The sequence below is a fragment of the Papio anubis genome, unplaced genomic scaffold, assembly GCF_008728515.1.
Source record: "Papio anubis isolate 15944 unplaced genomic scaffold, Panubis1.0 scaffold136, whole genome shotgun sequence".
In the NCBI taxonomy this organism is placed as follows: domain Eukaryota; kingdom Metazoa; phylum Chordata; class Mammalia; order Primates; family Cercopithecidae; genus Papio; species Papio anubis.
Window position 1 is genome coordinate 3,071 of NW_022161314.1, and position 131,930 is coordinate 135,000.

General features: G+C 37.6%; 2 protein-coding genes across 6 annotated transcripts in view; both read left to right on the forward strand.

The window, feature by feature from the left end:
• The first annotated feature begins 23,506 nt into the window (after positions 1–23,506).
• On the forward strand, positions 23,507–121,673 carry FAM214A (family with sequence similarity 214 member A). 4 transcript variants are annotated; one of them, XR_649134.4, is made up of 13 exons: positions 23,507–24,472; positions 24,786–24,902; positions 87,974–88,158; positions 89,946–90,148; positions 90,475–90,600; positions 91,361–93,173; positions 96,512–96,625; positions 100,503–100,582; positions 101,444–101,552; positions 107,957–108,115; positions 114,490–114,653; positions 116,785–116,984; positions 120,681–121,673. XR_649134.4 is itself a non-coding variant. In XM_003900957.5 (13 exons), the coding sequence occupies exons 2-13, from the start codon at positions 24,887–24,889 to the stop codon at positions 120,832–120,834; spliced, it is 3,228 nt and encodes a 1,075-aa protein (XP_003901006.2). In that variant the 5' UTR covers positions 23,507–24,472; positions 24,786–24,886; the 3' UTR covers positions 120,835–121,673. The 4 variants fall into 4 exon arrangements, 3 of the variants coding, with proteins under 3 accessions (XP_003901006.2, XP_003901007.2, XP_021796263.2); XM_003900957.5 differs by having other exon boundaries at positions 114,490–114,558; XM_003900958.5 differs by having other exon boundaries at positions 23,507–24,330; positions 114,490–114,558; positions 120,681–121,332.
• A 3,807-nt stretch (positions 121,674–125,480) lies between these two features.
• LOC116268507 (cAMP-regulated phosphoprotein 19) overlaps positions 125,481–131,930 on the forward strand; it is a 36,785-nt gene continuing 30,335 nt past the window's right edge. The window contains exon 1 of one of the 2 annotated variants that reach the window (XM_031661354.1): positions 125,481–125,574. In XM_031661354.1, the coding sequence (XP_031517214.1) occupies positions 125,540–125,574 (35 nt within the window). In that variant the 5' untranslated portion in view covers positions 125,481–125,539. The remainder of the gene's footprint in view (positions 125,575–131,930) is intronic. The other variant, XM_031661358.1, reaches the window with a different exon arrangement.

Here is a 131,930-nt window from a genome sequence, read left to right on the forward strand (position 1 = left end):
GCAAATAAAGTTACTATGAAAATTTGTGTACAAGTCATTGTGTAGACATATGTTTTTGTTTCCCTTGGGTAAGTATCTGACAGAATGGCTTATTATGGGTGAAACTGAGCATTTTAAATGCTCATTAAATGTCATTTTTTAATGTCATTTTAAATGTCATTTTTCTATCTTTTGTGATTATCCATTCATGTGTTTTGCCCATTTTCCTTTTTTTTTTTGGAAACACTTTTTTTTCAAATTTTAGATTCAGGGGATACATGCATAGGTTTGTTACCTGGGTATACTGCATGATACTGAGGTGTGGGGTACAGTTGATCTTGTCATTCAGGTATTGAGCATAGTATGTAACGGTTACTTTTTCAGCTCTTGTCCTCATCCTTCCCTGCCCCTAGTAGTTCCCAGTTTCTACTGCTGTCATCTCTATGTCCATGAGTACCAGTCTTTGGCTCCCACTTATAAATGAGAACATGTGGCATTTGGTTTTCTGTTCCTGCATTAATTTACTTAGGATAATGGCTTCCAGCTGCATCCATGTTGCTGCAAAGGACATGATTTTGTTCTCTTTTGATGGCTGTGTGGTATTACATGGTGTATAAGTACCACATTTTCTTTATCCAACTCATTTGTTGTTAGGCACCTAGGTTGACTCTGTATCTTTGCTATTGTGAACAGTGCCATGATGAACATGTGAGTGCATGTGTCTTTTTGGTAGGAAGATTTTTCATTTGGATATATACCTTATAAGGGGATTTCTGGGTTGAATGGTAGTTCTAAGTTCTTTGATAAATCTCCATAAGTGCTTTCCACAGTGGCTGAACTAATTTACATTCCCACCAACAGTGTATAAGGGTTTCCTTTTCTCTGCAGCCTTGCCAGCATCTGTTGTTCTTTGACTTTTTAATAGACATTCAGACTGGTATGAAATGGTATCTCCTACAAAATCTTGTGATTTTGACTTGCATTTCTCTGATTAGTGATGTGGAGCATTTTTTCATGTGTTTGTTATTTTTCTGTAAGATTTTTCATCTTCTCTTTTTTAAAATTTATTTTTTTAGTTGAGATGAGGTCTTGCTATGTGGCCCAGGCTGCTCTTAAACTCCTGGCCTCAAGCAATCCTCCCACATTGGCCCCAGTCTTCTCTATTTTTAAAGCTCTTTCTGTATTAGGAACATTAGATCTTTATCTCGAAATGGTACAGATATTTTCCCCCAATTTTTCATTTGTATGTTAATTTTACTTAAAGTGTTTTTATGCACAATTTTAAATTCATTTGATGGCAAATGTATTGTTCTTAATGGTATCTGAATTTTCAATCATAGTTAGGAATCCTTTCCTTCGGCCCACATTATGGAGAAATTTGCCTGTTTTCTTCTATTAGTATAGTTTTACCTTTTATGTTTAGATTTCTGATCATTTGAAGTTTACTCTGTGTATTGTGAAGAAAGGATCTACTTTATCCTTTCTAAATGGGTAGCCGGTTGTACTGAGATCTCAAACGTTTATTTTTGTCCTAGTGATTGAAGAAATCACCTTTATGATTTACATATATATATACTGGAGACAGGGTCTCGTTCTGTTGCCCATGCTGGAGTGCAGTGGCACCGTTACAGCTTATTGCAACCTTGGACTCCTGGGCTCAAGTGATTCTCTTGCCTCAGCTTCTCAAGTAGCTGGCATTACAGGCTTATGCCACCATGCCTGGTTAATGTTATACTTTGTAGAGACAGGGCTCAAGCTATCCTCCCACCTTGGCCTCCTGAAGTGCTGGGATTACAGGCGTGAGCCACCAGGCCTGGCCATATGCCATATTTCTATATATTCTTTTTCTATTATATTTCATTTGTTGGTCTACTTCATGTTTTAGTACAACCTTGTTTTAAGTATAGAGGCTTTGTTGTATATTTTAATTATGTGGTAGGACTAGTCTCTCTCCCCTTCCCCTCAGTTCATCTTCCTTTTCGCATTTTTAAGGTATTCTTGTATGTTTTTTTCTCTATATTAACTTTATCAACCTGTCTAGCTCCAAAAAAACATCTTGTTAGTATTTTTATTGAGATCATGTTAAATTTATAAGTTAACTTAGGGAGAACTGACATTTTGATGATTCGGTATTCTAACCAAGAACAAGGGATATCCTTCCATTTGTTAAAGTCTTCTTTTGTTAAATATATGTTGAGGTAAATATATTAAAAAACTGAACCAGAAATTACTTCCATGAGAGAGGTAAAAAACAAGTAGTTTATTTTGTTTGCTTTCCAATGAAGGAAAGCAACAACTTAAAAACAATAATAACATACTGCTTAATTATCTTTAATTGTACTGAGGAATTACAGACATCTTGGTCTGCAGCATTCAAGTTTACTAGACAGCACTTCCTTAAGTGTGCTCTAGATAAATATGAAGGGTAGTTGCTTCTAGGTATAAAAAGCCTAGTCACAACAAGGCTTTTTTTGAAGTGGTCTTGGATCCTGTTGAGAACCTGAAAGCTGTGGTTTGAAGTGTCTTGGATCCTGTTGAGAACCTGAAAGCTATGGACGATTTCCCTCAAAATACATAAGCTTACAATATTTTTTGCAGGGGAGCAGAGGGGGCAGAGACCCCCCCTTAAAACCAATACTTAGATACTAGTTTTGAACTCCTACACTGTGGGTTATATATTACAGTCTTATAAACCTAGAGAAGGGTGGGCAATAACTTTACACATGGACAATAATACATATTATTCATGCCTCCCTATTTCTTTTGAGGGGTTCGTAACCTAAATTTGTTGACAAGCAAATTTTAATTTGGTATGTAAAGTTTCACCAAGAAGATCATAGAGTTGTTCCTATAAAGAAAAAAAAAGTAGTAGAAAAGAGAATTAGCATCTACCTTCTTCCTCCAGTGATGGTCAATCTTTTCAGTTAATTTCATGTTAACAATGTAAACTTTAGATTTGAAAAATATATACATTGAAAATACAGTAGTTGATGGCATACCCATGCATATTCTGAGAATTAAGGAAAAAGAAGCTGTGTTATGATTAATCTTCAGGTTTGGAAATCTCACTCTAGAGCTGAAAAATCTAAGAGACAAAGGCAAGAAGGCAGAAGACTGAATTGCTGCTGATGCCACTAGTATCCTTCAGATTTCCTCAAGCACTAAATCCGAATGCTACAGTAAGGGCCAACAGTAAGACACGGGCATGGTGCTCCTCTGCAGGCTAACCTGGGCACATTCCCACTTGATATCACATTCTAAGGACTTGCACAGGATGCCTGCTGGGGAGATAAGGCTGGAGGGGGCAATATGTGTGGACAGATTATAAAAGGCCCTGTTTACTACCACAGAGTTTAGATTCTCCGAGACAAAAGGAACCCTCAAAATGGAATGGCATGATAAGATCTGGTTTTTTTGAATGAGTTACTCTGTTGGAGAGTGAAATGGGAGGGTGAAGAGGCCTTCTGAGGCAAGAAGACTTACTCAGGAAGCTGTACAAGAACAATAAAGGCCTTAAAAGGCTGTGCAGGCACAAGATAGGATTAAAAGGATTTGGAGATTGGACCAGGAGCAGGACCCATCAAGGATGACCATATTTACTTAACAAGGATGTGGGAATGTTGGAACTTGGAGGTCCCTTTCCTTCTAGCCAAATAATCTCCTTCAAAGACATTTTTCCATCTCCTGCCTGACTACAACAGGAATAAAATGTTCTTCAGTCCCAACTGCCACCACTGTGAAGGCACAGACAAGAAAGAGGAGAGGAAGTAGAAAGTAGATAGTAAACAAAACAGGTACTGATGGTTAGGAGGCTAACCTTGTCACGGTACTCAGTGATTTCTGAGCCATTAGTGGCTTAACCTAGGTTTTTATTGGTCCGAGGCTGGGGCAAGCTTATGCTAGCACTGTGCATTTATGCAGTGCTTTTATTTCCAGTATCTGTACTTCTATTTTCATTCTCCATTTTATTCATCCAATAATAACTTTCTTATTTTCACTGAGTCAACTGGTAGTATGTTCTGGACTATATTAAAACCGTTTTCCAAAGTTTTGCCATGGCTCGAGTTTCCAAAATCACCACCACTTCAGCAAATTTGGCCAAGTTTATTTATATTGTTTAGTGAGTAACAGCATACAAATGGTAAATGAAGACAGTACGGTAATCTTAAGTGTGTAGCTTGAATTTTTACTTACGTATACATCTGTATAACCACCCTCTAGATAAAATTATACAACATTTTCTGTACTGCATGAGATTCTCTTGTGTACTCTTCAGTCTGTTCCTTGAAAGGTTAATCACTATTCTGACTTCTATAAACATCTTTTCGTTGTGCTTATTCTTAAACTTTGTATAAATGAGTCACACACTAGAACTTGTTTGTGTCTGATTTCTTTCACTCAACATGGTATCTCTATGTGATTTCTTCAACTTGCTGGAGCTGATTTTTTTTAATGTGCAATATTCCATTATGTAAATCTATTACAATTTATTTGAGCATTTGGATTGTTTCATCTTTTGGATATTATGAACATAGCTGCTGTGAATATAATGTACAAATGAGAGAACATAGCACTAATTTCTTTTGAGTGTAAAGAATGGAATTGCTGGATCATAAAGCAGATGCATGTTATCTCTAGTAGAAACTCAGTGGTTTTTCAAAACAATTGTATTATTGTGCATGTTCCCCTAGCTACGAATAAGAGTTCTACATCCTTGGGCCAGGCACGGTGGCTCATGCCTGTAATCCCAGCACTGTGGGAGGCCGAGGCAGGTGGATCACGAGCTCAGGAGATCGAGACCACCCTAGCTAACACAGTGAAACCCCATCTCTAATAAAAATAGAAAAGAAAATTAACCAGGTTGGGTGGCACATGCCTGTAGTCCCAGCTACTTGGGAAGCTGAGGCAAGAGAATCACTTGCATCCAGGAGGCAGAGGTTGCAGTGAGCCAAGATCACGCCACTGCACTCCAGCCTGGGCAACAGAGTGAGACTCCATCTCAAAAAAAAAAAGAAAGAAAGAAAAGAATTCTACATCCTTGAAAACACTTAGGATTGTCAATCTTTTAAATTTGAGCCTCTCTGGGAGTGGTGGTAGTGGTTTCTTGTGATTTTTAACTTGCGTCATCCTGACGAGTCATATGAAGCCCTGGTGAGCTTTATTTCATTATTTTGACCATTTGGATATCTATCTTTTCCAAGTTTCTGTTCAAGTCTTTGTCTAATTTTTTATTGGGCTGGTTGTCTTTTTCTTAATAATTTGTAGGAATCTTTTTTTTTTTTTTTGTAATGGTAGTTCTGAATCGTTTGTTAGATATATGTATTGCAAGTATCCTCTAGTCTGGTTTGCAAACATTTATTTATAAGCAAATGTAACATTATGTTCTTAACCTAAAGGTTATAAGAAGACTGGGGAAAAAATTCTAAGGTATATTTTGTCATATTCTTATGCATTAAGGAAGTGAGTCATGTTTCAGATAAATTTTTTAAAAAAGTATTTAGTTCATTTCAACTAGCCATTTATGAAGCATCTGTTCACATCTTCTAAGGATTCCAAGATATGTAAGATAGATCCTCCCATGAGGTGTTACTGTGGAGAAAGACAGGCAAGCGGGCAACCAAGACTGCTATAAGATGTGAAAAGCGGCGTATAACATGCTATAGGAGCAAGGATGAGGGAGAAACTCATTTGGCCTGAGACGGCAGTATTGGAAGAAGGGAAGTCTTTGAAGATGGAGCAAGAGTTTCCATGGTTGTTCAGGCTTTGCAGGAAAAGGGAACATAAGAAACAAATGCCCAGAGGAATGAAAGGGCCATATGCCAAGGAGCAGTGGGTGTGGTGGTCAGAACATAGGATAGGAGAAAGAAGGAATGATTTGTAATAAAGCAGAAAAAGCCAAGTGAAGATGGGAGAACCTTATTAGCATTGTTAGAACTTTGGACTTTTTTCCTGTATGCTAGCCAGACACCTCAGGATTTTCAAATTATGGAAGTAATAAGATCAGGTCTGAATAGATTAAATATGATTAGAACATGGGTTTTTCATCTTTTCTGGCCTTGAACCCCTTTGGCTATCTGATAAAGCCCATGAATCCCTCAGAATATAATTTATATTAGGTTAAATATCATATATTTAATCTTTGTATAAATTAAAATACATAGGAATTAAAAGGAATGCAATAATTTTGAAATATAAAATAGTTCTTAATCATGATACTTGCTCAATTATTAGCACATTTAAAAGAATCTAGTGGGGAGGCTGAGGCAGGAGAATGGCGTAAACCCAGGAGGCGGAGCTTGCAGTGAGCTGAGATCCGGCCACTGCACTCCAGCCTGGGCGACAGAGCGAGACTCCGCCTCAAAAAAAAAAAAAAAAAAAAAAAAGAATCTAGTGGTAGGTCTAATCATAATTTCAAAGTAATGCATATAAATGATACCTTGAGATATGTGTCAACTTTAATCATGTTATGAAAATATCTAATTTCTGTTGGTGACAGTCACTGGTACTGCGGTTTGTTGCTTATGTTTATAAGCATAAAGGAAATGCTAAATTTCAGTTGGATGTAAATGAAAATAAAAGCAAACTTTTCTAGAATTCACAAGGTCACAGACCCAGTGAATCCTATGCATATATGCCAAGCTAGGACCCTCTGTAATGAGAAGGACACCCCAGCTGATAGGATAGACTGGAAGAGGGGGTAAGTGAAAGGCAGGGAGGCCAATTAGGAAGCTGTTTCAATGATCCAGATAAGCCGGAATGGAGGCTGTTGTGGTTGGGTAGAGGGCAGTGGCTAGTATTTGGAAATAGAATCCAGGTGTGTATATTGCAGGGTGTGTAGGGGAATGGGTGGGGAAGCGGGAGGGAGGAATGGCTAGAGGAGTTCACTGAGGTTTCTAGCTTGGGTAAGACAGAGGATGGCAGACTAAGCCACACTAGCTCTTACCTGGGTTGCAGGAATAGCCTACTGTTAGTTAGTTTCCATGTGTCTGCTCTTGCCCCACTATCATCTAATTTCAACAGAGCAGTCAGAGTGAATGTTTTAAACATAAGTAAGACCACATAATGTCTCTGCTCAAAGCCCTGCAATGACCAGTCCTTATGATAGTCCCTAAAACCCCATGTAATCTAGGCCTCCATCCCCTCTCCAACCTCATTTTCTACTGTCTCCCCACCCACATTCATTGAGTTCCAGCTGCAATTGCTCTTCACAAGCATATAAGGGAATGCTCCTGCCTTGAGCCTTTGTGCTGACTGTCCCTTGGCCTGGAACAGTCTTCCTCTAGATAGCCACATGCTAACTCCCTTAACTCCTTCATGTCTTTGCTCAAACCTCTTCAAGTCTTTTCTCCCTTAACCTCCTTCCGATGATGCCTACCCTGACAACCCTATCTGGAAATGCCTTTCCCCAAATCCCACTTACTCTGCTCAATTTTTTCCTGCCTCTCATATCTCATACCATTTATTCATTTATTGTCCCTCTCAGTCTACATAGCAAATATGAGTCCCTGCACACTCATAGGTGCATGAGGACAAGATTATTTTTGTTCACTGTTCCAAATATCAACAACAGTGACTGGTGCAAAGTAGGTGCTCAATAGATATAGTAAGAATGAATAGGGAGGATTTTAATCACAAAGGAAGAAAAGGCAGGAGAGAAGTAGAAGCTCTCAGGGAAGAAAGAGAATGTTGTTGATTTAATATTGATTTGGAAGGATCTGTCAGTCATCCTGTAGATGTAGACAGCTGGGTAGCCTGGAGGGCAGGAAAGGATGGTTTATGCTAGAAATGTAGATTTGGAAGCTGATTGGCACAAGGGAAACAGATAAAGCGTGGACTTGTTCAGAGAGTACTTTAGCCTGAGCAATTTGGTGGTAAAATTAATATTTAAAAAGTAGTCAGGGCCAGGCATGGTGGCTCACATTTGTAATCCCAGCACTTTAGGAGACCAAGGTGGGTGGATTGCTTGAGACCAGGAGTTCAAGACCAGCCTGCCCAATGCTGTGAAACCCCATCTCTACTAAAAACACAAAAATTAGCCAGGCATGGTGATGCACACCTGTAATCCCAGCTTCTTGGGAGGCCGAGGCATGAGAATTGCCTGAACTCAGGAGGTAGAAGTTGCAGTGAGCTGGGATCACACCACTACACTCCAGCCTGGGCCACAGGGTGAGACCCTGTCTCAAAAAAAACAAAACAAAAAACAGGAAAAAAAAAAAAAAGAAAAAAAAAACAAAAACAAAGAATAATGGGGACAGTATGGTGATTGTCCCTGGGAAATCAGTGAGACAAAACATATTTTAAATTTAAATTTTAAAATGTATAATAGATTTTTTTCTTAGTACTCTGGCAGCAGTGCTGTTGTAAAACAGTGGAGTTCTATGTATATCACAAACGTTCTATTTTGGCATTGTGTGTATTTTGTATTTTCTAGCTTATCTGATAATAGGGCGTGAGGTCGAATTTTCATGAGTTCTTTTTTTTTTTTTAATTAAAAAACTAGAGATGGGGTCTGTCTATAGTCCAACTCCTGGGCTCAAGCAATTCTCTCACCTCGGCCTCCCAAAGTGGTGGGATTATGGTCGTGAGCCACCACACCCAGCAAATTTTCAGAAATTCTTGAGTCTCAAAGTAGAAATGGTAATTATTTGTTTTAATTCTGAGCAATCATATATTAAAACATACTCAGCAGGCCAGGAGCAGTGGCTCACGCCTGTAGTCCCAGCACTTTGGGAGGCCAAGGAGGGCAGATCACTAGAGTTCAGGAGTTTGAGACCAGCCTGACCAACATGGAGAAACCCTGTCTCTACTAAAAATACAGAATTAGCCAGATGTGGTGGTGCGTGCCTGTAATCCCAGCTACTCGGGAGGCTGAGGCAGGAGAATCATTTGAACCCAGGAGGTGGAGGTTGCAGTGAGCGGAGATCGTGCCATAGCACCCCAGCCTGGGCAACAAGAGCGAAACTTCATCTCGAAAAACAAACAAACAAAAACTCTCTCTCTCTCTCTCTACACACACACACACACACACACACACACACACACTCAGCTGAGGGATTAAGTGGACCATATAAAGAGATTCACATGAAACATTACAAAATTCTATGTTGTATATTTGGAGGAAATGTATAAAAATGCAAAGCAGTCACACCTTATGGTGCGCTTAACCCATTAATTTAGAGAACTTGAGCAAAAGAGAAGAGAGAGTGAGGTATCAGAGAGAACAATTTAAGTAGTTCAGACACACATATCTGCCATTCCACTCAACTATTGTCTTCTACATAAGTATGAGAGGCAAGGCTAGAAGTGGTTTTTCTATTAAGTTGGTATTAGTTTTTATCTGTCTCTCTTAGAGTAAGCATTTCACTGTGCCAAGTGCAATTCTAGTATTCCACATAAATTTTTGGAATTAATTTGTTAAACTCCACTAGAAAATATTTTGGAAATCTTGACTGAGATTATGTTGACTTTATGGATTGAGAAAGGACAGACAAGATCTGTCTTCCAATTTATTTAGATCTTTTATGCCATTTTTCACAGGTCTTTAATGTTTTTTAATTATATTTATTTCTAAGTGATAGTATGGTTTTGTTTTTGTGAATAGACCCCATCCCTTAACATTTTCTACCCTGTGATGATATACTAGAAGCTATTAATTTGTAAAATGTTGGTCATATATCCAACCGCAGTACTAAATTCTATTAGTTCTGCTAATTTAACTATATTCTCCAAAATAGTTTTTTTTGTTTTGTTTTTTTGTTTTTTTGTTTTGTTTTGAGATAGAGTCTTGCTCTGTCACCCAGGCCGGAGTGAAGGAGCGTGATCTCGGCTCACTGCAACCTCTGCCTCCTGGGTTCAAGCAGTTCTCCTGCCTCAGCCTCCCAAGTAGCTGAGATTACAGGCATGCACCACCACGCCCGGCTAATTTTTGTAGTTTTGGTAGAGACAGGGTTTCTCCATGTTGGCCAGGCTGGTCTCAAACTCCTGACCTCAAGTGATCCACCCACCTCAGCCTCCCAAAGTGCTGAGATTACAGGGGTGAGCCACTGCACCATGCCCGAAATAGTTTTGTTTCAATCTTTCCATTTGTATGTCTCTTTTGCTGTTTCAGCATATTGACTAAAACCTAAAGTGGCAAAAGATATTCTTGTTCTTGACTTTCAAGGAATGCTTGCTTTGAATGTTTCACTATTAGGCGTGATACTTACTATAAGGTTTGGTAAATGCTCTATAAGAGAGTTTTGTGCCAGGCATGGTGGCTCATGTTTGCAATCCCAAGGTATGGGAGGCCAAAGCATAAGGATCACTTGAGGCCAGGAGTGCAAGGCCAGCCTGGTCAACAGAGTAAGACTCCATCTCTTAAAAAAAAAAATAAAGGCCCTGTGCTGTAACTCACACCTCAGGAGGCTGAGACAGGAGGATTGCTTGAGTTCAGGGGTTCCAAACTGCAGTGAGCCTGATTAAGCCACTGCACTCCAGCCTGATCAACAGAGTGAGACCCCATCTCTAAGAAGAAAAAGAGAAAGTTTTCAGGCTGGGTGCAGTGGCTTGTGCCTGTAATCCCAGCACTTTGGGGCCAAAGCAGGACAATGGCTTGAGCTCAGGAGTTTGAGACCAGCCTGGGCAATATGGTGAAACCATGTCTCTACAAAAAATACAAAAATTAGCTGGGCGTGGTTGTGCGTACCTAAAATCGCAGTTACTCAGGAGGCTGAGGCGGGAGGGTTGCCTGAGCCTGGGAAGCAGAGGTTGCAGTGAGCAGGGATCACGCCACTGCACTCCAGCCTGGGTGATGGAGCAAAACCCTGTGTCAAAAGTTTTCCTTTCTTCTTAGCTCTCAAAAACATCTTAATAGGAATGAATATTAAATTTTGTCAAGTGTAGATTTTGGCATAAAACAATCATTTGCTTTCTATTTTCTTCACTCAGATAGTATGGCAATTTGTATTAATACATTTTATAATTTTGAAGCAGTCCTATATTCCTAGGATAAACTCTTGGTCATGATGTAATATTCCTTTAATACACTGCTGGATTCTGTGCTGATATTTCGTATTTTTCTTTCTATGTTTATAGTTGAGATTTATTTCTTATGTTTTTGGGGGGATGGAGGACTACTTTTCATTTTGGTTTATTAGGATTATGTTGATCTAAAATGAAATAGGAGACTCTTTATCCTTTTCCTTTGCTCTGGTCAGCTTATTTAAGAAAAAAAAAAGGCAAGATCTGCTCTTTGATGGTTTAGTAGAACTTTCTCAAACTCTTCTGGGCCTGGTATCTCTTCTTGGAGTGGATCTTTGACTCATTTTTCAATTTCTTTTTCTTTTCTTATTTATTTATTTTTGACACAGGTCTTGCTCTGTCTCCCAGGTTGGAGTACAGTGGCGTGATTAAGTCTCACTGCAGCCTTGACCACCCGGGCTCAAGTGATCCTCCCACCTCAGCCTCCTGAGTAGCTGGGACTACAGGTATGCACCACCATGCCTGGCTAATTTTTTAACTTGTTGTAGAGACGGAGTCTCACTATATTGCCTAGGCTGGTCTTGAAACCCTGGGCTCAAGCTACTCTCCTGTCTCAGCCTCCCAAATCTTTTCAGTTTCTTAGATGATGATCTATCTATTTGGGTTCTCTACCTATTCTTGATTCCATTTAATAGTTTATAGTTTCCTTAAGGCCATCTATTCATTTTAGTTTTCAAATTTGAATGTATAAAATTACATATAAACCTGATAATTAAAAGTTACCTGCTGTAGCCACAGTTATCTTTCTAATTTCCAATGTTGTTTGTTTTCCCAGAGAGTTGCAGACATTTAAACTGCAGCCTATTTAATTGAAGACAAGAAGAGAATTTCCACAGCAGTACTATAGCAACCAATAAGACTAAGTCTTATAAAGCAATTAGAAGTTCAGGTGTTTAGGGATTTGGGTATCTTGGAAAGAAAGCCTAAAATGTTTGAATGATAAAATATAAGAGCATTTTTACTCTCTTGATGCTCCACTAAAATAATAACTAAAGAGTCCTAGATGGATAAGCAGAGATTGACTAGGTAAAAAAAAAAAAAAAGCCCTAGAAACTCTGAAGCGTTTAACAGGGCTCCCTCAACTCTCCACTCCCCCTGGGCCATCTTATCTCTACTGGGAAAGACATTCATTCTTAATTTTAGTTGGTCTAAGAAATATAACATTAAAATCCTTTGCTTGACTATTGAGTTACCAGCAGGATCATCACAGAATGCATCAATGTCAATTCCTTGACATTTCAATTTCACCAAGCCTCAGATTCTATCTTCTCCATTTTTCTTCATCTAGTTTAATGAATCACCTGTATCTTTATTTTCAGTCTGTTATCTTGGGCAATCCATGCCATTAATTTTCAGTTTATCTTTTACTTAGGATGAGGAAAAATGGCCAGACTTTTTATTCCAGGATTCACTCCATTTACAGGTGGCACATTACCCCTGTTGCAAAATGCTAGCATATCAATGTCATTTTCTCCTCTTCTTCTGTTGGATTCTGCAAGTCTCATCTTGTTACAGTATTATACTTCTGGCTCTACTTAGGGGCCATGTTCTACTTAACAGTTTATGGTTTTGTCAACCTTCTTTCTGTTGTTCACTTTGTTTCAGATGTGCTAAATTTTAGAAAGCTCTGAACTAAGCTGTACTTTGATATAAATATCCTTAGATTAAAATGTTAACACATGGGTTTTAATGTTACATCCTTATTCATGTAATATATTCGGAAACCATGAATATTTAAAATGAGAGCAAACAAATGTAAATCACATGCTTCTGACATACATTAAGTTTAGGTTTCTCCATATGTATTAAGACCCAAGGAGTCTAAATATTCCAGACTAGACCATAGCACAATCCAGGCAGGAAGTCATGTCAATCTTGTTCACTACTAAATTCCTAATGCTAGTATATGTCTGGCACATAGTAGGTTATCAGTACTTATTATTGATTGAATAAGTAACTGACATAGATATAGGGAATCTAATTCAATAACGCATTAACTTCTTCACTCATGATTTGAAAGTGATGTAAAATTGTATTAGATATTTTCAAGTTTCAAGTATCAGAGATGTTTAGGTTGCCTTTGTTACAAACTTGTTTATTGGAAAGATTCATGGAGCCTTAAAAGGAACACAAAAAAATCTCAACAGGTATACAGTCAAGTTTCACAGAAAAATGGACCATCATTGCCATCATTCAGGACTGGCAGTACCTCCAGCAGCCTAACTATAGCTTTTGGCTTAGGAGTACTTGGTATCCATTCAGAACCCTCTGTTGTTCCTTTCTCCATTGCTCATTGTTAGGGAGGCTTCTGTGTCTGCTCCAGCTGCCACTAACTCTGCATGTCTGATGCACATCACTACCCTCCCATCAGCACCATCATAAAGAATGTGATTGGCCAATCACTAACCATTAGAATGTACTTCTTCCGTTGGGCTCAGTTCTCTAGCACTGAGCAACTTTGTAGGCTGCTTGCCAGCCTATAGAGTGTTGCCTTCAGGTCAGGTATTGATTGCTGGTTCAGCCACTTCTGGCCAGGGGAGTTAGGGTCACATGGCCAAAAGGGAGCCACAAATGAGGCAGGTACACTGAGGCACCTTTCATGGCCTAGTGCTACCTTACTATTAAAGGTAATAACCAGGGGCTGTCTTGTGTCAATAGCTAATCATCCAAATAGCTATACTGATTTTATTTCATATTCATGTTTCCATGTCTTCATAACATCTTTGCTATGTGAATTTCATTGGCTAGACAAGACATCAATACCCAGTCACATTTCCAAGAATCATGGTACATTCTGATGAAGAGACAGAAATGAGCCATGATTTACTGAGAGGAAAATGTCATGTATATAGCACACTGCAAAGAAATTCAATACATGTATATTTTTGAATAAGAGCTAGGGACATTTTTTAGTTTTTCACATGTGACTGCCTACAAATCAAACATTTCTGAAGTATATTACTCTCAGAAAAACAATTTCTGCAAAACCTCTGCATGTTGGATTTTGCTGGCACACATCGAGATCATGGACAATGTTTTTTGGGGGGATATAGTACAAACGATGTTGAATTCCCAAAATATGTGCCTGGGATAAAACTAACTATTCTCAGAATTATATGTATCATAATAACCTGGTATGAAGTAAGGATTTGATTCAAAGCAATGGCACTGTGAATTTCCCAACTGTGGGTTATTTTCTGAATACACAGTGAGTTCAACTGGGCCCAGGCTACCTTTCTCCATCTGTAAAGTGTTTCAAAATTGTTCCTTCTCTTTTGGATGACATGATTGCCAGACCAAAAAGATATTTCTCAGTCCTTGTCTTATTCGACTTTTCCACAACAGCCAACATAGCTAAACACCCTTTCCTTCCTGATAGACCATGACACCAATATGTTCATCTACTCCCATGCAGCAGCCACCCTTTACAGGCTGATGGCTTCTGAGTACTATACCTTCAAATGAGACCTCATCCTGAAATCCCAGAGCAGAATCTTTTTCTGTCTTCAGAATGTTTGTCTAGATGCTATGGGCTTTCCAAACAAAATGCATCTGAAACTAAGTTCTTTTGGTCCTTTTCTCCCCCACCCCCATCTCTCAGTGGCCAATCTGATCATTCTCTTGTATTTCCTATCTTAAAGTACATGGTGACCTACCAACTATTCTGAGGAGGATTGATGACTGACCTCTCTTTCCCTACAGCCAGTCACCACCAGAGTTCTATCAATTCTACCTCCTAAAACTCTCTCCAGTCCATCTTCTCTGCTCCATCCTGCTGCCATTGCTTTAGTTCACATTTACATGAGCTTGAGGTTGGATCACTGGAATAACTTCTTTGCTACCACCTCCCCCACCATTCTCTTCCCATCTCCATCTTCTGTTGTTGAAGCAATCTTTCTGAAACAATCTATTTGTTAACCTTTTATAGCTTTCTGTCATCTACAAGAAATTCCAAATTCACTACTATAGTTACTTTGGTTTGCTGTTGCTGCAACAATGATGCATAACAAACCCTTCCAGAAATTAGCAGCTTTAAACAATAACTTATTCTTATGAATCTATGGGTCAGCCATGATGGTTCTGCTAATCAAAGTTGGGTTGATGTGTGAGTCAGTTCCAGTCCCTTTCATGTGTCTTATTCTCCTGGGAACAGCAGGTTAGCCCAGGCATCTGCTTTTCATGGTAATGGCAGAGACAACAACAGAGGAAATAGGCAAGATTTCTTAAGATTTAGCTCAGAGCTAGTATACTGTCCCTTCAGCCTCATTCTCTTCATTAGAGCAATTTATGTGGCTGAACCAAGAGCTGGTACATATACTCTGACCTATTAGTGGGAGGGACTGCAGTTACCTGCCAAAGGCATGGATGTGGGGAGGAATGAAGACTAGGGCTAATGCCAAAACACACCCACACACACACACACACACACACACACACACACACACACAAGCAAAACCTCTCTCTAATGCTGTACCTATTGCTTATGTTTAACCTTCTTGAAACTGACCTTCCAAAACGGCATCTTGATATGTTCTAACATGCCTCAGTGACATGCTGTTTCATCTGTGAAGAATAGCTTCCACCATCCTACCCCACTTTGCCTGTCAACCTCACTCTTTATTCTCCAAAATATAGCTAATATGTTCTTTTCTTTCCTTAGCAGCCTCCTCTCCTAGAGAGAATTAACTTTTCCTTCTTTGTGCCACGTGTTTTCCTTATGCATGAATATTTTTGCTGTTATCAAACGAAACTGCAATTATTTATTAACATGACTGTTAATAAATAATTCTAGATTGATAGATTTATCCTTCTAGATTGATAGAGCTTTTTGGGGTAAACACTTCCTTTTCTAGTCTCTGTATTTCTAGGGCCCAGCAAAGTATTTGCCATACAAAGTTCAATGAATACGGAATTGAATTAAACTTATAGTATACAGAAGTGACATTTTGGAAATAAAGACCAATTATTTTGAATTGCAGGTAAAGAATTTGCCTGTGCAATTTGAAATAAGAAGGCTAATGTTTTCTTTTCTCTGAAGCATGGCAGCATGAAATTATTGAGAGCCAGGCATAGCAGAGCTTGCCTTTAACCACGTCTACTAGGGAGGCTGAGGTAGGAGGACTGATTGAGCTCCCAGGAGTTAGAGACCAGTCTGGGAAACACTGCAAGACCCCATCTGAAAATGCAAAAGGAAAACTGAGATATATACAATCAGCAAATAAAGGAATAGCTCCTAGAATTCTCTATGCCTAATTGAGCTTTGAGGTTCTGATAGAAGCAGCAGAAACTGGATTTATCAAAAAGGTACTACAGGTTGTTTTATCATGCTCTACTACATGTGAAGACTTTAGTCTCAATTATGAGTTTTCCCATTTGTGAAAAGGGGTTAGGGAATTTCTGTAGTTTTTATGCATTCTTACAAACCTTTTTCTTTTTTAAATTGAGACAGTAACCTTAGAAAATATTTCTCTTACAAATCTTTTTGAAGGGTAGAACTCTGTTCAAAAATCCTTTTCTGAAATACCTGATCTGTTTATATTGCACATTTTGAAATGGAGATCACTGTTGCTGTTTATATCTACTTTTCAAGTCCAATGTATAAAATCTTTTTAACCATGAAAAGTACTATTGTGGAATTCTCATTAGGATGCAATGAACTGATATATTCTGATGAAAAGATGTAAAGGATCAGTAACTTCATTTATAATAAACAATATCTCTACCAGCTCATGAAGAGTGAAGCTGCTTAGAGTGAAGCCTGCCCATCACTGCTTCTGAAAATAGCTCACACTGTTTGGGTAGGTAGTTCTGTGTGGGACCCTCTAACAAGTATGAAGAGAAAATTAGTTTCTATGAAAACTCTACTGAACCTAAAGTGGGTGCTGTGGCTCATTTGTGTAATCCCGTGGGAGGCTGAGGTGGGAAGATCACTTGAGTGAGTCCAGGAGTTTGAGACCAGCCTGGGCAACATAGCGAGAACTCCTCTGCCCTACCCTGGCAAATAAGTCAAAAAATGAGCGGGCACAGTGGTGATGGTGGTGGGCGGCTATAGGCCTACCTCCTCCAGAGGCTGAGGCAGAAGGATAATTTGCCCATAGGAGTCCAAGGTTACAATGAGCTAAGATATTCCACTGCACTCCAGCCAGGGTGAGAGAGTGAGACCCTGTCTCTAAAAAACAAACACCTGTAATCCCAGCACTTTGTGAGGCCAAGGCCAGGCAGATCACTTGAGCCCAGCAGTTCAAGACCAGCCTGGGCAACATGGCAAAACTCCTTTTCAACAAAATACATAAAAATTAGCTGGGTGTGGTGGCATGTACCTTTAGTCCCAGCTACTCAGGAGGCTGAGGCAGGAGGATCATTTAAGCCTGGAAGGCAGAGGTTGCAGCAAGCCAGGATCATACCACTGCCCTCCAGCCTGGGCAACATAACAAGACCCTGTCTTAGAAAAACCAAAAAAAAAAAAAACTCTACTGAATCTAGCCTGTTTTCAGAAGGGCTGTTCACCATTGTTCCTACTATATCTAGGTTGTGCCCTTACCATTTTGTGATGCATTCAAGTCTCATTAGGGTGCGCTGAACCCTTGATAAGATAGGGCAATTAAATGCCACATGACACATTTAAAAAAAAAAAAGAAAAAGAAAAGATTAGGGCAAGCAGCAAGTTTCCTTAGCCCAGAATTTGTACCACTAAAAGGCATCACTTGGTTGAGGAACATGGCTGATTTTCACATGACTTCTGAGATGCTGGGTAAGCCACTGAGTCCCACAGCAAATAGAAATATTATGTAAGCTACATATGTAACTTTAAATTTTCCATTAGCCACATTTTGAAAAATTAAAATATTTTTAATTTTTTGAATTATGAATTTGAATAATGAATTTGAATAATGAAAAATAAAAATAAATAAAAATAAATAAAAAATTAAAAATATTTCAAGTACTACCGTTTCAACATGTGATCAATATTTTGAAAGTATCAATAGGGATATTATACATTTTTTTCACACTGTCTTTGAAATCTGCTATATATTTTATACTCACAGCACATTTCAATTTGTAGGTTCAGTTCTCATTAGAAATACCTGATGTGGAGCTAGGCACGGTGGCTCCTGCCTATAATAACAATACTTTGGGAGGCGGAGGCAGGAGCTCTGCTTGAGCTAGGATCACACCACTGCACTCTAGCCCGAGTAACAGAGCAAGACCCTGTCTCTTGCAAGAACTTTAAAAATTTGGAAAAAAAAAAAAAAAAAAGAAAGAAAGAAAACCTGATCTGTATTTAGATTTCCTAAAATCTGCAGTTAAAAAATTAGATTCACTTCTTGGCCTTTTGGCTGAGATCAAGTGTAAAAAAAATTAGATTCATATACTCAGTTGTTCCAAGCATACTTAGCTTTAAAAATGAGTTCAATTATTGAAAATTTGTTTGTTTGTTTGTTTTTAGAGACAGGATCTTGCAGTGTTGCCTAGGTTGGAGTGCAGGGGCACAATCATAGCTCACTGCAGTCTTGAACTCCTGGGCTCAAGTGATCCTCCTGCCTCAACTTCCTGAGTAGCTAGGACTACAGGCTCATGCCATCATGCCTGGCTAGCTTTCTAACATTTTTATAGAGACAATGGTCTCCCTATGTTGCCCAGGATGGTCTCAAATTCCTGACCTCAAGCAAGCCTCCCACCTGGGCCTCCTAAAGTGCCAGAATTACAGCCATGAGCTACCATGCCCAGCTGAAAAGTTATATTTAAATTAATTAAAATTAACAATTCAGTTTCTCAGTTTCACTAGTCACATTTCAAGCACTCAATAACCACAGATGACTATAGTTACTGTATAGGCCAGGGCAGTTCTAGAGAATAGTGACAGCCTTGAATCTTTGTGCCTAGGCTGGTGCTATTCAACAAGACAAAGGATTTGGAAGTCAGTCCATCTGCCCTTAAAATATAAAAGGAATATGCAGTTTTAAGATAATAAATATGTGTTCAGAAAAAAGACAGATGGTGTGTGTGAGTGTATGGGTTCTAAAAGACATTGTGAGGTGAGACTTTGGGCCCTGAAAGTCCAGAAGGGTTTCCATAGTAGTTGGGGGGTGGGGATCTCGTGTAGGGCAGAAGCCCAGTGTCAGGAAGGTGCAGGGTTTGGGTGGAAAATGAAACTAAGAGACCTGTAACAAATAGTGGGTAAGAACATATGCTCTCAAGTCATGCTCACTAGGTATGAATCCTGACTCTGCTACTGCCTAACTGCTTAAACTTGGGCAAATTATTTAACTTGCCCTTTCCTGTTTATTTGGTTATAAAATAGGGATAATATTTCATAGGGATGTTGTATTAAATGGACTAATAAATATATAAATCATTCAGAATAGTGCTTATGACTTAAGTACAGCTGCTATTATCTGAGGATGACCATTTGCTCTTTGGGGTGTACATATAACAAACTAACCAGAGCTATTTGATTTAGAACTTATATCTTAAAGCACTAAGCCTAAGTGTATAGCAACCAATTTAAATTCTAAATGCAGAACCATTTCTCAACATTTCTGAGCCATAATTTACCCACTTGAAAATTTTGAAATTATTTAACTTATTTCAGAATATTATAGTAGAAATTAAATGAGCCTATTCAGGAAGCAGTTGCCTTCTACTTATTATGTATAGCTTTGGGAAAGTTACTTGTTTCTCTGAGCCTCAATTTCCTAATCTGAGAAATAGTTATCACCCTCTTTGGATCAAATACATAATATATGTAAAATGCTGAGCACAGTTACCGTCATGAAAAATGGCCATTATTATTCTTTAAAAAGACATTAAGTCTTGGTGGCTTAGAGACCTCCAGAAGCTTAGCAAAATGGTCAGATTAATTAAAGGTTTATCCACCTTGAAGTTTAGAGGCCCTTGTGTTTCTAAGCCTTAAGACACTTATGCAGGCTGGGACCAGAAAGAATACATTTTTACTTCCTTATACCTGTGGTTTTAGAGGGTAGACAAACAGGAACCTCAAAAAAGAATAAGCCAGACAACCAACTTATGTGAAGGTAGAGGGTTGTTTACAGAAGCCAATGCTTTAGCAAAGACTCCATGATTTTTCTCTCTTAGAAATTAACTGTACTGAATTTAAGCAGATAATGAGAAACAATTTAGATATGGAAAAGATAGCTTGCATTTCATCTTGTTTCAACAAGTACTAAAAGTACACAGTTTGTTTTTTTATCTTTGCAAGAACAGATTTATTTATACATTTTAATTCTACTCATCTTTATTTCTACAATATTTCATGGTGAATAAGATGTACTGATTACCATCTTTAAAATAATGTATCTTCATTTGATTCTCAACCACTTATTCATGATTATCCTCTAGCTGTGGGTCATAGAGTTGTTCTTTTAAGATACTAGAGAGATCTTAACACTTTTCACTCATTTACTGTAACTTTTACAGAATTAAAGATCTTCATGTTTGCGTAACCATTCAGAACCTCCATTCTCTTTCTTAGTCACATGGTCATCTTCCCTGTGTGTCTTCTGCCTTCAAACCTCTCCTTATCAGGACACTAGTCAATGGATTTGGAATCTACCCTAATGATCCACCTCATCTTAACTTCATTACTGTACATATATCTAAGTTCACATTCACAGATGGGGGATGACAGTAGGACTGCAACATATCTCTCTCTTTTTTTTTTGAGGGGAGAACACATTTCAACCCACAATGGGTTGCTACTATTATGAGACAACATATAATGTATACGTTGCCACATTGCCTCAAAAGTATAATGAAAATGTATCATTTACAAATGAAATTTGTGCTACCCACCAATTTCTCACCTCTAGCTTTATCCCACTAGGGAGAAAATGCCAGCCAGTATTAGACGTGCAGAAGATAGGCATGCACAAGAAAAGCATATTGGAGAATACAAAGGTTAACACTGAGCTCCTACTTTATATCCAGTTCTTTGGTAAGTGCTAGGGATACAAGAAAGAAAAAGGTACCAATCCCTGCTCTGGGGGAGCTCATCCTGGTAGTCTGGACTGGTTCTATGACTTTGGTCATAGTAACAGCCTTGTATTCATAAAGTGAGCAAACCAGTTATCCTCATCACCTTAATAAGTAAAAGAACTTAGAGACAGTCATTACAGATTGATCATACACCACCCATTTCAACAAAATCTGTAAAAGTTGAGGGGATGAGGATGAGTTGCTAAAGATGAATTAACGTTTTTTGAAGTTAGTTACTCATATATGGCTTCGGAACCCTAGGGGAAAGCAAAATGGAAAGCAAATCAGATGAAAAGAGGGTAAGGTTCTTGCCAGCTATCTTGATTCCCTTGCTTACCCTTACCCTTCACCAACATTTGTTCTGCTTACGTGCTCTGAGGTGTGAACAGAGCACCTTAGAGTGAATTGCCATTTCAAGTCATTCTTTCCAAACATTCTGAACATGTGTTACATAATCATAAGATAAAAGAAAGCAATAACTATTGTCAGAGTCTAAACACCTCAATTTTATAGGTGAAACAAAGATTTTAGAATATGACTCGATTAGGGCCATGTAACTTTAATAGTACTGTAAGCTCCTTGAGAGTAGTGACCCTATCTGGTTTTGGTGACGTTTATATTCTCAGAGACTTGTATGTGCCTAGCAGGTAGTATTCAGTAAATGCATATTATGGAATGAAACAATTTGAATAATGAGTCAGAAATACACCTTTTAAATACTTTTTCTACTGCCATGATGATTTCAAATTTTTGAACAGGTTTAAGATTCTAAATTTAAAAAAAAACTTCAGGTTAGTCTAACAAATGTTGACATCATCATTTACACATGTGCTGTTAAAAATTATTTAAGAGAGAATAGTTTGTGCTACACACTAATAGTCTTGGCTTCTGCTCTCAACATTTCCTGATCTTTTTACCTCTTTTGCATTAGATAGAGGAAGAAAGAAGCTAAACCAGATTTTGCTGCCTGTTCACCCAGTAAGCCTTTTACAATAGCTGTTATTTGGTCCCAGCTGTTGTGCTAAATTTAGGTTTTTGGCTTATCTGTAACTGTTCTGTCTCCCATTACCAAGGTTAATTGCAAAGTGATTGTAGAACAAGTAAAACTTCAGTTCATTTTTTAAAAACTACATAATACAGTATTCAATAATATCAAAGTCAAATCCACTGGGATTTTATATTTGTAGCATTTTATAGATTAAAGAACTGTTGCCATTTGTCAGTTTCATCTTCATGATGCCAGAACATTTCAGAGAAAATGAAATGTTACCCTCCTGAATGTTCTCTCTGCTCTGATTAGATACAATCGTGGAGTTAAGGTTAACAATTTCAGTTGTACATGTTATTTTACTGTACATATCTAAGCAGTAGAAAATGTTGCTTTTTAAATATTTCATGCTTTTTTCATAAGAACTTTATCTGAGGCCCCCCAAAAAATAGAACTGTCAATCTTGCACTTTATAAAACTCTTCTGATGTGAAAATAATAGGCTCATTGTAAAAAAAAAAAAAAAATTTAAAACAGAAAGGCACAAATAAAATTGCCTTAGACTTGTCCTAGTACTTTCCTGTTGTGATCCTTTTATGCAAAATTATATCTAAAAAAAAACTTTTTCTAATGAAACCAAAGAGCCTTGCAAATTTTTACCTGTCTCCATTTGGGCTCATGCCCCAGATGTACTTTGTCTACAGATTGAGTAGCTAATAGCTGCAGCGCTTGTTAAGATTGGGTTTTTTTAAGTACAGCAGATTCTTGTCATCTGTTTGTGTTTGAATGACGACAACATCACAACACGAAATGTCATCATGTCACATTGCTATAGCACAACAACAAAATTACAGCTCCCCAACAATAACATGCTGTCAAAGTGTCCTCCTGCCCATGAGTCAGTGTTTTAGAAGTTATGAAGATTATTTTTAGCACAGCCAGTGTCTTGGAAGCTTGGGTTCTGAATCCTACTAAAATCCTTAGTGATTTGGGAAAATCTAGGGTGGGGGTGGGCTTCCTGTTCTTAAATTATCCCACTCCCTGACCCGCATAGCTGCCCACCCTCCTGTCCCGGCCACATTACACCAGGGTTCCATTATGCGCTGCAATCCACTTGGGGCTCGATCACAACTCTGCGCCAGCATCCCGTGTGGAGGAGGAGGAGGAGGAGACTATAATTATCCTCCACGTCTGGGGCAGGCCCTTGGATGACATCTCCCCAGTTACCCTGCGCTCTAATAGCGCAGCTCCGATTCCTAGTCTCAGAATCCAGGCGCGCCTGGGCCGGCTGGGGGAGCAGCCGAAGTGCCTGGGACCTCTCAGGCTTCCCGTATTCCGCCGGTGCCTCCCGGCCGCCATCTCCAGCGCCGTCGCACCCGCCGAGCACCTGCACCGAAAACCCGGTCCCAAACTAGCGCTCCGGGGCGAGCGGCGGCATTGCCATAGCAACTGGGCGCCAGGGCCGCGGAGGCCGCCGGGGAGGAAGTGACGAGCGGGGGGGGTTGGCTGTTGTTGGGACACGTGACCCAGGCAGTGTTTTGACAGGGCAAACAGCAGAGAAAGAACTGGCCGAGCGAGGGGGACGGGGAGCCCGGGCGCCAGAGCTAGAGACAGCGGGCGGGCAAGGAGCTGGCAGAAGCTCTGGGCAAGAGGGCCGGCTGGAGATACGGGCGGGGGAAGCCCGGGGGCCGCGGGGCTCCGGTGTCAGTCAGGCAGGGCGAGGGGCTGAGCGTAGGGAGCGGAGCGAGGCGGTGGCTGAGGCGCGGGTGGATGGCCACAGGGGCGCCGGGGAGCCGCTTCGGGCTGGTCGTCTCGGGTCCCCACGGTCCCCTGAGGCAGCCCCTGGGGCCGCTGCGCTCCACACTCCGCTCCCGCCGGCCCTGCGCCTCTCGGAGCCTGAGGTCTGAGGTGGGAGTGTGATGTGAGCCGCTGGGCGAGCGGTGGAGAGAAGTGCCAAGAGGAGGCGGGATTGGGACGAGAGAGGAGAGCGAGTTAGTCAGCAGAGGTCGGCCGAGGGAGCCGAGGAGCCGGCCAGCCCGAGAGCGCCATGAAAACAACTCTCCGGCAGGGAGAGGGGCAGGCGCGGCGCTCGGTGCGGCGGGGCTGAAGGAAATCCGGGGCCGCGGCGGGACGGAAGGGGCTGCGCAGAGCAGGGGGCAAGCCCCCGGCTGTAAACACCTCCCCCGGAGACGGCCGCGGAGGACTGGTTGGGAGTTGGTAGGGTCGCCCCGGGACAGCCCGGAAGAGTTCGTTTGGGGCTGGGGGCTGGGCAGGAGGAGGTGACTCGGGTTTCTGTGTAAACTTGGCCGCAGTTGCCGCAGGAAGGCTAGCCAGAGGGTAATTACACAGGTGAGGCCCGGCGGGGCGGGCGGAGCGCTCGGGAGGCGCAGGGGACTGGAAGAGTTGGCTGCGCCCAGGCACCAGGTGGAAGAATTTCCATACCAGCCCTGCGGAGGTGCCTCTGTTCCCAGAGGCGTTTTTGTACGAAGGGGTTAGTTTGTGTTGCTCGAATCTTTTTCTTCTTCTTGCCTGTACCTCCAGGTTATAAATAGATCCCGCTTTGGTTCAGAGACTGTGTGTCAGAGAAGGACACATTGGCCTGGAGAGCACAGAGGCAGGGAAGAGGGTGCTCGATCCGGAGGAGATGGGGGAGGCGGTGCAAAGAGAGTTTTGCTTTTTTCAGACCAGCCGAGGGTGCTGTCACCGCAGTTGGTGCCAGGAAGAGGCCTAACTTAACAGTAGTTTACTTGCAAGGTCCGGGTATTAGAATAGGGCCAGATTAATTTTATTTTTATCTCTTTCAGCATTTTGAAAACGAAGCAGAAGCCGTAGAATCAGCGGCGAGCCTGTTGAAAGAACCCACACGTGCATTTCACAGCACTTTGGGTGAAAATTGGATGTGAAAATGAAGCCAGACCGAGGTAAATTATTTAAGTAGGGCTTGTTCCCCCACCCCCTTCTTTTCTATGCCTCAATTTAGAAGTGTTAACCTAATTCTGCAGTAGGATCAACTATTTCTGTATCATATGTGATTATCTGTTTTTGTGACAGATTCCAGCTGGTGAGGTAGAGAAAGGCATATGGAAGAGAAGGTTAAGCTTTTTTAACAAAAGTGCTTCTGAAACAGTAGCTTCAAGAGAGATTCTAGTGTATCTCAAAATGAAAGTAAAGAACTGTATTTGTATCTGTTGCCACAATACAGGTATTTTAGAGTTGTACTTGTTCGTTTTTAGGCAGTCAGTTAACTTCAGCTTTCAAGAAGTTCATAAGCTTTTTAAACTTGAATGTGAACTTAATAAAATGAAGAGAAAACTTAAGATTTTGAGTTGATAAGTATTATTTTATTACTACTTTGATTAGTTGATTTTTGTGCTTTAAGCAAACTCCAAAAGTTTGCAGAGTACTCCAGTATTCAGTATACCAGCATATGGACAGTTTGGGCCACTGAAATCCCTAGTGATAAGTAAATGTCACTTCCTTTTTAAACCTGTATTTTCAGGATTTGTAAGAATATTATATACACTGTTTTTCAAGGATTTCAAGGTAATTGTTTAATCAGTCTTCTGATTAATGGCAAGAACCAATTTTAGAAAATGTTAATATAATAATGGTTGGTAGTGAGAGCTTTTCCGTCAGATATGAGTTTGATTCCAAGGAACACTGTGAAGTGGGGATTATTTTATTTGGTAGGGGGCTGGACTAGATGACAGGTTTCCTTCCAAATCCAAGTCTTTAGGATTGCAAATATTAATTTATCCAACGAATTAGATGCTTACTTTAAAATTTATATATATTAAACTGGTTATTTTTCCATATATTTTTTCAAAGTAATTAGACAAATTCTCTGTGTAAAATAGGTCTATTGAAATGCACCAGAAGGAATTGGAGAAAACCGTACTTAATTTAGTGAGTTAAATTAGTTTTAGGTGTTGGCTATGATATACAATTAGGCAGCAGCTATGTGTGTATCAAGTATTAGTAAGTGTATTGCTCATGAGCAGGTTCCTTGTGTAGAATATACCAAGTTTAGATTTTTAGATTACATCAATGACTTTGGAAAAATGGCACCAAGGTTAGTAATTGAATCTCAGAATAAACAAGCAAATAAAATCAAAGTCACTATTTATTTTGAATTGTTTTGAAAAGTTGCTTTACAGTCATAAGCAGTTTTTAAAATAGTATTTGCAGCCAAAACGAGTGTTAAACACAATAAAATGTTTAGTGGTGTACTGATACAGATTTTTAGGGCAAACAAATTTATTCATCAAGATTTCCAAAGAAGTTTTCACCTTAAAAATTGTAGCTTTCTTTAGCATTCTCGGGTAAAGATGATGGGATTGTGAGTTTAGTATTGTGATTATATTCCATAATAATAACATAAACCTTTAGACCTATGGCTTTTTTTTTTCTTTTACTAAGACCTGTGTAAGTAATCTTTTACTTAGCAAACTAGTACAGAAATACTGAAATAAGCTTTTCACAAATGTACTTACCCTTACTGTGCGCAATGTAGTGTTGTATTTTCTATTCTGTTTTACGTTTTGAAAAATTGCTGTCACCACCCATTGAATTGATTTCTTCACCAATTAATGGGTCATGATGACCTGCAATTTGAAAGGCACAGTTATGGACAACTCTTAACAAGAAAACAGTTATACTTCTTTTTTTTTTTTTTAACTACATTGGTATCTAAAGAACTATCCTATATAAATTACTTTTCTGGATAATTGAAACTTTTTAAACGTCAAAATATTTTCAGTTGTAATCATGATATATGGAGACATTTTAAAAATGTTCATGCTTCTGGTTTGAGATTTTTTTTTTGTCTCTAGTTTAAACTATCTCAGCCTATCTTTTTTATTCTGATTTTTATGTTCCCTGGATGTCAATAGTTTTTGTTAATATATTTATCCTTGCCACCTTTTAATTTTCCTGCTTTTAGTCTCTAAGCTAGAGAATTAGATAACTATACTTAACACTAAGTTTCTATAAGATGAACATAAATAGGAGAACTTCTCAGCTACTCATTCAGAATGTGAGTAAAGTGTGAATTTTAATGTAGAGACTCAGATACTAGTTTTGTGGGACACAGCTGTACCTCAAAGAGTTAAAGTTTCTAAATAAATACAATAGCCTCTTATCCCACATAATTGAGTGTGATAGTTGGTTGGCTAACAGTAAAAGTCTAAGGTGGGGGTCAGGAAAAAAAGCTTAATTCTTTTTCTATTGACTGTCTGTTTTTATGGAAGGTATGGGGAGCATTGGTCAGTTCTGCTCTCTATACCCTCCATAAAAACAAACTGATAGCCAATAGAAAAAATTATCTGAAGATCAGGAGTTTCTACTATATTTTCAAATAAGATGTTATGGTATAGCATGATAGCTACATTTCACAATAGTCAATAGTATTTCACTGTAAAGGTAAAAAATTTAATTTTAAACAATAATATAACATTACTTGGGTAACACTGCCAAAGATGAGTCTTAGATGTTGTCATTAGCACAAGCTTTTGTGTTTTTATACTTGTTCCATTATTTGCTTGCTCTCTAATCTTCATCACATAACCTCTAAGGGTCTCAGTTTCCTTATCTGTAAAATGGGAATAATTCCAACTTCTCACAGTTAGAATGAAATATGACAGTGATTGGCACATAGCAGATATTAAATAAATAATAGCATTTATTATGCTAAATAAATACTATAGATGCTTATATATTGGTCAGTTATAAGATACACTCAACAGAAGAAATAATGAAATGTTTAATAACCTAACGCTATTTTGTTTTGTTTTGCATTCATAGTGTTCAACCTGCTAAGGCTCGAGCAGATTAATAATTTTTCAATATATAGTTATCTGAGAAAATATAAAAGCTACAGAAGGATACTTGCAGTATATGTATAATGTGTTTCTTTATATTGTCATTTGCTATTACAGTTATGACTTCTATATGTCAAGGATGACATGGGTGGACTAAGCTTTCTGGAATAATTAGATTTTTAAGTGATGTTAACAGCTGACTAGAGCTGGGCAGCTGGAAAATTTAATGTTATTCCACCTTTGACTCAGGGATGTACAAGTTTGGACCTGGTTCTAGATCTTTGTGTATATTGAATAGCTGGTGTTTCAAGAGAAGTCTAAAGTGTGGTCCATGGCCTGTTGCGGTGACTCATGCCTGTAATCCCAGCACTTTGGGAGGCTGAGGCGGGTTGATAGCTTGAGCTTGAGACCGAGACCACCTTGAGTTCAAGACCACCCTGGGCAACATAACAAGACCCTATCTCTATTTAAAAATAAATGTGGTCTTAGTGTAGAAGTAATTAAAAACATATTAGGTTATGTTGTAAATGTATTTCTAATTTTGTATTTTTGATAGCTGAGCTTATCAAAACTGCTATGAAAGATTAAGACCTATAAAATAAATCATCAATAAATTAGTAATTTAAATCTACTGTTACAATTCATATTCAAAAACATTGTAGGCTATTGATCTTTAAGTTAAAACTATTAGTACAAAATGTGTTCCACAAACAAAACACCACACTATTTTGGGGTTTTTGTTTTTGAGGTTAAAACAGAGAAGTGCTTAGTTTTTTCCTCCATATTGGCTATATTACAAATGTAGACATTAGCCTTAGAATTCCAGTGGTTTATGAACTTAACTGTAGCATAATGCAACCCTATTAACCTCAAACAATTCACTCCTAGGCAGGTGAAATAGGAGGAAAGAAGTGTTAAGGACTAGAAAAATGTAGCAAAGCAATTAGGTGCATTGCTTGCTAAGAATAGTTCATTGTTAGTTGATGTAAGTCAAACAAAAGAAATGGCAGATGTTGTAGAAGAAATATTGACTAGATTAAATAAAGCAGCCTTTTGCTAAATTCCCAGGTAGAGGTGGTGGTGATAGTATGAATAACAATAGCTAATACTTGTTCATACTATGTGCCAGGCACTGTCTTAAGTACTTCACATATATAACTCATTTAATCCTCACAGATACTCAAGGAAATAGATGCTGTTGTCATCTCTGTTTTATGGATAAATGAAACTGAGTCACAGAGAGAAGTTTGTTAACTTACCCAAGGTTACACAGCTAATAAAAGGGCATGCTCAAATGTGAAGTGAACTTGAGCACATGCTCTTAAGCTCCCTGACTGGTAGCAGTAACTAATGTTAAAATACCATAAGATTTTGGGACCAAAGTGGTTTAAAAATACTTGAGGAAAACTCAAAACAGGTATTTGGTAAGTACTGTGATCTTGGAAAGCTGCGTATCCTCTCTGCCTCAGCTTTTATCTTTACAATAGGGAAAGTAATAGTACCTCAGCTCATGGTTATTTTGAGGATTAAATTAATGTATGTGATGTGCTTAAAACAGTGGCTGACACTTAGCATTCAAATATAAACTATTATTTTTGGACATTTTCTAAAGAAGAAGCCAGTCAGTTAGTGAAAGCTGAGGAAGACAAAAGAAGGGGGCTAATTCAGCTGCATGTTTTGTATATTCACTGTGATCTCAAGTTAAAAGCTGGCTACTGTTGGTCTTTCATCCATTTATGTTGATGAGTCTTGACATGAGTAGCTGTCAAATAATCACTGGCTTGATACAACTTCTGAGATTCAGATACTAAAGGGGTTGACATAGAAATACCCCGTCTGTGTTTTTGCCTGTCATCCAGTAAGAAGGAAATGATTCAGTGGACTAAACTCTGTCATTTCTTTGAAGAATGAGAAAAAAAGATAATTGGAAGGCAGAACTGAGAGGCAAATGTGTATATAAGGAGAGTGACTTAAAAATTGATGTTCTCTTCAAGAACTGAAGAAACCCATGGGGTCTGAGCATTCTGCGTTGTGAACAAATGTAGAAAAAAATTAGTTGTTAAAGAATATTTATATTTATTCTTTTGCCTTTCTTGCCTTTGGATCTAATTATGAAAATGTTTTCACCCTTTTTGAGGCTGGGGATTTTAAAAACTGGAAATATTAAACTCAGACTAATAATACTGATTTTTTTTTCAATAATGAAAAGGCAAAATTGTAGTACTTGGAAACAGTACTTCTTAGTAGGTAAACCAAAGTCAATTTGTTAATAGTTAATTCTGTCTTGGCTCAAATAGGTGAAAAATCAGAATAGCTCTTCACGTAAGACTTTTTCTTTTTCATGAGGCAGGGTCTTACTCTGTCACTCAGACTGGAGTACAGTGGTGCAATCATAATTCACTGTAGCCTCCAACTCCTGGGATCAAGAGATCATCCTGCCTTAAACCTCTCAGAGTAACTGAGACTACAGGTGTCACACCACTATGCACCTGGCCCAGACTCTTACTTAAGTAAAACAGGATGGAATAGGTAAAAAATGCCAGTTGATAATCAAAAATATTAGACTAAGAGCCCGTGTGTAATACCACAATTCCTAGTAATGATTTGAGTTGAGATTTCTCATATTTCCCTTTCCATGTAAAAGATACTCATCTCTTCCCCTTGTTTACCATATCCAGCCCCACTAACTGCCTTTTAGGTTTTTAATTACCACTCAGGATCTTGTATGCGCAATTCCTGCTGCCTAGAAAGCCTTTCTCCCCAGTCATCACATTGGCGGCTCCATGTCATTCTTTTGTTATAGAACTTAACTGTCATTTTTTCAGAGAGGTTTTCTGTCACTACCCTATCTAAAGTGCTCAGTGAATGTTAATTGCTGTAATTTATTAAATGAGATATCCCTTGTTATTCTGTGTCTGAGCAGCCTGTATTTCCTTCATAGCATTGACAACATTTTGTAATTTCTTTTGTTTATTGTCTGTCTCTACAGCTAGATTTTAAGTTTTGTGAGTCCAGAAACCTTGTCTCTTATTCACACCTGTATTCCCATCATTTAGTAAGCAGTCTTGTACATGGTAGGTGCATAGGTGTTTAATACATATTTGTTAAATGAAAGAAGACTTGTATGTCTCAGTGTTTGTGGAGCAGATAGGAATAGGAGCAGCTAGGTAGCAATCTTTGACTGTTTTACTGATACCAGCTGAAATTCTGCCAGTTTAGGGATTGGTTTGAGTTAATGACTGTTAGGTTCTTATCACAATTTTATACACAATTTTTTGGAAATACATTGAAGGATACTGTCCATAACTTACTTAAATAAAGGTTATATTTCGCTAGGCGCGGTGGCTCACGCCTGTAATCCCAGCACTTTGGGAGGCCGAGGCGGGTGGATCATGAGGTCAGGAGATCGAGATTATCCTGGCTAACATGGTGAAACCCCATCTCTACTAAAAATAAAAAAAAAATTAGCCAGACATGGTGGCGGGCACCTATAGTCTCAGCTACTCAGGAGGCTGAGGCAGGTGAATGGAGTGAACCTGGGAGGCGGAGCTTGCTGTGAGCCGAGATCACGCCCCTGCACTCCAGCCTGGGCGACAGAGCAAGACTCAGTCTCAAAAAAAATAATAAAATAAAATAAAGATTATATTTCTTAATTAATCATATCTTATGGAATTAAAACACTATAAAATATCTTCAAAGTAGGCAAAAGCCGTTTGGTGACAATAGTTTCCAGTTTATATACATCTGACTAACAGATGATTCATGCACAAACATTTGCTAGAAGCTCTCTGACGTCCACCCCCTGTGCTGAATTTGCTCCTGTTGCTGTTTCTGAGAGAGAGGGAGAATGTCTGTATGTTCAAATTGGTAAACCTCAGGTTTATGAGTATAAGAAAGTACAAGTCGGATAGAGTAATAGGAAAAAAACTCAAAGGATTTATAGTTTAGATTTGGGACCCATTCTTGGACTAAGTCCCAAACCTGTTTTCTTATCTGGAAGATGTAGCTGGCCAAGGGTGTTGCTTGAGAGCTTCAACTAAGATAATGTGTCAAAGAACATAGTAAGCTGTGAAATGCTATATAAATGTGGACTAATTTACTCTGTGGGCAGGATTATTTGTATAGATGAGCAAAGGGCCAGGTCTTCCCAAACACAGCCAGCTGCATCTTAGTTGGTGCTATTCACACAGTATGAGGATTTTATAACTTTTAGTTTCCTCTTGCTATCCTGACAGAAATTATACCAAACTAGAGATCCACTTGGATTAATAAATGTATACTTAGTTATACATTTTTCAAGGATGGTTGAAAAGATGGTCATATTTTAGTTTAAATGGTTTCCTTTTAGCAGCGTACTATAATGCAAGAAAAGTTAAGACACTAAGCTTTTAGGATCGGATTTAGATTGAAATTCTGACTTCGGCACTTACCAGCCAAATGACCTTGAAAAAATTACACAGCCTTTCTGAACAACGGTTTTGTCTTTTTGCTCTAATACCATCAACCTTAAGCCTTGTGGGAAAGGTAAACTGAGAACATATGGTTTGGCACTTAACATATGCCTAGCACTGGGTAGGGATTGCTGAGTGGTTTCCTCTGCTAACAAGAATACACAACTTGGAACAGCTGCACTGAGGAAATGAGTGTTTCAGAACTCCGTTTTGAAAACTAGTTGTAACAAGCATAAAAGATCAATGGACGCTTATTATGTCACTTTCAACTTTGTCTTCTGAAATATACAACCACATAGAAAAAAATCAAAACCAGCATTGAACTACCCAATCTTTAATGCAAATGCAATGGGAGAGGGAAAGTAGGTAATTCGGAACACAACCCACTGTTTCTGGGTGATAGTAGACCATAATGAACAGTTTAGAGCAGCATCAGGGCGGAGAGTGAGGCAGAGGTGGGAACTAGAAAGAGGCTGATGGAAAATACAGAGCGGTGAGATGTTGCCCAAAATTGCTTTTTTCTTTATTTCAGAGTATTACCTAGGATTAATACAGTGCTTGGAGCATGGGCCTTCTGCTTCTGTGACCCAGAATTTAGATTTGTTCCATGATGCTGCAAGATGGCCATTATAGGTTAAGAAACCTTTGGTAGACTCCTCTGGGAATCTAATCATAACTTATGTTGCTTGTCAGTAATATTTAAGCCTAAATAATGGTCAAACTTAAACATACCGCTTTTGGGAACATGACCAAACTGTATTTGGGAATAAATAAATTAATATTTAAAGTTTTCATATTTTGGTTTCCCACTCAACCAAATGTATATTCCTGAATGGAATTAATTTAGCATCAGTATCTGAAATTAGGCTATTTATAAAACTTTATCCTAACATCTAGAAAATGCATTTACATTTTCCATCACATTAGCAATTTTCTTTTGTGAAGAGAGATCATGGTTTGTGAGAGAGATCATTATCTAGTTGGCCATTTCTACTTAAATTTTTAACAGTAAGAGAATGTACAATTTTAGCCCTTGATATTGACAAACTTCTTTTTGTTTGTTTTGGTCTTAAAATAACTTTAAAGGTCTGTATCATATTTGGTATGTTTGACAGAAGGATGCTGATATACAAAAAATTATTATTCATTTTATAAAAGAACTGACCATAGGATTTCTCTAAGTTACCATACTTTGCTTGCTTTACCATTATTATAATTAAAAATTTCAAACCCACTGAGGAGTTGAAATACTACGATTAACATCCATTTACCTTTTCATAGATTAATTGTTAACATTTTACAACTTTTGTATCTCCATATAAGTAGGTGGGATAGGTGGGTGGGATGGATAGACATGGAGTTTTGTTGTCTATTTTTTCTATTTTTAATGCAAAGCGTTTTTGTTTATTATTTCAAACTGCTACTTTTTTCAGTTGACACATTGCAATTGTATATATTTATGAGGTCCAATATGATGTTCTAATACATATATGTATTGTGTAATAATTAAATCAGGGTATTCAGCATATCTCTCACCTCATGCATTTATCATTTCCTTGTGGTGGGATAATTCAAAAGCCTCTTCTAGCTATTTTGTAATATACAATAGTTTAGGGTTATCCTCAGTCATCCTACTATGCAGTAGAACACCAGAATTTATTCCTCGTATCTAATTGTAACTTTGTATCTGTTGATCAACCTCTCTCTATTCTCTCCTTTGCCTTCCCCGGTTTCTGGAAACCACTGTTCTACTCGCTGCTTCTATGATAACAGCTTTTTTTAAGATTCCACAAAAGTGAGATCTTGCAGTATTTGTCTTTCTGTGTCTGGCTGATTTCACTGAACACGATGTCCTCCAGGTTCATTTATGTTGTTGCAAATGACAGTATTTTATTCCTTTTGTGGCTCTATAGTATTCCATTATGTGTATGCACGTGTGTGTGTACCACATTTTCTTTATGGACAGAGATTGATTCCATGTCTTGGCTATTGTGAATAGTACTGCAATAAACATGGGAGTACAGATATCTCTTCAACATGCTGATTTCATTTCCTTTGGATATACATGCCCAGTAGTGGAATTGCTGGATGATATGGTAGTTCTATCTCTGATATGTTGAGGAACCTCTGTCCTGTTTTCCGTAATGGCTGTAATAACTTACAGTCTCAACCGTGTGTAACTGTTCCCCTTTTCTCCACATCCTTGCCAACATTTGTTTTCTTTTGTCTCCAGCCGTTCTAACCTGAGTAAGGTTGTATCTCATTGTGGTTTTGATTTGCATTTCTCTGGTTATTAGTAATGTTGAACATATCTTCATATACCTGTTGGCCACTTGTGTAAGTTGCAGACATCTTGACACTTCAGCCCCACATACTACATGTATCCAGCAGTATGCTAGAGCTGGCAGGTACTGGCTTGCAAAAGCTGATTGTGTACATTTCATTTCAACTCTACACCTAGTTGGTTACTTGAAATCAGCCATGGTAACGGTATTTATACCATGGAAATTAGCAGTGCTACAAACCAAGGCCTTTTTTCCTTTCTGAGCCAGTTGTTAAACATTTACCACCACACCACTGCATGTGTCTTCTAAAAATAAAAGTATTCTTCTGTATATCTGCAATACAGTTACTACATTCAAGAAATCTAATACTTTTCATAGTATTACTATCTAATGTACAGTCTATACTCATGTTTTCCTTGTTGTTCCAATAACATCTTTAGTCATATTGCCTTTTAAAGTTGTGCATTGCTTCCTTTTACAGAAATTGAGTTAGACCCTGATGTTAGACAACATTTACAAAAGTTTTGGAGTACACCATAAGAATATGATAAAAAATTCGATCATGTAAATAGAACAGCTAAGTAATATTTTAGTAGATTTTTCCTCTAGCTTTTAAATATTATTTGGACAAAATGGATTAAAGAGATAAGTGAATGTTGTTGAAATTCCAGATTTTATTCATCAATAACACATTAAAGAATTATATTTTTAAACCTAAAGTCTCAGGCTGACTGACCTCATTTCCTAGTGATTTCCAAGGTTCCCTGCAGTCTAGCCATATTGGTCTTGTTATTCTTTAGTTACTACAAGCACATTTGACACCTTGAGGCCTTTATATTTGATGTCTTCTCTCAGAATATAAGTCTCATGGCTCCTTTTTTTTTTTTTTTTAACTTGACTTTCTGCCATCAAGGACGCCTTCTCAGACCATCCTTCGAAGAGTAAAACTAATTTATTCTCCCTTTACTCTTCATTACTCTTCCTCATAGTTCTTAACATTGTTTAACCTGATATTCTGTTTCTTTCCCCCTCTCCCCAACAGGAATATAAGCTTCATGAGGGCAGGGAAGGGATTTAGTGGCATTTGTTCACTGCTGCATTTCCCCATACACAGACAGGTACCTGGCATTTAGAGGCTCTTCAATAAGTGTTTACTGTTGAATGAACACTTGCATGCATTTTAATATCTTTGTGGTGTAGCATAAAACTTATTACTTGACAACTTTATGCATTCTCTTTTCTGAGATGTGTTAGTTTAGTAACCCTAAGATCTAATTCTCCACTGTCAGTTTTTTGCTTCTAAATGGGAATGTTTATGCCCACTTCACAAGGTTATTGGGGGATCAAATGAGATGATATACATGAACTCCCTATATACAAGATAGAGTGCTATGTAAATATAAGCAGCTGTTCATTCTCTAAGCATTTATGTTTACATATCAGCTATTGTGCGAGGTGCTGGAAACATACAGATGAATAAGTCATCAGGGTACTGTGTGTGAGTCTGGGGGGCAACTAGAAAAATTCTTGACTCCTTTGGCAATATCTCTTGCTAATGTAGTGTTTGTGGTTTGAGGAATCATGACCTCAGATGTATTGCTTCCCTAAACTAAGACATTAACATCCTTCAGTCTTCTATCCTCTTAAAAATTACACTAGTAATATGAGTCTGTCAAAGAAGTACAAAATATAGATAAGCTAAAAGAAAGGGACAAAATAATAGTAATGCTCCTATTCTGTGATTAGACAGTTCACGTTTTGGGGGTGTGAGTGTGTGTATCCTTCTAGTCTATAAATGTATGTACATATTAATAATATATTTTTTAATTAAACCATATATACTATTTAGCAAACGATTTTTTACCAAATATAATTTGTGTATTTTCATGTCATTATTCTTCCATTATGGTATCTTTAATGGTTATATAGCTAACTTTTGCATGCCTGTGTTATTTGGCCAATTTATACTTCTTAATGTTTTAATTTTTAACTGAGGTAAAATGTAGATAACATAAAATTTATCATCCTAACCATTTTCATGTGTACAATCTTTTTGTTGGATACTTAAGCTCCAAGTTTTGGCAAATACAAACAGCACTGTAACAAACATTCCTGTAGTTTAAATCCTGGTGTATTTCCTTATTTTTTCCAGACAAAGTTCTAAAAGTAGAATTACTTGATCACAGTATATACAAACATTTTTTGATTATTATAAAATCACACTTTTTGATTATGGTAAAAAAGTGCCAATTTTTGGTCACCAACAGTATATGAGAATAAAAATAGTTTTTCCCCTACCTGACACTCTTGTTAGCTTTAGTGTATGAGCAAAACTCACACAAACGATTCTAAATTTGATTTCACATTATAGATATTCTTGAAAGAAAATGGCTAATTACTATCTGATTTGTATCTTGTTTTCCTCCACGTACAAATAGTAGACATCTTTTCATTCTCCAACATTATATGCCCAATCTAAATTCTAACTGAAATCTTCAGTCTCCCCTCACCCCCGTAACTTCAACTTTTATTTTAGATTCAGGGGGTACACGTGCAGATTCATTACATGAGTGTATTTTGTGATGCTTGGGTTTTGGGATACAGATGATCCCATCACCCAGGTGGTGAGCATAGTACCCACAGGTAGTTTTTCAGTCTGCACCTGCCTCCCTCCGTTCCCCTTGTAGTCCCCAGTGTCTATTGTTCCCACTTTTATGTCCATGTATACTCAGTGTTTACTCCCACTTACAAGTGAGAACATGCAATATTTGGTTTTCTGTTCCAATAGATTTTTCTTTTGGTCAATTTCTGGCTGGTATTCCTTCCCCTGCACCCCCCTTCCCCACCCAGAGATAGGGTTTCACTCTGTTGCCCGAGCTGCAGTACAGTGGCATGATCATAGGTCACTACACCCTTGAACTCCTGGGCTCAAGTAGTCCTTCCACCTCAGCCTCCGAGGCAACTAAAACTACAGGCGCAGACCACCCTGCCCAGGTAACTTTTAAATTTTTTATAGAGACAGGTCTTGTTATGTTGCCAAGGTCTGGAACTCCTGTCCTTAAGCAGTCCTCCTGCCTCAGCTTCCCCAAGTGCTGAGATTACAGGCGTGAGCCACCATGCCCACACTCTAGATGGTATTCTTGATTTGACTTTCAGGAATTGTTGTGTGGCAGTTAGGGCAGTGGAAAGAACATGGGTTTGGAGCTTGACAACTCACTGTTCAAACATCAGCATCATTACTTACTAGCTGGGTGAGTTTAGGAAAGTTAAACTCTCTATGTCTTAATTGCCCGGAAATCTGTAAAAATGGGAATAACAATTCTTTTCTCAAGGTTTCTGCGAGGATTGAAAGAAATAGTACATGTTAGCATCTAGCTCAGTGCCTGGGCACAAGGTGGGCACCAGCTTTCTATGAAAACAAGTTGTCACACTGAGGATACAGGGCCAGTATCCCCTAAATCTACTTTTTCCAACTAGGATTCTAGAACTGTAACTATAATAAAGTTTACTAACAGTAGTACTTACATCTAGAAAATCTGTGGGGGATAATGTCTAAAGTCTTTAGTGCTGTGTAATTATATGAGAATTTGCTGTCATGACAGTTGTGCTCAACTGCAGATGCTGTCAATCCATGGTTTCCTACTTTAGTAAGGAGCACAAGGCAGAGTGGCCTTCTGTGAAGTTAAACTCTGGCATCGATTTCCTTTGTTGTTGATTCAACAGTGTTTCAGCTTACTCTAATCTTGGATAAAAAGAGAAACGTATGCCTGCTCTGGATGGATAGAATTCAAATTTGCTGTGCAATGAATTTGAATTTTTGTGGCATTCATTTTATGTAGATACGTGTGTCTATTTCAACTATAATATTTCCCAACTTCTTTGATATCTCACTAAGGAAAGTTTTGGTTACCGAGGTGGGAGGATTGCTTGAGCCTAGGAGTTCAAGACGAACCTGTATGACATAGGGAGACCCCATCTCTACAAAAAAAACTTAAAAATAAAAATTAGCTGGGCTTGTTGGTTCCAGCCTATAGTCCCAGCTCTTGGGATGCTGAGATGGGAGGATCACTTGAGCTGAGGATTTAAGGCTGTAGTGAGCTATGATAAAGCCATTGCACTCTAGCCTGGGCGACAGAGTGAAACCGTGTCTCAAAAAAAAAAAGTTTTGATTAAATAGTTAAATTCATGTAATATGTGTCATCTTAACAATATGTACAACTCTTATTTTTAGTTTATCTTGCAGCATTTAGGTAATCTGAAAAAAGTGATGGTTTTGTGCACGTGATCATTGGGCTAAATTTTTTCTTTTCATTCAGTAGTATTTATTGATGAACCATTCTGTGGTATGACCTCTGAGATATGTATTATGTTCTCTCCCCTATAGAAAATGTAATCCAAGAAAGAAGATAAGTATAATGCAGGACATTTGAGAACTGAATGAATGATAAAAGTAATGTTTATCAAAGGTCATAGGGAATGATTAATTCCAGCTGGAGAAGTTAATTTAGGGCTGGGACTGTCTTAGCAGAGACAGCAGCTGAGTTGATCCTTAAAAAACTGATATGATTTGGATAGATAAAAATTTAGAGATTGGGGCAGGGAAGGGAATGGAAGGAAGAACATTCTGATCAGAGGGAATGAGTTAAGGTGTGAAGATAGAATTCCGATGTTTAACGGACGACAGACAGACTAATGTGAATGGGAAGGGTTGCTGTGGAATAGGGAGAGATTAGAGTTTTGAATGTTAAGCTATAAGGAGTTTGAGCCTCATTCATTTGCTAGTATCAGACAGTCTTAAAATCAGTTTTTAGCTCTCAAAATTACATTATGGCCTACTGTTATAAAAAATACCTAACACACATCTACTGTTAGCTAAATCTTTTTCTTCTCCATTTATTTTTCCCTTTGCCACCATTCTTTGTTTATAATGTATGAAGGATTTGTGTTTTATTTTACAAAAATTCTTGGGAATGTTAACATGGTAGACAATACTAACAATACTGTATCTATTGTTTTATAATACTCTTTTTGTCAGAGTAGTAAGCTGCACTATTTATTTTAAAATAGCTGTGTGTTATAACAAATGGAAGAAAAATACAGAGTAAAACTGGAGATTCCATTTCTCATTCCAGATAATTGCTGGCAGAAGTTTGAATTCTATTAGAGGCTTTCATACCCTTCAGTTTCATGTAAGGTCTGAGAATGAAGGAAGTCCCCGTGATACTGATAAGCTTTCCTAGCTGTGTTAGGAGTAGAGATGTATCTTCTTCTCTCCCCAACCAGATAAACACTTTCACACTAAAGCTTTAAAAAAAAAAAGGTGATCGTAAGAGTGAGGTTTTTTCAGTATTTTGTGGTAGACAGAGCACTAAGAAGCAATCTCAGTTTCCTAGTCTTAGTTTGCCACTATCTGTGTGAATAATCACCAACCTCTTTGACCACCAGTTGCCTCATCTGATAAGAGATTAGATTAGATCATTTTGGAGGTTCCTTCTAGGTCTAAGGTTTGATCATTCATTACTCTTTTTTTTTGGCCTGGCTTGTAAGGTTTCTGATGGCATAACTCCTTTCTTAAATATTGTTTCTCTGAGCATGTGTGTCATTAAGTTGGCATACTAACTTTTCAGAAATTGAGGTAAAGAACATCCCTGTGCCTCTGAGTAGTTATTGTGTTGATTGAATGCAGGTTCTGCAGGCACACTTCTGTGGTTCAGGAGGTTGTAGTCTAACCCTGGCCTGTACCTTTTGTAGTAGCTTATGCTGCAGAATTTAGGTATTTACCAGGGTACTCTAAGTTGCTAACAACAACAACAAAATTCAGGTTACATAGTGGTACGTATTAAATCCACTTTTAAAAGTTCAGGATGTGAAAATAATTTTGTTATTCTGAAATTACTCACAAAATCACTCTGTCACTAGAAACCACAGTTGGAAAGATCCTTAAAGTGTGTGAGTTTCTTTCATTTTTATAGTTGGGAAAACATACGACCCGGAGAAAAGCAACCTATCCAACTAAAAAAGTAAAACTCAAATTCCCTGCTAGTTGTTTTAGTATTTTCTGTATTTGGTATTACTTCTAGCCTCTAGAAGAGCACAGTTGCCTCTAGGTTCTGGCACCAGAAATGAAATAATGATCATCTGGCTTTTATCAGGAAACTGGAAAGGAACAGACTAGGTGATTATATTTTGACATTGTTCTCAAAGTAATACATGCATACTCTTAGAAGTAAGTCGAATGGTAATAAGTAGACTCAAAGGGAATAAGACATTTCATCCTTGAAACTAGGAAGCTAAGAAAGAGATGGATATAAAGAAATAAGAAATTAGAAATAATTGTCAAATTTAAAAATCAGGAAATAGTACAAACTAATTATTTAGAAATATAGAGGACAATATTTTTTCTTTAGTTTCAATGTATAAAAAATGAGGCTAGTGATAGTACCTACTTAAAGGGCTATTGTAATGAGGAAATGAGGTAGTCCGTATAAGGTGCTTAGAAAATAGTATTTGGGCCGGGCACAGTGGCTCATACCTGTAATCCCAGCACTTTGGGAGGCCGAGGCGGGCGGATCACCTGAGGTCAGGAGTTCGAGACCAGCCTTACCAACAAGGAGAAACCTCATTTCTACTAAAAATACAAAAAAATTAGCCGGGCATGGTGGCCCATGCTTGTCATCCCAGCTACTCGGGAGGCTGAGGCAGGAGAGTTGCTTGAACCTGGGATGTGGAGGTTGCAGTGAACCAAGATTGAGCCATTGCACTCCAGCCTGGGCAACAAAAGCAAAACTCCGTCTCAAAAAAACAAAACAAAACAAAATAGTATTTGATTCTGAATAAATACTCAATAAATTTGCCTATCATTGTTAATAAATTAGCATCTCTTCAATATGTAAGGTAAACACATTCCAAGTGCGCTGAGAGAAATATACAAAGGCTAAGAGAGTGGCTAAGTGAGAGCAAGAAGTCCTCTTTGGTTAGAATGGTTAGGTAAGGCCCCTGAGAAAATGAGCAAAGGATGAGAAGGCACCAGTTGTGTAAGGGGGAAGAACATCTCAGGCCAAAGGAATATGTGCAAAGGTCCTGAATTTAGAAAGTCTGGCATGCTTTAGGAACTGCAAGAAGGCCAGCTACTATACGATAGTTTGTGCTTCCCTCATTTCTTCATTTTATACTGTCTCCTTCACTAGAATAATTGTTCTTCAAGGGCAGTGATGACATCTGACTTCTTCCCAGCTGTTTTCCTCACACCTGTGACAAGTTGACACAGAATTAGTATTTATTAGATGCTTGATAAAAAATTAAGTGCCTATTGCTTACTTAACAACTGTGTAAGTTCTAAGATACCATAATTTTATGTTTGGGCTTTTATCAGTGAGTTTCATGAAATATAAAATTCACGCTTAAAAAATTTAACATATTTAACCGTTTTATATCTCTAACTGTACCATTAAGTTCAAACTATTTTAATGGGCTGTGTTAAATGCTACATAGGATGGTCCTGGTTTATGCCTGTTGTCCCTGTGTCCAATCCTATTTCATAATGGTCTCCTTTCACTCTAAATGTGTTACCACTGTTTGGATCATGAATTTTACTCTTTAATTTTTTAATACATTTTTTTTTTCTTTTTAGAGATAAGGTCTTTCTATGTTGGCCAGGAAGGTCTTGAACTCCTGGCCTCAAGCAAACCTCCCACCTCAGTGGACAATGAATTTTATGATAACAGTAATAGTCATTTTACTGTTCTGCTAGTTCACTCAAATCTTGTCTTTCATTAACTGGTATATCATTCTGTACTTAGATAGCTTAAATATAGATTAAAATAGCTGATTTGCCCCAGCTGTGTTTTGTAGGATATTGCATCTAATATTTTGTAATTTACATGGGCCCTTGTTTGAAATCAAGGGATTGACAACATGGGATGCTTGTTTTGATTTAGTACAAAACACTTGGATTTTGTTTTAGAAATGCTCTATTTCTAAAATATTTCTCCCAAACATCCATATTTTGACAAAATGTTCTTTTTGAAAGTGATATGAATTCTTATGAATATTTCCTTCTGCAATATAGTTGTGATTATATAGTCTTATTGGTTAAATATGACAACATTTTAGAATTTAACTGTTAGAAATAGTAAAACCATAGACATTTGGACCATTCTCCCTCTCTTGTTCACTGAAACAAGTATTCACCGAGCACTTTCAATGTGCCTGGCATATGTGCTGGAAGTACTGTGATGAGCAAGAACTAACATGGCCTCTGCCCTCAGAAACTTGTAGTTTGAAAAAAAAAAACAAAAAACAAAGTCTTTTCTTCCTGGGGCAACAGGTGAATCAGAAGCTGAGGTTACCCTGTGATGTTTTAGAAGAGGTGGGACTTGGGGGTAGAGGAGCTGGCCCAGAGGAATAAGAGAGTATCAGATGGCATGTACAAACTTACAGAAATTGTACACTCTACTCTCCCTTTCTTTTTTTGTTTATTGATACAGGTTCTTGCTCTGTTGCCCAGGCTGGAGTATAGTGGCTTGATTGTGGCTCACTGCAACCTCCAATTCCTGGGTGCAAGCAATCCTCCTGCCTCAGTCCCTGAGAAGCTGGGAATACAGTGTGCACTACCATGCCCAGCTGATTTTTAATTTTTTTTTTTTTTTTTTTTTTTTTTAGAAACGAGGTCTCACTGTTGCCCAGCCTGGTCTTAAACTCTATCCTCAAGCAGTCCTCCTGTCTCAGCCTCCTAAAGTCTGGAATTATGAGCATGAGCCACCATGCCTGACCTCCACTATCCCTTTCTATTTGTGGTGGTCTCCAATATTTTGAGTTTGAATGGGAGGGGGGCATGTATGTTTGATGGTTTGTTTTGTTTTTGTGAATGAAGAATGAAAAATTATTCCCAGTAAGTGCAAGCTTCAGTTGAGGCGCTCAGTTTATGAGGTCTTACTGTTGTTTCCTCTCTTAGGTGCTGCAGTTAAAATCTTCCTGGTCTAAAATGGTAAAAACTATTGAGGTATTCAAATAAGTACTTTACAAACTGAAATTGCATTGAAAATGGAGAGCTCTTGTAGAAAGGTTGACTCTAGCATTTATATAAGGGAAAAGACAACTATTGTTTCCCTCTACACAGAAAGCTATATTCAGTAGTTACAGCATTTGTACATTGTGAATCCTTAGGGATCTCTGAACATCTGTGTCTTTGGTAGTGTCACCTCTAGTAAAAGAAGGCCTGTAGAATTGAGTGGTGACAGCCTGTGATGTATGTGAATTTTGGCTGTAAGTCTCTAGTGACTATTTTCTCCAACTCTATTTAGTACAATTCTACCTAATTTCAGCTGTTGTGCTTCCAAAGTCCATGTTTGTTGAATATGATATGATGAAAACCAGTATCTATTTGGAGACAGTGGGAGGGATGGTAGTAATTGAGAGACAATGTCAGATGGAGCAATGGCCTTAGCATTTTTTTGACTGCAATCCACAATTAGACATTTCACATTGCTGCCCCATAACAACATCCCTATCAACCCCTGCCCCAAAACAAGTTATTTACCAATCTTGCTATGAGCAATGATGACTGATTTTTTTTTCTTTTCTCTACTTTATTTAAAAAGAAAATGATAGTCTCAACCCCTTATATTAATTTTATAGCACATTAATTATACAGATTGTTTTAGCACTTAGAACTAAAAGTGTTCAAGATTTGATTTTGTTATCTTCTCTGTGTAAGCTTAAGTTGCTGACTTACTCTGAGTTGCCATTTTATTGATTAAAACTGGGATAGTAATAGTATTTTACACTATTTTATAACTTTGTTAGAATGACATAACCTGAGTGAAGTGGTTGTGCCAGGCACTTACTAAACACACAGTGAATGAGTAGGTTCTCTCCAAAGTTTGTTAGCTTAGGGAATTGGGAGGATGTCACTGACAATAATGGTGACTCTTGTTCAGAGGAAAACTAATTCAGTTTTAGACATGCTGGAGTTTGAGGTAGCCAAAAGAGTTTAGTCATATCACTTGGAAGAAAACCAACGTAAAATAGTTTCAAATAAGCAAGTTTTTAAAAATGTTAAATGCAAAGCAAACAGTATTAAAGCTTCAGGGACTTAATGATTGAGTCTCCTTAAGCTACACAAGATTGACTAAATACACATACAGCTTTTTCACTCAACCAGATTTTTGTTAACATTCTCCAGAATTTAAACTGCAGAATCAGTCATTTGTATGACTGTCTCTGTTAGCAGACATAATGACATGTATCAGTAATAGTAATTGTGGAAAAAAACCACAGCACTTGGAATTAAACCTAGAGTAGGTGATTCTTACAAGGTACCTACCTCAATTTCTATGATTCAGTTTCTTCATCTACAAAATATTATTTCACAAAGTTGCAGTTGTCAAAGGGACAGGTAAATATGGGATCCATTATCTTCATGGAAAAACTTGTCATAAAATGTTATATTATTATAATACAAATGTATGATTGGTTTTCAATCTAAGATTAATCAAACAGAGCATTCTTTGTAATAGCAGGAGATTAACATCCCATAATATATCTTTAAAAGAAGTATGCATAAAGAAAAACCCATATGCACCTCTGCACACATTTTATGTAATGATGGTGATATTAATTTACAAAGTATATAGGAGATTAAAAGTGAATTCTTAATACGTGATCTTGATTCTTATTAAATCTGACTTATGTGTGTACAAGATATTATTAGACGAAGTGTTTGTCTAGTAGCTTAGCTTATAAATAACCCCTGTTCTAGCTCATTTTAAACAATGTAGTATGAATGATGCCAAAAAACAGGCTAGAACATTTTCTTCTTTCCAAGATCTTAGATTTTGTAAACAAGGCACTACTCCTGGAACTAATCTAGGTCATCATAACCCAAAATCTTTTGAAAGATGAGATCCTCAATTAAGTCTCTTAGGTACTTTTTAGCATTTTAATTTTAAGAATGTGTTTAACTCTTAAAACGGTATATTTGGGTTGCTGTTTGGCCATTTGGTTTATTTGTACTTTGTTATAATGAATACAAGTCAGTGGGTAATCATTGCAGCAAGTATGATTACTGGGAATCTCATGTAAATGGCAGTCACTATAATGTATGGTTTAATTTATCCCTGAAGTGACCTGAACATCATATTTTGTTTTTCAATAAAAACTGATTTAATGATGTCATAAATTTCTCTATTTTCCAAAACTGTTAATGTTAAATTTTAACTATTGCTTAGTCTTCATTACAAATTAGTTATTCAGCTGTTACATGTGTTGTTAGATGTGACATTATTTAAGAAACTTAAAAAAAATCAGCATCACAGAAATCTTTCTTTGGTCAAGAGTTGTCTCATTCCCGTTTTTATTAATACTGTATACAACTAATGTATGCTAATGTATTGCTGTTATTTGTTGTGTGCGTGTGTGTGTATGCAGACATATGGTTATGTCATGTAGACCTGATATCTGCAAAGGGAAAGAGGAGACTTCAGATTAAGAGCCCAAGTACTCACCTAGGTGGTTTATAGCACTTAGAGAAATGATTATTCCCACTTTTCGAAGAAATAGATTCAGACAGGTTAAATAATTTGGTAACACATCCTGTAAGTGGAAAGAGCTTGAATTTGTGGCTTTCCTCCTCCATTATGTCTTGCTGCTTTAAGGGGTCTTTCCAATCATGAGGTTGGATTTTGTACCAGTTTTAATCTGTGGGGATAACAACTACCTGAGGATCTGAGAAGAGTATGTAAAGGGATTAGCATCATGCCTGGCCCATGGGCCAGTAGGTAGTGGCTATTTAATATATATATAATATATATTTAGTAATTATTTTTATGTGTATATGTGTAGTAGCTATTTAATCATTACCTTTGAAGGGCTCTTTTTTCTATCTGCAATAATTTTTTTTTGTTTAGAAAGTCTCAAAGATAGCATGATTATCTCTTAAAGTATCTTACTATCAGTATATCTCAATTATTTCTGTTAACAGAAAGCATAGATGATCTGAAATAGTTATTTGAAATTTTTCCATTTTGTATTTGAAATATATAGTTTTGTTTTTAAAACTTTTGTAAAAGATCTACTATCCTATTTGTTTCCCTGCAGGAGCATGATATGTTTCCTGAACTGTCCATTTAGAGAACATACTTAACAACCATGCTAGGTGGGTTCTGGAGGAGTGGGGGAAGGAGGTTTGTCATGGTTGGGAATTGAGAATTGAGAATTTGGGACTAACACTTGTGTAGAAATTCGTGTTATTCAGATTCTTAGTTTGTAGTCTTGAGATTTACAAAGTAGATAATGTGCCATCATTTTACAGCATACTCATTATTTAGTTTTGTGTACCAAGGTGAGCAAATTGGGGAAAAGCAAACTTTTTTCAAAAATATATGAAGTGCTGTTCTGAAATTTATTGGAAAACTAGCAACAGAGAGGGGAGCATTTCACTAAATAAAATACTGTCTCAGTTGGATTTAAGTTTTTTAAGGTGGCACATCTATTTGGAGTGTCTTTTATCATTTATAATTACATGTTGTGACTAAATACATTTAATGTTTTTTCTGTAAATTCTTTTTTTATATGACATCAATAGATTTATATTATAGATATATGATATCACTAGCCTTTAATTTTAAAGTTGAAGGATTATAACTGAAAGGAAATATTCCAAAACAACCCTGGGATTATATATTATAGGAGATAGAAAAAGGTTGATTTTGAAATATAAATTTATTAATCCAAAAAATTTTTAAATTTGATTTCCTTTAACTTCTAGTTGTGACTTATAAATTTTATATTTAATTTCCTTATTTAGACAATGAAGATGGTCAAATAAGATGTTCTACTTGTACTAGTCACCTCCCATGATTGTGAAATCAAATCAAATATTGTATAAAATATAAATGAGGCATGGTGCTAGGTAAACAAGTAGACATAGTACCTACCTTTAAAGCACTTACAGTGTGATGGAGGAGACTCATTAAACCAGTCATTTTGTAAACAGCCTTTCTACATTCTATGAACTAAGTGTTAAGGAAAAAGTACAGTGGGCCTGTGACTAGTCTTGGATTAGGAGTTGTACAGATGAGGAAACTGAAGCTCATAATGGTGTAATAATCTTATATGTGGTCTCACTGTTAGTAATGGCAGATTCCTGTTTTGAACACAGGTTGGCCTACCTCCAAAATCCTTGCTCTCTCTACCATGCCATTCTTTCTCTGAGTCACCTACCTCAGGCTTATTGTGTTTCCAAACACGTCTTGTTATTTCTCAGGGGGCTTAGCAGCTCTCCCTCTGGCTAAATGTGGAGCGAGTGATCAGATTCTTTAAAGTAATGAGATTTCTTTAAAGCAGTAAACCTCTTCCAGGTTGTATTTCTTCTGTACTGTAGAACTCCAGGAATCCTAGAAGCTTCTTCAGGGGTAGAAATCTTACGGATTCTGGGTCTGAGATGAAATTGCGTGCTATTTGTGGCTTCTCACTTAAAAATAGCCTCATAGTGCTCATGGGGCACTTTAGTAACTCCAGCATTTCCATCAGCCTCCACTCCCTAATGCCGAGACACTCAAGATAAACAAAGATCTGAGTAGTAAACGGCATGCTTCTGCTGCTGCCTCAGCCTACTCCCACAAACCTTTCCTGTATAGAAGTCCTAGAGCCACTACTGATAATGCATTTTATAGGAAGAATGCAAATAAAGAGTTCCATTGCTTTAAACATTTGAAAACCACCATCCTAGTTGACGTGACGTTCAGGGGAAATACTTCTAAAGTGAGAAATTTTTATAATTCATCACATCTGTTCATCCCCTACTACTTTCATTGATTCTCCCAAACAACTTTGTAAGCTGGGGAGGGGTTTTTGCTGTTAAAGTTCGTGGAGACAGTATGAACTGGTAAACTGAAGCCCACTACTTGAAACCTGAAAAAAAGTCTATGCTTTTATATCTCTGGGTAATTTTATGATAACAAAAAGTAAATGAATTTAAGCTAAATGTCATTGTTCTATGTGTCCAGAGACATTTTACTATAAAGACCTAGTTAAATCTTGTCAGAGATTATTAAGTAACTGATAATTTTTCCTTTCTGAATGTTTTTCTAGTCAGTCTGGTAACCTGTTTCTTTAGCCCTCTTAAAAGGTACTGCATGCATTTGAGGAGAGACCATTTCAGGACCTATCCCATTTTAAATATGTAACAGGTTGTGCTTTTCTAGGAATTTGTGAAGTTTGTTGTAAAATACTTTATAGTTCTAGATATATGGAGGTTAATGCTTTATTCTGATTATTGTAAAGTTTTTTATTTACACATTTTCACAGGGTTTCATTTGGTAGACCTGATTTAATTTAAATGTGAAGTAATTGATTCCCTCCACAACCCTTCTTTGTCTTCAGTTTCATTTATTTCACTAACTGAAATAAATTTTTGTCTCATGAATTTCTCTGTTTTAAAAGCAACTAAAGAAACACATTTTAGGGGTTTACACTAGAATACTTTGCATCGTCAGTCTTCTGTTCTTTCCTTTCAAGTTGCCTAAACACAGCTGAGTTCATAAGACGAGCAAAGAAAACATGACAGTGCTGCCAAGTAGACAGGAAGCTGTAGTGGACCTAGTGAGCAGGGGAGGTTGAGCACACCCTCTGTCCAATCAGCTGTGAGTGCTGTTGCTATGTGCGCTCTTACTCTGCTGCCTTTGTGAAAAACCTTGCACGGAGGGAAGCGGAATCAGCACCCAACGCTGAACATTTGTTTTAACCGCTGCAGACATCTGGATCCCTCAGTTACTGATAGTATAGCTATTGATAGCCAGAAGGCAACTTCTTTTATACAAGGATTCCAGTATGGTTTTCAGTGGAAACAAAGGGCTTCACAGAGAAGGTGTGTAGTGAAGTGTTTTTAACGGCTTTATTTTTAAGCTTCCAATTTTCTGTAGCTGTTTACCAGTTGGTTGTGGTGCTTGTTTTGCATGGATTTTTAATAAATAGGTCTAGGAAAATTATCTCACTTTGAAAACCATTGAACTTAGAGAATTTTCTTTAGCTTCATATAGCCTGTTTTCTTTGAACAGCAGTACTGAAAAGATTATTAAAATGCTGAACTGAACAATGAATAGGAAGAAAAGAAACCAAATACAATGTGCTCACTTTAATGGGGAAAAAATGTGATAGAAATGAGAATACAAGGAAGAGAATGTGCATTAGCCAGAAGCATTAACTGTATATGGGGGCAGGAGGTGTTTTTTAAATTAAAGCTGTTAAGACAAACGTAGTTTAAATAAGCTGCCTATTTTTAATTGAATTCATGTTTCTGAATTTGACAAAGATTGTCAGAATTTAACTAAGTGAGATTTTTGACATAGTTTAAGTAATTGGTGTGCTAAAATCTTTTTATAAAGCGTTTCTGAAAATCCTACCTCAAATTGTGCAATCTCTTAATTATTTAATCCATGGACTAGTTCTGTGCAGTTCAGGTAAAGCGTCATAATTCAACCGCAAAGTCAGCGTAGTGTTCTATTAAACATCCATTTAGAAAACTGAAAAATAAAGGATTTTGAAGACAACATACAAGGTTAAGCTAGTATTTTAAAATTGAAGTAGACCTCCTAAATGTGATAATTGTATATCTGACTTAGTTAATACTTCAAATATAGTCAACTCTTATTAAACTACACTAATATATGTGATAATTGAACAAAGTATAGGTTACCATTTGTTTATACAGGATCTGGAAAAATTGGTCTGTTCAACAGATTATAGGAAAGTTTTAAAGTGTTTTAATAAACAAAAGGTCTTTTTGTATCTTTCTCAAATACTGTGAAATTGAAGTTTACATATGTGATTTAGCTAATGATTCTTTTAATTAAAGCAGAGCAGACTAATTAGCATATTGCCCATTTTACGAACAATCCGTATTGAGCTAATAACCAGTTTTTCCTTTGCTTTTTCGTTTTACGTGGCTAAGTGGCTTTTAATTCACTCAGTGATGTATGTCTGATGAGTAAAGTTAGTATAAGCTCAGAGTTAATATTAGGGCTTTGTTATCTCTACAAACTATATAGTTTGGAATAGGATGGGTTTGTTGTTGTTCTTTTCAAAAAATACCTGTCATTAGAAAGTCTTAACAATCAGTGTTAGCACTTCTGGTAAGGAGAGAAATTTCTTTTCTTTAAAAAGAACTCAAAATATATCCCATGCTTTTGTGCCTTTTGCTGATCTTTTTAACAATACTATGTATATAATATTTGTATTAAAAAGATTCCTAATAATTGGTGAAAATTTACAAAATAGCCCTTAAAGATTAAAAAAGTGTTTTACGTAGACCTATATGTGGCTGCAGTTTAAAAGACTGGCATTTCTTAGATTTTCAAGTTTGTAAGGTGCAGCCAAAAACTTGAATTTGAAAGAAGTTATAAAAATTATAGCAAAATAAAGTTATGTTATTTGGACTTGGTGGCCTCCACAATATAAAGCACTCACTTCAAGAAGAGCAGCTGTGTGTAGAGGGGTAGGGGTATGACAGGGAGTTTGGAGTGGAGAGGCAGACACAGGCAGAGAGGACTCAAGTTTGTTAAATATGGCTAACCACATGAAGGTCAATCTAGTAATTTTCATTTTTTGAGCTGTAACTCTCATCAATTACTAATTTTATTTTCTAATTATAGAACCATAGCAACGAAAATTTTGCTTAAATTGGTTTGCTACCCATTTTGTGTTGGTTTATTTCGTAAAAATTAATAGAGCCTCCAAGAGAAAGGCTATTTCTCATTCATATGCTGCAAAAGGTGGGGGAACATGAAATTGTAAAAAAGTTGAGTGTGCTGCTGTGTCACACAGAGGCTTTGCCATTGTGTTCAGGAGGAATATTCTTGGCAGAATTCCAGACATTATTCCTGGGCTTAGCACCTAAAAATGTTTTATATAGTGGAGCATCTGAAAGTTCCTATTCAGTAGCAGAACTTCAGGGTAATTGAGCTTTATAATCTGGTCAATTATAATAACACTGTTAGCATATTTCAGTTTTTTTGTATTTGTCTATTATTTGACAATATAATTTTTATTGTCTTTGTCTATGTCATATTTTTAAATTGGCTATTTTGTGCTTATGGAAAAATACTTCAGTTCTCAAAAACAGTGATTTCTTTTTTGTTTTTGCCTCTTTATAAGGAATAGCAAATAGAAGTGCTACTATTTACTAGATGCAGTGATTGCTACAATTGGTTTTAAGTAAAACAGATTGTTTTTGATTATTTTGAAATCAGGCAATAATATATAAATGTTGTTTTGTTTACAGTTCTTTAAAACATCTGTAACGTAAAAACTCAGATTGGGAAGGGGTAACAATCTGAGTTTTTCTTTTTCTCTAAGTGTTCTGTGAAAATCTTTTGTTGCCGGGCACGGTGGCTCACGCCTGTAATCCCAGCACTTTGGGAGGCCGAGGCGGGCGGATCACGAGGTCAGGAGATCGAGACCATCCTGGCTAACACGGTGAAACCCCGTCTCTACTAAAAATACAAAAAATTAGCCAGGTGTGGTGGTGCATGCCTGTAATCCCAGCTACTTGGAGGCTGAGGCAGGAGAATAGCATGAACCCAGGAGGCGGAGCTTGCAGTGAGCTGTGATGGTGTCACTGCACTCCAGCCTGGGTGACAAAGCGAGACTCCGTCTCAAAAAAAAAAAAAAAGAAAAGAAAATCTTTTGTTAAATCGTTCCTACTTCAGGTATTATCACAAATGTTTGATTTCTATATGTATGCCTTAAGTGCTATATGACATATGTTTTCCTTGAGTCTTCCTTGCAGAAATTTCATTACTTGTTCATAGTTTGAATCCAAGAAATACTCGCTTTTCATAGTCAGCAGGACCAAAAATTTGGTCTTGACAACTTTTTGTCAGGCATTTTCACATATCAACAGTGTTTTTGCATAAACTATATTGCTTTTGCAAGTATATAGTAAATCTTTTTTTTAATCTTCAGATGTTATAGTATCAAAAAATCAAAGACCTAAGTTTTTTTTTTTTGTTTTTTTGGTTTTTTTTGAGACGGAGTCTCGCTCTGTCGCCCAGGCTGGAGTGCAGTGGCCGGATCTCAGCTCACTGCAAGCTCCGCCTCTCGGGTTTATGCCATTCTCCTGCCTCAGCCTCCCGAGTAGCTGGGACTACAGGCGCCCGCCACCTCGCCCGGCTAGTTTTTTGTATTTTTTTAGTAGAGACGGGGTTTCACTGTGTTAGCCAGGATGGTCTCGATCTCCTAACCTCGTGATCCGCCCGTCTCGGCCTCCCAAAGTGCTGGGATTACAGGCGTGAGCCACTGCGCCCGGCCAGACCTAAGTTTTAAAAATAAAATTGTTTGCAGTATTACTTGAATCTATTATATAATCCTTTGTGATGAGGCTCAGTTATAAAAGTGACAGCATGAGGACTATTGAGAAACTGGAAATATCTTTCTATTCTTTTCTTCACTGGATTCCTTGGTTTTACTCATTGAAAGGCTTCTGGACATCATAGGACTTGAAGAGAAGGTTTATAATAAGCCCAGGGATAGTAAAATTATAAATTTGAGGAAGTAGTCAAGATAATGTATAAAAAGTAATCAGCCCCTAAGGCTCATACACAGTTGGGCCTCAGATTTTGCTATAAGCTTCCTGTCATCTATAATATAATAGGGATATTATGTGAATCAGTTATGTGTATTCCTATTCTTTAACATTGCTAAATATTTACCATTAAAATTTATGTTGGTTTCTGTTTTCTTAATATTTTGAAGGTGTTTTGCTTTTTGAGGTTCAAATTTTGGGTGGTGGGTACAAACATACAGTCAGAAGAAACCAGTTCTATCATTCAACAATATGATAGGAAATTAAAGTTAATATTTATTGTATATTTCAAAATACCTAGAACAGAAGAATTGTAATGTTCCCAGCACAAAGAAAATATAACTGTTTGAGTGATGGATATTCCAGTTACCCTGATTTGATCATTACACATTGTATACGTGTGTTAAAATATCACGTGTACCCCCCAAAACACATACAACTATGGTATATCAGTAAATAAAAAGGAAAAACAATTTTGGGTGGATTGCCTGTATAATTTATTATTTAGCTGTGTAATATTGGGCATAGTTTCGCCTTCCGGGCCTTAGTATCCCCCTCAGTATCATGAGATGTTAGGATGATTTGGGGATTTAAATGAAAGAATGTGCGAAACTACTTAGACTCATTACTACTTATTAATTAGTTATTATAATAAAATGTGAGATTTTATTATAACTTTCCTTTTCTTTAAAATTATTGTACATTAGAAATGTGAATATGGTGAGTTTTCTCAGTGTTTTGAGAATTTTAAGCATAGTTTTTTAGACCTTTCCCTAAGATATACTTCTAGGTTTCTCAATTTCCTAAGATAACTTCATTAACTGGAAAGCCATGAAGATATGGGGATTGGGACAGAAAAAGAAGACAGGGTTCATGGGTAAGTGCATGGCTAAATATCTGAAGAAAGGTAATAGTCAATAGTGATAAGGAAAGAATGAGTAAAATGAGAAGAGACATAGAAGGCAAAAGAAACATTTGTTCTGTTTGTAGTGTTTTGATAACATATTAATACAGTTTGATTATTGTAGTGTTATTTTGTTTCTGTTGTGTGTGTATGTACACTCGTGTGTGCTAACACCCCCAGATCTCCCCCACCCCTCTGACCCCCGCAAATGCTGAACTGATTGACTAGACTTGCTAAATCCCTTGGTGATTTATTTACTGGGAAGTAACTTGTTTCTGACTTTTCTTTTGAATTCCTCAGCTAGAACTGAGCTAAAGGTGACATTGTAATTGCCTTCCATATTAATGACAAGGGACAAGCCAGCTGCCTGGAAGGCAGAAATTAAATATCACAGATACGAGTGTAATTGTCTTGAAATATTAAAATTTAAGACTAAAAATCTAATGGTGGTGTGAAAACTCAAACTTCAAAGCCAAAATGCTCTTTTTTCACTTTCATAATTACACAACATTTCAACTTTTTTCAACTGACCACAGTATTTTCGTTGCTTTGAGCTGACATACGTTATTTTGGGAGAGAGGTTTAATCTGGGTTCCATTCTACTTTTCATATTTTCATTAAGGGTAAAATTTTTGTGATTTTTTTTTTTTTACGTAAATTTATTTAGCCCTCCAATTTGCTGGAAGGTGCAGGTTAGCTTACTGAAAGAGAACACACAAATATAAAACAAAACAAAAAGTATTTTCCAAGTATACTCCATTTTATCACTGTCATTGCGTCCAGTAATATTAACCAATCAGCTTCTGCATTGGGCCCAGAGACTACTTGCAATTGACAAAAGGGGAGGAGAACCCTTTTAGATATAGGTATCCTAATTTTAACTGACTACATTGCATTGGTGTATATGTTTTTGGGTAATGCATACTTACCTTAAATCACTTCTCTCAAAAATATCCATGTAGAAAAAAAATGATTGCTGTATGTCAGCATCTTCTGCTGATCCTTTTGAGAATCTGCTTAATGCTATTAACCCCCTTGCTAGGGGGAAAAACACATCTGTGTTTGTGTGCACATAATTTTGTGGAAAATACCAAAGAGGATCATAAATTACCTTAGGTTAAGAAATATTTTAAAACAAAATTTGTTTATAGTCAGAGTATAAAAGCATTAATACTTAAAAATTGAGGCTTAAAACGAACTGGATGTGACTTTCAGAATATATATGTAAGCAAAGTGTCACATGGTTTTGTTTTTTTTTTTTTCTGCTTCAAGGGATATGGTAAAATGTTCCCATATGTGCTCCATACATTAGTACCCTTGTAGATGGGTTTGCCCTGGACAGTACCCAGTATTCCTTCGCGGACTCCTACGTTCTAGATGGGCTTCTGATAGAAAACCTAGCACAAAAGGACCAGCCTGGAATGCGGTGTTCAGGTCTTCAAAACCTTCATGCCACATCTCTGAATTGTAGACTGAGATTAGAGAAGACCTAATGACATCTCCTTTGGCCTTAGGCTGCCACCTGGAATCTCTTCCAGAAATCATTCTGCATGAGGAATGACAGGTCCACTGCTATGAATGTCACCCAGTTCTATCTTTGTTCAAGAGAATCAAGCAGAACTGATCTATGTGTGCCCAAGTTTCTCACCTCTTAATTAAAAAGATCTCTGTCTTCATCCACTTTTTATTTCTCGAGGAGTTTTAGATTTCACACATACACACATTCAGTGGGAAATAGGATGTTGAGAGTACTAGAAGTAGGGGTCATTCATATGGTTGGGAGAAGGAGGTTGAAAGGACAGAATGTATTTTGGGGGACCACCTATGTTGTAACCATTTTCCCATGAGGTAAAAATGTAAGACTAGGTTAAGTTTAAGGATAATTTTGGAAAGTTATGTGCCATTTATCTAGGATTAATAAAGCTGGGAAAAAATAAAAAAACAGCATTGGAATAGTGGATCGTTGCCTTTTAAACACAGAATATTCCTATGAGAGTATAGGTAAATCTAGAATTTAGTTTTGAGAGACAGGAGTTTGTTTCCTTTTGTTACAATGTTTTCTCAGATCTTTGTCTCAGAGTTCTTTCTGTATGGGGTGTGGAGTGATAACAGCATATAATCAGGAATATTCCCACAAAGAATAGTGAAAAGGACAGTATTTTCTACTTGAGAGTCTTCAGGCCCTGAAACTATGATGAATTGTGTCTGATGGTTTACACAGAGCACGTAGAAATTAAATTGAATAGGATTAGTGCAGATAAGACAGAAATGAATTGAGGAAACCAGTAAGTTTTCTCAATAACACTGACTGGTTCTAAGTCATACATTTTAAATATCATATCCCCTGGGAGCTTCCTCTGATGTCCAAGATTGAGTTCCCTCCTAAATATTCCCATAGCACCTTGATCTACTCCTATTTTATTTGTTACTTATTTATTTATTTATTTATTTATTTATTTGAGATGGAGTCTTGCTTTGTCGCCCAGGCTGGAGTGCAGTGGCATAGCGTGATCTTGGCTCACTTCAGCCTCCGCCTCCCAGGTTCAAGCAATCCTACCACCTCAGCCTCCCAAGTTGCTGGGATTACAAGCATGTGCCACCATGCCCAGCTAATTTTTGTATTTTTGGTAGAGATGGGATTTCACCATGTTTGCCAGGCTGGCCTCAAACACCTGACCTCAAGTGATGCACCCGCCTCGGCCTCCCAGAGAGCTGGGATTACAGGCGTGAGCCACTGCACCTGACCTCATTTATCACATCACCATGAATTAGGCTTATCTGTGCTCTCTCCATACGACTGCCCACTACTAGAAGGTAGCGACAGTAGCTTATTCTCCCATTGCCTCTGTAGAAGAGCTCAATCTGACAGTTTTTAACACATAAATATCAAATACTCCTTTTTTCTACTCTTCTAGCCTTTCAAATTACTTATAATTTAGGTTTTTTTGTATAGCTTGAGTTGCCCTCAACTGCTCACATAAGCATTCAATAGGTTGCTGTGATCAATCTGTAATCCTTTAAATAACTGTTGAGGCCTATAAATTCTAGTAATCAATACAGAAATTAGAACTCAAAGTGTTCTCTACTTTTATTTTTTATTTTTGACAATTTTTGCCATTGATATAGAGATTTAGTGATTGCCTAATCACTTTAAACAAATATTTCCTTCTCATTTAAGAGAATTACATTGATAAGATAGAAAAACAATTGGCAATTAAAATATGAAACCCAAGAGAAGAATAAAGTAATAGTTATCTGAGAAGGGTAACAATTAGCTTTCATCACTTTAACCAGAAATAAGCTGAAACTGAGAAGAAAACAGAATATGGTGAAACATTAAACATCCATTTGAGTGCCTACCTGTTCATGTCAAGCACTGTGCTAAGCCATAGTAAGAGAATTGATCTTATAAAGCTCAGATAATGACTTAATTTTATTTGTGCTAAATTCTAAGAAGGAAAAGTATAAGGTGTCACAGGCTCTTCTAACAATGATAAAAAGCCGTGAAAGAGGGTAATGGGATCAGATGAGATGGATATAATGAAGAATTATGTATGTAAGCTGAAACAGAGATCATCTGATTGTTTCTTACCCTAATTTTTTAATCTGAAGAATTGGATGAAGAGGTAAAGTTAAATTTTTCCTCCATAAGAATAGAAATTATGTTAGAAAATGTAGGCCAGGCGCAGTGACTCATGACTGAAATCCCAGCACTTTGGGAGGCCGAGGTTGGAGGATTGCTTGAGGCCAGGAGTTCAAAACTGGCCTGGCAACATAGCAAGACCATATCTCCAAAACTTTAAAAAAAAAAAAAAAAATGCCTTTCACAAGAGTAACAAACATCTAATTTTGAATAAACTTAACAGATGTATTCAGGAACTTTATAAATATTTTAAAACTCTACCAAATATTTTTAAAGACTTTCATAAATGACAAGATTTAAACCTTTAAAATACAGGGGTTTTTTGTTTGTTGTTTGTTTGTTTGTTTTGAGACTGAGTCTCCATCTGTCACCCAGGCTGGAGTGCAGTGGCGTGATCTCGGCTTACTGCAACTTCTGCCTCCCGGGTTCAAGTGATGCTCCTGCCTCAGCCTCCTGAGAAGCTGGGATTACAGGTGCGCACCACCACACCTGGCTAATTTTTGTATTTTCAGTAAAGACAGCGTTTTACCATGTTGGTTAAGCTGTTCTCGAACTCCTGACCTTGTGATCCACCTGCCTCGGCCTCCCAAAGTGCTGGGATTACAGGCATGAGCCACTCACCGCACCTGGCTAAAATACAGTTTTTGAAAAGTTAGTTCCAAAAAAAAAAAAAAAAGTTCAAGACCAGGTACTGTGGCTTACACCTGGTAACTCCAGCACTTTGTGAGGCAGGAGGATCACTTGAGCCCAGGAGTTCAAGACCAGTCTGGGCAACATAGTAAGATGCTATCTCTACAAAAATTAAAAAAAAAAACAAAAACAGCCAGCAGGTGTGGTGGTGCACGCCTGTAGTCCCAGCTACTCAGGAGGCTGAGGTGGGAGGATCCCTTGAGTATAGGAGTTCAAAGCTTCAGTGAGCTATGATTGTGCCACTGTACTCCAGCCTGGGCTACAGAGCAAGATGCTGGGTCAATTTTTTTTAAAAAGTTCAAGTGTTTTTTGAGTCACTAGCTGTAGTTTTTGGGAACAACCATTAAATCTGAAGATTGGAAAAGCAGAAAGCATGTTAAGAAAGTTAGGATATTCTCCTAATGCACAAAGTATGAATCACTTTCTGACCACAAAGTTTTTCCATGGTACGTCTTTATAAGGCCTGCTATGAGGGGAATTGTGGAAACAGGAGGAATTCTAGTGATTTAGTGGAATACAGAGGGTGGGGCATCTTGAGGCGGTCCTGAGAGAGAATGAGTTTGGCAGGTGTGATGGGAGCATATAAGGGAGTGATGGAAGGTGAAGTTAAAAAAGGTAGATAGGACTATGTGTGGAGGCTCACATCTGTAATCCCAGCAGTTTGGGAGGCCAAGGCGGGAAGATTGTTTGAGCCCAGGAGTTTGAGGTTACAGTGAGCTATGATCAAACTAAACTGTAGCCTGGGCGAGAGAGTGAGACCTTGTCACAAAGAAATAAATATGATCTTTTTTCACCTGTCTGTCATTACTCCCCTTTATGCATCTAATGTCTGGCCTGTCTGGGAATGGGTGAGGAGTCAGATATGGGAGGTTGCTGAAATAGCAGTCGGACTTTAACATTGATGGCTTATTGGGAATAAGTGAAAAAGAGGAGGCATAAGTGATTCTAAGATTTCAAGTCACAAAAAGCAAAACAGCTATAGTTGGAACAAGCTTTGTACTCTGATGAACACCCCCATGATTATTTTTAGTTTGTGGCAGGCTAAATGTAACAGAGTTAGTCTGTGCTTGTGGCCAGACTGATACTAACAATAAATGGGATTGTAGTATTTTGTAATTTCAAAATTTGGCTTAAGTAGAATTAGATAATTGGAAGTGGAAGGGGCCATCTAGTTTCACATACCTTCATTTTACATGCGAGTTTGCTGAGGCTCACAGAGTTTAATTGGCTTTTCCCAAGGTTCTCAGGGCTAGTTTATTACGAAGATGAAATTAAAATCCAGGTCTTCTGGCTTCTAGTGCAGCAATTTTCATACTTTTTGCAAGTTGCTTCGTATTATTTTCATTTGATTTTTGTTTTATTGAGAGATCTGTGAATTTCAGGATATATTACAACTGTAAATGCTGATCTTTAAGATCTGTTATTTAGCTATCAAAATCTAGGGGAAAGATCCAAGTTAAATATGGAATTTAAACAGATTGGCAAATTTATCTTCTAAACAGATGATTTCAGAATAACACAAAATAAGTAATTGCTTGATCATAATAGCTGTGCTTAGTTGACTACAGTTCTCATTGTGTGAGAAGCGGCTGAACTAAAACCAGTTTAATCTGGCTCTGAGAAATAGTCTATACTTGGCTACCTGAAATTAATGATAATAACCACAGAGTCATCCAATAAAACATTACTTTAGTGTTAAATCCCACTACTTGATTGTTATCTTTATCAAACGATACTGCCTTTGGCAGAGTTACTATTTCAAAGAGGAAACAGAGCAATATGAAACTTACTTTGTGTGGAAAAAAATCAGAAAATGTGTTGTTTCTGTTCTTACCAACCTTATAACAAGGTGATATCTTTACAACTTCCATTTACAATTAAAATTTTCCGTCTCAAATAATTGATCTTCCTGTATTTGCACAGAGAGTAATGAATGAATTCAGTCATACAAACAGTTACAAGAGTGGCATTGCCTGCCTCCTTCAACTGGTTAAATGACTGAAGGAACTGGTGGGTATTCTTTCTTGATGTGATTACATCATCTCATTTTCTTTTTGGCAAGCTATCATTCTCATACACTTCTGGTCCATCACCCCCTTTTTTAGAACTGACAATTTTCTACTTTCGCGGAACGTGGTCTCTACCCTCCCATCATTGCTCCTTCAAATGATAGATAAGCTTCTCTTGGGCTGATCAAGATGGGAGCAGTGGAAAGGAAGAGAAAGACCCCATAGCACTGTAGGTGGGCTCTTGGTTACTATTCACACAGAGAGTGAAGTCAAACAACTTTCAGCTCAGTGCCTTTTGGCAACCTTTCTCATAAAATATCCAGTGTTGATTCATCCCATTGTTTACAATACAGGTTTACTTTAACCAATCTTTATTAAACATACATTTTGATGGAAATATTTTTACTTTGATTAATGTACAAACTGACTAGAAATATGTAAGCATAAGTTACGAATACAGTTCTTATAAACAGCTGTACCTGTAGCTGTTTTATTTTTTCTTCAAATAAGAGGTTTGTGATAAATGGTTTCATTCTCCAAGACTGGATATCTTTTCAAAAGATGCTTAAAAGGACTGCAATAAACATGGTAGTACAGGTATCTCTTTGACATACTGATTTCATTTCCTTTGAATATATATTCAATAATGGGATGCTGGATCATATGGTAGTTCTATTTTTAATTTTTTGATGAGCCTTCATAGTGTTTTCCATAACGGCTATACTATTTGATCATTATACAATGTATAAATGCATTGAAACATCACACTGTTACCCCATAAATATGTATAATTATGTCAGTTATAAATAAAAATTTAAAAGAAGCTGAAAATCATTCAAATAGTTTACTCACTTTGTTTTCAGATCTAGTAGTATATATTGCATTTAAATCAAAATCTGATAAAACTGATAATTTTAGGATAATCATATTTAGTTTATTTTAAAATGTACATAGTCTACATATTAAATCTCTGATGTAAGATTGCTGCTTTTTTTTTTTTTGAGACTGAGTCTTGCTCTGTTGCCCAGGCTGGAGTTCAGTGGCAGGATCTCGGCTCACTTCAACCTCCACCTCGCAGGTTCAGGTGATTGTCATGCCTCAGCCTCCCAAGTAGCTGGGGTTACAGGTGCCTGCCACTACACCCGGCTAATTTTTGTATTTTTAGTAGAGATGGGTTTTCACCATGTTGGCCAGGCTCTTCTCGAACTCCTAACCTCAGCCTCCCAAAGTGCTGGGATTACAGGTGTGAGCCACCTCACCTGGCCCACACTATAGTTTAATTGGAAGCTTTTTTGTTAGTAAAAGATAAAAGAGTAATGTCTTAAAATTGACACTTTAGATTTGATTAGTTACTTAACAATAGTAATTATACATGAATGACTGTTACGTATATGATGGGCCTATTCCTGGAAGTACAGTGTGATGGTTAATATGTGGGCTTTGGGCAAGTATCTTAACTTTTACTATATTCTAAGTATTTTGTGAAGATTAAATAAGAAAAAATATTCATCGTCTAGGCATGGTGGCTCACACCTGTAATCCCAACACTTTAGAAAGCTGAGGCTGGCGGATCACGAGATCAGGAGTTCAAGACCAGCCTGGCCAACATGGCGAAACCCCATCTCTACTAAAAATACCACACACAAAAAAAATTAGCTGGGTGTGGTGGCGGGTGCCTGTAATCCCAGCTACTTGGGAGGCTGAGGCAGGAGAACCCCTTGAACCCAGAAGGCAGAGGTTGTAGTAAGCCGAGATTATGCCATTGCACTCCAGCCTGGGCCACAAGACCAAGACTCTGTCTCAAAAAAGTAAATAAATATTCATCACAGAATCTGGCGTATAGTAAGAGCCTAAGAAGTGTTAGCCATTATGATAACATTATAACAGTGTTAAAACTGCACGATTGATCCACAGTTACAAACCAGAGAGCAGTTACCAGCAGTCTTCGATATAAATGAAATAATTCAGCTGTCTTTTCAGTTATTTTCTATAGATAAGACCTTTTATAAACAGAAACCTGACTGGCACTAAATTGCTATTTCCCAGACTATTTATAGAATGCTAAAATCTGTCATTGTACAATATATTATACTACTCATTAGAGACTCTTATTCTGGCATATCTCTAAAATATAGAAACCTGATACAAATATTCAGTAGTCTAGTCCAGGGAAATTTTGTCCAAGAAACCCAGCACCAGAGGTTATATGAGAAACAAGGTTATTGTCAGTAGACTTTGAGAATGTCAGTTACTATGAGAACTGTGCTTCCCTTAACCACTTAACAGTTTTTTTGCTTGTAGCACAAGTTCAGGAACAGATGATATTACAGAATTAGCACTTATCCCTTCTAGTAACTAATCTAGTCTGATTTTCAGGCCCTGAAGACTTGTAAATATATTCATACTTATCAGATAGTAAAATACTTAATATAAAAGATAAACTTTTAATGTAAGCCTATTTGGGTGGACATCTTTTTTTTTTTTTTTTTTTTGGGACAAAAAAGACTCATCTGAGCTTTGATACTTTTCCTTTTTTGCTTGAAGTCACTTTCAAGTCGCTTTCTCCAGTAATTTTTGGTTTTTTTCCTTCATAATCTATGCTTCCCAAGGGAGGCTTCTTAAATACAATTTTAGAATAAGTGAATAGATTATTTTTATTTCTTAAAACTGTGCAAAATAAGTATATGTTTTTCTGGCCTTTATAGAAGGTAATTTTTTAAAATTAGTAATAAGATTTGTTTTTAGAATAGTTTTATGTTCACAGCAAAACTCTGAAGAACTTTCCCATATATCCTCTGTCTCCACATGCACACAACCTTCCCGTTACTGATATACACTCACCCCAGTGGTACTTTTTTTTTTTTTTTTTTTTTTTGAGGCAGAGTCTCGCTCACTCTGTCACCCAGGCTGGAGTGCAGTGGTGCGATCTTGGCTCACTGCAACTTCCGCCTCCCGGGTTCAAGTGATTCCCCTTCCTCCATTTCCCAAGTAGCTGGGATTACAGGTGCTCACCACCACGCTCAGCTAATTTTTGTATTTTTTGTAGAGTTGGAGTTTCACCATGTTGACCAGGCTGGTCTCAAACTCTTGACCTCAGGTGATCTGCCCATCTCAGCCTCCCAAAGTGCTGGGAGCCACCGTGCCCGGCCCACAGTGGTACTGTTTTTTAACACCATCACCCAGAGTCCATAGTTTACATTAGGGTTTACTCTTGGTAAATAGGATATGTATTTTTTCTGGCATGTTATAGAAGATAGGTATTTTTAAATATATGGCTGTTTCTTAAATAAATAATTTGAAAAATGGCATATTCTTCAGCAAACAAGTTTGTTGCTTTAAAATTTCTTCGGCACTCATGGTTCATTCTAAATTAAGTGAAAAATAAAATGTCCTTGAGAAATTTATATCACATGCTATTCATCAAACCAAGATAACCTTATAAACCTTCTCAACCTGATAAAGAACATCTTTGAAAATCTATACCTAATATACTTCAGTGGTGAAATATTGAATATTTTCTTACTGAGATCAGAAAGAAGACACTCAAGCTGCTTTTATACCACATTGTATAGCTAGCCATTACAATAAGGCAAGAAAAAGAAGTAGAAACATAAAGACTGGAAAGAAGTAACATTACATTACAGTGATATGATTGTTTATGTAGAAAATCCTAATATTCAGGATACAGGAGTGACTGGGAGAGCTTCCTTCTTATAGGAAGTCACTGGTTATTAGCTGTAATAGCAATACTGTAATAATAAATGTCTGCCTGAGAGAGTAAGGGAGGCTTCACCTCTGTTTCTACTAAGTGGCTTTTAAACTGCTTTAAAAAGTGTAAGAGTTTGGGCTCTTATTAGTATATAGTGGGGTCCATTATGGAGATTTAATCCAATATAATCATATTTACATTTTATAGAATTCTAACAAGAGAGGTAAAGATGGGAAGGGTATGAGATGAGATGCAGAGAGACCAATGAAAGAGATGATGGCCTTAGTAGCATTGGCAGTGAGGACTAAACTTGGCTAGAGCTATTAGGAGGTACAATTTATAAGACCCAATTACTAAGTTTTTGGCTCGGGTGATTGAGCATGGATAATGGTAAATAGGAAGCTTCAGAGGAGGGGCAAATTTGGGGTTGGGAGAGCAGGGGTAGGAGTACAAAATGATGTTGGACTTCATGAATGCTACGTGTATGTATCATTTTCCTTTTCCCTTTATTCCTCATTCTTTTTGTCTTAATTTTCTCCCTTTTTCTCCTGTCCCCCAACTTGACTTCACCATGCCATAGAACAGAAGATTTTTTTTTCTCTTTTGGGGTAAGATTGATAATTCAGTGTTTGATATACTTCACTTCTAATCATCATAACAATTAAAGCCATAGGACTTTGATGTTTAACAGCAAACAAAAATGATAAATACATGCAGCATTCACGAAGTCCAACATTTCCTACTCCTACCCCTGATCTCCCAATCCCAAATTTATTCTTCCTCTTAAGTTTCCCTTAGTAAGGTGGTTGGATAGTTACTGTAATTGCTGGGAATTCAAGGTACCATTTCTCCAAATGAGTGCCAACCAGAAGTACATACACACAATAATTGGTAGTGGAATACAGTACCACACTATTAATCTGAGCATGCATCCCCAGATTCCCCAAGTGTAAGACTTCTGGAAACCCCAGTTTATTCCTGGTACTTTAACTCCCTCTTTATTAACTGAGAACACCTGGCTCTAGGTGCAGGCCCCACCATGCCTTATCCAGGAATCTAGAGCTAAAGGCAAGACCACTTCCCCTGAGTTTCAGGAAGGAACAGGAAAACTCCCTCTTTATTAACTGAGAACACCTAGCTCTAGGTGCAGGCCCCATCATACCTTATCCAGGAATCTAGAGCTAAGGGCAAGACTACTTCCCCTGAGTTTCAGGAAGGAACAGGAAATATGGAGTCAAATTCCTGGCTTTTATTTAGCCTTGGTATATTAATCAGCTCAGGCTGCCATAACAAAATACGATAGACTGGGTAACTTAAACAACAGAATTTTATTTTATCATAGTTCTGGATTTTGGGAAGCCAAAGAGCAAGATGCCAGCTGATTTTATTCTGGTGAAGCACTCTTACTGGCTTGCTCGCATGGCCTTTATGTGAGCCTTCATCTTTTAAGAGAATATAAAGAACATAATATTCCTTTGTATTCTCAGTTGTACGGGATTAGGACCCTGTTGGTATAACCCCATTTAATCTTAATTACCTCCTAAAAGCCCTGTCTCCAAGTACAGTCCCCTTGAGGGTTAGGGCTTCAACATATGAATTTTGAAAGGGACACAGTTTAGCCCATAGCACTTGGTAACCTCATTTCAGAGTTAAGGGTGGTGCAGTGACTATCAAAATCACCAGTCATTTAGTTTCCAAATATTTTGAGATTTTCCAGATATGTCTTTTTGATTTCTAATTTAATTCCATTGTGGTTGGAAAACACTTTATGATTTAAATCCTTATTTTTATTTTTATTTTCTTTTTTATTTATTTATTTATTTTTGAGATAGATTCTCACTCTGTCACCCAGGCTGGAATGCAGTGGTACGATTTCGGCTCACTGCAACCTCCCCTGCCCCCAGGGTTCAAGCGATTCTCCTGCCTCAGCCTCCTGAGTAGCTGGGATTACAGGCGCCTGCCACCGCACCCGGCTAATTTTTCTATTTTTAGTGGAGATGGAGTTTCACCATCTTGGCCAGGCTGATCTTGAGCTCCTGACCTCGTGATCCACCTGCCTTGGCCTCCAAAGTGCTGGGATTACAGGCATGAGCCACTGTGCCCGGCCGATTTTAATTCTCACTGTGTTGCCCAGGCAGAAGTGCAGAGGCACAGTCGTAGCTCACTGCAGCTGCATACTCTCAGGCCCAAGCTGTGGTCCCACCTCGGCCTCCCAAGTAGCTGGGACTGCAGGCTCACATCACTGGCTAATTTTGTGTGTGTGTGTGTGAGCCTGGCTAATTGTGTGTGTGTGTGTGTGTGTGTGTGTGTGTAGAGACAGGTATCGCATTTTGTTGTCCAGGTTGTTCTTGAACTCCTGAGCTCAAGTGATCCTCCCACTTCAGCCTTCCGAAGTGTTGACATTACAGGTGTGAGCCACTGCACCTCGTCTAAATTCTTTTGAATTTATTGAGACTTGTTTCATGTCCCAGAATATGATCTATCATGGTAAATGTTTTGTGTGCATCTGGTAAGAATCTACATTCTGCTTTTGATGGTGGAGTGTTTTATAAGTGTCAAGTTTTCTATATTTTTAGTGATACTTTGTTAATTGTTCTATTGATTATTATTGAAACAGGGTATGTTGAAATCTCCAAATAGAATTGTGGGTGTTTCTATTTTTCCCTACAGTTCTGTTGGTGTTTGCTTCATATATTTTGAAGCTATGTTGTTAGGTGCATAAATGTTTAGGGCTGTTACACACTCTTGGTGATTGGCTTTTTTATCATTATGAAATAGACCTTATCACTAGCAATATCACTTTTTTCTGAAATCGATTTAATCTGATATTAATATAACCACTCCAGCTTTCTTTTGATTAGTGTTAGCATGATATATATTTTTTTTAACACTTAACTTTTAACCTATTATTTCTTTATATTCAAAATTGACATCTGGCCAGCCACCGTGGCTCACACCTATAATCCCAGCACTTTGGGAGGCCAAGACGAGCGAATCACCTGATGTCAGGAGTTCGAGAGCAGCCTGACCAACATGGTGAAACCCTGTCTCTACCAAAAATAAAATAATTAGCTAGGTGTGGTGGCATGTGCCTGTAATCCCAGCTACTCAGGAGGCTGAGGCAGGAGAATTGCTTGAACCCAGGAGGCAGAGGTTGCAGTGAGCCAAGATCATGCCACTGCACTCCAGCCTGGGCAACAGAGCAAGACTCTGTCTCAAAAAAAAAAAAAAAAAAAAGAAAGATAGAAAAAGAAAGAAAAATTGACATCTTGTAAGTAGCATATAGTTGTGTCTGGCTTTTAAAAAAAAAAAAATCTAATCTCACAACCTCTGCCTTTTAATAAGATGCTTATACCATTCACATTTAAGGTGATTGTTGATATAGATGGGCTTAAATCCACTATCTTACAATTTTATTTGTCCCATCTTTCTTTGTGCCTTTTTCTTTCTTTTTCTTTTTTACTCACTTTGTTGCCCAGGCTGGAGTGCAGTGGTGCAATCTTGGCTAGCGAGTCTCCTGCCTCAGACTCCCAAGTAGCTGGAATTACAGGCTTACGCCACCATGCCTGACTAATTTTTGTATTTTTAGTAGAGACAGTTTCAACATGTTGGCCAGGCTGGTCTCGAACTCCTGACCGCAAGTGATCTGCCCGGCCTGGCCTCCCAAAGTGGTGGGATTACGGCGTGAACCACTGTGCCTGGCCCCTTTTTCACTCTTTTTCTGAGCTCTTTGGATTTTTTTTAAAATTCTATTTTATCTCATTTGTTAACTTCTTAGTTATACCTCTTGGGTTTTGTTTTGTTTTTTACTACTAGTTACTTTAGGGTGCACATTATTTTTAACTTGTTATAGGCTACCTCCAAGCAATAATATGCCACTTTGTGTATAGTGTAAGAACTTTCCATTTCACTTTCTTTGGGCCTTTATGCTATCGTTACGCATTTTATATCTAGACTGTTATAAATCTCATAATGCATTATGATTATTTTTCCTTCAAATAATTATATTTAAAAGTGATTTTAAAACTTAGAAAAAATTATATTTACCTACATGATTTTGTGATTTCCAGTGCTCTTTGTGTAGATAATGTTATTTTCCTTCTGTCAGAAGAACTTCCTTGATAGTGCGGGTCTGCTGATAGTGATTTTTTTTCGGTGTTTTGATGTCTAAAAAGGTATTCTGCTTTGTTTCTTTAAATCTAATTGATGGGATTTTTTTCTTTCACTGCTCTCGATTTCTCTGGAGCTTGCTTTCTGTGTGCTACTCTCTCCTCTTCGGTGCTTTAACTGCTTAGAACCTTCCCTTCTCATTCTTTTGCCATCAATTTAGGGAGACTGCTGGCCTCTGTGTGGCTTTCCCAGTGCTTCAGTCTGGAAACTTGCTCCAGACAGTAAGGTGGGGCAGTTGTTGGGCTCACCCGTTTATTTCCCCATCTGGGATAACAGTCCTGTCCTGTCTGCTGGTCAATGTCTGAAAACAGTTCTTTTATGTATTTTGAGTGGTTTAAAGTGTGAGAATAAATTAGATCTATTACTCTGTCCTGGCTGAAAACAGCCCAGTGATTTTCACAGTCAGTTAGCCACCCCACCAGCCTTGTGGAAAAATTCATAAAAGGAGTGAATATAGAAATCAGGTTTTCCCTCCAGCCTATCACCTAGTAGGAAGATAAGGCTTATGGTAAAGTCCTGTCCTCTCTGTGTATACAGGCCCAACCTGAATAAAGAGAAAAGGTTCCCTTCTCCCCTAACACGTATCATTCCCATTTCATAAATGAAGAAATGAACTAACATGCCTGAACTTGCTCAGATTGAACTTATTGGATCTTACTCCCTTCTTTGTAAAATTGAATTCTACAGTAAATGTTTTACTTACCACAGTTACAAAATAGTTATTAAAGGACAATTTTATTTTCAAATCTTTTGTATGAATTTTAGTTATCACTTCTCCTTGGCCATCAGTTATGTTACATATAATCCCATTTCATTTCTTAAGGGGGGAAGATTTTATGCTTCATGACATTCCTTGAATAAAATATATTATGAATGAAATACTTCATGAAATCAGTAGTTTCTTAATTTATATTCTGGTCCTTTGTATAAAAGCTTTGCTTAGAATATCTTCTGACTGTATGGAGCAGTATGTTTATAGTCAGTTTTAAAATAAATACTTGTCAGCTACACTGGGCTTGCTATTTAAAGGTCAAATATTAACTGAAAACTAATCTAATAATTCCTATCATAGCAAAGTGTGCCAAAAATCAAAGGGCAGAGTTTTTTTTCCCCCATAAATTTCTCAGGGGCAAGAATTATTATTTCACCTTTCCCAGAGTTACTCGGTATTTGGATTTATGCCTACTTGATCAAAAAAGCCTATTCTTTTCTCCTAGTTATGCTACAGTGTTTCACCATCACAGTTCCATAAAAAAGTATCAGATTTCAATATTTCAGGTATAAGATTAGTTATAATTTTGGAATCTTATTTAACCCTTAGTAAAATTAACCTTTATGGTGTTATTAAACAAACAGAAGAAATTATTATAAGCAACATGGTTCTCAAGCAATAGATCATCTCTTACTAGAGAAATAAGGATTAAGAGAACTACTTGCTTAAGTTGTAGTCAATATTTTATGCTCACTAAATTGAGGCACTGTAACTTTTGAACAGTATCATGAACTAAAATTCAGATGAAATTAGTCTTTTCCACTTTAAGATGTTTTTAGTCAATGGGTATACAGCTACCTTCCTATAATGAAGGGAAAATTATTTAAGAAGTACTGTCTGGTCAGGTGCAATGTATTCCCAGCACTGTCAGCCTATACCTGTAATCCCAGCACTTTGGGAGGCTGAAGCTGAAGGATCACTTGAGGCCAGGAGTTTGAGACCAACCTGGGCAACATAGCAAGGCTCCTGTCTCTACAGAAAAGTTTAAAAAAATAGCTGGGCATGATGGCACATTCCTGTAGTCCTTTCTACTTGGGAGGCTGAGGTAGGAGGATCGCTTGAGTCCAGGAGTTTGAGGTTACAATGGGCTATGATTGTTCTACTGCACTGCAACCTAGGCAACAGAGCAAGACTCTGTCTCCAAAAAAAAGAAAAACAAAAAGAAAATACCATCATTATTCTTGGCTAGGTGTAGTATTGATTTATATAGCTAGCTTCCTCATAATGTAGAATTAATCACTTCCACAAATATTTCTGAGTGCCTATCATGTACCAGTCATAGTTTCCAGATGTTAGATCTGTGTTAGTCAGCAGAACTGACCAAAATCTCTGCCCCTGTGGAATTTACAGAAAGCAGATGGGTAATAACCATATTAAATAAGTAAATAATAACAGTTTGTAAAAAGGATTCACTTACCAATAGAATTGATTTAAATTCTGCCACAAACAAGGAAGTCCATGACTTCTAGAGAACTACATTACACAATGCAGGTAATGCCCCAGTGAAACAAGTGATAGTTGTACAACTTTATGATGGAATAGGTCTATTGCATATTTACTGACATTTATCCCCAAAGTAAATATTATGCTCATGTAAAAGTAAAGGACTGCCTATTCAATTTCAAAACACATTTTGGACTATGCAATTTATTGGGTCAGCATTGTGTTTTAGAACATTTTAGTTATTTGTCCTGCCAACAAGGAAATCTAACTTTTTGTCTGTAGCTTTCAGTTTGGGTGTTCAATTTGAGATATGTTGCTTGCTTTAAAACTTGTTTCTTACATTAAAAAATATAAAATGCTTTCTAGAAATTATATATATATGGCAAACTAATTTACCATAACACACAGGCTTAGGTGTTTGTCTTATTACTTGGATTTATCAGCTTTGTATCCTATGGAAAGTTAAACAATATTATAAGTTGAATATTATCTTTTTTCCCTTTATACCATAATTCTTCACCTTAATATTTTCATCAACTCATAAAATCTTAAAAGTTGGAAGATTTTTTTTAAGAAGTGGTGTACTTCGATGGTTAAAGAAATGTAGAACAAAAGAGGTTAATAGGGAGAATGTGGACCTCATGAAATCCAGCACAGTGATTATTTTTCACTAACTAGTGCTGCTTTACAAACAGTGAGACCTTGGCAAGAGTGAGATGTTGTGCAGAATTCCCAGACTTCAGTTTTCCATATACATGCTGAAATTTTAAAAACAGGTTTATTTTGTCATACGTGAGACAATGTAAATTTTTTAAAATTATGAAGCATATCATACCTACAAAGGTCTTCGTTTTGATTTCAATTCTTAGTTACTTATCCTTCTAGTCTTTTCTGTTTTTTTATTTTTTAATTTTTTTAGACGGAGCCTTGCTCTGTTGCCCAGGCTGGAGTGCAGTGGCGCAATCTCAGCTCACTGCAACCTCTGCCTTCCGGGTTTAAGCGATTCTCCTGCCTCAGCCTCTCGAGTAGCCAGGATTAGAGGCACCCGCCACCAAACCCAGGTAATTTTTTTATTTTTGGTAGAGACGGGGTTTCACCATGTTGGCCAGGCTGGTCTCGAACTCCTGATCTCATGATCGCCCGCCTCAGCCTCCCAAAGTGCTGGGATTACAGGCATGAGCCTCCATGCCTGGCTTTTTTTTTTTTTTAACTACCCTTACCTCCACTGAGGCTTTTTAGGGCATGAAAGGATTCTGTATGATACTATCATGGTGGATACATGTCATTAACATTTTTCCAAACCCAAAAAATATATGACATCCTGAGTGAACCCAAACATAAACTATGGACTTTGAGTGATTATGATGTGTCAGTGTAGGTTCCTCAAGTGTAACAAATGTACCACTCTTTTGGGGTTGTTCATAATGGAGGAGGCCATACAGGTGTTGGGGAGCGGGTGTAATCTCTGTACTTGCCACTCAGTTTTGCTGTAAACTTAAAACTGCTCTTAAAACGTCTTTATATGACCTCTAACATGATACTGAATTTTTTTTTAAAACCTTTAGTTAAAAGCAAACCAAAAAAACCCTTACCAATGACTTACGTTTGAATTCTTAAACAGCCAGGAAGGGAATGTGGACAGCACTTACAGATTGAAGACTTTCTATAATTAAGAATTTGAATTGGCAAGGGGAAGACGTTTGTTATGGCAGCCAATTTTAGTTTTCTGGGAAGAGAATGGCCTTTCAGGATTGTATAAAGGAGGAGATTTACCTTCCTTAGCTTCAGATTTTTGTGGTCTAGAAAATATATTTGTTAACAATTGAGTGAAAAATTAAGTAGTTGCATAAAATAGATTGAAATTTATTTAATGAAGTCATCAATTGTACTATTATTGAAATAAAGTTTTTGTTTCGTGTTATACTTTCATAGCAATTTAAGTAGTTAAAATTATTTTAATGGAAGATACATAAAAACTAATCACATGACATCCATTTCTTTGTCATGTAAGCTTTTAATCTATTCATAATATCATTTGAGGAGTTTAAATAACATTAAAAATAGGCCTTTTTAAAAGTTTTGCTGTATCTAGGATAGTGTTTTTCAAAAACGATATCACATTGTAGTTGTTAAATTACTGTAGTAAATAGTTATGGTAACCAATTCAGATTGACAAGTAATTACTGTTTTACGTTTTGCAGTATTTACAAAAGTGAGAAAGGTATTAGTACCCATTTTATTACTTAGCTGTAATTGACTTAGAGAACGTCACAGAAAATCAGTGTGGCCTGAGTTCTGAGTACACAGCCCTGGCATGGCTCATATCAGAGGAGCATCTTCTGTGTTTCCAGAATTCTCTTAGGTTCTTTTTAAGTCTTTTGTCTAGAAATACTTGGATTTTAACGTTACTTAGATTCATTGTTCCAAGAAGCTCAAAGAGCTTTTTATAAAATACTATTAATCTTAAAATATCTAAAAATCATTGAGTGAATATTTTATATTGATTTTGTTCATAATCATCTTAAGAGTGTGTGTGGGCCTGATAGAATGTCTGCAGACATGAAGAACAGCATTAGATATATCTGAGAGACATTTTAGAGCACTGGAAAGAATTAAATTCCAAATTCCCGCATGTCTTGTCAGTCACCAAGCCTGCTTTTCTTTCCTTCATTTCCATTGGTGATTCTAGTTGTCCTAATTATTCACAATCGAGAATTAGCAATTAGAGACTTAGCCAAAGATTTTTCCTTTGGCTTCTGTGAGATTTAGTGTGATGAAATCTGCCTCTCAAAATTACTTGAGGTTGAAAGGGACCTACTTTTAGCATTTTGTTGAAGACACTATCAGATGGCAGAATTGGCTATTAAGTGGCATTATAAATTCTCTTGAGATGCTGATGGCTGAGGCCCAGGAACATACATGAATGTAATCATTTCAGTCCTGTGTGTGTTAACAACTCTTTATTAAAATCAGTGTGAATAAGTTAAATTCTGTTTTTAAAAATCATAGTAAAATAAAAGCAAAAGGACTTCTTATGTGTTCTGACCACCTTCAATCTGACATTTTTTCTCCCTTAATGTAGGGCTAATAATCTGAGTTTGCCTGTCTTATGTGTGAATTCTTCAGCTGGTCATACTTCAGGATAGATCAAAGTTGATTCACAAGTGCTAGTGCCTTTCAATAAGCTAAGCTAAATCACTACACTTTTATGCCTGCTTTCATTTTGCTTGTATATTTACTGAGTACTTCCTATGTGTCAAGCAGTGTCCTAGGCACTGGTAATAAAATGATGAATATTTAGACCTGGCCTCTTTGCTCATAGAGTTTATAGTCGAGTTAGAGGCAAACAGGCTATTACAATAAGATAATTGAAATTACCTGAAATCAGTGATTAGAAGTTGGCAAATTTTCAGTTTCTTCATTGAAAAATGTGCAGTTTGTGACAGGGTACTCTTCAGTTAAGTTGTCTACCCTTCTCCTTCCCTTCCCTCTCAGATATTTTCTAACTCATTCACATACCTTCTTTTGCAACTTTGAAAGTATCAGGTTTAGAATTTGGGTGACTCTGGCAAACAGGAGTCTATCAAATATGGTTGACATTGAGGAAACACAACTAATGTTATGTCTCATTGACAAAAATAGGAGTCAGAAGGGTTGCATGGGCAGAGAAACAAAGCATTCTAGCAGGAAAGCAGAATAGAGAACTGGAAAACCTAGTTAGAATTCATAGGAAAACTGGGATTGGGAATTAAATACCAACATGTTTTACAGTAAGGACACCGATCAGACCTCAAGAGGCTGAATAACTAGTACAGAATAGGCAACAAGAATGACCTTGACAATAAACCAACAAATACCTAAAGCTTCATGTTCTCTCTGAACTCTTTCCGTAATTCTTCCCTGAGCCAGAACTGGAGTTGAACTAATAACAGGGGGTGGAGTTTGGCACACTGGATGAGATTTGGAAATAAATCCCCAAATTTCTGACATTTTCCCTACACGAGAGACATAGGTTTAAGGCCCCCTTTACCATTATGTTGCCGTGTATGCCTGAGCAAGTCACTTTACCTCTCTGAAGTCCAATTTCCTCACCTGTAAATAAATGAAAATATATCCTGAATTCTACAAAAAAAAAAAAAAAAAACCTCTTGGCCTTTCTCTCTCGCTCTCTTTTTTTTTTTTTTTTCAGCTTTCCCTTATCTTTTCTCCCACAGAAGCTGCTTATTTCCCTTTGATGATAAAGGGACCAAGCTTAGTTTTAATTAACTCTAGGTGTTTTTTAATGCACAAAGCAGAACATTAAAACACTTTATATATAACCAGATGTAATTGTACTGTTTTGCCATGCATTATAAGGATAATGTTTCTAAGTTGGATATCCTCTTGTTTCTGGAACCACATGATCTAGACTTTTCCCATAGTACTTAAATTGAGAGCTTTAGAAAGGGGAGACATGCGGAACAAAAGGAGTAACTGTCTGAATTCATGTAATACCAATGGGCTTCAAGATGATCCTCCACTTACTGGTAAAGTGTGTGGCCTTGGGCAAATGATTTTATAAATTTAGGATTCTCATCTGTAAAATGGGGAAAGATGTGTATCATAGCATTTAGTTTTATTTTAAATTTAACAAACACATGCAGCATTCTAAAAGTTACATAAATAATAATCCTTGTAACTGCCCTCTGAAAGTTGATACTATTATCCCCATTTAATTAGGTGAAATACTGAGGAAAGAGATGTTGTATAAAATCCAAACAACTAGCAAGTAGCAGAGCTGGTTGACAGACTTCAGACAGACTTCAGAGTTGAGCCCTTTACTACTGCTCTATGCTGCTTCATGAGGACTAACTTGATAAAACAATTCACAACTCAGGTTGATGGGGATCATCTTTGTTTAATTGAATGTTTGGGTTTTACATGACAATGAATTTAATAGCCAATTTTTAAAGAGCTAGATTACCGTAAAAACATATAACTTGTTTTTTTAGATGGCACCTTATGATATTACAGTGTTTTAGTCATAATTTTGAACTTTGGTGGTTATTGTGTAGGTGTAGAGCAGAGATACTTGGTTGAACCTAAACAAACCATGCTCAAGTTCAGAAAACTGCTTTTAAAAGTCAGTCTGTGATAAATTTGTTATTTATCATAGTTGATAAGTTGATTACTTGTCTTTTTTCATAATAGAGTGCTGAGGATTAAAATAAATAAATTTTGTTGTGGATTAACAAGACCAAGAATAGAGAGTATTTTCATATTAGAAAATACTGTTCTGTAGATGAGAATATTTATGTATAACTAATAATAAAATAATAGTGTACACATAAAATTGCTGTTTCACTTATAGCCGTGGCCACTGTTTTTCACACTTGTCACTAATGTCAGCTTTGCCTCTTATTCTCTGCTTGAAGACTTTTCATGGTATATAAAATGACTTGTACTAGGTATTGAGAAACTTGAATTGTAGTTCGCTATTGCCTGGTTTTTAGTATATTATTGAAGCAAGGAAGTTGATGTCTTTGTACCTTATTTTCCTCATCTGGAAGTAAAGTAGGTTAGGCTAAGATGATTTCTAAGATCCTTTACAATTCTCACTTAAAACAGGTACACATGACCAGGTGCAGTGGCTCATACCTGTAATCCCAGCACTTTGGGAGGCCAAGATGAGTGGATCACGTGAGGTTAGGAGTTTGAGACCAGCCTGACCAACATGGTAAAACCCCATCTCTACTAAAAATAAAAAAAATTAGCTGAGTATGGTGGCAGGTGCCTGTAATCCCAGCTACTCTGGAGGCTGAGACAGGAAACTTCACTTGAACCCAGGAGGCAGAGGTTGCAGTGAGCCAAGATCGCACCACCGCACTCCAGCCTGGGTGACAGAACAAGACTCCGTCTCAAAAAAAAAAAAAAAAAAAAACCAGGTACACATAACATATTCCTTTGAGACTGGAACACATAAAGGAGAAGCCAAAAATATTTCAGTGATTGTGAAATTTAACCCATTAGTAGATATACGTCCATAACATGTTAAGAAAATTCTAAAAAAATGAATAGGTTGATATAACTATAGAGCTGTCAAATCATGCTGAATTTTTCCTGAAGTGTGGTTCATTTGCACTGATATGTCCTTTCCTTTTTCATGGTCACATTTGTGATTAATGCCCTAAGTTTTGGAGAAGTTTGGCTGAAGTTAACAGTACAGTCTGTCCGTGGAACAGAGTGAAATTTACCCATGAGAAGGTGAAATTCATGACCTTTGGTTGGTACACCAACACCCGACAGTAACCATTTATAGCCTAGATGGCTTCTGTAAATTCTGGGGAAGAGTACAAAGTAAGTCAAAGATCAGTGTGGAAAGGAGTTAGGAATGGGTTTTTTCATGGAAAAGAGTGGGAGTCCGGAAAACTTTGAGTTCGTGGGAAGGAGAGGAGGAAGTCATGCTTGATAGGTTAAAAAAAACAAAACCAAAAACATTTAAGCTTGAGAGGATTGTAATGGAATGGCTTTTTGGGAAGATTAATCTGCATTAGGATTCAAGATGGATAAGGAGGTGCCTAGAGTCCTAGACAATAGCTAGGAAACTTGTAGTAATTCAGGTATAAATTAATAAGAACCTAACTAGATAACTGTTTTCAGGATAAAAAGGAAGAGTTTAATTCTGAGAAAAATTTAAAACAAATTAAAATTTAGTAATTTCAGGATTATACAGGAGAATCTCCTACCACCTGTGCCATAGACTTAGAAGGGAAGCAGTTAAAACTTCTTTTAGTCTCATTTTGAGATTTGGAAATAATTTTCTATGAGTGATGATATTGCATATTTAATACTTTTCTAGAAAGGGCTATTGTATTATATGAATGCCCATTGTGTTAAGAGAGGACTAAGAAAGTAGACTTTTGCATTTATCATATATACTCTGCAGAATAATAGACAGTGTATGTCACATTTGTCTAATCTTCCATCATCACCGCCTACTGAGCTCACTATTTTCAAGGTCACCAGTGACTTCCTTATTGTCAAATTCAATGGTCACTTCTTTGTTTATATTTTATTAAACTTCACCAGTGTTTGAGACCATTGATCATGCACTCCTGGAAACTTTCTATTCTCTCGAGGCTTCCATTATACCATACCTGACAGCTCGTTTTGTTGTTCCTCCTCTTCTCTAATTGTTGCAGTGCCCCCAGGGCTCTGTCATGAGTTCCCTACTCTCCTCTACATACTCCTCTAGGTAACTCTTGATTCTAAATACTATCTGAATGCCAGTGATCCCCAAAGCTATACCTACAACCCCAGACAACTATAATAACCTCCTAATTAGTAGAGCTACTTTCATTCTTTCCCCCTATTCTTTTATCCACATAGCAGCCAGGGTGATCATTTTAAATGTAAATCGGATCATGCATTTCTCTAGTTAAAACCCTCTAATGGCTCCCCATTCCATTTGGAATAAAATCTAAACTTTTTACCCTATTTTCAAAATCCTTTATGATCTAGTCCCTGACCACCTTTCTAAACTTTTTTTTTTTTTGACACAGGGTCTCGCTCTGTTGCCCAGGTAGGAGTACAGTGGTGCAATCATAGTTCACTGCAGCCTGAACTCCTGGGCTCAAGCAGTCCTTCTGCCTCAACCTCTAGTAGCTGGAACCATTAAGGGGCACATGTTACCACACCTGGCTTTATTTATTGTTTTGTTATGTTATGTTATAAGCGTTATGTTATGTTATGTTATGTTATGTTATGTTATAAGTTATTTTTAAATAGAGACAGGGTCTCGACTGTGTTGCCCAGGCTGGTCTCAAACTCCTGGGCTTGCTAATCCACCCACCTTTTGAGCCCAAAGCAGGGTTTTATGGGTGCGGAGCCACCCTGCCTAGCCAAATGTCCATCTCTGTACTGCTTTCTCTCTCTCCCCACTGCAATTTCAGCCTCATTCACCTTCTAGTTCCTGGGATTTGACCCATTCGTTCCCACCTTTGTCATTGCTCAGAATGCTCTTTCCCCTAATTTTTGAATGGTTAGCTCCTTGTCATTTAGATCTCAGCTGAAATGTTACCTGCTTCAAAAAGCCCTCCCTAACCACCTGATAGAAAGCATTGCCAGAATCATTCTCATATCACATCATCCTTTTTATAATTATTGCATAGTACTTAGCATCTGATATTTTATTAATTTGTTTTTGTTTTTCTGTGACATCACAACAATATAAGCTCCAAGCCCCATTGTCTACAAAAGTGCCTGGAACCTGGTACTTTTATGGTATTTGTTGAATAAATGAAGTCTTAGTACCTACATAGTGGTTATGTTAACTGAGAGTCCCATTCTTTGAGCATAACCTCTTCCACTAATTCTTAATATCCATTCTCAGGTGCCTCATCTCATTTCCATATGTTTCTCATATGGAATCTCACTGACATTCCAGTTCTTACCTAATTTTTTTAAACATTTGTTTTTAAAAAGAAAAAGTGTTTCAGATACTAAGTTCCAGTTTCTCAATACCAGAACCAGTATACTGTTACCTGTGTGTGTCTTCACAAATGCCAGTATTAAGTAACCAAACTAGGACCTACTTTAAGAAATAGTAGGCCTGGTGCAGTGGCTCATGCCTGTAATCCAGCACTTTGGGAGGCCAAGGTTGGTAGATCACTTGAGGTCAGGAGTTTGAGACCACCCTGGCCAATATAATGAAACCTCATCTCTACTAAAAATACAAAAATTAGCCGGACATGGTGAAGCGCACCTGTGATCCCTACTCAGGAGGCTGAAGCAAGAGAATTGCTTGAACCCTGGAGGCAGAGGTTGCAGTGAGCCAAGGTCATGTCATTGCACTGCAGCCGGGGTGATAGAACGAGACTCTGTCTCAAAAAAAAAAGAAAGAAAGAAAAGAAATAGTAAGTGTATTTGTGTATTCTCATGCTGCTAATAAAGACATACCTAAGACTGAATAATTTATAAAGAAAAAAAGGTTTAATGGACTCATAGTTCCACATGGCTGGAGAGGCCTCACAATCATGGCAGAAGGTGAAAGGCACATCTTAAGTGGCAGCAGGCAAGAGAGAGTATATGCAGGGGAACTCCCCTTTATAAAACCATCAGATCTCATGAGACTTAGGAGACTTATTCACTATCACAAGAACAGAATGGAAAAACCCACCCCCATGATTCAGTTACCTCCCACTGGGACCCTCCCATGACAGGTGGGGATTATTACAATTCAAGGTGAGATTTGTACAGAGCCAAACCATATCAGTAGGGGTTACAAAAAGTAGTAACTCATTAATTAAAAATATAGGACACTGGGACTGCTTTTATTGCATATTATTTTTCAGTTAATAGGAGTTACTTACCTAATGCTAGTCAGAGAATAGTGATTTATTTACAATTTAGTATATGGGATTATGTGTTTGCTTTATGGGACTGATAATATTTTGTTGTATATATGTCTGTCTGTGCTTATATATGCTTGTGATTCCACAGATACATAATCCTAACATTGTTGTTAAACATTAGGTTTTTACTTACATTGTAGATATGTTTCCTTGTCAAAAGTAGATATGTCATTATTTTAGATCTAACTGAACCACAGTATATTTAACCAGTCTCATATTGTTGAATATTTAGGTTGATGCCAATTTTTTTAAGTTGGTATAAACGTTTTCATAAACATCCTTGGACATTTGGCTTGGTGTACTTCTTCCGTTATTTTCTGGGGATAAATTCATAGAAGGAGAATTTTTATTCGCAATACTCAGTTGTACATCATGAAGTAAAAAGGACACTTTTTATTTTTATTTTTTGAGACAGAGTCTCGCTCTCTTGCCCAGGTTAGAGTGCAATGGCATAATCCCAGCTCACTGCAGCCTCAACCTCCAGGCTCAAGTGATCCTCCCTCATCTGCCTTCCGAGCAGCTGCAGGCACGTGCCACCACATCGGCTGATTTTTGTAGAGATGGGGTTTAGCCAGGTTGCCAGGCTGATTTTGAATTCCTGAGCTCAAGCAATCAGTCTGCCTGAGCCTCCCAATGTGCTGGGATTACATGCATGAACCACTGCCCCTGGCTGGACATTATTTTTAGATAAACTTTCTTAGCAGCAATTCCCCAGGCTGTTCCCAGGCCTCCTTTTCTATGTTAATTCATGGCATAAGAGGCCTAGGCGCCTTCTCCTTCCCTGGCAGGCCTTAGGGAAAAAACAGCGTATATAACAGCCTAGCAATGGGAAAGACACTCTTCTTTCACTCCCATTGAAGTAGCTTTGAGCCATCCTGGTTTGTTTGTTTGTTTGTTTGTTTGTTTTCCTAAATCAAGATGTATGTGTATATAATGAGTAGTGCTTCAGCTGGGCTCCTGGTTAGAGTCTCTCAAGAAGGAGTTAGTGGTTCTGGTCTCTCTCCTGTGGTTTTTCTGAAGAGCAAAGCACCATAAATTCTCAGAGTTGGACAAAACCTGAGAACAAGCCTAATTGAGCCACTCGCTTACATAAATCTCTTCAGCCACACCCTGGCAAGTGTTTATGAAACTTTCCTTGAACACCTCTAGCAATGAAGAATTTACTTCTTAGTCTGTTTCGTCTACGGATCACTCCGGTTGTTCAAAGTTTTCCCAATGGCTAAGTTGTTCACTTTTCTCGATGGACAGAACAGGTGGGGAATTTTAAGAAGCTGCTACACTCCAGAACCAGAAGAGCATGCAAAAGCAGTCAGTCTGATCATAGCTCCCAGACAGCCTAGTGCAAGCACAATCCTCATTGAGGTCTTAGGTAAAGGGACCCCCAGAACTGTGTTTTCATTGGTTAATCACTGGTGTCCAGTGATCTGTCCTTCATAGCATGTGAAAATTTATAACATACTTTCTGTTCTCTTCAATATTACATTTTGTGTCCAATAATTTATTTTTCTTTTCTTTTTTTTTTTTTTAAGACAGTCTCTCTCTGTCCCTCAGGCTGGAGTGCAGTGGTGCAATCTCAGTTCACTGCAACCTCCACTTCCTGGGTTCAAGTGATCCTCCCATCTCAGCCTCCCAAGTAGCTGGGATTACAAACATGCACCACCATGCCTGGCGAATTTTTGTATTTTTAGTAGAGACAGGGTTTCACCATGTTGGTCAGGCTGGTCTCAAACCCCTGACCTCAAGTGATCCACCTCCAGGAGTGAGCTACAGGAGTAAGCCACCGCACCTGGCCAAATAATTTATTTCTTCTAACATGCGAAACTGGTAAGAAGGCCTAGCAGTTCATATTAGTCTAGATTTGAAACATTTTTTTTTTTTGTAAAAGTAGACTTTTTCAGGTGCTCTAAAATCAAACTTTATTTCTAGTGTGAGCTGTGTCCTCAGAATATCAAATTAGATCTATTGAATTCTCTTTAGTCCGACATATTTCGCAATTATTGGTCATATTCTTCAGTAAACTCTGCTGTTGTGTTTAGAGGTTGACATTATAAAAATGTTAATGATGTAACTTTTCTTTAAAAAAATTTTTTACTGCCAATTTTCAAGGACAATCTATAACAATGTAACTGTTCTGAGGACTACTATGATTTAGTATTCTCGTTTATTAAAGTTAGACATTCTTGACAAATTTCTAAAAGTTGTCATCACATATCACTTGTACTTAGGTAATACTTTATGTGTTTCAAAATACCATTGTATAATCCATAGTATTCCTTTCAATACTTATGTAATAGTTACACCAGTAATTAACAGATAACTAGTATCATCTCTAATCTTTGTTTCAGATTTTTCATTTAAACATTTAACACCCTTGCTGGGCGCCCTGGCTCACGCCTGTAATCCCAGCGCTTTGGGAGGCCAAGGCGGGCGAATCACGGGGTCAGGAGATCAAGACCATCCTGGCTAACACGGTGAAACCCCATCTCTACTAAAAATACAAAAAATTAGCCGGGCGTGGTGGCAGGCGCCTGTAATCCCAGCTACTCGGGAGGCTGAGGCAGGAGAATGGCATGAACCCAGGAGGCGGAGTTTGCAGTGAGCTGAGATCGCACCACTGCACTCCAGCCTGAGTGACAGAGCAAGACTGTCTCAAAAAAAAAAAAACATTTAACACCCTAAGTTCAGTAAGTCATCTGAGGGATTGCAAACTCCAGTCATGGTTTTGAAGTTTGTTTAGTTTGTACCCTACAGAGACAATGACCAAAGCAACCAAATTTTAGTCCAATGTTACATTATTTAAAAGTGGCTTGGGGCAGTGGCTCACATCTGTAATCCCAGCACTTTGGGAGGCCAAGGTGGGAGAATTGCTTGAGGCCAGGAGTTTGAGGTTAAAGTGAGCCATGGTCACGCCACTGCACTCCACCCTGGGCCACAAAGCAAGACCCTGTCTCTAAAACAAAAAAGAAGAAGAAGAAAATACTCTTTTGTAACAGTTCAGTGTTTATCACTTTAAACTTGATAATTCCTACTGCAAGAGTTAGCCACTCCATTCCAGGAGCTTTGGAAATGTATTGCAGCTTTGCAGGCATAAGGATAACAAGTCATAGAGTCCTGGTAACATCTATCTATCTTTCAGTCATTGCACTTTCTCCACCTTCTTCCCCACTTTGTATGTCCTTTCCTAATCTAACCTGTTAGTTTTGCAGAATTTTATCTCTGCAGAAATGATCAGGTGCTCTTTAGGATATGTATAGTGGTAGTGGTAGTGTTTAAAAAGTAGTTTTAAGAGACATCCTTGTTAAGAGTGAAGAAAAATTGGGCTGAGTGCGGTGGCTCACACCTGTAATCCCAGCACTTTGGGAGGCCGAGGTGGGCGGATCACGAAATCAGGAGATTGAGACCATCCTGGCTAACACAGTGAAACCCCATGTCTACTAAAAATACAAAAAAGTTAGCCGGGCATGGTGGTGGGTGCTTGTAGCCCCAGCTGCTCGGGAGGCTAAGGCCAGAGAATGGCATGAACATGAACCTGGGAGGCAGAGTATGCAGTGAGCCAGTAATGTGCCACTGCACTCCAACCTGGGTGACAGAGCAAGACTCTGTCTCAAAAAAAAAAAAGAGTGAAGAAAAATAGATGAGGGCAATGATGAGTTTTTAGCCAGGCTTTGGTATACAGTATTTGGGGAGATCATATACATTAATGCTCTGGGTAGAGGCCTGCAGATGAGTCATGCTTGATACCAAGGTGATAATGCAGAGGTAGTCAGTCAATTATGTGTTACAATTATGTGGATTTGGTTTTAAAAGAATTATGGGCTTTCTTACAAATTTTACATATTTATTTATTTATTTTAAATAATATTTATTCAGAAGTGGAGACTATGTAATGTGATGTGAAAAATAAGATTAAAAGCTACATTGTATGAACCTAAGTTTGTTTTAAAAGTTGTATATATGCGGCCGGGCGCGGTGGCTCAAGCCTGTAATTCCAGCACTTTGGGAGGCTGAGACGGGCGGATCATGAGGTCAGGAGATCGAGACCATCCTGGCTAAAACAGTGAAACCCCGTCTCTACTAAAAAATACAAAAAACTAGCCGGGCACGGTGGCGGGCGCCTGTAGTCCCAGCTACTCGGGAGGCTGAGGCAGGAGAATGGCGTAAACCCGGGAGGTGGAGCTTGCAGTGAGCTGAGATCCGGCCACTGCCCCCAAGCGGGGGAAAAAAGGGGAGTCCCCTTCGTCTAAAAAAAAAAAAAAAAAAAAAGTTGTATATATGCTTAAAACAAGACTATTAAGTTAACAATAGATATCTCTGAAAAATGAGTTATTTTTATCTTACTCTCTGAATTTTATAAATTTCTCAGTAAATGTGTTACTTTTTAGTTAGAAAATCATTATTTAAATTTTGAAATAGTCACATTTTTGGAAAGTTTTATTTTCCTCAATGTTTTAGTGTGCTCAGGCTGCCATAAAATACCATAGACTTGGGCGGCTTAAACAACAGAAATTTATTTTCTCACATTTCCGAAGGCTGGAAGTCCAAGATCAGGGTGCCAGCATGTTCAGGTCCTGGTGAGAGCTCTCTTCCTGGCTCACAGACAGCTGCCTTTTCCCTGTGTGCTCATGTGGCCTTTCCTTGAAGAGAAAGAAAACGAGAGGGAGACACATGCGGGCTGTGGGAGGTGGGGGAAAGCAGGGAGAGAGGAGGTCACTTTCTCTTCTTTTAAAGCTACCTGCATTACCACCCTTATGACCTCATTTAACTGTAATTACCTCCTAAAAGCCTTATTTCCAAATAGAGTCACAGTGCCGGCTAAGGCTTCAACATATGAATTTCGATTCAGCCCATCACTCAGTTCTCATTTATAGACTAGCAATTTTTTTGTTTTTGATGATTATCTTCTCTAATTTCATAACTATATTTTAGTTACTAGTCAAGGTGCTTTTGATTAGAAATAATTCACTCAACAAGCTTAAAGGAATTGATTGCTAGGGATACAGAGTTCTCTCTCAGTAGGTTTATGAGGGACTGGAACATTGTCAGGAATCAGGCAACTACTTTTTCTGGCTCTCTATGGCTACAAAGTCTCCTTTCTCTCTCATTCACTATGTAGCTTATTTCATTCTCTTATTTTCTGTTCCATGCCCATGGCAGTCTATGATCATTACATAGCTCCTGGGTGTACGTTGCCTCAGTTTAAGTCATAGCAGATAGGGACAAACTAACATCTCTGAATCCTAACTCCAGTGTCTTGGGAAATAGACTGACCCAGGATGGGTCAAGTGCCCACTTTGAATCAATTGGCTTTGGTGGGGTTGGGAAACAGGGTCACACTTTTTTGTATATATAGTAGAGACAGGGTCTCCCTGTGTTGCCCAGGCTGGTCTCGAACTCCTGGGCTCAATGGATTCTCTTGCCTCAGCCTCCCAAAATGCTAGGATTATAGGCATGAACCATCACTTCCAACCAGGGGTCACACAACTTAAAGAAGGCTGCCGGTGTTCACTCTTGACAATGGCCACTGTTAAAATCTTGCTCTATGTGATCTTCCTAAAGCTCTTTCAGACAACTAGGCAGATGTTACCCTCATTTAATGGAAGAAAACAGTAAGTGACTTGTCTCAAGCAACACGTCACTCCTGTAGAACCCTTCCTCACCACTGTCTTCACCACATACCCCTTTAGAACCTTTCCTCACCACTGTCTTCCACCACATACCCCTACCCAACTACTGGCCACCAGTCTGTGCTCTTATAGATTGCTAATGTCTGTACGAGTGGTTATCACAGTATGGTATGTATTTGGTTGTTGTGTCTGCTGCTCTGAGAATTTTTAAAGTGTATGATCCATATATTTTTTAACCTGGGGATGTATGATAAACTGAATGAATTGACTGGGAATAGAACTAGAGCCCAGGTTCTGGAGCTAAACTGTCCAGCTTCCAAATTCAACTTTGCTACTTCCTAATTGATGATCTTGGGCAAGTTACTTAATCTTTCCATGCTTCATTTATCTGAAAAATAGAAGCAATAGTCCTCACCTTCTAGAGCTGCTCCGAGGATTAAATGAGTTGATGTGTAGAAAGTACTTCGAACTGACAGTGATAAATTACCAAATGTTGGCTGTCATTTTATATGTTCCAAATGGTCACTTTAGAGAAACTTTTCTGAATGGTCTTAAAATGCCAGTTCAATAAAGTTTACTTTAAGGCTTCTTCCTTTTCTGATAAGCCTTCCTGAAGCTAGAAAAGAGCATTCTTCATCATACTCTTCAAAGCTATTCATAATCTGGCTCCAGTCCTTCTTTTTGCATACTTTTCTCTATAAGAAATCTCTGCTCAAATTCACCTTCTCTCTTCCCATTTCATGCTGCATTGTTCTGTTTGTTTTTAAAATTCTTTGAATTGTAAAGGTTTCAAAACTAGGAACTATGTGCATATGACTCTGTGTCCCCCTATTACCTGAGGTATAATAGGCACTTGAAATATTTGTTGCTTAATTGGCAGAGATAAGAGCAACTTTTTGTACAACAAATTATACAACAAATTGAATAGTATGTGCACTTTTGTGTATGAACAACTTGTATAGCGGGTTAACAGTTTTTAAAATTAACTGTTAAAAAACTAGGAGCACGCGTGAGAAATATTTAAATTACCATAACTACATGAAAAAAAATCTATAGATTAGATTGTTTGAAACTGTAATAACCAAAATACCACATTCCACATATTGCAAATCAGGCTTTGTGCCGCTGCTGGATAAGTATAGCATTTCTTCCTTAGCAATTGTTACTACTATATAGTAAAAGCACAGAGGACCCCATGACTATGAATTTTCATGTCACAGAATTAGTGCTGTGAAACTAAGGAACTAGTAAAGGAAGGGAGGGGGAGAGAAAGAGAAACATGCAGTGGATCTGTATCTTTTTCTAATATGTAAATAATAGCAATAGAACATCTTAGCTAAAAATACGACATAAGACATTTTAACCTTTTAGCTATTAGTGATTATTTGTGTGCAAAAACTATTGTACCTGACATCCAAAAATATAATTTTTTTTTTTTTTTTTTTCTGAGACAAGAGTCTTGCTCTGTCGCCTAGGCTGGAGTGCAATGGGGCGATCTTGGCTCACTGCAACCTCCACCTCCCGGGTTCAAGCGATTCTCCTGCCTCAGCCTCCTAAGTAGTTGGGATTACAGGCATGCACCACTGCACCCAGCTGATTTTTGTATTTTTAGTAGAGACTGGGTTTCGCCATGTTGGTCAGGCTGGTCTCGATCTCCCACCCTCGGGTGATCTGCCCACCTCAGCCTCCCAAAGTGCTGGGATTACAGACATGAGCCACCACACCTGACCCAAAAATATAATTATTATAGGCTATAAAGTTAAAATAGATATCTCTGAAAAATGAGTTATTTTTGTCTTACTCTCTGAATTTTATAAATTTCTCAGAAAATGTGTTACTTTTTAATTAGAAAAGTAAGCCACCACACCTGACCCAAAAATATAATTATTATAGGCCAGGCGCAGTGGCTCATGCCTGTAATCCCAACACTATGGGAGGCTTAGGCGGGCAGATCACCGGAGGTCGGGAGTTCGAGACCAGCCTGACCAACATGGCAAAACCCCGTCTCTACTAAAAATACAAAAATTAGCCATTCATGGTGGTACATGCCTATAATCCCAGCTACTTGGGAGGCTGAGGCAGGAGAATCGCTTGAACCCAGGAGATGGAGGTTGCGGTGAGCCAGATTGTGCCATTGCACTCCAGCTTGGACAAAAAGAATGAAACTCTGTCTCAAAAAAATAATAATTAGTATTATTATCATAGGATGATAAATGTATTTCTAAACCTTCAGTGTTTTAACTAATGTTTATGTAAAAACAATTCCATAATTTTAACCAGTTCAACTAGAATTTGGAATTATCCATCATCTCCTCACTTCTGTATAGTTTGTGAATCAAGAGTTTAGTATATTTTGATTGTCTTGATTTTATTATTTTCACTCTTTGTTAAATGAATATTCTTAAATGTGTAATGTGACATTAGTTATTTTAGGCAGACCAGATGAGTTCTTACTAAGAGTACATTAAATTGAGGACCCTTTGCCCCTTTTTTAATATCAGATACTCTGGATGAATATTTTGAATATGATGCAGAGGAGTTCTTGGTCTCTTTGGCCTTGCTGATAACAGAAGGACGAACACCTGAATGTTCTGTAAAAGGTCGAACAGAAAGCTTTCATTGCCCTCCAGCACAGTCTTGTTACCCAGTAACTACCAAACATGAATGTAGTGACAAGCTGGCCCAGGTGAGAATCTTGTGTTGAATGCTTTATATCTTTTATATAAACTAGTTTATGTTCATCATCACCTTTATTTTGTTACAATTATAATTATCACATTTCAATGTAAAATTGATCATAATCATAAAGGGGAAAAAATCCAAATCCTGGACCATAGCTAATAAACTTAGCTCTCAAATAAGGCTCTTGAAGGCATTGCAGGTAGTTTTGCTGATCAGTGGGGAGGTGGGCACCCAGTTTCGTACCGGCCATCTCATAAGCTGGATTTAAGACTATCTATGCTGTTGGATTTTACTTTGTTTATTTATTTATTTATTGGAGATGGAGTCTTGCTCTGTCGCCCAGGCTGGAGTGCAGTGGCGCAATGTTGTCTCACTGCAACCTCCACCTCCTGGGTTCAAGCAATTCTTCTGCCTCAGCCTGCTGAGTAGCTGGGACTACAGGTGCGTGCCACCACACCCGGCTAATTTTTGTATTTTTCGTAGAGATGGGGTTTCACCATATTTGCCAGACTGGTCTCCAATTCCTGACCTCGTGATCCGCCCTCCTCAGCCTCCCAAAGTGCTGGGATTACAGGCATGAACCATGATGCCCGGCCTGCTTTATTTTTAGAATCTCAACCCTGGCTCTTCCACTTTGTATTGTTATTCATTTGGTAAATTGATGTTGTTATGATTATTTTCCCCACATTAACCAATTTCCCTTTTGTATTCCTTTTTTTTAATGGTAAGATTTTTGTGTAACATTGTTCAAAATATTTTGGTGTAGGTAGCAAACAATTTGCTTTAAGAATTTTTCTCCCACTTATTAGTTTCTCAAATGTGATCCAAAATTTTAAACTTCAAAAATCTTGTCTATTTTGAGGCCTGGCCAACACGGTGAAACCTCATCTCTACTAAAAATACAAAACATAGCTGGGCGTGGTGGCGGGTGCCTGTAATCTCAGCTACTCAGGAGGCTGAGGCAGGAGAATTGCTTGAACCCGGGAGGCAGAGGTTGCAGTGAGCCAAGATCATGCCATTGCACTCCAGCCTGGTCAACAAGAGTGAGACTCCATCTCAAAAAAAAAGATCTTGTTTATTTTGAGTGTTTAATGAAAATGAGTTTTTAATATTTTGGTGTTCAGATTTAAGAAGTAATCTTTCCTGTGAAATGATGAAATTAATAAAGTAGTCAAGGCTGGGCCAACTCAGAGGCCTGTCAGACATTGGATATAGCAGTTGTTTTTCCACAAGGTAGAGCAAAGATACACTCCTCAAGAAAATTTGCATTACAAATGTTCAATACAGCCGGGGCACAGTGGCTCATGCCTGTAATCCCAGCACTTTGGGAGGCCAAGGTAGGCAGATCACCTGAGGTTAGGAGTTTGAGATCAGCCTGGCCATCATGGAGAAGCCCTGTCTCTACTAAAAGTACAAAAATTAGCCCGGCATGCTGGCGGGCGCCTGTGATCCCAGCTAATTGAGAGGCTGAGGCAGGAGAATCGCTTGAACCCGAGAGGCGGTGGTTGCAGTGAGCTGAGATCGTACCACTGCACTCCAGCTTGAGCGACAGAGTGAGTCTCAGTCGCAAAAAATTAAAATAAAATAAATGTTCAGTACTAATCATTGCACTCTAGAGCTCACTAGCATAGATCCATTATTAAATGAGGAAACCTAGATAGCATTCTGAGCAAAAGCTCTACAATAGATGACTCATTTCTCATACAAATGTCTACTTTACAATTATAATTTTCTATAATACAAAATTAGGTGGGTTTTTGAGACATTTTGCTCATATTCATTTTCTCTAAGTGCCGCCAAGCCAGACGAACTAGGTCTGAGGTCACATTGTTGTGGAAGAATAACCTTCCAGTCATGGTGGAAATGATGCTACTACCAGACTGCTGCTACAGCGATGATGGGCCCACCACAGAGGGAATTGATCTAAATGATCCTGCAATTAAGCAAGATGCATTATTATTAGAAAGATGGATCTTGGAGCCAGTTCCTCGACAGTAAGTTGTTGAACGTTAGTTCAGAGTTGTTCTTGGTAAATCACGTTTTCCATTACTTCCTATAAATTATTTTAATGTATCATGTCTTTTAATTCCTCTATTTATGTAATAAAATTGAGATAGTATTTATATTTGGCACTAAATATGAGTAAATGTAGTACTTACATTTAGTAGTTGTGACTTCAAGTGACATCGTAAGTGCATTCCTATGCTCTTCAAAGCACAAATCCTGAGTGATAAGTTTATGGATATCAGCTTCTGCCATTCTAAAATTCAGTCATTTTGTACGTGCTTACATTTAAATTATGCTTTGTTACTTCCCTTAGGAATGGTGACCGATTTATTGAAGAGAAGACACTTCTGTTGGCTGTCCGCTCATTTGTGTTTTTTTCTCAGTTAAGTGCGTGGCTGAGTGTTTCTCATGGTGCTATTCCACGAAATATTCTCTACAGGTATGTCTAGGGCCAAAAAAAAAAAAAAAGGACAGTGCATATTCAAACACCTTGGTTAGCAACCGAATGGTATTTTACCTTTTAAATGGATTATTTCCTGCAATTCTAAATATAAATGGATAAAATTTACTGAGGTTTTTCAAAACAAGTTAGAGAGATTTAGATTGAATCAGTATAAATTTTGTTTGTTGTATTAAATTTGATATAGAATAATATCAAGAGAACTTTTAAGCTTACTTTAGAGAACCAATGGACTTAATGCTACTATTATAAAGTAGAAAAGTTTTCTGGGCTGCTGAATTTCTGTGTTTTACTTAATTTTTGGCATCTTGGATAATGTTAACAGGCTGTTAACAATTAGCTGTTTAGCTAATTGGCTTTTTAGGCAAATGGCCATGAGATAGGGTGTCTCTTAATCACCTTGCACAATAAAATTAGCTGAATCCATTTATGTACTAGTAATTACAAAGTCCTTTTTTTCTGTTTTAACAAATATTTTTAAATTATAATATTCTTGAGCTTTAATGCTTAAGTGATCTGTGTTCTTAAAAAGGTCATCTCTTCCAAGCATAAGCTATTGTATTACTTACATTGGTTTTATCAGAATTATATGCATGGTAAAATGGCTAAAAGTAAACCTCAGTGGTAATTAATGCAAACAAAAATAAGTGTATGACTGCTTTACATTTACAATAATATGCAATAATAAGGATATAACCTTTGTAATCCATTAATACAGTATTTTTCTGTGTGATTCTAGAATCAGTGCTGCTGATGTAGACCTACAGTGGAATTTTTCACAGACTCCAATTGAGCATGTGTTTCCTGTTCCTAATGTTTCTCACAATGTTGCCTTGAAAGTCAGTGTTCAGTCCTTGCCCAGACAATCTAATTACCCAGTTTTGACCTGCAGTATTCACACTAATATTGGCCTTTATGAGAAAAGAATTCAACAACATAAACTTAAAACCCATCAGCACCATAATCCAAATGAAGCAGAACAATGTGGTACAAACAGTTCACAGCGTCTGTGTAGCAAACAAACTTGGACCATGGCACCTGAAAGTGTATTACATGCAAAAAGTGGCCCAAGTCCAGAATATACTGCAGCTGTCAAAAACGTCAAACTATATCCAGGCACTGGCAGTAAATCTGACCATGGGACATCTCAAGCCAATATTCTGGGCTTTAGTGGTATAGGCGATATAAAATCACATGAAACATCAGTGAGAACTTTAAAATCATTTTCAATGGTTGATTCCAGTGTCTCTAACCGCCAGAGTTTCTGGCAGTCAGCTGGTGAGACTAACCCTTTAATAGGCTCTTTAATTCAGGAGCGGCAAGAAATCATTGCAAGAATTGCCCAGCATTTGATTCATTGTGATCCAAGCACTTCACATGTTTCTGGACATCCATTTAATATTCAAGAGTCTAGTTCACTCCATTCAAAACTTTCCCGTGTTTCACAAGAAAATGAGAATGTGGGAAAAGGTAAAGAAACTTTCTCCATGTCTTTTGGTAATCCAGAGTTTACCTCCCCAGAAGACAGCAATGAGGGGAAAATTCGACTAAAACCAGAAACTCCTCGAAGTGAAACTTGTATTTCTAATGACTTTTCTTCTCATATGCCTGTTGCAGAGACTAATCCTTTGATAGGCTCTTTACTCCAGGAGCGGCAAGATGTTATTGCAAGGATTGCTCAACACTTGGAGCACATTGATCCAACAGCATCACATATCCCCCGGCCGTCATTCAACATGCATGACTCCAGTTCAGTTGCATCTAAAGTGTTTAGGAGTTCATATGAAGACAAAAATTTGTTGAAGAAAAATAAGGATAAGTCCTCAGTTTCCATTTCTCACACAAAATGTTCCTTGTTAGGAGACACCAGTGATGGGAAAAACTTAGTATCTAATAAATGTTTTACTTCTTTTAAAAATAATAGTAAAGAAAAGTGTTCTTTGAAACGTCAAACAAGAAATCAATGTCAGAACAATCCTAGTGAAATCATCCAAAGTACATATCAGGAAACACGGAACAAAAGTTCTAGTTTGTCGACTTCCTCAATTTTGTCTCAGCACAAAGAAAATAACTTAGATTTGACAAGCAGATTTAAGGAGCAAGAAATGAGCAATGGAACTGATAAGCAGTATTCAAATTGCAGCAGTATTGACAAACAGATTTGTACAAATAAGTATAAGGAAAAAATAATAAATGAGAACTATAATCCAAAATTATTTGGCAATCTTCAATCTGATGATTCAAAGAAAAATGACTCAAAAATAAAAGTTACTGTGTTGGAAATGTCTGAATATTTGAACAAATATGAAAGCATGTCCTCAAATAAAGACTCAAAAAGGCCTAAGACATGTGAGCAAAATACTCAACTCAATAGCATAGAGAATTACCTCAATAAAGATAATGAAGGTTTCAAATGTAAAAAGTCAGACCAATTAAAAAATGAACAGGATAAGAAAGAAGATCCAACTAATGAAAAATCCCAAAACTATTCTCAGAGAAGTATGCAAGACTGTTTTTCTACGTGTGAGCAACCAAAAAATACAGAGGTATTGGTAAGTAACATCTAATATGTCAAATATAATTCTGAAATATTTGTTATGATTTAAATTTTGTTCACAGGAGATTTAGTTATAAAGTCCCAAGGTTCCATTATCTATAGGACACACAATCTGATACAGCAATAAACCTACAGAACTAGTATTAACATCCTTGCAAATAACCCACTCTCTTAAGAACAAAAAGTAAATGGAGGAAATAAAGATCAGGCTGTTTAAAAACTAGGAAGTGGTACCTTTTTTTAAAGCTATTAATAGGACAGTAATTGTTTTCATGAGGTGTTACGTCTATTATTTAGGTCTTTTAGCTCTGTTCTCCGCCTGCTCCCCCATCTTAAAGGCCTCTTTTTCTTCTAGTCAGAAGCACCCAGGCCAGGCACAGTGACTCACAGCCTATAATCCCAACACTTTGGGAGGCCAAGGCAGAAGATCACTTGAGCTCAGGAGTTGGAGACCAGCCTGGGCAACATAATGAGACCCTATCTCTACAAAAAAAAATAAATAAATAAATTAAAAATTAGCTAGGCATGGTGGTACATGCCTGTAGGCCTAGCTATTTGAGAGGCTGAGGTGCAGGAATCACTTGAGCCCAGGAGTTCAAGGTTGCAGTGAGCTATGATTGTCCCATTGCATTCCAGCCTGGGTGACAGAGTGAGACTCTGTCTCAAAAAAACAAAAACAGAAAAAAACCAACCAACCAAAAAAAAACACAGAAGCACTCAGCTTTTTAATATTTGATCTGTAATGTCAAGAGAATACTATATAATATTTATAAAATATTACTAGGATTTTGTATGTTGCTTGTATATAACGTTCAGTTATATTACATATTAGGTTTCTGCAAAAGTAATTGAAGTTTTTGCCACTGAAAGGAATGGAAAACCTCGATTGCTTTTGCATGAACCTAATAGGATACTTGGTTCTTTGTGGTACTTCACCATATGGGACAGGTAGGACAGTTATGAGGAAACTGGGACTCAAAGAGAATAACTGACATACCAGTAGCTGTACAAAGTCCTTAGTGATTCAACTGGCACCCTCACCCCAGTCTCTTGACTCCTAATCCAGGCTCCTTTCTACTACCTGACAATAATCAAGGACAAATTTGTGGACTATACAAGTCCTTGGTTCATCCCTCCTGTTGAGAAAACAAATTAATCCCTCCTGCTGCCCTTTTTTGTTTATTTCAGCACTTACAAACAATTCTTGGAGTGTAAACAAGAGTCAGAAATCAAATTTGTATTAGCTTAATGTATTATTTGTTAGCAGGTCCGACCCAATATTAGCGGTGTGCCGATTGTGCTATGCCATTGGTCAGTTAATGACTTTCAAATTGTCTATAGGGAAATCACCAAGCTACTGGTCAAAACACCTGAGTTCTAGTCCTGGCTTCACAGTTTAATCCTTGAGTGACTATAAATAAGTCATATTACTTCTAAAAACCTGTTTCCTCAATTTTACAAGATTCATGATTAATATCTTTTGCCTTAGAGCAGTGATAAACAATTTATAAATATTTTGTAGTCCTTAATGTACTATATACATAAAAGATATTTTAAGTTATTTTCATTTTATTTGATTTCCTACCGAACTACCTTTTAATTTCTAAAAATCATTAGGCTTCACTTTCCTTTACTTTTCCAAGCAGTATCTCAATTATATGGAAAACTTCTTCTTAAGTACCTTGATCCAAGTCTAAATGACCTTGGTTTGTCTTTTTTATCACTCAAATTCGTTTTTCTGGACATTTCAAAATTATGTCATGTTTCCAGTTTATATTTTTCTTCAGAAGATCTCACCCTAACATGGGGTTTAATCAAATGGTAGTTTCCAATTTTCTAAAAGCATAATTGTCACAAAAACCTACACTGGCCTTAAGAATATTCGGTTCTTTTGATCCTGTTATCTAATAGGGAGGCTTAACCCTGGCCATGGTATTTTTCAAGCCCACTAAAATTCATTTTTTTCATGTACCTGTTTTAAATATAATAAACAGTTTACTGTGTGCCCCATCTGAATATTTTACACATGTTGACTTACTTAATCCCTCTCACTTTGATACGAGATTAAGTGATTTTACTAACTCCAGTTTACAAATGAGGACCTTGAGCTAGGGAAATTACATAACTTGCCCAGGTCACAAAGCTAATAAATGGTAGAGCCAAGACCCAGAATAGTATTTTATAATTTTTATTCATGTAATTTTTATGAATTTCTGATCTTTGGGTATAAGCTTGTCCAGTCCTTAAGAATTAACCTATTTCTTGTATCACATCAAAAACATAGTGCTGTGACTGCATTATATATAATTTTAAATTTACAGTGTTTCTTATATTTCTATATGATGTTCCACCAAATTATATCATCTGAAAATGGTTTTAATATTGACATAGTTTTATATTTTTCATTATACTAGTATTTATATAATATAGTAACATTATACTAATTTTTCCTGTGAGTACAGTAGTCGCCCCTTATCCATGGTTTCCTTTCCATGGTTTCAGTTTACTCATGGTCAACCAGGTCAGAAAATAGGTGAATACAGTACAAAAAGACACTTTGAAAGAGAGAAAGACTACATTCACACATAACTTTTATTACATCATATTAGTATAATTGTATTTTATTATTACTAATCTCTTATTGTACCTAATTTATAAATTAAACTTTAGGATAGGTATGTATAGGAAAATATATATATATTGTTTGGTACTACACGTGATTTCAGGCATCCACTGGGGTTCATGGAATATATCCCCTGAGCATAAGAGGGGACTACCATAGTAGTTTTTTCACAAATTGAAATAATCAAATATTAGCTTGCTAGATGATAAATTCTGAACAAACATGAACATATAAGGCATTTACATTTGGACATATTTTCTTTAGAACTTAATTCAACATATTACAATAACCATTTTAGACATTATTTTCCAATTGAAATATATATATTGTGTGTAAACATAAGATGTAGATATACAGGTTGAGCATCCCAAATTTGAAATGTTCCAAAATCCCAAACTTTTTAATTGCTGACAAGGTGCTCAAAGGAAATTTTCATTGGAACGTTTCAGATTTGGGATTTTTGCATTTAGGGTGCTTAACCAGTAAAGTATATAGGATGCAAGTATTCCAAAATTAGAAAAAAAATCCAAACTTCTAAACACTTCTAGTCCCCAAGTATTTTGGATAAGGGATATCCCACTTGTATATCACCAACTTCACCAGCAATACCTCAGAATGTATTAGGAACGAGTCTAAAAATGAAAAAGCTGTCCACATTCTTTAAATGGTATTTAAATATTACAATTAAAATCTAATTATTTTCCTAACAGAGAACTACACTGAAACATTCAAATGTCTGGCGAAAACATAATTTTCATTCCTTGGATGGAACTTCAACCAGAGCCTTTCATCCTCAAACTGGTTTGCCTCTTCTTTCAAGCCCTGTAAGCATTTTTTTTTTTTCTTATCTCATGCTTAGAACTTGCACACATCTGAAAGGTTTACAAATAATTTCATTTGAATTTTAATTGAAAAAAATTTAAATATCTTTAAATTTCCAGTTATGAAACATTTTATTTTTTGATCACACATTTAACAGCTATGTGATAATACAGGGAAAGACAAAAATGTGAATAAAAATGAAATGTATTAGAGTTATAAAATTTCTCTGAAATTCTTTTGCCTAACATTTTAACTGTTACTAGATGTGAAAAAAGCAAAAACCATCAAGTGGATTTGTATCTTACTGATACCACTAACTGGGTCATCTGCAAGTTAAATCTATTGCTGTTTTTGATTTGGAATCCCTTCACTTAATCATCTTGAGACATATAAATCTGTCCACTCCTCAATTACAAATAGATTTACAGATCTGAGTGCAGTGGTTAAAAGCATCACTTTGGAGTCACATTGACTTCCCCCTAGTTATGCGACACAATCTCTTGGAGTCTCAGTTTCCTCATATGTAAATCAGGATGATAATGTCTACCTTAGTGTTGTGAGGATGGTTAGTATCATCCCTCTTTCATGTAAGCAGTCAGTAGTTAGTTGGTATGGCTACCATTTCAGTTAAACTTGAGGTAAGCAGTAAATTGTGTAGCAGAACTAAAAATCCTTTTAATTTGCTACAAACGTATTTTTAGTTGTATGTGTTTTTTAGTAACTAGAAAAATACAGTATCTTGTATATGTTCAAAAAATAATTATTGGACAATAGACGCAGAATTTAAATGTATAACGTGGACCTCAGACTTCTATTTTAGAAAAATTAAAGTCCAAACAACTTTTAAACAATTCCAAATGGTTTTTGCTGTTTTTTAAAAAAATTCTTATGGGTACATAATAGTTGTATATATTTATAGGGTACGTGTGATGTTTTGATACAGGCATACAATGTGTAATGATCAATTCGGGGTAAATGGATTATCCATCACTTCAAGCCTTTATCATTTCTTTATGTCAGGAACCTTCCTATTTCACTCTTATTTTTAAATATACAATAAATTATTGTTAACTGTAGTCACCCTGTTACGCTACCAAATACTAGATCTTATTCATTGTATCCAACAGTGTTTTTGAACCTATTAACCATTCCCACTGTATCCCTGCTTCCTCACAACTCTTCCAAGCCTCTGGCAACCATCCTTATACCCTTTATCTTCATTAGTTCAATTGTTTTTGTTAAGCTCCCCCATATGAGTGAGAACATGGAATATCTGTCTTTCTTGCCTGGCCTATTTCACTTAGCATAATGTCCTTCAGCTTCGTTCATATTGTTGCAAATGACAGGATTTCATTCCTTGTGTGGCTGAATAATATTCCATTGTGTATATACTACATTTTCTTTATTCATTCATCTATTGATGGACACTTAGGTTGCTTCCATATCTTGGCTGTTGCAAATGGTGCTGCAGTAAACATTGGAGTGCAGCTCTCTCTTTAATATACTAATTTCCCTTTTTTTTCCTTAAGATATATGCCCACCAGTGGGATTGCTGGGTCATATGGTAGTTCTATTTTTCGTTTTTTGAGGAACTTCCATAGTCTTCTCCACAGCGGCTATACTAATTTACATTCCCACTAATAGTGTATGAGGGTTTCCCTTTTGTTCCATTCTTGCCAGCATCCATTATTGTCTGTCTTTTGGATAAGAGTCATTGTAACTGGAGTGAGACAGCATCTCGTTATGGTTTTAATATGCATTTCTCTGGTTAGTGGCATTGAGCATTTTTTTATATACCTGTTGGCCATTTCCATGTTGTCTTTTGAGAAACGTCTGTTCAGATTTTTTTTGTCCATTTTAAAATAAAAACTCCAAATGTTTGACCTACCTGTGCGGTGATTTAAAATGCCCAAGAGATCAGGGAAAAAATTTTCAGCGTCTTGCTAGTGTAAAAAGCACCACAGACTTCTGGTCAATATGGTGGACTGAGTCAATATAGGAAGACACTTGCCCCTTCCCCCCACAGAGGTTCTAGAAGAGGTATAATAACTTCCAAATGCATAACGTTGTGTAAGAGCAAGAAAGAAAAATTCCCAAGGAGTAACCTGGGTCAAATTTTGCTCCGCTAGGATATTTGAACCTAAAATAGCACTAGGGTTCAATGCCCCTGCTGAGACAGGAGTCAAGGCTGCAAGTCTGTAACAATCTTAGCTGAGACCAGATTCTTCATAAAGCCAGGCACAGGGAAGACTGGCCTTCTCTAAATGAGAGAGGGGGAAAAAATATCCATCTATTTACTCAGGGGTGGAGTACATGGGAGGAAAGGAAGCACCCGAAAGAAATTGTACCTAAATCTAAGCCACACATAGTAGGGGTTCTGAATTTATGCTACCTGTGAGATTCAGAGATGTCCAGCTAAGAAATAGCCATAAAAACTAAAGAACCCATGAAATCCATTTAGTATTAGTAGGGGAAACATGAAACTATCCCACATCTATAACCCAGGGCAGCAAAGATTTATTTTTATGGAAGATACCTCTTACTGAAGATGATCTTAGAGGAAAAAAAAATTACAGAGCACCTTAAAAGAATCAGCAGGAGCAAGAAATGGAAGGATGCACATATAGGAACTCTGTTATCAGAGCAACTTGAGAGTTAAAAACTCTTTTAAGTGTTCTGGGAGAGAAATGAAGGCAAAGATAGGGAATTTAGATGAAAGAACATGGATTTGAACTAAATAGAAATTCTAGATATGAAAAATACATGAAGTGTATACACACACTTGCATGCGCATACAGATGAATTAAACAGCAGACTAGGATCAACTCAATAGAGATTTTGTGAGTGGACGGACAAATATTTAGGAAGCACCTAGAATGAAGCACAAAAAGGAAGAGAAATAGTAAAACACGAAAAAGCCATAAAGAAAAGAGAATGAGATGTTCAATGTAAGTCTGGTAGAAGTTTAAAAGGAAAGACTAAATAGAATAAGAAAATGCAATATTAGAAATGAAGGTAGAGAACTTTGCAGAATTGAAGACATGAGGATTTAGATTGAAAATTTCACAATTAAGTTCTGACTACAGTAAATAACATGGTGCACTTGTACAGCTCTCCAAAATGTTGAGGTGGTTTAAATTTTCAGTGTCATCTGTCTCTTCAGTCACCAATTAGACCAGAGAGTCAGGTACACATATTTAATATTCTAGAAACGAAACTGTCTAACTTGTATGTTGTGTATGATTTTACCTTTAATTAACATTTAGGTATTTTATTTTAGGATATTTTGAGCTAGGTGGTGTTTTGCTTTAAATGTAATCTGGTATACAATGATGGTTGAAAACCTAGGAGTGTAGTACTTTTCAAATCTATTCTCTGTAAAACATAGGATTCTTGGAAATGTTGCAGTAGGTGGAATGGGCAAAGAGTGGGCAGTGCTGGCGGGACCTCAGGCTCCTATCTGTATTTTTGTTTTTTTGGTTTTTTTCCTTTTTATTTTAAAGTTGGAAGTGTTTTCCACCTCCCCAAAAAATAGAGAAGTATATAAAAAAGCAAAATATTATTTATACTATATATTGGAATTCCATGCAATTTTTTCCATGTTTTTCCAAACAGGTTTTGGAAAAAACTGTTTCTGCTTCTTAAAAAATCAAAACATAGTAAAAGTGCTTTTATTAATCATCTGTTTTTTCAACACTAGTTAATAAAGTAAAAATAAGAACAATATGTAATGAACAGCATGATTTTAAATAAGCAATTATAGGAGAAGTTGTAGTATTTCAAAGATATGCTTAAATTTCATTTAAAAACTCTTTTATCAATTCGAGAAAGAAATTACGGGTTTTTTTTTAATATCACAAATGATCATTTTGACTTTAGGTTCCTCAGAGAAAAACACAATCAGGTTGCTTTGATCTGGATTCTTCATTACTGCATCTGAAAAGCTTCTCATCTAAAAGGTATTTATCTCAAAATTCATTTGTGTGTTTCAAACAGAATTTCACAAAATTCTGGTCTTTAACAATAAATAATGTTGATTCTAAAAATCAGAATTGTAACAGGAATCTTATTTACAGCATGATACCATGTACACACACAGTTATTAAGGATGAGTGTGGAAGGAATTAAGGCAGTGAGTAGCAACTATATAGTGGTCATCATAATGAACTCTTACATTGGTTTTAACATTTAAATGGTTTTATATATTTCTAGTTACTAACCTCTACTACCTTTCACTCTTTCAGGGGGGAAAAAAAAACAACCCTGGCCATTTTTTTCCCTGTTGGCAAATAATACTCTGATTATATTCTTTAGTGACAAAATTTTGCCCTTGTATTCTCATACTTAAAATAAGATTGATATAGAAGTCTGAATTATTTATTTCCAGTAGATGCCACTATGTGATATGTTCTAAATTCCACCTCGAAATCTTTTAGGATATGTGTGTGTGTGTTTATAAAATATTGTAACAAAGATAAAATCTGATTGGGAATTTTAAACTTGAAATTTTATATTGTAAAATTTGGTAACATTAATATGGTAGTTTGAGTAGGATTGTTCAGATTTTCCTAATTTTGTACATAATATTATGTACAAAGTAATAATATTGTGCCTTGGCTTGGTGGCTCACACCTGTAATCCCCAGCACTTTGGGAGGCTGAGGCAGGAGCATTGCCTGAAGCCAGGAGTTTGAGGCTGTAATGAGCTATGATGGTGCCACTGTACTCCAGCCTGGGTAACCGAGTGAGACCCTGTGTCAAGATTAAAAAAATAAAGTATTGTGGCTAATGTGTTCTTTTGCTGATTTGTTTTTCTAATAGTCCTCGACCATGTTTAAACATTGAAGATGATCCAGATATTCATGAAAAACCATTTTTGAGTTCTAGTGCTCCACCTATAACAAGTCTTAGTCTCCTAGGAAATTTTGAGGTAATGTGCTTTGAAACTGTTTTTTAAATGAAAATTTTATACCCTAGGTTCCAGGATGTCATTTTATGTCTTTAACTTTGGTTGTGAAAAAGAAATAAATAATTGTCTTTTTTCAAGCCTTGAAATCTTTTTACTTTATTTTCACAAGAAGGGAAGTCAGAATTGTTGGCACTGACATCTTAGATTTGGGTAGCTGGTAGTGGAGAAGAGAAGACCTGGTGAAATTAGGTTGGATTGAGGAATCTCGTACTTAAGCCAGGAGGATAGATTTGGCTACATCTTCTTACTTGGTAAAATTGGGTCTAGGACCCAGAGAAAATAATGGGGGACTATTAGCAGCCTCTTCATAATCAGGAAAGTTGATTTACAAAACCAAAAGGTTCTCTGTACTTTATTTGCAACTTCTTTGTAAATCTACAGCTATTCTAAAGTAACAAGGTTATTTTTTAAAAATTCAAATAAAGATTTCTGATGTGTTTACTCCCAATATTTTACTTGGGGTCAAGTAGAAATCATGGGTTTCAATTGTCTATAATTAGAAATCAGCTTAACCTTAAACATGAACGTGTAAATGACATTTTTGAAGTGATTTTAACTGGTGAGTTTTTTTAGGGGAAAATAATTAAAATTTTGTGTTTTTAAGATAGTTTTACAGGAGTTGTGTTTTGATATATTAACCATTTGCTTTATAACTATTTTACTAGTGAAGCTATCTTCCAAAGTTTTAGTGGGAATGAAAAGATATTTCATGGTAAGTAAGTCTTTTCCATGTCACTTCCAAGGTATCAGTTCAAAGATGTCAAGCTTTCTATTCCTCTTTGTCATCAAATTAAAAGTGCATAGGCCATTGTGAGGGTCGGGTGGCTCTGCAGCCTTTGTACTACAAGAAATTTTTTTTATTGCTCCTTTTGAGGCATGCATGTACTACAAAAAATGTATAAGGGAAAAAGAAAGTAGTCTGATATGTGAAAAGTTTAGAAAAGGGAGTGTATTAGGCTGTTTTTGCATTGCTATAAAGAAATGCCAGAGGCTGGATAATTTTTAAGAGGTTTATTGGCTCACAGTTCTGCAGGCTTTACATGAAGCATGGTGCTGGCATCTGCTTCTGATGAGGCCTCGGGGAGCTTTTACTTGTGGTAGTAGGCACAGCGGGAGCAGGCAAATCATATGGTGAGAGCAGGAGCAAGAGAGCGAGGGGGGAGGTGCCATATGCTTTTAAACAACCAGATCTTGTAAGAACCTACTATTGCAAGGATGGAACCAAACCGTTCGTGAAGGATCCACCTCCATGACCGAAATAGCTCCTACCAGGCCTCCACCTTCAACATTGGGGATTACATTTCAACATGAGATTTGAAGGAGACAATATGTAAACCATATCAGGGAAGATAGTTAAAAATCAGTACACAGTTTTTTTCAGAGGATTCTATTTGTGCAGATATACATACATTTTTCAAGTGACTTAAGGAAGAAATAGAGATGCTCTGAGACTGTCCAACCCATAGGTCTTATTTATGATGAATTTGATGTTTTCTTAAGTAAATTACAGAAGATATTTCCTCAGCTTAGTGAATTTGACATTCTGTGCAATAAAAGATGGGGTTAGACTTGAGTCACTAAAATGACACATTAGACTTGTTTAGTGAAAACAGGGAAAGTCTTATCCCTGTAATGTTGTTGGGGGAAATCATCATCCTTAGACATTATTTGTGGGGCATTAGGTGGAGTCTGGAAATACATGGACACAGAATAACACCCAAATAGTCTACTAGCTAATAGTCACCTTTTCTTGCCACCATTTAGAGCAAGCTTGTCCAGCTTGGGGCCTAGGACAGCTTTGAATGCAGCCCGACACAAATTCATAAACTTTCTTAAAATGTTGTTAGATTTTTTTTGTGATTTTTATTAGGCTTATCAGCTATTGTTAATGTGTGGGTATATGTATCTACCTATCTATATATAGAGAGAGAAAGAGAGAGATTTTTTTTTTTTTCTTTTTGAGGCAGTCTCACTCTGTTCCCCAGGTCTGGGTGCAATGGCGCAACCTTGGCTCACTGCAACCTCTGCCTCCCAGGTTCAAGCAGTTCTCCTGCCTCAGCCTCCCAAGTAACTGGGATTACAGGAACACACCACCATGCCCAGCTAATTTTTGTATTTTCAGTAGAGACGAGTTTCACCATGCTGGTCAGGCTGGTCTCGAACTCTTGACCTCAGGTGATCCACCTGCCTCAGCCTCCCAAAGTGCTGGGATTACAGGCATAAGCCACCATGCCCAACCAGTGTTAGTATATTTTACATGTGGCCCAAGACAATTCATATTTTACATATGCCCCAAGTCAATTATTCTTCCAGTGTGGCCCAGGGAAGCCAAAAGATTGGACACCCCTGATTTAGAGTTTTCTACTGCAAAACCTTGTCATCATCCATTCAATTCATCTGTCCTGTGATTTTCTTCAGTCAGTTCAGTCAAGCATAATACAACCATTGGAAATGAGTTATTTTTCCTATATGAGGGAATCTTAGTGCTTTCTGTCAGTATAAAATAGCTTGTATATTCTAGAATTGTATATAAATACAGTCACACAGTATGTACTCTTAGGGGGGTGGCTTGTGGATTTATTTAACTCAGTGTCATTTTTTTAAGATAATCCGTGTTGTCCTGTGTATCAAGAGTTCATTCATTTTTAATGCTGTTGTATGGATAGACCACAGTTTGTTTATTCATTCACCTGATTTTAGACATTTGGGTTGTCACCAGTTTGGGGTTATTAAAAATAAAGCTGCTATAAACATTTGTGTATGAATTTTTATGTGGACATAAATTTTCATTTCACTTAGGTAATTACCCAGGAGAGGAGAGGAGAGGAGAGGAGAGAATAGAATAGAATAGAATAGAATAGAATAGAATAGAATAGAATAGAATAGAGTAGAGTAGAGTAGAGTAGAGTAGAGTAGAGTAGAGTAGAATAGAGTAGAGTAGGTAATAGGATAGATGTATGTTTAACTCTTAAGAAACTGCCAAGCTATTTTCAAAAGTGATTATACCATTTTAATTTGCATCAGCATTGTATGAGAGTTCTAGTTCTTCTACATCCTTGCCAATGTTTGCAATGATCAGTCGTTTTCACCTTAATTATTGTGGTTTTAATTTGTATTTCCCTGATGACTATTGATGTTGAGCCTCTTTTCCTGCACTTATTTGCCAAATAAGCATATATGTTTTCCAAGTCTGAAGTTTGGCTGTACATTTTTGTGACAGTGTCTTTACAAGAGTAAAAGATTTTAAGTTTTTTGATGTCTAATTTAGTAACATTTTCTTTAATGAATCTTACTTTGTGATGTTGAATCTAAAAAAACATTGCCTAGCCCAAGGCTTCTTTACACTAGTACTGTTGACATTTGAGTTAGATAATTCTTCTGAAGGGCTGTTTGTGCTTTGTGGGGTGTTTAGCAGAATCTCTGGCCTCTACCCACTTGATTCCAATAGTACCCCCGTTTCCAGTTCTAGTAACCAAAAATGTCTTCATATATTACCATATATCCCCTGGGTGAGAACCACTGGCTCAACCCAAGGTCACAAAGCTTTTTTTCTGTTTTCTTCTGAAAGTTTGTGTTAGCTCATATGTTTAGATCTGTCATCTATTTTGAGTTGATTTTTACATGATAGGAGGTGTGCAGTCAAGGTTCCCTTTTTTATGCATATGGATGTTCAATTTTCTAGTCTTGAAATCAGGTAATGTGAGTCCTAACTTTATTGTTTTTTCTCAGAATTGCTTAAACCATTTTAGCTCCTTTGTTTTTTCATATAAATTTTAGAATCAGCTTGTCTATTTCCACAAAATAGCCTGCTGAGATTTTGTTTGGCTTACTTTAATATAGATCAATTGGAGGAAAATTGACATCTTAAAAATATAAAGTCTTTCAGTCCATGAAATCTATTTATTTAGATATTCTTTTATTTCTTTCATCAGTGTTTTATAGATTTTAGCATGCATATCTCAGACATCTTTTTTTAAAAAAATAGGGGTAAGGACTTTTCTCTGTTACCCAGGCTGGAGTGTAGCTGCGTGATCATACCTCATCGCAACCTCGATCTCCTGGGTTGAAGCATTCATCCCACATCAGCCTCCCGAATAGCTAGGACTCCACACTTGCACCAACACACCCAGCTAATTTTTTAAAAAATTTTTGTAGAAATAGGACCTTGCTGTGTTTGCACAGGCTTTTCATAAACTCCTGGACTCAAGCAGTCTGCTCACCTCAGTCTCCCCAGCTGCTGGGATTACAAGTGTGAGCCACCACGCCTAGCCCAGATTTTTGATATATTTTTGTAGATGTATACCTAAGTATTTCATGTTTTCTGGGATATTGTAACTTAAAAATTGTCAATTGTTCATTGCTAGTATTTTTAAATGAATGTATGTGTGTGTGTTATCTATAAAAAATCAGTGATCTTGTTCAACTCATTAATTTCAGTAGATTTTTAAAAATAATCCTTGGGATTTTTCTACACAGACAGTCTTGTCCTCTATAAATAGGGATAGTTTTGGCTTTTTATTTTCATGCCTTTTTTTTTTTTCTTGTCATACTGCACTGAGTGGGGCCTAGCATATATGCCTGTATATTAAATTTACAAAAATCTAAATTATCTCAGATAGAGTCAGCAACTAATATTGGTCATTTGCCTTAATCCATAAACATTTTTGTATGTGCCTCTCCTATGAAAATTTTTTGCATCTTCAGAATGGACTTCTTATTTAGGACACATTAGTTGAGTACTTACTATATGCTAGGAATACAAAGTTTAAATGATAAAGTTCCTGCCTTAGAGACGTTTATTGTCTACTGGAGAAGGTGGGCATATAATTTACCCAGATGGGTAAATAATTTATAAACTCAAGTAATTAGCATTGTAATAGAAGTTTCCTAGTACTTGTATATCTACTGTCTCTGCTAAAAAGGGATTGAGGAAAGCTTTACTGAGGAACTGTCATTTGAGCTTGGTCACAAAAGATGAGAAGGAATTTGCCGAGTAAATTTGTGCAGGAATCAGAGATTCTAGACAAAGGGAACTGCATGTGCAAAGGCATATGTGCAAATGTAAAAGAGCATGGCGATGTTGGAAAGGATCAGCTGGAGCTGGAGCATGGGACTCTGTACATATTGGGAGAGATGAAACAAGAGGCATGGTGGAGCTTAAGTGCTGTGCTATGAATGTTGACCTCATTCTATAGACAGCAGGAAACAAAGTTTTTAAGTGGTAGATGATACTATAAGCCTTTAAAAAAAAAAAAAAGAACTCTGGCAGTACTACAGAGGATACACTACAGATAGAAAGACTAATTAGAAGATGGAGCGTTAATTTAGAGGAGAGGTTATGAGGATCACCTAGGTCACTAGGATAGTGGTGGTGGTGGGGATGGAGATGAGGCCATGAGACTGAGAGGTAAAATCAACAGGATATGGATTGGATTGATTAGAGGGCAAAAAGGAGATATAGAAGGTTGATTGTGACCCAGGTCATTTGGCTTTATCTTTTTGATCAGGAGATTAGAATTGCTGATATGTCACTGTTTCGCATTTAGACTACACAAACTTTTAGAATCATGAGGCTTTGTAACCTTTCTTTTCAAAGAATTGAAGGAATGCTACTCACGTTTCATGATGTATGCATATATGTGTTGATATATGTATATAAAATAAAGCTTGTGAAAAGTTTTATATGTTTCTCATAACTGGGAAGATAACCACTAAATTGTTAAAAGTAGTTATCTCACTAAGTGACCTCGGGTGAGGGATGGATAAGGGCTTCTGTACTATTTCTGTACTTTTAACTTTTCATAAATGCATGTTTTTATGTTTTAAATTAAACGAAATAAAACTTGTCACATACTACAGTATTTATAAGAGAAGCAATTATTTCTTGGTTAGAATTATAAGTGCTTGACTTCATCTTTTAATGGAACTTCCATATATAACCTGTTAGGTTTTCAAGTGTTTCTCTGTGCCTAGCACCATGAATAGGCACTGCGAGGGATAAATACCTGCTCTGATAGAGCATATTTTTAAATTTACAGATATAAAAACAACGTAGTAAATAGTTAGGCCTAACTAATGCTGAAGTTGCAGGAGAATTCAGTGTGAGTTGGAATAGTGAGAGAAGACCAAACTGTTGTAGGATGGTAGAAGACTGATGGGAGATGGAGTTGACTTCAAGTCAGATGAAAAGCAGAAATAAGGACATGGCAATGGTAACAACCACTGTTCTAGTGCTAGAAAGCATAGTAATATATTTCTTGTTATCACTTCTCTGCCTTTAGGCTAAGTGTATATTTCTTTAAATAGAAAAAAAATGAATGTGTTAGCTTTTTAAATTGAGTTATAAAAATTATTTTGTCTTCCAGGAATCTGTCTTGAACTATCGTTTAGATCCTCTCGGCATTGTTGATGGTTTTACTGCCGAGGTAGGGGCAAGTGGTGCTTTCTGCCCCACACATTTGACTCTTCCAGTTGAAGTGTCATTCTACAGTGTTTCAGATGACAATGCTCCCTCTCCTTATATGGCAAGTATTTTTTATATTGTGTGTTTTCCTGCCAAATCAACCGACTTAATAACAAATTTCTTTAAGTGCTTTGGTACAATACTTGAAAGTATAAATCACTTCCTAAGAGCTGAATACAAACTAACATGCCAAAATATTACCTCACGACTTCTTTCTAAGCTAGTTCAAACAACAGATAACCTCTTTTACATTTAAGGATGGTACTAAAAACGTACTTGTTTCTCCTTGTCTTGAAAAAATGGTAAAAATTGATTAGTGACACTGTAATTCCATCGTGCTGAGTTCACACACATTCTCAAATGCTTACTGTGCACTCGGCCCTCTAGTCCTACAAGGCTTTGGTGACATAAGGCTTCTGTAGGGCCCTTTTACTCCTTTTTCTCCTGTTTAGTTTGGTTTGTCTTTGGGCCTATTCTTTTCTAATCCTAGGGTTCTTTTTTTTTTTTGGATAAGCTCTCACTCTGTTGCCTAGGCTGGAGTGCAGTGGTACAGTCATAGCCCACTGCAGCCTCAAACTTCTGTCCTCAAACCATCCTCCTGCCTTGGAGCTCCTAAGTAGCTGGGTCTGCAGATATGCGCCACCATGCCTAGCTCATTTTTATGTTTTGTAGAGGCAGGGCCTCCCTATGTTGCCCAGGCTGGTCTTGAACTCCTGGCCTCAAGCAGACCTCCCACTTTGGCCTTCCAAGTGTTGGAATTACAGGCATGAGCCACCACAACTGGCCTAATCCTAGAGTTCTTTAGGATACTAGCTACTTCAGACTCATGCTAATGTCTTAATGGAGAGTGAAATAACTAAGAGGAGTTAGAGCAAGCTTGTCCGGCCTACAGCCCACATGCAACCCAGGAAGGCTTTGAATGTAACCCAACACAAATTTGTAAACATTCTTAAAACATTATGATATTTTTTGTGTGATTTTTTTCTTTTTTTAGCTCATCAGCTATTGTTAGTGTTAGTATATTTTATGTGTGACCCAAGACAATTATTCTTCTGCCAATGTGGCCCAGGGAAGCCAAAGATAGGACACCTCTGAGTTATAGTGTTGAGCCTTAAGATCAATTTATGATTTTACCTTTCTGATTTTTTTTTATTCCAATGGCTTGTGGATAATATAAGCATTCATTTGCAAAAACGATACTGAGTACTAGTATATGATTAGTATCAGCCCTCCTCCAAAAGACAAAGAGAGGTAAGTAGCTAGCTATGCAGGTCTGTAAAAAGTTGACAGTGATGGTATCAAATATGGAGTCAAATCTGGGTTTTCATGTTAGGTGTTACTTTTGAGAAATGCAGATTACTGTAGGCATTGAACATTATAGCCTAGTCTTGCTGCTTGAATTTCCTAACTTACTACCTGGCCCAACTGCTTCCTCTCCTAACATGCCTGTCTCCAACCTTCTAGGTTTTCAAGGACATTAGTAACAATGACTTTTGTTATTAAATAAAAGCTGTAAAAAGGGACATCTATATAATTGAGAAACAACAGACAGGAAAGGAAGCTACTCTTAGGAACCTATATGTGACCTACTCATTATTGGCCCAGTTTCCTCAAGGAAAGCTTACTCCATTCTAAGGGTGAAGATTTTAGTCAAGAGCTTGATTAGTGTTTCACACTTTGATAGCAAAAGCATAGTGGTGTCTGCTTGTTTATTCAAAATTTTCTTTTCCCAACAACATTTACATCTGTGGGTCATAAGCGTGAAGATGCCCAGCATAGGTTATTATCGAATGAAGAGGCCCCCCTTCACAAACCTGCCCAGTTATTACATATGCTACCTGTTCATTTACCATAGAAAGATGTACCCACTTTCCCAGAATTATTTTGGAAAAAATAATTTTGGACAATTAATGAAATGGAAAGTACCACTGAGATAAGTTTAATACCAGAATAAATGCATATCATACTCAAATACTTACAATATGAGAGTATATCTACAGCCTGTTTGCCTTACCAGGACATCAAGAATCTCATCAGTTTCACACCTTTTATTGGCATGTAGTAATAGAGGATGGAAAGATAAGGTCTAAAATACTGTGATCTGGCCGTGTGCGGTGGCTCATGCCTGAATCCCAGCATTTTGGGAGGCTGAGGCGGGCAGATCACCTGAGGCTGGCAGATCACCTAAGGCCAAGAGTTCAAGACCAGCCTGGTCAACATGGTGAAACCCTGTCTCTACTAACAATACAAAAAATTAGCTGGGCATGGTGGCACACGCCTATAATCCCAGCTACTTGGGAGGCTAAGGCAGGAGAATAGCTTGAATCCAGGAGGCAGAGGTTGCAGTGAGCCGAGATCGCATCATTGCACTCCAGCCTGGGCTACAAGAGCAAAACTCTGTCTCAAAATAAATAAAATAAAATACTGTGATCTGTCATTAGTGAACAGAGTCCCTGTTGGCCATTAGGATGGCTTGGAAACAAGATAAAAGGGTAAACTGGCTGAAAATCAGCTCAAATAAATATCTTTGATGGAAATTAATGAGCAAAAGGTAATTTGAACTATGCTTTTAAAAAGCAAAACGCATTAATCTTTCACCTTAGTTGATGTCTAAAAAATGAAGGATTGAGAGATAAAAGATTTTATCACTCCAGAAAGTACTAGAGATGTACACACAGATGATTGCAGATCGTTGAATAGATATTGGCAAGGGTATGAATCAGGTTACTGAATTTAATCTATCCTTTTGAGAATCTCTGATTTTCTTTTCTCTGACAACATTCTTCAATCAACTATCCCGTTTATATTTTTCCTATGAAAAAATTAGAATATTTTCAAAAAATAGTCTGTATTTTTCTATTAAAAGTTTACTTATTAGGAATGCATTCTTTTTGCAAATGACCCAGTCCCAGTGTTTCCTGCTATGGATTAATTTTGTTCCTCAGGGAATATTCTCTATACTTTTGTAGTTGAGTCTGTTTTCAAAGAACTGATTATGTTTTGGTAAGACTATGCATATCACAGACCAGCAGGGCGAAGACATAAAACTCCTATTTGTTACTCTTATAATAACCTTGTTACTCTGATAATAATTTTGGGACCTCTTATCACAGATTATAGAAATGACTCACACGGGTAAAATTTTAGCACAGAAAATCCTATCTTTGTGGTATAGAGGTGGTATAGGATTTCTCATTAAATGATTCCTTAAAGACTAACTCAAAGCCATATAATATTATTCTCCGGTTGGGAGTTAGTGGTAAAAATGTTCTCCAAGTGTTATATGACAACACTTAGCTGTCTAGAAACTGTTGTATTGTGAAACCAGGCAGAAATATCTAAGGCAGGTGTGCCAGTGGCAAATTTATAATATGACTTTCATTATAATATTATCAGGGCCATGTATGATTTCCTTTCATTTGTAATTAACCAGATCAAGATACATTTCTTTCAGTTTTCCACTTATTTGTGCATATTTACTATTCCATAATAATTTGAGGAATTTTTGTATAAGATTTTGACCACATTTATTTTAACCCTACTATTCCATTTTAAAATCCCAGAAGAAAGGCCAGGCATGGTGGCTCACACCTGTAATCCCAGCACTTTGGGAGGCTGGGGCAGGCGGATGCCTTGAGGTCAGGAGTTCAAGACCAGCCTGGCCAACATGGTAAAACCCCATCTCTACTAAAAGCACAAAAATTAGCTGGGTGTGGTGGTGGGTGCCTGCAATACCAGCTACTCGGGAGGCTGAGGCACAAGAATCGCTTGAACCCAGGAGGCAGAGGTTGCACTAAGCCAAGATTGTGCCACTGCACTCCAGTCTTTATGACCGAATGAGGCTCCATCTCAAAAAAAAGAAAAACAAAAATGCCAGAAGAAAATGTGTTTTTCTCTTTTGTGTTAAATATGGTAACTTTTCGTAGGTATTAATATGCTGATCAGTTAAAATGATGAAATTATTACAATAATGATGAATAATAATAAAATTCCAAATAATTTCCCAGTCCCCTTCTAAAATTCCTAACTTGCCAATGCTACTAGTCTTAACATTGCTTACAAATTGTTTTAAATTGTTGCCTTAAACTTTATGGTTTTTTTCAAAAAGCTATTTTTTTAAATAAATTGATTTAGTTACTGTTACTGTGTTCTAAAAACTATTGGAATTGAATGTATTAAAGGAAACAAGCATAAACTTGGTAGTAGTTGCCTTACCACTTTTACTGTATGTATTTGGTGGGGAGGCCGATGGCTGTCAAGGAAGAACGGTAGTATATTACATGTAGTTATGTGATTTTAAAGATAGCTATTATTTAGGTATATTTTACTTTTTCTTTCTGAAACTAGGAAGAAGATGCATATAATATTCCATACCTTTTTCATGTAGAGTAAATAGCCACACTGTGCTCATTAAAAAAATGTGGTATACAGAGTACCTCATTAGGCATGTAGGGCAGATTGTAAGAGATAAATTGTTTAAGTTTCATTGCTGTTTTGGTTAGGGTTGCAGTTTGTTGATGTGCTTTTTTCATGCTTTAAATAACCACTTGACAAATCTGATTTGTCAAGAACCACGTATGTGTTAACCTTAATGTGTTAATTTAATAATCTGATGTCAAGTGTTGTTCACTTGACGTTGAGGAATCCATATGTCAGAATGTGGCTTTCCCTTTTACCTTTATCCACTCCTTTTTACTTCCTAACCCTGGAACCCAACAGAGAGATGTCACCTAATAGGACAGTCCTGTTTTATATTTGCTTTTACATAAGTTTGGCATGTACAATGTATAATAATGGAATCATGAAATGTAGAACATACAGTTCTCCTTAACTACCTTAACTGCTTGAAAGAAAAGTATTATCCCAGTTAACATAAATGCATCAGCATTCATTTTTTAAAGCTCTTAAGTATCACAGGCTGGGCACGGTGGGTCACGCCTGTAATCCTAGCACTTTGGGTGGCAGAGGCGGGTGGATCACCTGAGGTCAGGAGTTCAAGACCAGCCTGGACAACATTGTGGAACCCCCCCCCCCCAGCCGCTGCCATCTCTACTAAAAATACAAAAATTAGCTGGGTGTGATGGTGAGCGCCTGTAGTCCCAGCTACTTGGGCGGCTGAGACAGAAGAATCGCTTGAACCTGGGAGGCAAGGGTTGCAGTGAGCCAAGATCACACCACTGCACTCCAGCCTCGGTGACAGAGTGAGACAGCGTCTCAAAAAAAAAAAAAAAAAGTATCGCAATTACCACCAATAGTCATTTGGTTATCCTAGTTATTGATCATCCTGGTTATTGAGAAACTTTTACACATTCCGTTTGAACTTACCTTGTTTTAACAAATACGCTTTTACCCCATTGATTGGATTTTGCAGTAATGAGAACATCCTGAGAAAAACTACTTCAAATACTGGAGCAGGGCTCCCAAACCTTAATGTAAATTGATATCATCTGGAGAATCTTGTTAAAATGTATATTTGACTTCATAAGGTCTGGGAAGAGGCCAGACATTTCACAGTCCTAACGAGTTCACAGGTGATGCTGATGATGCTCATCTGAGGATTGTTCTTTGAGTACCAGAACAACTGGAGGACTCCTAATGTCCTCTTTTAGACTTCTCTAATGAAATGACCCTCATTTAGCTTTAACCTTGACTCAAATCAGCTCTCAATCCATTGTGTTCTGATTTAGAATCAATTTGGATTCTTAGATTCCTTAACAAGTAAATGACCAAACAAAAGCAAAATACCTTAATAATATCCAGATTAAAACACAACATGATATAAGGTTGTTTCTGAAGAAATATTTAATTTTAGGAAAGTGAGATTTTATAGCTTTACTATAGAACATTCCACAGCCTGAAAGTTATTGATTTAACTTTCATTTTCCACATTTTGTCTTAAACATCTCTTATCCCATAAAGTAGTACCAGGCAGGAACTACAGACTTCCAAATTCCTTTATTTTTTTTCTGTCTTTATTCGGAAATCCAGATATGTAACTTAACTCCCAGACGGAAGAATTGACTTTATTTTGGGCCAAGACTTACTTTCCTACACTTGTGACTTTTTACATGCCCAAAGACCAATAAATTACTTGCTTCTTCATTTCCCCTCTCCCTCAAGATACATGGAAAGGGTCCTGTTACCTTCCTTCATTTCCTTTTTAGTTAGGAACTCCTTACTTTTATTCCTATATCTTAATAGTAATTTTGAGTGCTGTGGCCATTGATGTTATATATTCTTTATAGTGACATCACCAGGAAGAACAGTAAAGTGTTTCCTTAGGGGTAGAAACATAGAATGTATCTCTATTAATTCAATATGAATGTTTTTCCATAGAAATAGAATTCTGAAATTTTAATAAATTACATGAGTTATTTTAGTCTTTTATGTACATATGCATCAGTTTGTACTCAATTTGTCTTCTTTTATTTAAAGGGTGTGATTACTTTAGAGTCCCTTGGTAAAAGGGGTTATCGAGTACCTCCTTCAGGAACAATACAAGTGGTATGTGTTTTATAGCCTACAATTGCAATAATCATTCTCTCACATACATATAGAACTTAGCCCTTTCTCCTGCTACTGCTGCTGCAACAACTTTGGTAAGTAACAGTGGGGCTGCAGCTTTGTTTGGAGTTTCCCTGCTCTGCCCCAGGAATGACCATTTGGGGACCTCCATAAAAGGAAAGCATTAATAAGCTAATCAAGGTGAATACTTAAGAAAAATAGCATATGACAGTTTGCATAACTTCAATAGGGCTCTTTTCAATATATTTAGAACCTAATATTACTGGTGCCTTCTTTTTAATAAATCAGATTGAAATGAACCTATTTAAAAGGAGACCCCAAATATTAGAATTGCTTTGGCAGGAAAACTTGGGAAACAAAATTATTTCTAATAATTTGTAAAATTGATTTAATGAGATGACCACACAAAGCAGAAATATAGTCTGACAGATGTCAGGGCAGAGAAGGCATCATTCCTTTTGGTGTAGGCATTGATCTCGTTTTGGCTCAGGAGAGTCCTCCTATCTCAGAACAGTCTTTCATCATCCCTGGTCTAGGGTTCTGAGAAGAATAATCTGATATTAAGGCCAGCTTGAAATTGAGTTCACTCTAGATCTGACCCAGCATAATCCTGCAAGCCCTCAAATCTATTATAGAGTTTGCAGACTGAAAGAGAGTCTAGCTAAGGTTTGCTCCTCATTCCCAGGATTTGATCTAATCCAGCAAGCCTTTTTATGACCTTTGACCTCAGTGTGTTCAGTACTTTGTCAGATCACTTTTACTCATCATCATTGTTCCAATACTGCAAGGAATCTGTACATTTGTTTATTTCCTATCACACAGGAATGAAACAGAACTATGTAATATGTGTACGTGTGTATATATATATACACATATATAGTAATACATATTTATATAAGTTTTGCTGAGGAGGAATTACCACAAGAATACCACAAGTAAACCGATTTCTTGAAGTAAAGGAGTGACAGTGTTCTCTTGCCTTTGGCTATGTAGCTCATGAGAAAGTGTGGGTCAGCAGAAAGCTAGCTGTCAGTTGTGATCATAGCGAAGCATAAACTCGGAGGTAACACATTCACCTCTTGTTTGGACACTGCCAACTTTAGTGGTTAATTATAAGTATGAAATGTGGGTATGTCTTCTATCCTGTGTACAGTTTAACTGCGTATAAACATGATTTGAACTCCTGGCTTATGAGGTGTGGTTGTTGAATGTATTAGCCTTAATCTTAAGACTCACTAGATTTCAAAAATTGGATTATGATATTGATATATTTCTCATTTTGATTCAGTGAGTGATGTCCAGTGCCACGGATGAGCTTCTGAAAGCATGGGTACCAAGTTACCTATTGATGTGTTGGTAATTTGGTTAAAGTCAGATCAGCAGCTTGGGGTTTTGTTTAAAAATGAGTACTTTAAAAATAATATTCCTTCAATTATTCATAACCAAGCAACAATTGAATTTAATTCAGTCGTCACCATGGATACATATTTTGGTCTATAATGATATTGAGGATTTTTTTTAAAGCTTAGTTTTGCTACAGATTTTGAAATGATTCCATGTATGAGTAAATGAAGTATTAAGCCTACTTTAGATCTAATATTAATAGATCTAGTGAGCTTTGTTTTCTAAACTTGGGGAAATGTTCAGATAGGAAAAAGTCTCTTCTTTGAGCACCTATTTTAAATTTTATAATAATCATATGTCCTTAAGACATCAAACATGCTAATTTTACTGAGCTTGTATTTTTATTTGAAATATTCTATTTGGTATTAAAATGTGAGAAAAATTAAAACTCAATTTTGAGAAGTTTGAAGTTGATACTCTTTAGCAAAGCTATTATGTTTGAAATAATTGAACTGGAATATTTTAACCCAATAAGGATGTATTTTGCTTAAGCTAGTAGAACTATTCCTTAAAGTTACTCCTCTGAACAAGGAGTAAAATTTATACATATGAAATTTGTGACTAAAGATTTTGATTTTTACTGGACCTTATATTATTGTAAAACAAAAAATTGAACCTTTTAAAAAATACTGAATATTATTTCATAAACTTTTGAAATTATGTTAATTTTAGTCCCTGAAACTGAATTATATTCAGTAGTATTACCTTGTTGTTTAAAATCTTGTTTGATTATTGGCACAATCATTCTGAGTCACAACAAATCACTATTTTTAAGGAATAATTTCTATATTGTTTCTTCAGACCTTATTTAATCCTAATAAGACTGTGGTGAAGATGTTTGTTGTGATATATGATTTACGAGATATGCCAGCCAATCATCAGACATTCCTACGACAAAGAACTTTTTCTGTACCTGTTAAACAAGAAGTGAAGAGAAGTGTTAATAAAGAGAACATCCGACACACAGAAGAACGGTTATTACGCTACCTCATACATCTGAGGTAATGCTTCAAATTAATATGAAAATGTTACTTTAGAACAACTCCGAAATTTTTAGTTTTTTTTTTTAAACTGTGACGCTAACTAGACCAGTGTCCCTTGGGACTTTGCTTAGCTTGGGGACTCTTGATGATGTGCCAAGATGCCGAAAGTACATGACGTACCTTCCTGTGGTTGTTATTACTTGTTGAATTAAGGAAGTTTTCATTTATAGCTGTTTAATATAAAATATTTTATGCCAAAACAAATGCACCTGGGGCAATGAAACACATTTTCTAAATGAATACTATTTTAAAATATAATACGAGGGCCGGGTGCAGTGGCTCACACCTGTAATTCCAGCACTTTGGGAGGCCGAGGTGGGCGGATCATCTTCAGGAGTTTGAGACCAGCCTGGCCAACATAGTGAAACCCTGTCTGTACTAAAAATACAGAAATTACCTGGGCGTGGGGGTGGGCTCCTGTAATCCCAGCTACTCAGGAGGCTGAGGCAAGAGAATCGCTTGAACCTGGGAGGTGGAGGTTGCAGTGAGCTAAGATCACACCACTGGACTCCATCCTGGGTGACAAGAGTGAGACTCCGTCTCAAAAAAAAAAAAAAAAAAAGTAATGTGAGCCGTATAAATCATTCTATATTTTTCTTTTTCTTTTTTTTTTTTTTTTTTTTCCTGAGACGGAGTCTTACTCCATTGCCAGGCTGGAGTACAGTGGCGCAATCTTGGCTCACTGCAACCTCCGCCTCCTGGGTTCAAGTGATTCTCCTGCCTTAGTCTCCCGAGTAGCTGGGACTACAGGTGCCCACCACCACACTCAGCTAAATTTTTGTATTTTTAGTAGACACGGGGTTTCACTATGTTGGCCAGGATGGTCTCAATCTCTTGACATCATGATCCACCCGCCTCCGCCTCCCAAAGTGCTGGGATTACAGGTGTGAGTCACCACGCCCAGCCAAATCATTCTATATTTTTCAATAGCCATGTTTAAAAAGTAATAAACAGGTAAATTAATATGTTTTATTTAGCTCAACCTATCCAAATTTAGCTCAACCTATCCAAATTTTACCATTTGAATATATAACTGATATAAAAATTATCAATGAGATATTTAATATCACTAACTCCTTGAAATCAAGTATGTATTTTACACTTAAATTTGAGCTAGCTACATTTCAAATGCTCAATAAGCACATATGGCTAATGGCTACTGTATTGGAAAGAGAAGTTCTTAAACTCCATTCATTTCTTCAACTGATGTTTATGGGCCAGGCATGCTTCTAGACACTAGCAAAACAGCAGTGACAAAAATCTGCTCTCGTAGAGCTTATACTCTAGTCCTTCCATTATAAATATCTTTCCCTCTAACTTTTACTACCCAACTCATGGTTCAAGGTTGTGAGAAGCCACTTGTTTGCTCTTGAGGTCAAAGTTGTCAGTATACCAGGGTAAGGTTTTCAGCCCTGAAATCCTAGTTTAGCTCTCAGGATCAATGAGTGAATTGATTGGTTAAAAGAGGGCTCAGTAGACTTTTGCCTGTAACTCTGTTTCTAATAATTGTCTGATCCCTTCCATAGAAAGTCCTCAGTCACATCAGTGATGTTTATCTTAGACTAACTCCTTACAGTAAGGAGCGTTACTCATCAAGAGGAGTCAACTTTCATCTCAGGTCCAGGCAGAAGACTTCTTCAATCTGTTACTGCTGATGGTGACCACCTGCTATCTTTCTTTTTTTTTTTTTTTGAGACGGAGTCTCGCTCTGTCACCCAGGCTGGAGTGCAGTGGCCGGATCTCAGCTCACTGCAAGCTCCGCCTCCCGGGTTTATGCCATTCTCCTGCCTCAGCCTCCCGAGTAGCTGGGACTACAGGTGCCCGCCACCTCGCCCGGCTAGTTTTTTGTATTTTTTAGTAGAGACGGGGTTTCACCATGTTAGCCAGGATGGTCTCGATCTCCTGACCTCATGATCCGCCCGTCTCGGCCTCCCAAAGTGCTAGGATTACAGGCTTGAGCCACTGCGCCCGGCCCTATCTTTCTTTATATATGCCTTGCAGTGGTGATCTAGAGTGAAAAAGCAGCGAGCTGTACGCTCAGGTCCCATACATGAAAGTCTGTTAATTATTCTTCCCAAAGCACTATTTAATTAGTTCTTTCATCTCAGTCTTCTGCCTGTTGTTCTGTATGCAAAAGACATGTTCAGCCAGCATATTTAAACCAAACCTGATACTACCTGATGTAAGCCACATGAGAAATGTTACACAGATTGTGGGAATGAAAAATCTATGAAAAACAGACTTGGAAAACTTTTTTTAAAAGACATGGTATGGCCAGGCGCAATGGCTCACACCTATAATCCCAGCACTCTGGGAGGCCGAGGCAGGCGATCACCTGAGGTCAGGAGCTTAAGACCAACCTGGCCAACATGGTGAAACCCCATCTCTACTAAAAATACAAAAATTAGTCAGGTGTGGTGGTGGACGCCTGTAATCCTAGCTCCTCAGGAAGCTGAGGCAGGAGAATTACTTGAACCTGGGAGGCAGAAGTTGTAGTGAGCTGAGATCGCACCACTGCACTCCAGCCTGAGCAAAGGAGCAAGACTCTGTCTCATAAATGAATGAGTGAATAAATGAATGACATGGTATGAAATTGCAGACTATGAGAATACCTCCCAACCTAGAAAAAGATTCAACCCTCTCTGGTTAAACTTGCATTTGACACCATTCCTCTTGAAGTTTAACAACCATAGCTAATTGTAACCAATACTGGCCAGAGTAAAAATCAGCCACCTTAGCTTTTATAATCTCCACATAATGACAGGACATTTTAAAGAAACCTTTTTAGGGAAAACAGTATACTTCCCAAAGAATGTTCTCCTTCAGTTTGGGAAGGTGAAAAACTTCAGAGAGGAGGGAAGAGTAAGCCCAGTCAGAGCCAGTCTGCTTTAACATACAGAGCTGTAACCACTACATCTTTCAGCTAGTTCAGGAGTAAAATCCACAAACCCAGAGAGTATTTATGCTATGCCAAGGGAAAAACAAAGAGAAGTTAACACTACAGGGTATGTTTGTCTGTTTGGTAGGTAAGTTAATGTGAGTGAAGATTCCAAATCCCTGCACTGTATTACAGATATTGGCAGTGGATAGAAACAGTTTCATATACGGTTTTGATAGCCATTTTCATTTTACTGCTAACTTTTCTCTTGACTTTTGATGGTGGCTGGGTTTTACTTAGCCTAGCCACTGTTGATTACAGTTTTTTATCATCTGCCCCAAATTATGGGAGGCTAAGTTGTGTGAAATGGGTCTATGGAGCTAGAAGATGCCAGGGCTACAGAGCCCAAATGTAATGTTATTGAGTAATGTGAGTGAACTGCCATGTGAACCTGCAGATGAGGAAAGGTGCGTGTACTGTGGAGTCAGGGAGGAAAAGTAAGATTCTATTTGACACTCAAGATTTACAGGAAGAAGCATCTCAGGCATTGAGGGAAGGAAAAGGAGTATGAGGTATTTAGGGAATGGTAAGAGAGCACGTTTAAATAAAAGCATATGCTTTGGTCTTTAGAAAAGACCTTAAATATCATGTTAAAGAGTTAGTGTTGACCTAATATTGTAGCAAGATTAGTTCTTCCTGCTTTCAAATTTTAATTATTCTAGTTTATTTTAAAGACTCATTCTCTGAAATGTTTTATATTTTGTTTATTTGTTTAGGTTCCAGAGTTCTAAATCTGGAAAGATCTACCTCCATAGAGATGTACGGCTCCTGTTCTCTAGAAAGTCAATGGAGGTTGATAGCGGTGCTGCATATGAACTCAAATCTTACACTGAATCGCCAACAAACCCTCAGTTTTCACCAAGATGTTGATAAGGAGTGATGATTTAAAGTATTTACTCAGTACCCAAGTTTGCAAGTAAAAATTAGCATAGAATGGAGTGTACCAAATTAACAATCAGGAGAGTGGATCCTCTCCCGTTATCCTGGACCAGTTTTTATGAAAGGATTCCTGAAATGAAATCCATATATTCCATGTAGACTGGAAAAACTCATGTCCTAATACTTTTTGTACTGTTGAAACCACTTCATTGGACGTGTTGCAATAGCAAAACCCCCAGTTAGATTAGTGTTTACACATTTTATTTCTCAGTTATTTAATATTTAATGTTTTCCTTAATACTCAAGTGATGTTTGTCTCTAGTGTTCTAATGTAGCACAAATCCTATGTAAAATCATACTATGTATTTTTGACATTAATGTTGAAATCTGAAATATATGCACAAGTCTTTAATTTTGTGTGATGTGTTAAGTGCTGTTCATTTAAGTTATTGAAAATGAGAATAAAATGTTGAGCTTCTTTAAAATTAACACACTATGCAAGCATGTGTACTTCTTATATCTCTCATGTTTAGTTTTTATAACACCATATCCAGGTTGCTATCTCACACAGTAGCCCTTTAACGTATTGTATTAGCAGTGCAATGTGGACTAAGCTGCTTCACATTCCCTTTGCAAGTTCAGATCATCATGCCCATTCATAGCCAGGATTCCTTATCCCCCAAACAGTTCTATTTTTCCTTAATCACTACTATAGAGTCTTTACATTAAATTACTGTCCTATGCTAGATAATTTTCTCAAACTGTTAAAAGAATATGTACTTTGGAAACAAATTAGTATTTATATTGTAAATATATGCAAAAAAAACTAAGACACGTGTACTTGGCTTTTATTTGTAGGTGAGACATTTATGTGATTGAGTGAATTAGCCATTAGGCATTTTCATTCTAGCTCTACAGCTGCAAAGAGGAAGGGGGAAGATGTCTTGAGTGTTGTTCCCAGTTTATCACTAAGCACATCAGAAGTCTGTCTTCCAACACCCTTGGAAAAAACAGGGTGGTTTTTAGATGTTCGTGCTCAGACAGTGGGCAACAGCAGATTAAATAACAAGGCAAAAATACTAGAAATGCTGGTAGAAATCTATGACTACAAGTTAAAAAAACATACCACTCAAGTAGGCCAGACCCAGGAGACCTGGGAATCTAGAACCTGGTAAGCAGTCTGGAATTGGGAAAGGGGAAAGTCTACTTTCGGACCCAGGCATTAGACAGACTGCTTAAGAGAATCTATCTGTCCAGGTGATGAGTATGTGGCTGCAGGCCAGCAGACTGTGGAATGGCAAGCAGATACCTCTTAATATATTTCTTTTAAAATATCAGTTTAAAAAGGCTATTTATATTCCATAAAACTAAAAAAATATATTTCAGTGGTGCAAATTTATGAAGATTGTTTTCAATCTTTAGACTGTGTGGAAAACAGATGGGACAAGGACCCAAAGGTTTGGATTGTAGTCCCAGCTCTAATGGTATCTAATGGAACTGACTCCAGGAATCCCCTAATGTTTCCAGGTCTGTGTGATTGAGAAAATGTGGCGAGAGTATGATTAATGTGCCTTCTCTTCTTAAATTCTGTTATCTAATTCTTGAAATAAGTATTTCAATATATAAATCTAGATATGCATGTGGTAAAAGTCAATATTGATAATTTTATATAAAACTTGGAAAACATCAAAAACATTTTAAAATTTCTTTTTTGACCTCTCCAGTAAAGTTTACCCAAAAAATAGTCACATACTTGTGTGCAGGTGTCTTTTTGCATGGATACCACACTGCAGTCTTTCCGGAATTCTTTCTAGTACATGGTCTTCCAACCTTTCTGAGCAGTTTTTAGAAACTTTGAAGTTGAATGGAACACCTGGGTACATCCTGTGCTTTCTTCCTGGTAAGTTTGTGCAGAGCAAGCACGTGCTGACCTTTTGCTCCTCTACTTCTTAGGGCCTTTTTCACTTATGTTTTTCCTCTGTGAGGTAAAATTACCCAGCGTCTGTTCTCACTTGCCCTGGCATTATCTCTATCACACTGGTTCTTTTTCTACCCTTGGTAGGCCAAGGCATTACCACATCTCTATTATCTGTATTCAGTTATATCACTAGATTATATAACAGTTGAGTGTTGGCATGCACAGAAAGACACCAGCAGACAACCAACATTGTTACCTGTGATAGATACTAGAGATCTTACTGCAGGCCCAGTTGGCAGTGTTGCAGATCAATAAAATGAGTCATAACTGATAACTAACTCCCTTTAAAAAGGAACTACGGTTGGGAGGCCGAGGCGGGCGGATCATGATGTCAGGAGATCGAGACCATCCTGGCCAACATGGTGAAACCCCATCTCTACTAAAAAAAAAAAAAACACAAAAAATTAGCCAGGTGTGGTGACGCATGCCTGTAGTCCCAGTTACTCTGGAGGCTGAGGCAGGAGAATGGCGTGAACCTGGGAGGCGGAGCTTGCAGTGAGCCGAGATCGCCCCACTGAACTCCAGTCTGGGAGACAGAGCGGGACTTCGTCTCAAAAAAAAAAAGGAACTATGGATCACAAATAACCTGTGGAGATTTTCTTCGATTACAATGCTAAAATCTGTCATGAGAATTAAAAAAATCAAAGTGATGAAATGAGGTCTAGCTGGAAAATACCCAACAGAAGGTTCTCCCCTCTTGCCATTTTCCCTCACCAGATCTGTCATTCCCTGAGGGCTAACGAAGGGGAAAATTTCTCCTTCAAAGGCTTCATCTTTGAAATCCTCACTCTTTCCTAATTAACTTTGTGAATAAAGTGGTGATTCTTTTCTGACTTAATTTATAAAATACATGTCTATTATAAAAAATGTTCACACCATATAAGTATATAAAGTAAATGAAAAAGTCCCCTCCCTCAAGTTGATCTTTGCAGCTACTGCTTTAACAGGGCTGGTGACGGCTGAAAATTTGGTATGTGATACACCATATGGTTTACTAGACCTAGGAAAACAGGATCAATCTAAATGGAAGTAGGCTTTTCATATTGGTGAGCATTAACTCTAAATCCCTAGACTATCCCTATATAGCACTGGAATCAGCCCATTCTACTCCATCATAGGCTGTCTGTGGGAGATACAGCAAAAATGTGGACATGGGGAGAAGGAAGAGAACATATGAATGCTTGCAATGTGCTAGGCATTGTACAGGCAGTTTATATGTCACAGAGTCCTTAAAAACCATGCTTCAGAAAAAGAGTGAAAATTCTACAGTTATTCTCCAGTTAAAAGGGGGTTTGAAGCTTGCCCAAGGTCATACTGGCAATAAGTAGAAGAACCAGAATTCAAATCTGAGTTAAAGAGTGTCTTTTTCACTCTACTACACTGATATTTTGCCTTTTTTCCTCATTTCCATTGTATTTTTCCACCAGAAATATACTTTCCATCAATAGTCTTGGAAGTAAAGATAATAACTTTCCACGTGGTAAGTGAGGTATAGTAAGGAAATGCCTACCTCAAGTGTCCAATTTTTTTAAAACCTACAACTTTGGGAATGAATATCCTAATGCAACTCAGAGGCTATTCAACGTAATATACTATCAGGAGGCATGAGGTAAAGACTCAGTTTTTCAGGTCTCTTCCAGATCCCCTTTTACCCTATTGTTCACTGTATTGTTTTGTTTTGGTTTTGGTTTTTGAGATGGAGCCACGCTCTGTCACCCAGGCTGGAGTGCAGTGGCATGATCTTGGCTCACTACAACCTCCGCCTCGCAGGTTCAGTTAATTCTTCTGCCTCCACCTCCTGAGTAGCTGGGCACTGCCACCACGCCCAGCTAATTTTTGTATTTTTAATAGAGACAGGGTTTCACCATGTTGGCCAGGCTGGTCTCAAACTCCTAACCTCAAGTGATCCACTCACCTCTGCCTCCCAAAGTGCTGGGATTACAGGCGTGAGCCACCACACCCAGCCCTTTATTTTTAATTTATTCAAAATTTTCCTGTTCCAACCACTAAGTCTAGAGAAGTGGGATCATCCACTTTCTAAGTTCCACTTTCAACACGCAAGTTGTTGAAACTGCTGTTTACAGTTATCTGACCTGTTTATTCAGTTAATAATCTCTGGGCTTTGCTCACAGAAATCACCATTCATCCCAGGATTTTTGGTGTTCAGTATCTCACTTGGTTTCCCTGAGTTGATTTTCCAGTCTCTTCCTCTCATTCAAAATGTGTTCTGTTCTTGGTGTTTGCTACACTCTGATGATGCAAGTGGACTTCCTCTCTCAATTGTTTGAGGATTGAATGGAGGGAGACATTACTTCATCTCCTTACTCCTATAAACTCTTGAACTAGGCCAACTAAACCTCAAAAGGAACCCTGTTCTTTTTAAAGCTTTTATACACCTATCAAGTTCCAAATCAAAAAAATATTTTGTGCGTGTATGCATCAGAATCACCAGGGGAACTTTGGTTAAACATCAATTCTTGGACCTTGCCCCAAACTTAATGAGAATCTCTGTCTAAAGGGTCACTCTGTGATTCTATTCCCTATGGCTAATAGAATTAATTAAAAATTCAATTCCTTGGTTGCCCTAGTTACATTTCAAACGCTCAATAGTCATATGTAGCTAGTGGCTACTGTATTTGAGAGCACACATATAGAACAGTTCCATCACACAAAGTGCTATGAGACAGCACTAATCTAGAATACACACATACCTTGGAGATGTTGCAGGTTTGGTTCCAGACCACAGCAATAAAGTAAGTCATACACATTTTTTTATTTCCAGTGCATATAAAAGTTACATTTGGCTGAGCGCAGTGGCGCACTCTGTAATCCCAGCACTTTGGGAGGCTGAGACAGGTGGATCACCTGAGGTCAGGAGTTCAAGACCAGCCTGACTAACATGGTGAAACCCCATCTCTACTAAATACAAAAAATTAGGCATGGTGGCGCATGCCTGTAATCCCAGCTACTTGGGAGGTTGAGGCAGGAGAATCAGTTGAACCCGACAGGCGGAGCTTGCAGTGAGCTGAGATCATGCCATTGCACTCCAGCCTGGGCAACAAGAGTGAAACTCCCCTCAAAATAATAATTTTAAAAAGTTCTGTTTATACTATATTATACCTTAGAAGTGTGCAATAGCATCATGTCTAAAAAGTGTGCAATGGCATCATGTCTAAAACCACACCCTAAACAAAAAACAGATGATGGGGCTGGGCATGGCGGTTCACACCTGTAATCCAAGCACTTTGGGAAGCTGAGACAGGTAAACCACTTGACACCAAGAGTTTGAGGTTACAGTGAGCCAAGATCACTCCAGCCTTGGTGACAAGTGAGACCCTGTCTCTAAAAGAAATAAAAATAAAAAATAGTTTATTGTCACTTGAGCCCAGGAGTTCAAGGTTACAGTGGCCTATGATGGCACCTCTGAACTCCAGCCTGGGTGACAATGTGAGACCTTGTCTCAAAAAAAAAAAAATTAATCTATTGCTAAAAAATACTAACAATCATCTGAGCCCTCAAGAAGTCATAATCTTTGCTGGTGGGGGATCTTGCCTTGATGTTGATGGCTGCCAACTGGTCAGGGTAGTGGTTGCTGAAGGTTGGAGTGGCTGTGGGAATTTCTTAAAATAGACATCAATGAAGTTTCTCATCAATTGACTCTTCCTTTCACACAAGATTTCTCTGTAGCATGCAATGCTGTTTGATAGCATTTTACCTACCCACAATAGAACTTGTTTCAAAATTGGAGTCAGTCCTCTCAAACCTGGCCACTGCTTTATGAGCTAAGTTTATATAATATTTTAAAACCTTTTGTTGTAGCAATCAATCTGAAAACAAAAGCAATTACATTTACAATAGTTATAAAAAAAGTAAAATACCTAGGAATAAATTTAAGCAAAGAAGTGAAAGACCTCTATGAGGAAATTTATAAAACACTGATGAGGGCGGAGCAAGATGGCCGAATAGGAGCAGCTCCAGTCTTCAACTCCCAGCGCCAGCGACACAGAAGACCGGTGATTTCGGCATTTTCAACTGAGGTACTGGGTTCATCTCACTGGGGAGTGCCGGAAGATCGGTATTGGTCAGCTGCTGCAGCCCGACCAGCGAGAGCTGAAGCAGGGCGAGGCATTGCCTCACCTGGGAAGCGCAAGGGGGAAGGGAATCCCTTTTCCTAGCCAGGGGAACTGAGACACACAACACCTGGAGAATCGGGTAACTCCCACCCCAATACTGCGCTTTGAGCAAACAGGAACACCAGGAGATCATATCCCACACCTGGCTGGGAGGGTCCCACACCCACGGAGCCTCCCTCATTGCTATCACAGCAGTCTGTGATCTACCGGCAAGGCAGCAGCGAGGCTGGGGGAGGGGCGCCCGCCATTGCTCAGGCTTAAGTAGGTAAACAAAGCTGCTGGGAAGCTCGAACTGGGTGGAGCTCACAGCAGCTCAAGGAAACCTGCCTGTCTCTGTAGACTCCACCTCTGGGGGCAGGGCACAGTAAACAATAACAAAGCAGCAGATACCTCTGCAGACCCAAACGACTCTGTCTGACAGCTTTGAAGAGAGCAGTGGATCTCCCAACACGGAGGTTGAGATCTGAGAAGGGACAGACTCCCTGCTCAAGCGGGTCCCTGACCCCTGAGTAGCCTAACTGGGAGACATCCCCCACTAGGGGCAGTCTGACACCCCACACCTCACAGGGAGGAGTACACCCCTGAGAGGAAGCTTCCAAAGCAAGAATCAGACAGGTACACTTGCTGTTCAGAAATATTCTATCTTCTGCAGCCTCTGCTGCTGATACCCAGGCAAACAGGGTCTGGAGTGGACCTCAAGCAATCTCCAACAGACCTACAGCTGAGGGTCCTGACTGTTAGAAGGAAAACTATCAAACAGGAAGGACACCTACACCAAAACCCCATCAGTACATCACCATCATCAAAGACCAGAGGCAGATAAAACCACAAAGATGGGGAAAAAGCAGGGCAGAAAAGCTGGAAATTCAAAAAACAAGAGCGCATCTCCCCCGGCAAAGGAGCGCAGCTCATCGCCAGCAACGGATCAAAGCTGGACGGAGAATGACTTTGACGAGATGAGAGAAGAAGGCTTCAGTCCATCAAATTTCTCAGAGCTAAAGGAGGAATTACGTACCCAGCGCAAAGAAACTAAAAATCTTGAAAAAAAAGTGGAAGAATTGACGGCTAGACTAATTAATGCAGAGAAGGTCATAAACGAAATGAAAGAGATGAAAAGCATGACACGAGAAATACGTGACAAATGCACAAGCTTCAGTAACCGACTCGATCAACTGGAAGAAAGAGTATCAGCGATTGAGGATCAAATGAATGAAATGAAGCGAGAAGAGAAACCAAAAGAAAAAAGAAGCAAAAGAAATGAACAAAGCCTGCAAGAAGTATGGGATTATGTAAAAAGACCAAATCTACGTCTGATTGGGGTGCCTGAAAGTGAGGGGGAAAATGGAACCAAGTTGGAAAACACTCTTCAGGATATCATCCAGGAGAACTTCCCCAACCTAGTAGGGCAGGCCAACATTCAAATCCAGGAAATACAGAGAACGCCACAAAGATACTCCTCGAGAAGAGCAACTCCAAGACACATAATTGCCAGATTCACCAAAGTTGAAATGAAGGAAAAAATCTTAAGGGCAGCCAGAGAGAAAGGTCGGGTTACCCACAAAGGGAAGCCCATCAGACTCACAGCAGATCTCTCGGCAGAAACTCTCCAAGCCAGAAGAGAGTGGGGGCCAATATTCAACATTCTTAAAGAAAAGAATTTTAAACCCAGAATTTCATATCCAGCCAAACTAAGTTTCATAAGTGAAGGAGAAATAAAATCCTTTACAGATAAGCAAATGCTTAGAGATTTTGTCACCACTAGGCCTGCCTTACAAGAGACCCTGAAGGAAGCACTCAACATGGAAAGGAACAACCGGTACCAGCCATTGCAAAAACATGCCAAAATGTAAAGACCATCGAGGCTAGGAAGAAACTGCATCAACTAACGAGCAAAATAACCAGTTAATATCATAATGGCAGGATCAAGTTCACACATAACAATCTTAACCTTAAATGTAAATGGACTAAATGCTCCAATTAAGAGACACAGACTGGCAAACTGGATAAAGAGTCAAGACCCATCAGTCTGCTGTATTCAGGAGACCCATCTCACACGCAGAGACATACATAGGCTCAAAATAAAGGGATGGAGGAAGATTTACCAAGCAAATGGAGAACAAAAAAAAGCGGGGGTTGCAATCCTAGTCTCTGATAAAACAGACTTTAAACCATCAAAAATCAAAAGAGACAAAGAAGGCCATTACATAATGGTAAAGGGATCAATTCAACAGGAAGAGCTAACTATCCTAAATATATATGCACCCAATACAGGAGCACCCAGATTCATAAAGCAAGTCCTTAGAGACTTACAAAGAGACTTAGACTCCCATACAATAATAATGGGAGACTTCAACACTCCACTGTCAACATTAGACAGATCAACGAGACAGAAAGTTAACAAGGATGTCCAGGAATTGAACTCATCTCTGCAGCAAGCAGACCTAATAGACATCTATAGAACTCTCCACCCCAAATCAACAGAATATACATTCTTCTCAGCACCACATCGTACTTATTCCAAAATTGACCACGTAATTGGAAGTAAAGCACTCCTCAGCAAATGTACAAGAACAGAAATTATTACAAACTGTCTCTCAGACCACAGTGCAATCAAACTAGAACTCAGGACTAAGAAACTCAATCAAAACTGCTCAACTACATGGAAACTGAACAACCTGCTCCTGAATGACTACTGGGTACATAACGAAATGAAGGCAGAAATAAAGATGTTCTTTGAAACCAATGAGAACAAAGATACAACATACCAGAATCTCTGGGACACATTTAAAGCAGTGTGTAGAGGGAAATTTATAGCACTAAATGCCCACAAGAGAAAGCAGGAAAGATCTAAAATTGACACTCTAACATCGCAATTAAAAGAATTAGAGAAGCAAGAGCAAACACATTCGAAAGCTAGCAGAAGGCTAGAAATAACTAAGATCAGAGCAGAACTGAAGGAGATAGAGACACAAAAAACCCTCCAAAAAATCAATGAATCCAGGAGTTGGTTTTTTGAAAAGATCAACAAAATTGACAGACCACTAGCAAGACTAATAAAGAAGAAAAGAGAGAAGATTCAAATCGACGCAATTAAAAATGATAAAGGGGATATCACCACCGACCCCACAGAAATACAAACTACCATCAGAGAATACTATAAACACCTCTACGCAAATAAACTGGAAAACCTAGAAGAAATGGATAATTTCCTGGACACTTACACTCTTCCAAGACTAAACCAGGAAGAAGTTGAATCCCTGAATAGACCAATAGTAGGCTCTGAAATTGAGGCAATAATTAATAGCCTACCAACCAAAAAAAAGTCCAGGACCAGATGGATTCACAGCTGAATTCTACCAGAGGTACAAGGAGGAGTTGGTACCATTCCTTCTGAAACTATTCCAATCAATAGAAAAAGAGGGAATCCTCCCTAACTCATTTTATGAGGCCAACATCATCCTGATACCAAAGCCTGGCAGAGATACAACAAAAAAAGAGAATTTTAGACCAATATCCCTGATGAACATCGATGCAAAAATCCTCAATAAAATACTGGCAAACCGGATTCAGCAACACATCAAAAAGCTTATCCACCATGATCAAGTGGGCTTCATCCCTGGGATGCAAGGCTGGTTCAACATTCGCAAATCAATAAACATAATCCAGCATATAAACAGAACCAAAGACAAGAACCACATGGTTATCTCAATAGATGCAGAAAAGGCTTTTGACAAAATTCAACAGCCCTTCATGCTAAAAACGCTCAATAAATTCGGTATTGATGGAACGTACCTCAAAATAATAAGAGCTATTTATGACAAACCCACAGCCAATATCATACTGAATGGGCAAAAACTGGAAAAATTCCCTTTGAACACTGGCACAAGACAGGGATGCCCTCTCTCACCACTCCTATTCAACATAGTGTTGGAAGTTCTGGCTAGGGCAATTAGGCAAGAGAAAGAAATCAGGGGTATTCAGTTAGGAAAAGAAGAAGTCAAATTGTCCCTCTTTGCAGATGACATGATTGTATATTTAGAAAACCCCATTGTCTCAGCCCAAAATCTCCTTAAGCTGATAAGCAACTTCAGCAAAGTCTCAGGATACAAAATTAATGTGCAAAAATCACAAGCATTCTTATACACCAGTAACAGACAAACAGAGAGCCAAATCATGAATGAACTTCCATTCACAATTGCTTCAAAGAGAATCAAATACCTAGGAATCCAACTTACAAGGGATGTAAAGGACCTCTTCAAGGAGAACTACAAACCACTGCTCAGTGAAATAAAAGAGGACACAAACAAATGGAAGAACATACCATGCTCATGGATAGGAAGAATCAATATCGTGAAAATGGCCATACTGCCCAAGGTAATTTATAGATTCAATGCCATCCCCATCAAGCTACCAATGAGTTTCTTCACAGAATTGGAAAAAACTGCTTTAAAGTTCATATGGAACCAAAAAAGAGCCCGCATCTCCAAGACAATCCTAAGTCAAAAGAACAAAGCTGGAGGCATCACGCTACCTGACTTCAAACTATACTACAAGGCTACAGTAACCAAAACAGCATGGTACTGGTACCAAAACAGAGATATAGACCAATGGAATAGAACAGAGTCCTCAGAAATAATACCACACATCTACAGCCATCTGATCTTTGACAAACCTGAGAGAAACAAGAAATGGGGAAAGGATTCCCTATTTAATAAATGGTGCTGGGAAAATTGGCTAGCCATAAGTAGAAAGCTGAAACTGGATCCTTTCCTTACTCCTTATACGAAAATTAATTCAAGATGGATTAGAGACTTAAATGTTAGACCTAATACCATAAAAATCCTAGAGGAAAACCTAGGTAGTACCATTCAGGACATAGGCATGGGCAAAGACTTCATGTCTAAAACACCAAAAGCAACGGCAGCAAAAGCCAAAATTGACAAATGGGATCTCATTAAACTAAAGAGCTTCTGCAC

What these genes read in the sequence shown, in the direction of transcription:
- FAM214A (XM_003900957.5), top strand. An exon ending in AAAAGCTTCTCATCTAAAAG is followed by an intron (nt 100,583 to 101,443) that starts GTATTTATCTCA and finishes TTTTTCTAATAG; the next exon opens with TCCTCGACCATGTTTAAACA. An exon ending in ATGCTCCCTCTCCTTATATG is followed by an intron (nt 108,116 to 114,489) that starts GCAAGTATTTTT and finishes TTTTATTTAAAG; the next exon opens with GGTGTGATTACTTTAGAGTC.